This window comes from Microtus pennsylvanicus, chromosome 2 (genome assembly GCF_037038515.1).
Source record: "Microtus pennsylvanicus isolate mMicPen1 chromosome 2, mMicPen1.hap1, whole genome shotgun sequence".
Classification (NCBI taxonomy): Eukaryota; Metazoa; Chordata; class Mammalia; order Rodentia; family Cricetidae; genus Microtus; species Microtus pennsylvanicus.
The window spans coordinates 152,703,003-152,837,541 of NC_134580.1; the positions used below are offsets into that span (position 1 = coordinate 152,703,003).

General features: G+C 50.6%; 4 protein-coding genes and 1 non-coding gene across 25 annotated transcripts; 2 read left to right on the forward strand and 3 right to left on the reverse strand.

Annotated features, from left to right (window-relative positions):
• Nucleotides 1-17,579: 17,579 nt before the first annotated feature.
• On the reverse strand, nucleotides 17,580-76,869 carry Kcnq2 (potassium voltage-gated channel subfamily Q member 2). Of its 18 annotated transcripts, none has more exons than XM_075963350.1 (17): nucleotides 76,429-76,869; nucleotides 55,902-55,992; nucleotides 54,824-54,950; nucleotides 54,325-54,500; nucleotides 53,294-53,419; nucleotides 51,491-51,601; nucleotides 50,939-51,034; nucleotides 47,414-47,508; nucleotides 46,103-46,132; nucleotides 42,980-43,048; nucleotides 38,647-38,676; nucleotides 34,070-34,123; nucleotides 30,153-30,376; nucleotides 29,431-29,536; nucleotides 28,732-28,956; nucleotides 23,959-24,082; nucleotides 17,580-23,542 (listed from the first exon to the last, which is right to left on the reverse strand). In XM_075963350.1, the coding sequence occupies exons 1-17, from the start codon at nucleotides 76,722-76,724 to the stop codon at nucleotides 22,820-22,822; spliced, it is 2,703 nt and encodes a 900-aa protein (XP_075819465.1). In that variant the 5' UTR covers nucleotides 76,725-76,869; the 3' UTR covers nucleotides 17,580-22,819. The 18 variants fall into 18 exon arrangements, with proteins under 18 accessions (XP_075819465.1, XP_075819472.1, XP_075819464.1 ...); XM_075963357.1 differs by having other exon boundaries at nucleotides 28,825-28,956; nucleotides 29,431-29,539; XM_075963349.1 differs by having other exon boundaries at nucleotides 29,431-29,539.
• Nucleotides 76,870-89,409: 12,540 nt separating this feature from the next.
• On the reverse strand, nucleotides 89,410-98,228 carry Eef1a2 (eukaryotic translation elongation factor 1 alpha 2). Of its 2 annotated transcripts, none has more exons than XM_075963369.1 (8): nucleotides 97,949-98,228; nucleotides 96,528-96,744; nucleotides 94,977-95,156; nucleotides 94,190-94,486; nucleotides 92,619-92,769; nucleotides 91,287-91,543; nucleotides 90,216-90,450; nucleotides 89,410-89,830 (listed from the first exon to the last, which is right to left on the reverse strand). In XM_075963369.1, the coding sequence occupies exons 2-8, from the start codon at nucleotides 96,669-96,671 to the stop codon at nucleotides 89,703-89,705; spliced, it is 1,392 nt and encodes a 463-aa protein (XP_075819484.1). In that variant the 5' UTR covers nucleotides 96,672-96,744; nucleotides 97,949-98,228; the 3' UTR covers nucleotides 89,410-89,702. The 2 variants fall into 2 exon arrangements, with proteins under 2 accessions (XP_075819484.1, XP_075819485.1); XM_075963370.1 differs by lacking the exon at nucleotides 97,949-98,228 and adding an exon at nucleotides 96,864-96,974.
• A 16,927-nt stretch (nucleotides 98,229-115,155) lies between these two features.
• LOC142845266 (U6 spliceosomal RNA) lies at nucleotides 115,156-115,259 on the forward strand. Its single transcript, XR_012909835.1, has one exon. It is a non-coding gene; the product is annotated as a U6 spliceosomal RNA (small nuclear RNA).
• Nucleotides 115,260-118,753: 3,494 nt separating this feature from the next.
• Nucleotides 118,754-119,964, forward strand: Ppdpf (pancreatic progenitor cell differentiation and proliferation factor). Of its 3 annotated transcripts, none has more exons than XM_075963373.1 (5): nucleotides 118,754-118,913; nucleotides 119,102-119,182; nucleotides 119,255-119,332; nucleotides 119,451-119,550; nucleotides 119,633-119,964. In XM_075963373.1, the coding sequence occupies exons 2-5, from the start codon at nucleotides 119,128-119,130 to the stop codon at nucleotides 119,748-119,750; spliced, it is 351 nt and encodes a 116-aa protein (XP_075819488.1). In that variant the 5' UTR covers nucleotides 118,754-118,913; nucleotides 119,102-119,127; the 3' UTR covers nucleotides 119,751-119,964. The 3 variants fall into 3 exon arrangements, with proteins under 3 accessions (XP_075819488.1, XP_075819486.1, XP_075819487.1); XM_075963371.1 differs by having other exon boundaries at nucleotides 118,755-118,913; nucleotides 118,997-119,182; XM_075963372.1 differs by having other exon boundaries at nucleotides 118,771-118,887; nucleotides 118,997-119,182.
• Nucleotides 119,965-125,483: 5,519 nt separating this feature from the next.
• Nucleotides 125,484-133,543, reverse strand: Ptk6 (protein tyrosine kinase 6). The gene is made up of 8 exons (XM_075963966.1): nucleotides 133,314-133,543; nucleotides 130,593-130,714; nucleotides 130,043-130,206; nucleotides 129,483-129,636; nucleotides 128,864-129,025; nucleotides 126,690-126,871; nucleotides 126,113-126,266; nucleotides 125,484-125,759 (listed from the first exon to the last, which is right to left on the reverse strand). Exons 1-8 carry the CDS (start codon nucleotides 133,541-133,543, stop codon nucleotides 125,572-125,574), a joined length of 1,356 nt encoding a protein of 451 aa, XP_075820081.1. The 3' UTR covers nucleotides 125,484-125,571.
• Between the last annotated feature and the right edge of the window lie 996 nt (nucleotides 133,544-134,539).

Sequence of the window (134,539 nt, forward strand, 5' to 3'; positions counted from 1 at the left end):
ATAGAAACAGAGAGAGAGGAGCAGAGACAGAGAGAAAATGAGACAGACACAGACACAGAAGCAGAGAGGTAAATGAGGAACTAGAAAGGAGACGGTACAAAGGTTTGGAGGCCGGAGGACTTCTCCAGGACTTATCATTCACATGGAAATACTTGTGGTTTTGTTGGGAGCTTCCAAACCCTGGTGGATTTCCAAAGCCTAGAACCTCTTGCCAGGATAGGCAGGTGTGAGATAAAGATAACCTGGCCCTGACTGCCGCTCCCACAATTCCCAAGAAAGAAGCAGGCGGAAAGAGGTCTGCCGTGAACATTCGTTTGACGGTGCAGATTAGGGCATCTGTTCTCAAACTGTGGGTCACAGCCCACTTGGGGGTTGAACGACCTTTGCGCACTGGTTGCCTAAGACCATTAGAATAACTAGCAAAAGCATAGTTATAACGTAGCAACGAAACTGATTTTATGGTTGGGGTCACTACAACACGGCATTAGGAGAGTTGAGGCCCACCGCTCTAGGAAGAGGAGGCTGCTGATGATAATAATGACAGAGTTGTGGGTGGTGATGGTGAAGATGGTGAGGATGGTGGCAGGACCGCTGCCGGTGAGGATGGTGATGAGGTTGTGACAGTGGCGGCCGTACTCAGGATGTCTGGGTTTTGATCTGACTTTTCTGTGCCTTCCCTGGAGCTGCCTCAGTTGCTCCATTCATTATCTCTTTGTATAGGCACATCGGAATTTGTAGGCAGAGGTTGTGTATTTGTTTCCCCGCTGCCCAGACACGAAATAATCACACCAAACTATACTAATTGCAACACTGCTTGGCCAAGGACTCTAGTGTATTCTTAGCTGGCTCTTGCATCTTAAATCAACTCGTTTCTATTAATCTGTGTATCGCCACATGGTTGTAACCTACTGGTAAGGTTCTGTCCAATGTCAGGTGTCAGTCTCCTGCGGTGGCTTCATGGCTTCTCCTTGACTCTGCCTACTCTCTCTAAATCTCTGTTTGGATTTCCTTCCTGACTTCACTCTGTTAAGCCACTGACCAAAAGCAAATTCTTTTTTTAAAAATATTTATTTATTATTTATTATGTATACAATAGTCTATCTGTGTGTATGCCTGCAGGCCAGAAGAGGGCACCAGACCCCATTACAGATGGTTGTGAGCCACCATGTGGTTGCTGGGAATTGAACTCAGGACCTTTGGAAGAGCAGGCAATGCTCTTAACCACTGAGCCATCTCTCCAGCCCCCGCAAATTCTTTTTTAAAAATATTTATTTATTATGTATACAATATTCTGTCTGTGTGTATGCCTGCAGGCCAGAAGAGGGCACCAGACCCCATTACAGATGGTTGTGAGCCACCATGTGGTTGCTGGGAATTGAACTCAGGACCTTTGGAAGAGCAGGCAATGCTCTTAACCTCTGAGCCATCTCTCCAGCCCCAAAAGCAAATTCTTTATTAATGGCAATAAAACATATTCACAGCATACATCACTTCCCACATCAAGAATCCTACAAACTGAGAAAGTGTCTCAGTCCCAGAATCTTGACATCATACGAGCCAGGAGCTCACGGACCCCAGCAGTCCTGCATGAGCAGATTCCAGGAGGAATCAGCTACTGGACTTTGGGTTTCCACCTTCTGTTTTGCCCTGATGAGATCACTGACAGGTGGGGGCTAGAGAGATAGATCAGAGATTAAGAGCACTAACTGCTCTTCCAGAGCACTGAGTTCAATTCCCAGCAACCACATGATAGCTCACAACCATCTGTAATGAGATCTGGTGCCCTCTTCTGGCCTGCAGGCATGTATTCAGGTAGAACACTACATACATAATAAACAAATAAATCTTAAAAAAAAAACCGATAGGTGCTGGTGATTGGTTGTTGGGCCCAATACTTCACTTACCTGTACAGAGAGACTGTGTCTTCATTTTCCAGCCATCCAGACCCAAACATTCACACAAAACTATAATGGTTCAGATGTATTCCTAGCTAGCTTGTACATCTTAAATTAACCCATTTTTATTATTTTATTGATGGAGGTGGGTCTTGTATCTTATCTGTTGCTTTCATTGGTTAACTAATAAAGAAAACTGCTTGGCCTGATAGGACAGAAAATTAGGTAGGCAGAGTAAACAGAACAGAATGCTGGAAGAAAGAAGCCGAGTCAGGCAGTCGCCATGATTCTCCCACCCGACACAGCCGCAGGTTAAGATCTTCCCTGGTAAGCCACCTCGTGGGCTATACAGATTATTAGAAATGGGTTAGATCAATATGTAAGAGCTAGCCAATAAGAGGCTGGAACTAATGGGCCAGGCAGTGTTTAAAAGAATACAATTTCCATGTAATTATTTCGGGTAAAGCTAGCCGTGTGGGCGGCTGGGTGCCAGGAACATAGCCCGCTGCTCATATTACAACATTTTATATTTTACCACGAGGCTCATGGTTTGTTACCTCACATCTTGCTTCTTGGGGGACTACATGGTGTCTGCCTGACTCTGCCTTTTTTCTCCCTGCATTCAGTTTAGTTTTTCTGTCTAGCTATATTATGCCCTGCCATAGGCCAAAGCAGTTTCTTTATTAATCAACGGTAATAAAATATATTCATAGCATACAGAGGGGAGTCCCACATCAGTTACCTACCTAATTAATTAATAATGTAGTGGCAATGATGACTAATTGCTTGTCCCTTTCCAGGCACCTGTGTTTAGGGATAGACTTCTGAGCCTCAGATGGAAGACAAGACTGGAGGTCTTATCATCAGACCTTGGACCCTTCCTACAAAAAGAGCCAGCCAAGACCTTGAACTCAGAGCCAGCTAGGATCCTGAACTGTTAGCCCAGCTCAGACTCCTTCTAGCCAGAGTCTAAGGACTATTATATGTGGCTCTTGTTATGTGTATTGATGTTTTACTTACATGTTTGTCTATGTGAGGGTGCCAGATCCCCTGGAACTGGATTTATAGACAGTTGTGAGCTGCCATGTGGTTGCTGGGAATTGAACCCAGGTCCCTGGAAGAGCAGCCAGCGCCCTTAATCTCTGAGCCATCTCTCCAGCCCAGAAGTGGCACTTTTAGTACTACATTGGTTTCTAACTTTTCATTGGTACCATGAAGAAATACAGTAGTGTTTCTAACCTGCAAGCTTACTCCTTGCTAATTCTAAGAACTTTTTATAGGTTGTCTGGGATGTTCTGCATAAGAAGAGAACTAATTTTAATTCTTCCTTTCTCATCTATGTGGTTTTTTGGTTTCTTACCTTATTACACCAGATGGGACTTATGATATGATGTTGGAAAAAAGAAATGAGGGGGCTGTTCCTGTCTGTTCCTTACTGATGTGGGATTTCCCTCTGATGCTGTGAATATGTTTTATTACTGTTGGTTAATAAAGAAGCTGCTTTGTCCTGTGTCAGGGAGAATATAACCAGGCAGGAACTCCAAGATGATATATATAGAGAGAGTAGGCGGAGTCAAACATGCCATGTAGCTGTTGAAGAAGATAGATGCCAGAACCTTACCAGTAGGCCACAGCCTCATGGTGATACACAGATGAATAAAAATGGGTTCATTTAAAATGTAAGAGTTAGTTGATAAGAAGCCTGAGCTAATAGGCCAAACAGTGTTGTAATTAACATAGTTTCTGTGTGATTTTTCGGGTCTGGGTGGCCAGGAAATGAAGGAGTAGTCTCCACTTACAAAATGGAGCCCATTGTCTGAGGGATGAATTCACATAAGACCTAAAAAAGCTTTTAAAAAAAATAGGGCTTCTAGATCCACACACACGGGAGCCAAGCGCAGTTTCTTGGTAGCTGGATATTTTCAGAGAGACTCTGTTTGCTTGGGGTGGGGGGTGATGGCTCTCCCACTCCAGCCCCCAGGTCTAGCTGAGCTCTCCTGCACCTGGCCTTACCCTTTATGTGGTCTGGGAACCTTTTCCTAGCACCAGGAACTTCATCCAGGACTTCAGCCTTGTGTTGGAGACTTGATTGTATTCTTTGCTAGGGCTGGAGAGGAGGGCATGATGACGTGCAGGTGGGGAGGGGGCATCCCTTATGCTGGTCTCTGTGGTCCTTCCCTGTGACTTAGGGGATGTCTTCACAGATCAGACCTCTGGGACTCTCTGTCCCACTGGAGACAGGTCTGGGCTGGTTGGTGGAGCTCTGTCCCACAGGCATGCAGGGGAGAATGACACATGAGCCTGGACCTGGGTTGAAGATAGAGGGGGCTTTGTGCAGTGGGCCTTTATCCAAGAGATGAGGGTCACTGCCGGCAGAGATGCCCACTTTACCTGAAGGATATCATGTCCTTTGAAACAATCCCGACTGTCAGCAAGATTAGATCTGTATAAATACCCGGTCAGAGCAAGATTCCTGGATCTGAGCTGTGGTCTTTCTGGGGATCAGGAGAAACACTTGGGCTTTGGGCTCTAGCCCTGAAGCACACCAGTTCATTGTACCCAAGATTCCTGACAGCAGAGGCAAAATGGGAGACTTTCAGGCCCCAGGGATGAGGCCTGGTGCAAGCCCTTGGGAAGAGTGAAAAACAATATGGAGGAGACATGAACTAGGGTCCTTTGTGACCAAGCTCACTGGACTCCAGCATCTGGGCAAGCCCACCACATGGTGTTTCCTCTCTCTACAGGACATACACACTATTCTCGTTCTCCCGATGAGACCTCAGCAACTCCTCTCTAAGACCATAGGGAATGCATCACCGTCCTGCTGTGTCTGTGCTCATATCCACTTTGGGGTAACCCCCAGGCCCTGACTATGCAGAAGACAGGAACTGGGAGAGCTTGTCCCAGAGAAAAGCTAAGCAAGAGGCCACACCCTGCAGGGTGCACACGTCTGCAGGCCTCTCCCTCAGACCCATAGGTCTCCTGAGGTCTTACTGTAACCTCGGAGTTGCTGAAGAGGAAGAACTGAGTTCTGATGCCCGCCCTTTATAGTGGGCGGGGCCAAAAAGGAAAGGAGGAGGGGCATAACATGGCTCTTCTTCGAGATGCCTGCTAGAAGATCCCAGACTGTTGCTGAGGTTCTAGGTCCCCATATCTGGCCAAGGATCACCCCGTGGAGCTGCCCCCATGGAGGGACATCACTCCTCACTGAACTGCCTCTACTCAGGATAAACTGCGCAGGACTTTGTCTAATACAATACAATTCAGAGCAAGAGAATATGCATCCCTTCAGAACCTGGGATCTGGGACCTTTTAGAGGTGGGGACCCATAATTCCTTCACACAACTTGATACAGATGGAATCGTCCTGAAGAGCTCAGCTAGACCCAGGCTTCGGGGCAGGAGCATCCACAGATCACATATCAGTAAGCGCCAGCTGAAGGGACTGACGGCTTTGTGTTCCCCCAGTCTGAGAGTGGTTTTGCTAGGTACACTGGTATCTTCGTGTGAATACATATGGTGGCCTCTGCCTAAGGTTTTCAAGCATCAGGAGCTCCCTACTTGTTCAGGATACGTCCTCCATCTCACCTTCACTTTGCCCTGTTCTGCTCAGCAAACTCATTTATCTTTCAGCACCTCTTCTCATGACCCTTGGGGACCCATCCCCCACAGCAAGTAGCCCATGTGTTTCCATAGCAACTAGCACGTGTTCTCTTCAGACAGTGAGCTCTTTGAAGGTGCCACCCTGACTTGAATACTTCATGACAGTCCAAGTGTGGGGACGCCGTGACCTTGAACCAAAACCATGGGCAAGTAGGTACCTCCGTTGCATATCCTCCTGCCCTGCCCTGCCCTGCCCATCACCTCCTATGTCATTTCCCTAAGCACATCCTAAAACAGGATTAACATCATTTAACAGATAAATGGTCCACGTAAAATTAATAGATAAAGAGGTCCAGAGAGAGGAGAGAGAGAGAGAGAGAGCTCTCCTGTTCAGATAAAAAGAACAAGGAAATCATGATAACCAGTGACAACATGAACCAGCACAGGACACACACAACGATCGAGTTTGGTATCTCAGTGAGAGGCCAACTGTTGGCTCTAGCTGGGAACTCTCTGGGGAGAGGGGGTCCCCTGACAGAACAGCTCCAGGAGCTATGTAACCCAGGTTGTGCCGGAACGCCTGATCTTCCCGCTCAGCAGCCTGAATGCAGAGATTATGGGAACGTCATCCCCTCTACCCAAAGCCTGTCCGTGGAGCTAGAAAGCCAGGAGCACTCACTGGGGAGGCTGGGGACAGGTAGAGGGAGGGCCTACCTACTTTAGCAGAGGAACCAACTTTCCCAGTGCTGCAACATCTCGCACAGCTGGTTTAGTGTCTTGTGAGTTCCCGTCTTTATAGCAAGGCAATTGGGTTTTCTAGTATCTACATTGTCGATATCTAGGGCATCCTGAGTTAGCACTGGGTGAGCAAATGGTGACCCCTCAGACCCGGGCTATAACAGGCCCAGCTGAGACCCAGCCCTGTGGCTTAAATCATGTCACGCATCCTGAGAGAGCAACAGGAAAAGGCCCCTTTGTGAGCATCTGGCTGTTCTTTCCTTGGGGATAAGTGAATAGCTTGTATCAGTTCACATACACCAGACTCTACATTTCAATTTCTGGTAGAAAAACCATTACTTCTGATGCAAATTTCTCAGCCCAAATAAATCACTGGAACTTACCCATTGGGAAATAAAACGTGGAGACCATTATTGTTTCTGTGTCCCCATGACTGCCAGGGACTTTTGTGGTTTACTTCAGTGACTAACCCGTCATCACTCCTGTCCCAGCCCTGCCAGCAGACACTTGGCAAAGACTAGTGGAGACCACTGTGGTACCACAGGCTCTGCCACACCTTCATGACGGGCACTCAGATCTAGGAGTCCTGGGATGGGATGTGAGGCTGGAATGGAGGGAGACACAGAGCTTCCCATAAGCCTGCTGTTCCCTGGACAGGGAAGACCACGAGGCACAGATGCACACACCACAGCCACTTCAACTTCCAAACACCCGACCCCTGCTGTGTACTGGGCCTTCTCCCTACCCACCTCTGTGCTTGGAGCCAGACCTGGGCAGGCCCAGGTTAAGCATGGACAGGGGCAGTGATGGGAGGCCTTGTGTAGAGGGAGCCAAAAGACGGCCAGAGTGGCTGCCCCATGGGAAGGGTTCCCAGGCATGCTGGGCTCCAGATGTTGCCACGGAGGCACCCTGATAGGCCTACAGACTTCTATAGGCAACATCTGCCTTGCCCCATGGCAGCTCTCCCCATCAAACACTTGGCCCTGCTACACCTCTAGCCTCAAACCCAGGAGTGGGCTTGAAACAGCAGCATCGATGTCTCATATATTTTGAGTTCACCTCGCTCAAAATAAGCTGAACCAAGGAGACTGGTGACTGAGAGATGATGGCCACTGGATGTAAGGGTGTGAACCTAAGTACAGATACCTTCCCTCACCCTCTCCTGACAATTCTATCATCTCAGAGAAGGGGGAACCTGGGAAACCTGCACCTTCTCTTCCTGAGCTGTCCGGTGATGCCATCTACCAGTCCCATCCCCCACCTCCTGTCCCAACCCCCAGGTTGTCTTGACATCCCTGGCCATATTAAGGCCTAGGGCAAGGAGCCCTAGCTGAATTCAGTGGTGCTTGCCTCCTCCACTTGGAAGCTGCCTCTGGGATACACAGTCTTCCCTGGGGGGAATTATAGCAGAGGCTTCTTTGGAAACAGTTTCTCCAGGGAAGCTCAGACCCTGAGACCCAGGAAACCCTAGGTAGATGCAGCTCAGATATACTATTTAATCTGAAGTCAATGTGCACTTGAGAAAGCTGTGGGTTCACTTTGTGAAATGGATATTAGCACTGGCCCATCCTCTGCAAAGGAGGAACCCTGACCCAATCAGGCACAAGACTGACTACGCTTCACCAGAGCCAAACAAGTAGGTGTGACTGCAGTGCCACCTTCTGGAGAACTGTGGAAGTGCTTGGTAGTGGACCCGCGAAAGGATACAGATGCTGGGACCATATTGTTTGGTTGTCAATTCTAACCTCACCATTCAGTCTTGGCCAGAGTTATCTCCTCTTCACCCTAGATGTAATAATACATAGCCAGTCCATTTGAAGAGAGGACAACAGGCAGTGAGGAACCAGAGGAGACGTCCCCAGGAGGGTTAGGTGCCTATGTGGTATGAGCACCTTCAGGCAAGTCCTGTAGCCGTGGTCCTGCTCCCCTGGGGAACGGGTGACCTCTCTTAGGTTGGAATGGAGTAGAAGTCTAAATAGGGACTTCCATCTGTCTCCTCTTGCTCAGGGGAGGTGCTGGCCAGGCTGCCAGTGAACTTGGCAATCCCTTAGTTTCCAAAGTCTCCTATGAAGGCAAACATGCTCTTGTATCCTACGCAGCACGTCATGACACAAGCACAGTACCAGGAGTAGAGCAGAGCTAGGGTCCCAGAACAGCTGACAGGGTGCAGAAAGAAGCATCTTTGAGGCACAGACGCCAAGCAGAAGGGGACAGTTCACCCAGGACACAGTAAGCAAACAAGACCTCTGGTTCCTCTTAGGTGCTTCCTGGCTGCCCCAACTTGTTGAGCAAAGCAGGAAGTCTGCAGAAGTGGCTGGTGAACGGAGGAGAAATGGCTGAGGGTCCAGAGCCTTGGAGATTTGTGAGTTTCCCGTTTGAGTGCTCCTCCACAGAGATCTGCTCTGCAGTATTTGGAGAAAGGACCACGCAGGGGTCAGACCAGTACAAGTGTCCAAACAAGGACAGAAGAAAAGTCTTGTAACAGACACCAGGCAGAACTCTCATGGGCAGAAGACAGCTGAAACCAGGATAAATGCTGATCTGATGCTGATGAACAAATCTTAAAGCCAAGACCCAAACCTCAAAGTATTCCAAGAAACATAACATCACCCCATAACAAGTGTCAAAATCACAGGCATGCGAAAATATCCCTACCAAAAGAATCGCTGCGGATCAGATTCACAGTGTATAACATTAAATTAGATTTCTAGGCATTCAAAGAAACAGAGTAAATGAACCAAAATCCAAACGATTGGAACTGACCACAATTTGCATTTATTTTAGACTTGGCAGACAAGAACGTTTGTAAGTTATTGTAGCTATATTTAACTTACTAAAAAATTCAAATAGCGATGGAGAAAATATAAAAAAGATCCAAATGTTTCTAGAGAATTCGGTAGACTTGACAAAAGAGAAGACCAGTAAACTTGGACAGCAAAGAAAGGACTAAAAATGAAACATAAAAGAGAATTTTAAAGGAAATAAAATCAATGATATGATCTCCACAACGCAAAGTGACATAATGCACTTATAATTATAGTCCCCATAAAGAGACAGAAAAGAATACCTGGAAAAAAAACATGACCAACTGGACTGGAGAGATGGCTCAGCAGTTGTGAGCACTGACTGCTCTTTCAGAGGACCCTGGTTCAATTCCCAATGCCCACATGGAGGCTTACAACCTTCTATAACTGCAGTCACGGGGAATTCAGTTCCTGCTTCTGGCACCCATGAGCACTGCACCCCATGTAATGCACAGGCAGAAATCATGGCAAGCACTCACATACATAAAATAAAAGTTTAAAATATCAGGCCAAGCAATGGTGGTGCACGCCTTTAATCCCAGCACTTGGGAGGCAAAGACAGGCAGGCTCTGAGTTTGAGGCCAGCCTGCTCTACAAACAACTAAGGACAACTAAGGCTACACAGAGAAACCCTGTCCCCAAAACAAATCTTGACCAACAATTTTCTAGAATTTCAACACTCCAAATTGAACACGTTACAATCACAGGGCATATGTGGGACTCAGTCCATGCAGATCTATCATAATTAAACTCATAGTCTATGGCAAAGAGAAATATCTAACAGAATTCAATGGAATAAATCAGTAAAGCAGCCAAAGATTATGAAAGACAAGTCAAAAAAAAAAAAAGGAAGAATAAGAAACAAGAGATTTTGGGCTTAGAGGCATGACTCAGAGGTCAAGGGCACATGCTGCCTTCACAGAGGGTTTGGGTTTGGTTCCTAATATACATTCCAGGCAGCTCACAATCACTTGTAATTCCAGGTCTAGAGGCCTCTGTCTTCTACTGACACCTGCATTCACACACACACACACACACACACCACTGCTATTAAAATAATAAGAATAAATTTTAAAAAGGATAGCAGATGGGACTAGAGAGATGTCTCAGTGGTTGCTGAACCCCAGAACCCACAAGGCATCTTACAACACTCTAACGCCAGTTCCAGAGAGTCCACACACCCTCTTCTGGCCTCTGGAGGTACTGCATACAGATGGCACAATAGTCAAAATGCCCACACATTAAAAAAATTGAAAATTAAAATTCCAAAAAGAATAGCAGATTTCCTCTATTTTCAAAGAATATTGTCTTCCTGGCGAATACAATTGTCCTTCCGTTTATTTCGGTCTTCGGTTTCTTCCAGCAGTGGTTTGTACTGTATCAGTACTACATGTCCTTGGTTAGAGTTACTATTAGTGCTTTTTATGTGTTGTTTTGTGTGTCTTAGGCTCTTTGTATGTGCAGCCCTGTCCAGCCCCCACAGCCCTTGTTTTCTCCAGCAATGCCTTGCCTGTGAGCTTCTGCTCGTATTTTCCCTCTTTGAGTACCGCTCTTTCTTAGGCTGCTGTGTGTTTGGTTTCAGTCTGGTTTTTTTTTTTTTTTTTTTTTTTTTTCTTAGAGTGGGCCTCACTCTGTATCTCTGGCGGCCCTGGAACTCACTATTTAAACCAGGCTGGCCTCAGACTCTCAAAGAACCTCCTGCCTCTGCCTCCCTCCTGATTTCTGGGATTAAAGGCACGTGCTACCACCTGGGTTAAGATTAATCACTGTTCTTAACAGAAACAATGTAAGAAGCTGTGGAGACAATGTATTTACATATAAAAGAGAAAAACAACCTAGAATTTTATACCTCAATAAAGTATCCTCCAAAAACAAAGGCAAGGCTGAGTCACAACTCACAAGACCATTCAGAAATCATCACTCCAACCTCTGCAGGGAAACCAAACACACAGATGATCAACTTTTCCTGACCCCACCAGACAGATCCTGGACCATGAAGCGGAGCCTACTGTAAGTTGAAAGGAACAGGACTCACACAAACTGTGGTTCCAGAAAATAAAGAAATTAAACTGGACTAAATAGTGGCCCCCAAAGAATCCCCAGAAATGAAACTTAAGGAACATGAAAAACTCCTTAGAACTGAAATGAAAATGAGGCGCACATATCAAATGTGTGGGAGGCAGGCAATGTGGTGCTGAGGGAAAGGCACGGATAGCATCAAAGCCTGCGTGTAACAGAATAGTTCAAAGATGCTCTGAGCTCTCACCTAAAGAAGCTGAAAAGAAGAGAAAATTAAACCTAAAAAGAAAAGCAGAAGAAAGGAAATAGTGAAGATTAGAGACTAGCAAAATTGGCAATAGAAAAACAGCTGTCGATCAAATTACAGTGTGATGGGGCAGGTCTGGATCTAGGACCCACAGTGGCTCACATAACCCATGCTCCAGCATCTACCCCAGGGCTGGTAGAATGGACCCTAGTGCCAGGGAAGGAAACATGGAGACATTCCTACCAGAGGAAGCTGATGGGGAAGGGGAACTGAGTGGGGAAGGAGGTGTGCTCAGACACCTTCACAGCAAAAGCAGGGGCTGTGGGCAGGAAAGGGAGCTATGTCTCTGTCCAGATGAGGACAGAGGTCAGGATGGGGGCAAAGCTGCTCATGTCCACCAGGCTCCCTTGGGGATAGCAGTGGGCAGGTGTGAAGTGTCCATGCTGTACGAGCCATGGAGAACTGTCTGCCAGCAGCAGCAAAGAAGTTAGCCGGAATTCATTCCAACGCAAATGTAAGGACCCACGTGTGAGAGAAAAATAGCAGCTCTGAATGTCAAGCGTAGCCCCAGATGCAGCTGTCTGGCTCTGTGCAGGATTGGGAACACGGTCTGCAACTCCCTGTGAGAGCCAGGCTGCTGAGGGCTGAGAGACTACAGGGTGTGGTGAGCAGAGATTTGGGGGCACTTTACATCTGGCAGAGCCCAGCCAGGAAAGAGCTGTCCCTGGGGCCTTCCTTCTGACTGTGGCTATACCCAGAATGGATGACAAGGTCCAGTAAGACAGAATAACATCTGATCTAAGGCTGCTCAACCAGCCCCTGACTTCACCGTTAGGCCAGAAAGTGGATTCACAAGGCAAGGGTGTATTGAATTAACCCTCTAGATGCAACCCAGCAGCCTTGCAAGAGCTCTCAGACCCCTATCAGAGTTTGGTGCCCTGGTTTTCTAGGGTCAAACCTGATAGGGATGCTGTGGGCTACTTAAATATTAACAGTACATGAGCATGAGAACAGGGTAGTGGACAGACCAGAGCAAACTGAGGCTCAATGGTAAGAGTCCCAAGGCCAAAGATTGTGGCCAAGACAGTGGGCAGAGAATGCCAGGCAGCACCTACAGTCAGGGGTGGGCACTGCCAGGCAGTAGTCATGCAACAGATGCTGTATAGATGCCCCTGGCCACAGTGTCAGCCTGGGCAGCTCCTCTGTCTGCTACCAACTTGCAGACTTGGCAAGCTTTGTCCAAGGTTCCCACTTCTAACTTTGTGCATGTTGTGCTGAGAACTGAATCTAGGACTTTTCTTCATTTTAAAATGAAAACAAACATTCTGTTGAGCAGTGGTGGTGCACACCATTCATCCCAGCACTCAAGAGGCAGAAACAGGCAGATCTCTGAGTTCGAGGCCAGCCTGGTCCACAGAAAAAGTTTCAGGACACGCAGGGCTACACAGAGAAACTCTGTCTTAACAAATAAGAAACAAAAAAACAATAACAAAATCTTTCCATTTCACCTTGTAACAGAGCAGATGCAACTGTAAACTGAGAGGGGATTATTAAGGACTCAGAGGTATCCAAAATCTACCTAGCAACAAGCCCCCCAACCCTGGATGCCAGGAGCAGAACCCAATTAGAAGGACAGGATCACAGAAAGAGGTCATTTGAGAAGAGGCCACAGGAGCAACAATGCTCCATGAGAAAGGCTACCTGTGGGGCACAGTGCCTGAGGGACAAGAAGTGTGGTGGACACAGCAAGATTTGAGGTAAATTTAAGGCGAGGAGGACATTGTAAAAGAGGGTAAGAAGAAGGGGATGGGTTTGAACCCTAAGAAGAAGATGGGAACCCAGCCAGGTGGAAGGGCAGCCAGGCTAGAAGAAAATTACATGGAGTTTGGTGCAGAAGGTTGGTGTCAGCCTGTAGAAAACAAATTGAGGGTAGAGTGGGGCTGCGTGGTTTTCAAGTCAGCAGCTTGAAAAGTGCTGACCGTGGGGTACCCGGGGTCCCTTGCTGTGGGAGCCTGAATTCAACACCTTCATAAGTAGCCAGCTGCTCTCTGAAATCTCCTACCTTCCTTGCACAGGGTGCACATACCTGAGACAGCTGCTCAAGGCAGAAGGACTGCAGGAACAAGAAACAAGGAGAAAGCTCTAGGGTTCTGTTCCTGACAGCTGTTGTGCCTAGACAATATTATTTATTGTTTCAATTCCCTGGCCTCAGTTTCCTGGTCCCCGAGTAAATAGGGCTCATGCTTTGGGCCCTGTTGTTATTGCTCTGGTTGGTATTCTAGAACGCAGCAGAATCAGGGGTGGGTGTGGGGCCAGAGGCTCTGGTTGAGGGTCAAGCTCACAGGGGAGGTATGAGCAGGACCACGTGGCTCCAGGCACCAATGATTCAAGAACCTCTTAGGCCTCAAGGGGCAAAATGCCCTTGCTTGCTAGGATCTGCACGCTAGGCCAGGAATAGCTTTCTTTCCAGAGGTTGGGACACAAGGAAGTCAAACCAGCCAGCTCTAGGGAGGTTAGGCTCCTTTAAAGTCAGATCCTGTGGAGGTCAAGTCCTGTCGAGTGGGGATCCATAGAAGACAGACCCAGCTGGGTCTTGTGGAGTTTGGGCTTTGAAGGACATCAGTGCTGGTACACACCCTAGGGAGGGCTGTAACAAGCAGGGGTGGAGACCCTCAGGATAGGCTGAGAGTGTGGGCATCCAGGGTATGTGTGACTCCAGACAATGAGAGAGGCAGAGGGCAGGCTCTGTGTGATCCCCTCGGTTCGTCTCACACGTCCCCCTCACCTCCAGTTTGGACCTATGAAAGTCTCAGATCTGGATGGAGCCAGATCTGAGACTGACAAGAAAATGTCAGAGAGATGGGCTCGCAGCTTCCCAAAGTGAGACCCCCACGTTAGGTGTGGCAACAGCCCTCCTGGGCATGAGACAGGCTGGGCCTTGGTGCTCTGGTTAGGGTGGGGCCTGAGATCCTGCATTAATCATCTCTGCACAGAGGCCCTCTCTGTGCCCTAGCCCTGGGCACTGGACGTTCATTGGTTCAGGTTCACATTGACTTCAAGGGTCTAGGCTCAAGTCCCACAATCCAGGATCTGCCACGCCTGTAGACCTTCCAGAGTCTACCACAATCCCTTAGTTGGCAACTCCCCTGCTTTCCTCTGGTCCTTGGGCCCCTGGTGACCGGTGTGGCTAACCAAGCCTTGTCAGCTTAGCTGAGAAAGGCAGGACTTAACGGGTGTGCCTCCTGCCTCCTGAGAGGCAGGTTCTAGGAATCTGGATTTGTCTGTGACCGGCAGCAGGAGTCTTCTCCTGGTAAGCATTGCCACCTGGTGGCCTTCCTAGGCATGGCCTCCCCTCCAACATCCAAAACCTTCTGGGACATCTATCCCTGAGAGGCATTAGCAGCATCATAAACTTAGGGAGTCATTCTCTAGCTGTCTCTAGACAGGTAACCCACAGTGTCCCCCAAGCCATTCTGGACATGGGCAGTTATCCTGTGGATATCTGTAGTGCGAGTTCTAATTGTTCTTAATAATAAAAACCCAGAGTCAGAAATCAGAGGGTGAAAAGCTGAGAGATCAGAGAAGCAGTGCAGCCGCTAGAGGGACTTTTTACCTCTACCGAAACTTCAGACTGAAGGGGCAATCCTGTCTCTACAGATCCTCAGTCTGCATGCTTAGACTGAATCCTCAGACTGAATTCTCAGACTGCAAGCTCAGACTGCATTCTCAGGCTGAATCCTCAGACTGCATGCTCAGACTGAATCCTCAGATTGCATGCTCAGACTGAATGAATCCTCAGACTGAATCCTCAGACTGCATGCTCAGACTGAATCCTCAGACTGCAGACTGCATTTCCTGTCTCCTCTTGCCTTATATTCCTCTCAAGCCCTCTCACGCCTCCCTAGTCCTGGAATTAAAGGAGGTATCAGGAGAAAGACAGGGATATAGACTTAAAGGACATCCGTGAATTAAGGAATAAGAAATGCCCTCGGAGACAGTGCTAGGATGCAGTGGCTTCCTAAGGCCAGAGTCTTGGGGCCTTGGGTTTTTCTGTGCCCACACAGTCCCTGAATGCCCAAGCTCACTGCTTCCCTAAGAAGATTGTCCTTGGGTGTCAGCTGTCCATGGGATCCCTCATAGGATAACAGCCCCAGGCTCAGTCTAGGGACCTGCTTCTTATTCCTTCCCATGGAATGGCAGGCCACTAACCCATATTAGCCATTAGATATCTAAAGGACCCGTAAGACACCACTGTGTGGCTGTCTGGTGAGGGTATCCTCAGCATGGCTATCCTTGAAGGAACTTGCCAGAATACATCTGCACTTCCCTGCTGACCAGAGACTCTCAGGCTCCCATACACCAGTTTCCCTTCCTATGAGATGGAGTGACAGATGAGACTACTACCCTACAAAGATAGCATAACACAGAAAGCCTGGGCAGGGCACCGTGGCCAGAACAGATTGCGGAGAGCCTGGGGCAGGCCCAGCTCTAATCAGAGGAAACCATCCTTGATGCACTAGTCTGTCTATGGTCACTGGCTGACTGGCCAATGTCTGTAACCAACGGCCACGTGGCTCTGATGTATGGATCAGGTGCACCCAAAGGGAACACACATCTGGTGACCCCCCAGTCATCTTTACCCGTTCTCTTAATAGTGGGCTTCTTTTAACCAGGTATTTGGTACCTAGTAGAAAGTTTCCATTTCCCAGTCTTCTGACTGCAATGGCCTTACTACAGTGGTCATATTAGGAGAGGTGGTCGTACCCTAAAGGAGGAAGTCATGCAAAACAGAGCAACAAGACAGCAGACTCCCCTATACTGGGGTTATATCTCTGTGAACAAGTGACATTGGTTATTCAGGCCTTCTCTATTCATCACAGCCAACTCTTAATTCCAATTCTAATCCTATAGGAGACCTCTAGACTCAGAGAAATGAGGCAGGCACCACTGAAGGTGATTATAGCCAGAAAGAGGAGCACAGGACATTGGCCATGCCCAAAAAGGTGGAAGCCGTCATGAGTCAGGCTGCCCAACTTCCCTCAAACTCAGACTGATCACAATGGCCCAGAAACAGAAGGCTTCACTGGCATCCACAATGCCTGCCAGGATCATGTAGCCCCATAGACTCTCTGGAGGTCATGCTGCAAAGGAGACATAGGATGTCTTTTTGAGCTGTGCCAAGAGCTCTTGGCATCTGTCTATGGTGAGCTACCAATCCAAGTACAGCTGCTCCTCATGCTCAGCTGCCCCAGAGGCCTAGAGAGGGGCTGTGGGGTGACAATTCCAGAGGTCAGAGCAGCAAAGCCCCAAATTTCCAGGCCAGAGCCCACCACAGCCAGGCTCCATCAACATTCAGGCAGTAGAGAGACAGAGTGGGTGAGTGTCTACCTATCCTGCTGGGGTTCAGGGTACCCAGAGGATAGGTAACCAAGAGCCAATGCAAGAGCCAGAGGAGGGGTAAGGTGTCAAAGAAGAAGAGTGGGCAGGCACACAAGGGCAGTAAGGTAGCCAGGACGATATCAGAACCCATGCCATGTGCCAGCAACAAATCAAGCTTGGCCAGAGAGATCCCTGCTGGCCCAGGTGGTCGCAAAGTCAGGACATGACATAAGGGTACAAGTGTCAGTATGGAAATCAGCGCACTCTTGAAGGGGATGGGGATGGGATGGCCCCAGCCAGAAGCTCCTGTTGTTCCAGGATCCTGCTATCCTGACAACTGAGCGCTATACCCTGAAGGTGCAGACTTGTGCTGTCTCATACTGGTTCCCAAATGGGTGGGCATATCTGGTGTTTCATAGTCTCAAGTTGGTGACTATTTGAAGGTGCCCTGTAAGGTGTTCTGGTAGAAAGATGAAAGACCAAAGACTGAGCAGGGCCACACTTTGACCAAAGCTGTTTGGTTACACATACCTCTCACCTCCCATTTCAACTTCAGCCTAATGGCAGGACTCTGAAGATGGATTTGGTATGTGGAGAGGGGGTGGTGTGAGTAGATTTCTTCATCTTCACTATGTAGCCACATTAAAGATCTTTTTCTGCTTCTATTCCTTCATGACGGATTGGCCTACTGAGGGTGAGTGGCCGAGCCTAGGTTGTTAAGACTGGAAGGACCCAGCCTCTGACACTAACAACTCAGGTAACAGCCCCAGGAAACACAGAGCCTGGGACTTGAGAGGCCCCAAGTTGAAGTGCTAAGTGGCCGTGCCTCCCCAGCTAGACCCCCAGCCCTTATACCAGCTTCCAGGAGACACATGCAAATGAAGAGGCCAGGCGGTTCAAGTTGAATCACTGTTTTACTAAGTGCACAGGTCCACTGGGCATCTGAACTCAGCCCTGTGGCAGCAAAACTTTCCAGAACCATCTGCATGCATCCCTGCTGCGGGATTATGCCCCAAAGTTCCCTGCGAGCACACACTGGCCCGCTCGCTCACACAGCACAAGTGCCATTCTGTTCATGTCGAGTAAGTTAGCATTTCAGCTAGTCAGTTAGAAAACTAGAGTTCATTCCCTGGGCATCTATCCCTAGAAGACAGCGTAGTGTGCAGGTGGCGGCACGCTGGCCAAAAGGAGAAGGCCATTTGCTGTGGCCCAAGGGCACGTAGAAAATGTTTAGGGTGCACGTCAGTATGAAGGCATTATGAAATATTCTTTGGAGCATGAACAAAAGTGCAAAGACAGCCAAAGGCAACAGCGCAGATGGGGAAGCTGCAGCCGCAGCTGCGGCCAGGGGGGACAAGACTGCAATGGGCAAGTGTGGGCTGGAAGCGCAGGGTGCGCTGTACTGTATATGGAACCATCCCAGGCAGATGGATGATGTCAAGGGGATCACAGCTTTGAGCCCCTCCATGTGGGGGACTGCTAGGGGCAGCCCATCATACCGGCACTCTTCTCCAGTAGCAGGACCTGGAGGTGGAGTCCAGTGTGTCTGTATCAGGCAGAGGCAGGGGTGACCTTGGTGAATTTCCCTCAACATACATTAAGGCAACAACTTTGTAAAAGCCAGTCCCAATTGGATGTGCGGTGTTAGCAGTGTGTACTCCTGCCTAAGAGTCCCAGAACAGCCTGGAGACTATCCCTTCTCTGATAGGGAGCTAGACACCAGGGGAGCTTCGGTGTGGGTCATAGGTCAGGCCCATTATCCTCTGTCAGCCAGGACACCAGGAGCATCTAAGACAGAGCTCCTTCCTAGGATGTAACCCTTTCTCTCTACTCCCATTCCTGGTGCTCCCCAAGGCCTGTTGCTACAACCACCTCATAGAGAAGCAAAATTCATCAAACTGTGGCCCCAATTTATTTACTCACAGGGACACTGGGCCCCCTAAACCTAGGGCCTAAGGCATGTGTTAGGCACATGCTGAAGACTCCTCAGAAAGAAGAGGCACCCTCATTTCCATCATAATACCTCCTCCGGGAAGCTCAGCTGGGGCACAATAGGAACCTGGGACAGAAAGACAGACAGACATGCCTGCAGACTCTTCTTGGACCTCTTTCCCCACATCCTATATCCTATGCTCTGGGAAGTCTCAGGTGAGCAGAAGGCCAGTGTCTCTACATCATGGGAACAGATGACATCATTCCAGCCACGTGAGCTTGGGCTTCAGGGGTGTTCTGCGTATTGATTCTCCACTCTAACCCAGCCCACCCTGCCAGAATGCAAGGTGCCCCAGATATCTGGGTCCTTCTACTGTGGGCCCCACTGTTCAAACCAAGTTTTTCATGTTTATTTCAAGAGGTTGTGGCCTCAGAGAAAGGCCCCGATGTTGTCCTGTTGGTGTTGGGGTGTGAGCCATGGGCAAGTGTATTAGCCTCCACTCTCTGCACTACTTACAGCCAGAAAACTGAAAGACGCAATCTCCGGTGTTTCAGAACGGCATTCCCGTCCCAGATTCTCGTACCTCTGAGGTCTAAAGACATCTCTGGGCCCACTTCTTTCCACAAAAAGCAAGGGTGTTCTTCACAGTGCCCCTGATATAGGATAAACCCAGTAGGGATGGCAGAAGGCAGGTTGGCCTCGTTTTCCACATTCCGAATCTGTAGCCACCCGCTCAAGGGGAAAAAACCTTAAACCAGTGCATTAACGGTGGACGGTGGTCCTGGATATAAGGGCCCCATTTCTAGGGACTGGGGATGACTACAGCTTAGAGTGCCCTCCAAAGAGACCCATTTAGGCAAAAGGGTAACAGCTAGCTTAATGGACACTTGGTCTGCCCAGATCACATGTAGGACAGCAGATGGCCCCTCACCCCAGGTATTCTGGCCCTGGTAGACAAGAGTACACTTCCCGGAGGCCAATTGAAAAGGTCCGGAAGGAAGAAGTTAAGCCAGAAAACATCGATCACAGCCTGGAATGATGAAGCAGGCATGTATGCAGGAGGGCACTGAGAACTGGCCAATACCAACAATGACCCAATGCAAAGACTGATCTGGACCTCAGCAGGCACTAGAACTGCTTCACCCTGACCTAGCCACAGCCTCTCTTGGCTCCTAAAGACAGCTACCAGCTAGTCCAAAGAGAAGGCAGTATGGGAACTCAATGGGCTCCATCCCACCCAGTCAGTGCTCAACACTTTAGAACATCCATCGTTAAGTCTTGTGGTACCGTCTCCAGGTAGCTCCCATTAGAAAGAGCCAAAGACAAAAAGATTAAAGTGTTGGGGGCTGAAGCCTACATGTGTGTATACATTAGACATACAGGTTACTCATATGTGTGTGCACATGTTCATATATGTGACTATGCAGGTATAAAGGTGGATACCTGCTGTATGTGCACATGCAGGATTAACATGTAACCTACAAGCCTGTATGTTTACATGTGTTCATATGTATGCGTATATGTATGTATGTGTGGTCCGTCAAACTGTGTGAGCTTTCATGTGTATGTGTGTAACAAGGAATACATGTTCGAAAGTACACCTGCTGTATGTACACTTGTGTCTCTGTGTGTATACTTGTGCGTGCATATGAAAGCGTGGTCTGTAAGCTTTTGTGTATACATATATGAATGTACTTACATGCCCAGTGTATGGGTATGTGCTGGTAGGCATGTGAGGGAATGTGTTGGGATAAATGTTTTCTGGGGAAAATTTTGCCATGGGGCAGCTGCTGGCCTTCAGCCACACTTGGTTACGTGTGAATACCCAAGAAAGTGCACAAATTTCTTATAGGAGCTTCCAGCCTCCGTCCTGTCCTGTTTCCCTGAGGGGGGGATGCCAAGGCAGTGGACATTTGTGTTGTTTGGGCCTCGGTCTAGGTCCCCAAGGAGGGGTTCGGTTATCTCTCATATTAGGGTTCCCATGTCACCCCTCGAGATGAACTTGCTCTGAGTAGCCAACACTGCAGCCTTGACCAGTACTCCTCATTTGCAGAGCAGGCCACAGCCTGTCTCTCTTTACTGTAACCTAAATAACGGTTTCTGATAGATTATGTATGGTCAGGGTTTCTGGGGAAGGGAGGGTGCCTGTCCACCTTCATCCCACAAAACCTCAGCTCAGGGTATCCCAGGCTCTTGGATCCACAGCAGCCCTGGGGGCAGGATGTGGGGCCACGCACATGAGGCAGGATACACTGTGTGGACCATGTAGGACAGATGCAAACCTCTTTCCCACATTCCCTAGAGCTGAGACAGCTCAGCTATGCCTACCCAGGTCTAGGGGAGAAGTACTCTGGCGGCTGGTCTGTCCAGGGCAGGTGCACTTGCCCCTCTACCCTGGACTCTTCCCATGTGTCAGGTGGAGGGTCTGAGCCCAGGCTCAACTCTCCAAGAGAAGGCTAGTGAAGGGGCAGCTACTCTTCCTGTCTACATTGCCGCCACGCCCACATAGGAAGAGATATCTCTCATACCAAGGAGCTGGCTATGGCACTGGCCCTATGGGCACAGAGTGTGACACCTGGCAGAGGCATCCTGATGTGCAGTCCCTAGAAACCCTGACATGGAGGACATAGAGGCCACATCAGATAGCAGACACAGCTCCCCAGATGCCCAGGTCCCTCACAGAGACATGACCTCAAGTTCTCCTTGGGGATGGGGTGCCTCCTGCTGAGGTTATTCCCCCAAGGTGCTTCTACCCCTTCCACAACACTTAAAAGGGGGTGGGGGGAAGTGGATAGAGCTCTTCCCAGGCTCAAGCTCTCCAGCCTTGCCCTCACTGACCAGGAATGCTGTTGCCTCATAGAGACTGGGGCCCCAAAATGCTATATCATTCATTGCCGAACACCTCTGTGCCAGATGTTGCAGGACCACGGCTGAGGGCTCTACCTTGTCTCCCTCTAGAGCTGGCTGCCATACGGTCTGAGATGGCCCACTCACAAGATGAACAGAGTCCTGCTCACCAGAGTAGAGGACAAGGTGTTCCCAATTCCCCCAAACACTCAGAGGCCACAGCCAAGGGACCTCGAGTGGATGAATGACTGTGGATGCCCAGCTTCCGTGGGAAGGATCCTTGACCAGGCACAGAGGACATGCTCTCGTGGAGAAAGAGCTGGCAGTTTGACGAGGTCGTGCCATCCAGCCCTGCCTGGATCTGTAGAGCCAAGTGGGCAGCAGGCAAGCTGGTGCCCCAGCTGAGGACAGCACTGGTCTGTTCACCAGATGGTTCTCTTGACGTACTGGCTATAGCCTGAAGACCAGCGCCACACCAAGAAAAAGTGAGGCCATGAGGGTGCCAAGCCAGACCTCCCGGGCTACAGTGCCAGGGAGGAGGCAGCCAGAACCTCCCACAGAACCCCCTTCCAGAAAAAGGCTGTGGTCTGGGTCCTCCCCTAAGAGGTGGAAGCCAGGGGTGGGGCCGAAGGGTCAGTTCTAAGCTCCAGGTTGGCCCCTAAGGACTCATCCCTTCCTCAGCTCCAGGAAAAGGGTCCTGATCTTCCACAGAACCTGGAAGAGGAAGATGCTGGCCAGCAGCTCTCTAGAGAGATGCCCAGGGATGAGGGGCATTTCCTAGCCACACACAAACAGTGGGCCTGGCGATGCTTTACTGGGGCAGTCAGGAACTGGGGGATAAGCAGTCGGGTGTGAGGGTGGACCATTCCCAGCGACCTATGGTACCTCCTGAGCTTCCAGCCTATGCTGGGAGACCCCTGGGCCTCAGGACTGGCCATCAGCAGCAGACAGGCCCTACTTCACCGCTATCTCCCATGTACTTGATCCCAGCCACACCCCCACTTACAGGTGCCACCATCATTCTGCTGCTCCTCACACACAGGGTGATATCTGTCCCCCAAGAAGACGGAGCAGGGCTAGCTTTGCTGTCATAGGTAGCTCCTGGGGCCTCCAGGGCCCCACCTCAATCTCCCCCTCTTGGTTGGAAAAGAACTTCTATAAAATGTTACCATGTGTGCCAAGAAGCCCTGCCTCATCTTCACTCCACATGAGCCCTGAGAGCCAGATCCCACAAGCATCCCCTCAATCCACACTGCTCTATGTCACTCTGTCACGTTAGGAGAGGCCCTGGAACTCCAGCTCCAAATCAGGACCTAGAGTGGGTATGGCACGGGGCCCAGCAGCCCAGCCCAGTCTCACTTCCTGGGCCCCGCCCAACCCACATCTCCAAAGGGGCCCTCGCCAGTGGCAGAGCGTGGGGGAGGCCCACACGGTGTGCAGAGGTCTGAGTCTGTGTCAGACTCCCCCTCCGCGATGTAGGGCCTGACCTTGGCACACGGCGCCACGGCTGCGTAACAGCTGCCCAGAGCATCCAGGTTCTCCTTGGACTGGGAGATACTGAAGCCACTGAAAGAGCGCTCCAGCTCCTCATGGTCCACAGACGGGATGGAGATGGAGGTGTCACTATCCCGCAGGGCACCCTCAGGGGGCCTGCAGGCTGGGGCGCTCTCCAGCCTCAGGAACTCGGTACTGGCCCGGTTGCCCCCACTGTAGGCTGACAGCGACCGCTCATGCGCAGGAGGTGGTGGGATGCGTACCAGTGAGCCATGGTCTCCCACAGGGGAGGTGCCGTGGCGCTGGTGGCTGTGCTGCCATGAGGTGGACGGAGGACACTGGGCAGGGGGCATGGCTGGGGGTGCAGCGTAGTTCCTCTGGCCTGTAGAACTGGTGGAGCGGACGATCTTAATGATACAGCCATGCTTGTCCGCATGCTCACGGCTGTCCTCCGGACTGTGGTACGGTGGTGCCGGCTCAGGCTCCTTGGCCCCAAAATAGGCCTCTGTCTCTGCTGGTGGGATGCCCATTCGCTGCGTATAGATGCTCACCAGAAAGTCTATCTTCTTTTCCATGGATAAGACCTGTAAGAATGGAAGCTGTTGGCGGCGCCTTTGAGGAGAGGACCCAGGATGCACCCAGGGGAGAAGGGGCGAAGGAAGGAACCCAGGAACGGGAACCGCCCTTCCTCTACCCCAGACTCCCAAAGCTCAACCTCTGAGCTTAGTGTGTGTCTGAGGACTCATGTGGTAGCTCCTAAGGATCCATTTCCTGCAGGGTGAAGACTAGTACTGGGCAAGGAAAAGAGAAAGGGAAGAAGTAGGGCCATGTGCAATTTCAGGCAACTTCCTGCTGCATCTACCCTTATGCCTGGGCTACTGGGCAGCCACAGGTTAACAAAATGAGAGAGAGAGAGAGAGAGAGAGAGAGAGAGAGAGAGAGAGAGAGAGAGAGAGAGAGAGAGAGAGAAGAGGCCATTCCCCACCCAAGCTTCTCGCACCTGTTTCTCCACCTTCCCAAGCCGTCCCATCATGCTCGGGTCTTCGGGCAGCTCCGTCTCTGCTGGGCCTTTGGTGCGGTCCTTGTCCGTTATTGTTGGGCCCCGCCCCACAATCTGGTCCACTCTAGCGGGAATAGAGACCCAGCCCCCAAGTATGAGTTTGGGAGGGTGTGGCCAGGCCCCTGCCCCTTCTTCCTGGGCTAACCCGCAGCCCCCCAGATCTGGGCTCCGAGCCCTATCCAGAGCCGACCGGGGGGCAGCAGGTGCCAGGCAGATGGACGCTGGTGCCTCATGACCTCAGGCTGCCTCCTGACACCTTGGGTTCTGTTTCCTATCTGTTCCATCCCCATGGGATCTGGCACATTAACAAGGAGTAAAGGGAAACGTCTCCCTAGGGCCCTCCCTAGTATGGCTCCAACCCCATTGGTCTTGCCTCAGAGCTTTTCCCAGACCTGGGATTCACTGGTCCACAGCATACTTAGACCCAGGGGGTCAGAGGTGGTTGGTGGGCATCTAACCAAGTGATCAGAGTAGGGGAGGTTGTGCCTCTGCCCAAGTGACACCCCCTGCAAGCTTTACTCCCACATTAATGTGCCATGGAGTTCCTTGGACCCCAATGGGTATGACAGGGACAGTGTTAAATGTCTGCAGCAAGGACAACCGAAGCAGGGAGGAAGTGAGTGTCAGCTCCATGCATCAGAAGAAGGGAGAAGGAAACAAGAGCCACATAGGAACGGTCAAAGCACAACCAGGGGAGAGATGAGCACTGCCAACCAGGGATTTGTGAGGTGGGGGTGGGGGATATACGCACACAAGTGTGCTGATGCATGCATGCAAGTGTGGTGCATGTGAACTCACATGTGTGGGGGGTAGACTCACACCCATGGGAATGAATGTGTGTGCTTGTAAAGTGTTGGGCGAGGTGAGAAACTCAACTGAGTTGATCAGTAATGATAGCATAATACCAGCAAGAAGGGAAGAAGTTCCTTTGTCCTCAGGAGATGGAGGTTCCTATCTGCCCCGTGTGGCACCAGCAGATCCAGGGCATGTTATGCCGGCATGAGGAGAGGCTGGCAGGTGTCACAGGAGTGAACATGGGCTGGGAGCTGCAGACCACTTAAAAATAAAGCCCGTGAAGAGCCTAGAAGCCCACTGTATTCAGAGTGTGGCTGAGCTGTGTAGCCCCACCCATAAAGCACACGCCAGCAGGTGCATGTCATCAGGTTCTCCCTTCACTTTATACAAACTGGGGTGCCCTGCCTGCTTTTCTGGCAACTCCAGAGGGAGGTGCAGGCTTGCATCAGCCAGGGGCAGCTTTTGCATGCTCCACTGGACTCGTGCTGGGCTCATGCAAAGGAGGGTGGGAGGGATGGCGGGGGGGAATCAGTGACAATGGCAAGGGAACAGGTTCCCTGTTGTCCCGCTGTCCACACGGTCCAGGCACAGGTGCACAGCCCCTTCACCCTGCCACATGATGGGCCATCTGCCCGGCGGATCTCAGGGGTGGGCTTCAAGTTACTGCAAGGTAGTCAGACAGGGGTCCCCTGCAGACCTGTGCCACCTCCTCCCCCAAGGTTCAGGCTGGGGCACCAGACTCAATCCCCGGGTGCTGCTCACCTCTTGGGTGAGAGAGCAACTGTGCAGTAAGACCTGTCCTGTGTGTGTGTCTGTCTATCACCCTGCTGCAACACAGGAGAAAGTGGAGAGGGCTCTGAGGCCTGCAGGGCCTTCCGAGCCTATGCCTGGATGGCCAGCTCTACCACAACTGTCAGAAAGACCCAGGGGACAAAACGGGCTTCAGTCTCACTGGCAGATAGTGTCATGGGCCACTCTTAGTCTGAAAGTCATCTGACCATCTACTGCCTGCTCCCCTGGGGTCCCTCTCTCATGGTATGCTCATCACATTGACCTATGTGCTCATGAGCAGCAACCCTGGCCCAAAAGGGCAGATGCTACATCTGCCAGTTCCAATTTCCCAAACTCTCTGAGCCGCCCGGAGCTCTTCTGCCCCCAGCTGACAGACAGGGCAGTGTCTACCTGCCCTCTCCGAGCCTGCTCCTGGGAGCTTTACTTTTCCTAGACAATCAGGCCCACCAGAGGGGGAGACGGAATTATCTGAGTGGTCACAGGGTAACCAGGTCTTGAAGTCTCTACTAACCACACTAGAGCTGGCTTTTGCCATCTGACTGTTCCCTGGCCCCATCTGTCATCTGTCAATCAACTGAAGGGCAGAATAAGGTGGGCTGCCATCTTCCTTCCTTCCTTCGTCCTTCCTTCCTTCCTTCCTTAAAGATGTTTTTATTTATTATGTATAAAATATTCTCCCTACATGTATGTCTGCAGGCCAGAAGAGGACACCAGATCTTATTTTAGATGGTTATGAGCCAACATGTGGTTGCTAGGAATTGAACTCAGGACCTCTGGAAGAGCAGCCAGTGCTCCTAACCTCTGAGCCATCTCTCCAGTCTACTGCCATCTTTCTTATCTACGACATCAATGATAGTGGTGGTAACTTAACACCAGAACTGACAGAGTCATCTTGGTGGTGGGTGTACTAAGGGGATTTTCTCATTTCTTTCTGCCCCCTGCAGTGCTGGGAATTGAACCTAGGGCCTTACACATGCCAAACAAGTGCTCTAGCACCAAGCTACATCCCCAGCCATCACTATTCTTCAGAACAATTTAGGAGGCAGGTGCATCTCACATCTAAGGAAGTAGCCCAGGAAAGTAAACCCTTCTGCTTTAATCTACACAGAGCCAAGGTGTGCATGGTGGTCACCCCAGTAATGGGCAGGTATGAAGGGCCTGAGCTGGTCAAGGGCACAGTGTCCTCTGCTTTAGTAGCCTCCCCAGATAGATAGAGAAGTCCATGGAAAGGCAATCCCTGTAGATGGAGGACTCAGGGCACTACCTAACAGCCCTGGCAAAGAGTAGCCTTTTCTCTAACATGCCCTTTAGGAAGAGAGAGAACCTGAATGTCCCCTGCCCTGCGGAAAGAAAAGTGCAAGCTGCTGCCATCATGCGGCCAAGAGCAAAGGGGCTGGCCATTCACAGAGGGTTGGGAGGAGGCAGTGCATCCTAACCTAGGTGAGTACTGGGGTGACTCTCTCGAAGGGGCCGTGGGTCCTTTGGTAGGGTACTTCTTGTGCCGGGGAGTTGAAGGGGGTGGGGGGCCCACAATCATATCTATCCTGGCAGCATAAACAAGAAGAGAGACACCAGCAAAACACATCATAAACAACCCAAGGTGACTTGCCGGGCATGCACAGAAACATGGAATAACGTGACAATAGTGATTCTTCTGAAAAACATGCTCAAAACAGAATAGTGGACCCGCACTGTGGCCCTCACATCTGCCAGGCTTCTCCCATGTCCCAAGAACCATCCAGCCTGCCCACTGAACCTCAGGCGGAGTACAGGATGCATTGGTGCTGGGCACTAAGTCCCACAAAGAGACTCTGCAGCCGCAGAGCAACTGAAGTCTGCATCAGAGCCCAGAAGCACAGGGCTCCTCACTGGCATCTGTTTCCCAGACAGGAAGAGAAGGAGCAGGGACGTGTGGGGTGAAAGGCTGTGGAGCAGACAGTTGTGGGGATGGGCATGGCATTTGGCTGGAGGCTGGGGATTCTCACTCACCCACATGCAGCATATACAGAATTTCTTCTGCTCTGGGAAAGTTAGAGGGGCCCAGACTGAACTAGGGACACCTGCCTGGCCTCCACTTATGAGAACAGCTCACAGCCTAGAAGCCCTACTATCCTGACACCTGCCATTGCTGCAACTTTCTTTGACCCCAAGGAGTCCCCCAGGATGTCTTTATGCTCCTTACTTTCTGACTAACTGAAACCCATCCTCCATTTCCAGGACTGGAGAGCAGGGTGTGCCCCCCCTTAGGAGACAGGTTCGTCCTATGTATCACAAACACACACATGTGTGCTAAGGATGTGTGCCTAGAAACATGGGGAGTGGGGACATGCTGGAATAGTCATGGACATGGTCTGTGCATATACCTGTGTGCTCCTGCACATGGGGAATGCACACTTGTATGTGTGCATCTGAGGATGCGTTCCTGTGAGCGTGTTGTAGGTAGGTTGAAACAATTATGGACTTGTGTCTGTATGTGTACATCTGCATATGTTGGATGCATGTGTATGTGTGGACTATGCATGTGTATATGACTTCTGGAGTTAGCAAGTCTGTTCTTACACGCAGATAAGCCAGTGGTTGCCTCTGATGTCCTCCCTACTCAGAAAGTAGGACCCCATCATGAGGAAGCAGATAGCTGTATCTTGGAGGAACAGCTACAGGGTCCCCAGCCACTGACTGGCAGGACCCACAAGAATCCCTGTGTTTCCATTTCTTCACAGAAACACTTCCATCTCAGCACATATGTGCACACCACACACATGCATACATATTCACCAACACACACATGCATATACACAGCACATGGTGCTCGCGCATACACCCACACATCATATGCACATGTTTGCACACATATATGCACACATGCATGCACTTGTGCATGCACATGAGTATATTCAGATGCCCACAAATGTACACATTCACACACATGTGCACGCAGATATGCATCGGACACACACACATATAAACACTTGCCACTACAGTGCAGGTGAGTGGGAGAGAAAAGGGAGGGACAGAAAAAATACCAAAGACAGACACAAGATAGTGTGAAAACACAGCAGAAAGCAACAAGAAGCCAACAAGGTGGGAAGAGACCTCCAATAGTGGCACCGGCCCTGTTCTGCACACCTGTCACCCAGCCCTTGGTGCCCCTTGTGCCACGCCTGGTTTTGTCCCGGAGGGCCCTGTTCATGCCCAGACTGGACAGGCAGGGACTCTTGCCTGGACTGCAGGCTCTTGATGCGGGACAACATGTCCAGGTGTCCAGCCGAGTACTGTTCAATTACATCCATCACGTCATAGGGGCGCAGACTCTCTTTGAACTTTCGCTTAGACACCAAGAACCGCATAACACTGCAGAGACAGAGAGATCATGAATTCTAGACAGAGGCTATACTGCCAGGGGCCAGTTCCCATATCCACCTGCCTGTCACCCTCAACACCACAATCCCTGGGAAATAGTACCCATTTCATATGGGATACCCACTCACCCTTCCCCACCACGGGCCAGTCACTGCTCAGCCTCAAGCTCCCATCCTCCTTGGAGCCACTGGTATGGGGAGGCTGTTATTTGTCTGAAAAACCCTCCTGCCCTTGGCCTCTATCTCATCCATACAGTCAGGGTCTCTGCTCTCAGGTTCGAGCAGCTCCACCAGGGTTCCCTGGCCCTCTGGGCACAAGTTGACAGATAGAGGAGCTACAATGGGCAGGGGTTCTCCTCAGGACTCTCTGTGCTTTGCCAGTAGTTGTGGCCTTTGGTGACTCGGTAAGACCCCATGAGGTCACTGCACAGGGCCCTCTCAGGCAGATTGAGCAAGGGTCCCTCACCACACAGCTCTGATGCTGACTTTGAGGCCAGGGGTGAGATCTTCGGTCACGAACTCGCAGTTACAACTCTTGTTGTCCTCCACAATATCTTCCCCGGGGAGGCTTGCTTCTGGGTGGAAGGGAGCGCAGACTATGAGCAGACAACCATGGGGCCACTCAGGCTCCCCCACACCCCTTTAATGCCTCTGCTGCACTGCAGTACCCGCCCCTGCCTCTTGGCAACTCTGCTTTCTCAGTCTCTTCTCCATTAGCTATCACCTGCACAACTCGAGGGTTTAAAAGGACATCCCTGCCAACAGATGAATGGATGACCACATTGTGGTCACTGTTCAGCCAAGAAATGAACGAAGCTATAACACTCAACAATATGGATGATCCTTGGAGATACCATGGCCACCATGGACCATATGAGGCTCGATATCATGCATGTGGCATACACAGACTGGAGGTGGAGAGAAGCAGGTATGGCGTCCTGTGATGGAGAGGGCTGGGTGATACCCAGAGGGTTCGGGGCTTCTCCATTATCTGCAGAGGTCGCACCGCAAGCGATGGAATTACAAGACGCCAATGAATGATGTGTGTTAAAGTGGATCATCTCACATGATGTCACTTAAAAGAATAAGAGTGGGGGCTTCCCGCTCCAAGAGACTTCCATTTGTACCATGTAGCCAAGTGCTAATGTCCGTCCCCCAGCAGCCTTGGGGAAGGTGGTGCTGACCCACCTTCTGAGTTCTGCCGGGATGCAGCACCCTTGATACGGAAAGCCTGGCGTGCACGGCTGCGATCACCAAAGCTCCAGCTCTTGGGCACCTTGCTTGGGCTGTCGTCGAGACTCTGATCAGCACTGGGGGACCGCCGGACCGTCTGGGCCTGGGGAGACCCCTTCCCCTTGGCAGCCACGCCTCGGGGGCTGGAGAAGACACGATCTTTCAAACTGACCTTCTGACTGTTCCCAGGATAACCATTCAGCAGACAGAACGGGCGGGCAGACAGACAGACAGACAGACAGAAAAACAGCAAGAGAAATCACTCTGGAAATAACAAGTCACATCTCTTTGAGACTGATACCCCCACCCCACCCCCAAGCTAGGAGGGAGATGCAAGTCCAAAGAGGAACCGACCACGCCGGGAACAGGGAGCAGTGGCTGGTGAAGCACGGGGGAGAGGTGAGGTGCTGCACAGGTGTGGCCAGACCTGGGGAAGCAACGGCGGGACTCCTGAATCATTCGGCTAACACCACAAGGTGCCAGAGCTCTCTCCACACTGTCCTGTCCGCTTCCCCAAATGACTCTTAGACACATCCCCATACACTTGAGACTGGATCTCTTCCCTGGACCTTGTCTGTACTGGCCCAGCCAACAGCTTTCCCCGTTGCCTGTGCCAATGTCTCCACCATCATCCTACCACTTCCCTCTCTTCCAGGATCACCAGAAATCAGGGCTACAACTAATGTGTCTAGTTCCACCTTGGTTCCAGCCTTTTCCGTGAGTCCCAGAAACTGCCTGGCCTCTGTGTGGGACTGATGCCCAACACTGTCTGGTCTCTGGACTTCAGACCCCACCCCCACCCCCACCAGGATGATTCTAGGAGGACATCAGGGATGAGGTTACTCTGAGGCTAGGCTTCCACTGTCACAGGACTGGCTATCCCAAGCCTCGGCCGGCCCCAGGCGGTGGCTGTAGAAATGGAGTAATGATAGCCAGCCCCTGCCCAAAAAGTTCTTTCCCACTGGGCTGCTGTTTCCAGACTCTAGAAGGTCCTAAGACCTCCCTCACCCTGTGTTTCTTCATAATCCAGAGTTCAGCAGCTCACTGTGATCTAGACATCAAGAGACAGAGAGTCTGTGACTAGGTTGCTCCAGACAGAGGTGACCTCCACCACTATTCTGGGGGCAACGTGCCTCAGTCCAGGCTAGTTACTTTTTCTACTGATGACCCCACCGTAACTCCAGAGGCAGAAGGCAGGGAGCCTCTTGTGAAGTGGGACTCACATGTTCAGCCACATAGGAGTCACAGGACTTGCAGGAGTAGCTGCAGGTGGGGCCCATGCCAATTCCTGACAGAGTACTAAGGGTAACTCCCAGGAAGTTTCAGTGTTCAGTATTGCTCATCAATGCCTCAGAACCCAGCTTCACACCCAGCCACAGTGCCCCACCATGGGCCACCAGCCAGAGACATGTTCAGCAGACAGAGCAGAGCTGACTATTGCAGAGAAGCCACCGTGATAAGTCCGTCCACTTTGGACTGCGGATGGAGCTAGTGGCCCTGCCCACCCCATTGGGACAGTAGGTGACTTGGGAGACCATCCTTGCCTGCTCAAACTTTCTAAAGAAGAAGGAGAAAGAATAGGATGTCAAGATTCAAAATGTCCTGTGTCCTGGGGGCATCAGGAGCCAGGGGCATCTGCTAGCTTTGGAAAATGGCCCTGAGTCTGGACTTCTGTGTTAAATACCGGAGGCCACACATAGGCAGTTGGTGGCCAGAGACACCCAGAATCCACATGATTCTCTGACCCCTTTCTAAAGAGAAAAGTCTAGTTGGGTCTAAGGAAAACTGGATATTCTAGGGTCTGTGGCTTCCATAATGTTCTCTCCTCCTGTGGGCCCCTCTATCACAGGAACTATCCCAGGGAAGACAGGGTCGGAGCCAGGCTGGGGGAGCTCACATTTCCCAGTATCACTCTGGGGCTCTTCCTCTATCCCGCCCCACCCCCACCCAGCTCACACTCTGAAGGAAGGGAAATGAGTCACCGCCAAGCAGCCTGGCTTTGATCACCGCGAATCAAGTTACAGAGCTGCCTTCCTGCTGGGGTCCCAGGAGTCACCCAGTGTTGCAACAATTTATAATCAGTGTGCATTTAACTCCGGCTGTCAGTCAGACTGAGCTGGTGAGGTCAAGTCAGGCTCCCCCTGACTCCTGACCCCTGACTCCTGACCCCTGACTCCTGTTACATCAAGAGGGACTTAAGCAGGTCCCTTTGGGTGGATTACCCCCAAGTCAGCCCCTTTTCCTTCCTAGTAGTGATTTCTTCCACAGCCACCAAGAGAAGTTATCAACCACACAAATGCAGGCCCTACACAGGGCTGCAGCCCACAGCAGAGATACAGCTGCCAGGAAAGGGACCCCCACCCTTAATCTTGGTTCTTCAGTCTCCAGCTCTTCACGCTGTCTCTTCCTTAGAAGGAGGCCATGACAGAAAGGAACAAAGTGGATTGCTGTTGCCAGGACATCTCTAGGGCCTGGATAGAGGCATGGAGTCTAAGGAACTCCCTCTTACCTCCCAAGTCACCAAGCCAAGATCAAAGCAAACATCAGGGAGGAGGCTCTCCAGAGTGACCCCAGAAGCCCCAGGAAGTGAGCCCATGAACAGAATTACCCAGTGTGTTACAGGCATGACATCAGCCAGGAGTCAGTTCAGGAAGACAGACTGGGGAAGCAAGCAAACCCCAGCCTCTTTCTTCCTGTCACCCTCCCCAGAGTTAAAATTACAAAAGGAAACCAGCCATGAGATGGTCCTCGCCCTAGTCAGTGCATGGGGACCCAGACTCAGCAATGCAGGGAGCCAGCATCCATAGAGAACTGCCCAGTCTGTGCTGGACCAAGGATGCCCAAGAGACAGTCTACAAGAACACGTAGGGCAAGGCAGACTTCAGCTGGGCTCCTGCAGGCCCATCCTTCCCAACCCTCCTGGTCTTCAAGCAGCCTGACCTTAGCCTCTGCCCTGAAGGTCCAACCTGTGGCCAGAAGCACCTGGACACGAAGGCCATGGGCAAGCAAGGCAGTTTCAGCCAGGGCCTCAGCAGGCTGCCTCACAGGGCAGTGCAGACACCCAGCTCCCTGTCTACAGCTGCAACATTCTCCCCACAAGCACCCACCTCCAGCACACAGTCAGCAGAGAGGCCCGTGGGGGTGTGGAGGTGGCCTTCAAGCCCCTCTCCCAGTGGAGAAGGACACGGAGCATGCACGGGTGCAAATGCACAGCATGCTGCTCGGCACGGCCGGCCACATGCACACGATGGGGGCTCCCCCATGCGGGGGACACCACAGCTGCCTGCATATGGCTGGGTTGCACCAGCCAGGAAAGGGACAGGCATGGGAGGGCAACCAGGAGGCAGGGGCCCCAGAGCAAGCAGGACAGATGCCTTCACACATGGACAATAGACAGGGGGATGGGACGGAAAAGGTGTAGTCAAGGTGCAAAGGGTTAGGAGGCTTTTCACTATCCCGTTTCCAGTCTTCCCTAATCCAGGCCTGCAAGTCAGAAGGGGGAGACATGGCCTTTGGCTTTTGGAGGTCCTGAAGGGCCCAGAACACAGCGAGCTGCCTCCCTCAGTGAGGTGCCGGCTAAGGTTCGGTCCTTAATGCCTAGTAGAGGTACCAGAGTGGCCGGCTCCAGAGGAAATGTTCCTTGAAGGACATTGGACTGTTTCTAGAGCAGTAACCCTGGCCAGCCAGTCCCCTGCTCTGACAGGAGGGGGCTCTATCTAGAGTCAGAGGCCAGGCGCCCAGCTCCGTCCTGTGCTTAGGCATCAGGGAACTCAGAGTTGGGTGGGCACTGTGCCGGCTCCTCCTGAACCTCTAGTAAGCAGGGAGGGCAGGAGCGTGCAGCGTGGTCAGTCCGTGCGAGCATTGCGTGGTACCTAGAGTGTCCGGGGCAGCATCCACACAGGCACCCTCGGCACGGTCTGCCTTTACTGGAAATGAGGAGAGCATAGTTAGTCCCGGGGGCGGCGACAGGACCCGAACAGAGAGCAGGTAACTGAGGCACTGTGACCACCCGGGGAGTTCAGGCTCACAGTCCCCCAGCCGCAGTATTTGCGCCTGAGCAGGGACAGAGAGAAAGGGGTGCGCGCGAAAGTCTTCCGCGGCCTGGGAAAGAAAACAGTTTTCTATTTTTGGAGAAAAAGAACCCCTGTGGTTTTCCTCCAAAAATACCTTTTCCTTCCAAAGCCAGAGAGTGTGGGTTCATGTTTTAAGAGATGTATTATTTTTTGCTATATTCATGCCAACAAAATAATAATAATACATGAACCAAGATGTTGCAGGAGGCCAGATGTGGATGGAGATAGTCTGGGATGTGACCGCTGCAAAGCATGCGCCTTTTAGGGAGGGAAAAAATGTGCAGTTTAGCTTAACAAACCGAACGGCAAGCGGCGAGATTTTGCCACACCAGCCTATGGCCCTGTTGGCAGTGGACTTTGATTTATCCAGGAGGCAATGGCTGCCCCCAGTTAGAAGGAAGCTCAAGAGAGGAGGCTTGGGGACACACTCGTATTTAGGACTGACCAAGTATATTCATCTGGGATTCCATGAGTCCACCTTATTGCGATGGCCTGGGCCAACAGAGCTCCAAAGAGGTACCTGAGATACCTTAGCAAAATCCTAGCAAACACTGGCCCTTTCCAAGAATCCCTCCAAATTTTTGAGATTTGTTTTGCATTAGAACATGCAAAAAAATAAGTAAAAAAAAAAAGAAGAAACAAAAAAGGAAGAAAGGAAGAAACGAAAGAAGGAAGGAAGAAAGGGAGGGAGGGAAGGAAGGAAGGGAAAAGTAAGAAGGAAGAAACTGGTGTCTAAGGAGAGCCTGGTCTACAGAATGAGTTTCAGGACAGCCAGGGCTATGCAGAGACACCCTGTCCTGAAAAAACAAAAAGAAAAAGGAAAAGGGAAAGAAAAGAAAAAGAGAAAATTACAAAAACACGTTTTTTCTCCAGGCCTTCTTCCTGTGTAGCTATAGTGGCGCTGGTGCAAACTGTGCACCCGAGGAAAGCAGCCTAAAGGACCGTCTCAGATCAGGAACAAGCCCTAGATTCAAGCCACTTCCAATCTCAGCTTTGTGTCACTGATGCGTGAGCCTCTCTGCTTAGGAACAAAGGACAGACTTCGCTAACTGGTGTAAACTGAAATTAGAACTGGAGCTAGATTCTGGAGAGCAGGCTAGCCCCCAAACTGTTTGCACTTCTGCCCTGGCATCCACATACGTTTGGCACTCTAGGTAGATGAGCAGCCTCAGGAGCTCACACACTCTCAGGATGTAGGACAAAGACTGGACACATCCTCACGACCTGCTACAGGGTGCTGCTGTCAGGAGCATTCCCTATGACTTGACCCAGGGTTAAGCAGCAAGTGAGCACCTAGCCCCTTGGGCCATGGCCCCTGTGTCAACACCGAGAACAAAAGACAGAGGTGGTTCGTTCCTAACACCTTTGACAAAAGTCCCTTTTGTTCCCCAGCTCTCTGGCTTCTTGAGAAGCCAGGATCTGAGGCCTAGTTCTGCAGTAGAGACCATTCTCTGATAGTTGTGCTGTCTAGTGGGGTAGCCACTGACCGCACCTGGCCACTGAGACTCAGGAATCTACACCAACTGTGTCCGTTTTAATGAATGCTGCAAGTGGCCGGTCATTCCTGTCTGGGGAAACAAGGTTTGAGAGCCTGACAAGATCTGAGGAAGAGGAAGCTTCTGTTCACAGCCTTCTTTGATTGGTGAGTGTCAAGGGTGTGGCACTGTCCGATCCCTCGGACCCCGTTTTTCTGACCCATCAGCAATGTGAAGCTCTGCCGTATCTGTGAATGATTGGTCGATCTCAATCCCACGCAGATACCAACTGGCCGGCCCACAAGGAACCCAAGTGGGGGAACAGATATGTCCACAGACACCGGCTCAGGCCAAACAGGGCAGATGGGCACCAAGACACACAGACACCTCCATCTGTGAGGAAGAGTGGATCCGTATGGACAAGAAAGGCAAAGCTGAGAGGTTAAGGACTCCTCTAGGCACAGGGTAGGAGACAATGAGGAAGAGGAGAGGCCCACAAAGGACAGTCACAGCAAGTGCAGTCACAAGAAACACTGATACAGCACAGGCCTGAGCTCCCACCTGCCCTGGATCCCCCAACCCAGATGTCCCTAGTGAGTCCAGCCTAGTCACGTGGGTCTCCTCAGGAACCAATCCCCAATACACCTTTGTCCTGAGTCGTAAGACACTGGGAAGGTATCTTCAGACAGCTGAGGACGAGGCCCTGGGGTCACACCACCCATGTGCCTAGATAGATAATGCTACCTAGGACTGCCAGGCAGTGTCTGGAGCCCGTCAGAGCATGGCCACTGACTCCTGCTAGACTACAGCTAGTGAGTCCAAGGATGGAGAGACTCTGGGGAACTAGGCTTGCCCCCACACACTCAGCATTTCAAACAAGGCTCATTCTACTATTTTCACTTAAGCAGCAATTTCCTGCACACTTCCTATGTTCTTGATGCTAAAGAGAGGATATAGCTGCTTGTGGCAGAGGCTAAAGATACCACTCCGCCCTCCATGACCTGGCCAGCAGGTGTACAACCCAATGAAGGCGTTGGGGTCTCCCTTGACGGAAGCTGTTCCTCACTCGCTCCAATACTCAGCTCTCCAGGTGCCCCAACCTCCTTGAGGAGCCCAGTGTCCGTGCAAAGGTCCTGCACACCCTTCCCAGGGATGGCACACTGCTGCCCCAATTGAACGTTTTGGAAGCAGGGCGTCCTGGGAGGAGGACCGGGTTGGTGGGCGCTGGCCCTCAGGGAAGGGTGTGGAGGTACAGGCAGGCAGGGGCCACTGACACGCGGGGAAGACAGAGGAGTGGCAGGGTGGAGAGCGGGGGAACCATGGAACATACCGGAGAGCCGGGGGGCTCCCGTGGGTCCTCACCTTGAGTCCTGCTTTCAGGGTCAGCACCTCATCCCAAAAGACAGAGCAGACGAGAAAGGGGCCCAAGAAGGGCAATGACAGTGATTAAAAGCACTTGGGGGCAGCAAGATTTTCCAGATGGGGGCAGAAGAGGAAGAGAGAGAAAGAGAGAGGCTGAGACGAGGATCGCGCAGGGCGTGCTAAAGCTATGGCAACAAGCGCAAGAAACTGTGGGAGGCCAGATGCCTCCTGCGCAGCTCGCTCCCAGTCAGGGTAGTGTGGAGACGAGACAAAAGGTCTGGACCCATCACCAACAGGACAGTCTCGGTTCACCGGGGGCACGGCCGAGCATTAGGCCAATCTCAGCCCTGGTGTCCTAGCCCTGGGGTCATTGGAAACAGTGCTGTGCAAGAACAGAGCAGAATAGCCCTGATGGACGGTGAGGAGTGAGAGTGTGCCCGTGGACAGTGAGGCTGCTGGTGCTGTTTTACCCACGCCAAGGCCAGGCGAGGCTGGCTCGCCTACCTTCACTTGTCAACAACCACGACCACACTAGACTGCCCATCTCTCTCCAGCTAGCTTTCTCAGTGACCAGGGTTGCCCTTCATTGGTTGTCCGTTGAGCTGACTTGGGAAGCCAGTGTTTGCCACTCGGACAAGCACACATGAATTCTCCTTTTGTATGGGAGGGGAGGATGGTGTCCTTTTCCAGGGGACAGAGGACAGGTTCAGCCTAATTCTACCCTTCTCTGCACAACAGCAGTTTATTAAAAAATATATTCTAGGTTACCCTGCTATCCGGGGGTCAGGGGGGCACAAGAAGGCAGGCCTAGAATCTAGGGGCCATATTCACACTGCACCTTGTGGACAGGTCACTTGAGGGGAGGGACAACTCAGCCTAAAGGCCTTGGAGACCCAGGCAGATGCACACCGAACTCAAAATCTGTGAGGTAGTCTTTCTTTGCTCATAAGCACCATGACAGCATGGTCTGTGTCCATCTTTACCAAGCGATGCTGACACTGGATCCCCATCTAACCAGCCTGAGCAAATGGAGCCTTCTTGGAGGGCAGCAGGGATCAGGAAAGGGAGCAGCGAGGTGGAAATCTCCATGGAGCTATGAGAGGGGCTAGGGCACCTTAACCTCTCTCCCACCCCAGGGGGTTATCAGGGTAGCAAGGTTCTCTTCCCCTCTGCCAGCATCTGACTCGATATCCACCCCCCACTAGATTGGTGAGAAGGACACCTGCTTGGGTTGCCAGCTGGGTCTGCAAATCCCAGCAGCATACACAGGAATCAGCCTCAGAATCCCATGTGGGCTGTGGTAGGGGTGGGGGGGATGATCCCAAGAAGCCCCACCCTTCTACTGCCCAAATCCCTGTGAGGAGGCTGTAACTGAGCAGTGACTCCGGATGTGTGTCAGGACACACTACCACACACTGCACATAGAAGCACACGCAGGGCCCCACGGTAGCCCCGCCCCATGGCACATGGTTTACACAGAGGGAGCAGGCGAGATGGGCGCGGCACACACCAGGGCAGCTGGAGGCAGGAGGGACTGACCTTGGTGATGGTTCTGGTTGTGGCTCCTTCCTTCAAACAGAGGAAGAGAGAGTTAGCAGATACCCCCTCTGGTAGCCCCATGGCACCCCTAGGATCCCTCCGATCTACTCAGGCCCTGACATCTGTCAAACAGAGGAAGAGAGAGTTAGCAGATACCCCCTCTGGTAGCTCCATGGCACCCCTAGGATCCCTCCGATCTACTCAGGCCCTGACACCTGTCATGCCCACAGGCTGGGTTGTATGTTACAGGACCCAATGCAAAGAGTGGTCTTCCTAGAGTACCTGACAAGGCCTAGGAGCAAGGGGAAGAAAGGGACTCCCAACAGGACTGAGATCCTCTAACCCAGAGGGCTCTTTTATTTGAGATTAATGGATACTCATTTCAGCAGGATTGTACCAGCATAATAATAAAATTACAAAAAGAAATGTGGTTGGAGAAAGTTCTTGACTTAGTAGAATGTCCCTCTTTCTGTGCAGTTTTTCAGCGGTAGCGGGAATCAGACAAGGACTTTGTCACGGTCTAGAATCAGCATTTGTTTCAAGGCCAGTAGCCATCTCCCGGCCCTGGTCTACTTGAAGCCCTATGGTGGCCATTATCTGTTTTATTGGGATTGGTTCTTTCGGGTGGCAACACTGAGACGGTGGCTGGGTCTTATTTAGCGGAGAAGGGGAAATGAGGAGTGAGCCCTGGTGCCCTCAGGAGGGCAGTGCCAGGCCAGTCTTTTGTATGACAAGGATTCGCCATTACATTTCCAAATGTGCACAACAGCTATTGTACCTCTGATGTTGGCAGAGAAGATACAGCAGAGACGCGGTTCAGACAGGTTCCTGCACCTGCTTCCGATAAGCCCAAGCCATTGCAGTTCCCTCCACAGCCTCATGGAGGAGTCGCACACCTGTGAGGGTCCAGTTGAGGTAACCCTGTGATCTTTCCCAGGGAGCCTGAACAGCAGGAGGATGTGCACACTCCTGCCCACTCCATCAACCCCAGCTGCATCTGGGGGCAGTCAGACATTCAAGATTTCCTTTCTTGACTCCGGAGGCCACAAATCCAAAGTTAAGGTATGGGTAGCCACTCCTCCAGTGGACCAGGGAAATGGCTGCCTCTTCCAATTTTGGGGTTCCAGCTTATTTTGGTAAACACCTTATTTCTTAAGTTTCTTCTTCCATCTTCCCCTTGCGCACATTCTGGCATTCTGTGTCTCCTCTCCTGACCTTCATGCAGACAGTCATGTAGATGCTGAAGCTTTTAACTTACAACATGAACAAGGGCCTTTTTTCAAGTTAAAGTCATATTCAGACATGTTTTGAGAGTTAGTGCTCATGCACCTATATTTGTGTGTGTGAGGTCTAGAATACACCACCCATCCCTCAATTCCTTAAGTCTCAACCCACTGCAGCATCAACTCTGTTTAAAAAAAAAATCACTTAGGGCTGGAGAGATGGCTCAGTGGTTAAGAGCATTGCCTGCTCTTCCAAAGGTCCTGAGTTCAATTCCCGGCAACCACATGGTGGCTCACAACCATCTGTAAAGAGGTCTGGTGCCCTCTTCTGGCTGCAGACATGCACACAGACAGAATATTGTATACATAATAAATAAATAAATATTAAAAAAAATTATGAAAGTAATGTTATATTAAAAAAAAATCACTTAATAAACCAAGTGGTGATGGTGCACGCCTTTAATCCCAGCACTTGGGAGGCAGAGGTAGGCGGATCTCTGTGAATTCAAAGCCAGCCTGGCCTACAAGAGTTAATTCCATGACTTCTAGGGCTGATACACAGAGAAACCCTGTCTTGAAAAGAATCACTTAATTGCCTGTTAAAACCACATAAACGAGGTTATCAAGACTCCAGTGTGGTTGTCCTGTGGAAAAGTCCTCTGCACACAGGCATGAACCTCAAAAGTAAATCACTCACTTAGTGGCTGTGATGGCAGGACAGACACAAGGTGACAGTTTCTCTCAAAATGGAAACATTGGTAAAGGGATCCCTCGCTACCAAAGTCTGAAATGCAAAAGGCAAATTCTACTCAGATTCAAGAGTTAGTAAAAGCTAACCCTCTGTTCTGTTAATCTCCACCTCTGCTGCTCTGACGACATATGTGACAACTGGCATCCTTCCTGCTTGTAACAATCTACAGAACTGCCTTCATTTCACTTGTCTCTGCCCTTTTCAGTCCAAGCTGAACCAGTCCAAGTTCTGCTGCCCAGAAGGTCGTGGTACCCCAAGGAGCCTCAGGGGGGTCCTCTGTGTAATTCTGATGTGGCCCCAGGTGGGTGGCACTAACCAGAGTCTTAATGTGGCACACTGAAGTGACCCATGATAAAATCCATTGGTCAGGAGAGGGGGCCCAGCATGAATGACTTCAGAGTTCTCTGTGTGCCAAGAGGCAGTCCAGGAGTGGATTCCATTAGATATGAGCATCCATTGCGAGCCTGAGGCAGCTGAGGAGTGGATGTCATTCCATGGAAGAGGCCTTCGCACAGCTTTCCCGGATAAGCACCTTCAAGCCTGACTTCCGTCAAGATGAGTGATTGGCCCTGATTCACACACTGACTTTCTGCCTCACCTGCAGCCTACGCTCTGTAGCTGAGCAGCCTCTCCCTGAACTGCCTCTCCTCAGGCAAAGTCCTTTGCTGTCCAGACAGGCTGAGAACATCCCAGATTTCCAAGTTCAAGTTTCCCATATGGGTTCCTTAACTTCTAAAATTTGACAATGAATGTCGAGGAAAAATCAGGCAGTACTCTTCAGTACTTGCAGGAAAACTCCTCCAGTGGTTAACCATCCAAATCTACTTCATGATTCTGCTTCCACCCAATGGGGAACAACACAGGCAAGCCTTTGAAACTCCACCACAGGCACCATCTTTCTTAGTTTTCTTTGCTGACCTCCTTCTGAATGGTACCAGAAGTACCATCAGTATCAATTCCCATTTAGTTAGGATAGGAAGCATCTCCTTGACATGTGCTGAAATCTTGGTCCCCAGACAGTGGCTTTATTGAGACGTGATTGAGTTAATCCATTCATGAGCTCACAGTGAACAGGCTGTTAGCAGTACAGGGACTGTAGACAGAGACAGAGCAGTGGAGTGTGCGTGTGAAGGGTGAGTCAGGTCATGCTCCTGGCTTCTTCCTGCCTCTCTCTTCTTCTTTGCCATCATAAGATGGACAGTTTTTATCCATCATGTTCTTCTGCCATGATGGTTCGGTCTTCCCACATCCTACAAGCAATGGAACCAACCAACCATAAACCAAAACCTCACTTCTTGGGGGACCTCCCCGAGTGTCTGTAACACCAATACTTCTGTCAGCCATCCCTTCAGGGTAGTGTGTGTTTGTCCTAACATGCACCTCGAACTTCTTCCAGCCCAATCATTACTCCCTTTGAAACTCACGGTCACACTTTTGGGTATTTTTTTACAACATCACCCCATTTTATAGACTCAAAATTTGAGCTGTCTGGAGTTTCATCAACAGAACATCATAATCGAGTTGTTGAACCCACAAGACGTTACTCTCTTATAGTCATGGAGTAGAGATTCCAGACGTCAAGGTGTTGCTGCATGTCTTCCACAAACTCAAGGGGAGGATCCACCTTGCCCCTCCAGGTAGCCTTGGCTTGTGGCTGTATCACTACAGCCTTTGCCTGTGTCTTCATTTAGCTTCCCTTCCCTGTGACTTACTCCAAAATCCTTCTTCTCATACGGACATTATGAATGCATCCAGGGTCCACTCAGAAAATCCAGGTGCAGAACGGCTGCTGAAGGTCACCTTAGCAGGTTCAGAAATTACCATATATCTTCAGGAACAGGGCCTACCACTAGCCCACTGCCACCCTCCTGCCCTTCCAAAGGTTCTTCAGAGACAGGAAGCTGCTTGGGGATCTAGCTAGCCCTATTGTCTACTTCTGGGGAGAGCAAGCCCTTCTTTACACCGATCACTGGTCCAAATACTGCGAGTCACAGATTCCATAATTAAAGAACCAGTAGGTATTATGACATGTTACCACCCAACACTGCTGGGACACTACTTCCCACCAGGGTCCTAAGCATGAGCCACGAATGGAGCCAGATGATCCTTTATCAAATTCCACTCCTTACCCCACTCACCTTGGGCCCATCCCTCAACTAGCTACTCTCTTAGGAGCAGGATCCTCAATCCAGACGCAGAAGTCACCAACATCATCAAGACTAGCAGTCAAGTATACACCAGTCCCAGGGCTTTTTGTCACTGGCCAAGGTTTGAGAGTCTCTCGGGAGACTCGGGTTGCCCACCCGGCCCAGTGTTCCAGCCTTAGGAACAGACCCTTAGGAGGAGACCCTGTGCTGACCTGAAAGTGAGTCCGGATTTGCTCTTCAGGTTCCTCAGCAGCTCCAGCTGGTTCAGAGGTGGGATGAGTCTGGGGCAAGAGAGGAAGAAGTGAGTAGGCCTAACCTTCACAAGAGCTGAGGCTCAGCTCTGCACATCCACATCCCCCTCACCCTTGGGAGAAGGCAGCAGATGCCAGAGCATGGGTGTGGAACACCTGCAGCTCTGAGCTCAGCGCCTCCACCTCTCCCAAGCTCCAGGGCTCTCTCTCTCTCCTCTCATGTTGTTCCTGGGGCCTCAGACACAGGAAATGGTCAGGACCCAGCATGGACAGCAGGCCATGGGGGCCCATCCCTTACCTCCTCCCCTGACCTCCCTTCCAGTCTACTTCCCTGCCCCTGAAATTTTTCAAGGAGCCGCAAGCACGGCACCCCAACATATTCAAAGTCTCTTAAGTCCCCTGTGGGAGCTTCTTGGCTAGAATGGTATGGGGGAAGGTCACAGAAAAGGGCTTTGCCAGGCAAAGAGAAGCTCATTTCCGGGTCTATGGGATGTCAGCTTGGACAACTGAGGGGAAAGCTCTGGTATCAATCAGGCCCTGATGCCCTGGGGACCCTCATCAAGTAGCCTGACGGTTCCTTTTCCTGACCTGGCTGCACACAACTCTCAGCCCCATGCCTGGCCTCTGCCTGCCCGCCCTGGCACTTGGTCAGCCCATTGTCACAGCCACAGTCTCAGAGAAAACATGCTGCCATGTGGAAGGTGAATGACTCCCTTCCCGCATAGGGGCAAAAATCTCATCCCAACCCATTTTCGTCCTTAGACCCTCAGCTTCCCCTGGCAAATGCCTTTTTTTATAACCCCCCCTCATTTTAGGATAAACACAGTGGTCCCTTGGCTCCTGTGACCCCAAGTCCTGACACTCTTATCCCGATTCTGACACTACCTGCTTTAGGACAGCCTCACTCTGCAGATCCTCTTGTATCTCTTTCAGTACTGACCTCCTGGAGTCCCAACTACACACCCGGACCCTCAGGACCCTCGCTCTGTCCTTGTTCTTGTCTTTCATTCTTGGCCCCTCAGGTAAGAAACGCAGAACTTGGGTTCTAGTGCTTGGGTTCCTACAACACTTAGTCACCTCCTGGCCCATCACTGCCAGGCCTCCTCTCAGTGTGGTCATGGGAACCTCCTTCTGGAAATGTCCTCTCTTCCTCATCCTCCGCCTGCCTCACCTGGACTCTCACCATCTCTCTGCCCCACCCCACTCCATGAGCTCTTTCAATTAAGCCCAACAGTCTTGCTATTCTTCTGCTCAAACATTTAATGGCTTCCCACCACCTCCAACACAGAAGGAACACTGGGTTTCCTGGAAAACTAGTCTTGCTCTTCAATCTTGTTCCTCCACTCAGAGAGACCTACCCTGCACCTCTGGGCCACTACTGCTTCTGTCTTCTCCTCCCCTCTCCCTTTACCCCAGAGGCACAGGCTCTGGCAAGGATACCTATATCTGGGCCCCTCCTTGCTTCATAGCCACAGCCCCAGAGCCAGACCTAGAGGGTCGCTGAAAATGTTGGGAAGAAAAAAAAAAACAGAAGTCCCATGAGCTTCTCTCCTTACCCATTTCTGCCTCCCCTCCCCCAGGCCATTCACTGTCTCTTAACAAGTCAGCAAGAAAGCAGCAGCCTAGCAATCAAAGTTAGAGCTAGAACCCCGAGGGCCTCCCCTCCGCTTTTTCACCCAGCCCTGGGGCCTGGAGCAGAGTCCTTGGCACAGTTATGTCCCTTGGACCCCCACAACCACCACCACATCAGCCCGGGTTAGACACATGTAAAACCAGTCCTCCCAGCCACACTGGACGCATGCCTAGGACACACAAAGCAGCCACCAGGGGCAGACACATGGAAGTGGGGCCGTGCACATAGCTGGTCACCCCTAAGCAGTCACAGAGGCTTGAGGGAGGGGCAACCCCAGGAGAATACTGGCTGATCTGAGGATAGTGTTGGTCTCATGGGACAACTCCAGTCACACAGGTTGGGGACAGTGTGTGGCGTGTGTGTGTGTGTGTGTGTGTGTGTGTGTGTGTGTGTGTGTGTGTTTGGGGGCATCTTCTTTCTGGGTGTGGTACTGGCTGGAGAAGATGGGCTGAGGCGAGGAGGAGCAGGACAGGACACAGGTCTTCCATGTCCCAGGCGACTGGGAGCCCCAGGAAAGGCTGGACATTAGGATGCTACTTCCACAGCTGCCTGTGCCTCTGCCGTCTGGGAAGGAGAAATCCAAGGGCATTCCCAAGAGAACAACCCTTCTATTTTGAGAGTCCTAGTCCAGTCCCTACAAAAAAAAAAAGCTACAGGTTGCAGCTCCAGAAAAAAAGAACCTATACCTGCTCCCGGGCCAGGTCAGGAGGGACTTTATAGTGCTGTGCTGGTACATGGGTCTTCCTCCAGCACGGGCACCATGCAAGCAGGGAGGGGCTGGCTCGCCTTGTACAGGTAGGGTAAACCTTCTTGGGCAGCTCAGCTGCCTGCACACGAGCAAAAAATAAGCTTCATGCTTCTCAAATTGGCCCTAAACACAGCAAGGGGGATTCGCCACTCAAAATAATCTGTTTCCTGAGCCTTCACACTTTCTCCACTGTGGTATTAAGGCTCCAGGGTTGGAGATTCAGACTCTGGAAGGGAGCCCCTGGAACAGATGACCAGAGTATGATAACGGTCTGGGGTATGCTCCTGGTCCCAGACATGGGTCTCTCAGAAGCATGGTGAGTCCTATGACCACCACTCTGCTCGTAAGTGGGGCTGTGGGGGTGGAGTAGAGGCAGGGGTAGGGAATCAGCTGTAAGACAAGGCAGGAAGCAGGCCAAGGAACAAGACACACTGAGGACAAGGGATCCAGCAACGGGAAAGCAGCAGCTGAGGAAGCAGGAGTCAGAGAGGCAAGATGTGCTCACACTGGTCTAGAAGGAGCTACAGGTTAACACAGGGACTCCAGGCAGGGAGGGGCCACAGGGCGACAGGGTCCAACGATGGTAGCGTTAGAACTAAAGGGCAGGTACTCTGGGGTGGGATATAGGCTCTAAAGGGCTTGCCACACTCCGAACTCAGACAGACAAGAGCTACACACATCTCCCATCCCATGCATGTCCTACCTGGAGGCCCCATAGGTTTGAGTTTGCGAGCTTTCAAGGGTTTCACACACACACAGAGGGAAAAGAACCAAAAATTTTTAAAAGAACGGGATAAGAAAAAGAAAATGAAAAAAAAGTTGAGGGAAGTAGGGGAAACAACAGAATAAAGAAAATTAGCCCATAGCTCAGTCCTGTCCCAATGCCCTGCAAGGAGCATGGAGCTTGGGGCAGGGCCAGGCAAGGGCTCAGGGCTCCAGAGGAGCCTGGGGTGGGTGCTGAAGAAGGAATGGCAAGGCCATCTTTGTCCCAAGCAATGCCCGGCTGTGACTGATGCAGGCAGAGTGGTGGGTGGTCTATCTGACCATTGCCAGATCCCTGAAGATGATCCCCAGCCCAGGAGTCCTGGCAGAGCGCTGTGCCCATGCCACCTGGAGGTGACTTGGATGGATAGAAACAGGTGGGATGAAATGCTCTGACAGAGGCAATGAAGCTGAAGCTGGTCCAGCCTCTTCTCTCTCACAGCACCCAAGGCGCTCTGACTTAAAGCATCTGGCCTCCCATCTTCACCTCAGCTCAAGTTTTGTGCACACAATTTCCAAGCCAGTGCTGCTACCTGACTTCTGAGCAGTGGCCCTCAGTCCAGCTGACACTCTTCCCTCGTGACCCCCCAGAAAGGCACCTCCTGACCTCTTCCTGCTTTTTAGATCCTCGTGGGGTATCCTGTGCTCTGCCTTGCTAACGCACACGCTCACTCACTCACGCACACACTCACACTCACGTACACACATACACACACGTGCGTGCACACACTCACTCATGCACGCACACACGCTCACTCACTCACGCACACACTCACACTCACGTACACACACACACACGTGCGTGCACACACACTCACTCATGCACGCACACATGCTCACTCACTCACGCACACACACACACACAGTCACTCACTCACACATACCATCATCACCCTGGTCTCTTCTGGAGAACACAGTCAGAAGAATACAGTCACCACTGCCCTTCTTTGGCATTGCAGCACTAAGGCCATCACTCATCTCACGGAACAGCTTGGGGTGGGGATCACAACACAATGTTCCCCAAAGAGGAGTGGAAAGTAAAGGATGGGAACAAGAGTAAGAAATAAAAGCCACGACACTGTAAAACAAAGAACAAAATCAATACGGTGAAATAAACCACACAGAATCCTTTGTGGAAAAATACATACTCATGGGGGGAAAAAAAGAAATAAAAATCAATGGGGTAAAGAACAAATGGAAATTAAAAAGCAAACCACCGTGCAGGGTGGGGAGGCCGGGCCTGGCGCGGTACCTGTACATGGGGACAGTGACTGTACGTTCGTAGTACTGCCATGTGGAGTGCAGGTCGGTGCGTGACAGGTTAGTCGCATAGAATCTCCAGGCAGACTGCAGTGGAAAGAGGTGAGATGGTTGCGGCTGGGCTGAGGCTACCCCGCTCCAGGGACCTCATCGACATAGAACTGCAGCCCCTGTGCCTGTCCTCACCCCACAGCCTCAGGGTGTGGGAGATACTTGCTCTGGCTCACAGTGAGCCTTGGTGATCTTCCCTTCCGTCTCTCCTGACATCGAGTGGGTGACTTCATTGCCCTCCCCAGTCCAAACAAGACCTAACCCAACCCCATGAGACCTAGGGAGGGAGGTAAGGTAAGGAGGTAGCTCCTTCCTCCAGGCAAGATGGCGCAGGCTTGGTCTTCCTCACTGGCTCGGGCATCTTTCCATTCCCTATACTTTGTTGTTGTTGTTATGTTTTGTTTTGTATATGCAACACAATCCACACAACATAAAGTCCATCACTTTGACTGCTTTCAAGTACCCACGCCGTTGTGTCACCATGACCGCTATCTAACCACAGCTTCTCACCCTCAGAAAGGCATGCCCATCTGTCCACACTTCCATTCCAGCCTCCTCCCAGGCTCTGGCAACACCAGCCTTTTAGTCTCGAGAGATTCAACTGCTTTGGAAATTTCCTAACCGTGATTGTATGTATGGTCTGTTAGTTTCTTACATGGAGGGAAAGGCCCTCAGAGCTGACCTGAACTTCAGTGTGCACTCAGCTCCATCCCTTTCCTGACGAAACACTTGGTTGTACAGGTATGTCACATGCACTTTAATCATCCACCAGTGATCATAGCTATCCCATATTCTGGCTGTTGTGTATAGAGCATGATAAACACGGAAGCTTTTGGCTCAATACCTGTTTTGGGTTCTAACAAAGGAGAGAACGTGTGGGTAAGGAAACAATTCCATGTGTCACTTTCTTTTCTGTTTTTCTTTTCTTTTCGGTGCTGAGGGTAGAATCCAGAGCCTTGCACGTGGGAGCCAAGAGCTCTACCAGTGAGCCCAGCTCTGATTATTGTCTTCAGAGTGGTTGCTGTACCACACATCCCCTCAGTGATGTGTAAAGGCCCAATGCCACCAAGTCCCCACCAACACATATTTTCCATTTTTTAAAGTTTTAACCATTCCAGTGAGTGTGAAGTGGCATCTCATGATTTAATTTTCATTTCTCTAATAACATAGCATCTTTTCACAGGCTCATGGCCAGTTGTCTCTCTTCTTGGAAAAATGTCTCTTTGAGTCCCTTGCCTCAAAACCCTCCGAGTTGTTTGTCTTTTTGTGATTGAGTTTTTGGAGTTCTTTATATATTCTGGATATTAAATTCATTTCCAAACTTTTCTCCCATTCTATGGGTTGTCTTTTCATTCTTGAATGTCCTCTGAGGAACAAGTTTTTAATTTTAATGTTCTCTAATTGTTTTCTTTTGTTACCTTTGTGACTTTTGGTATCATACATAAAAGATAAAAACAATAAATCTTGTTTACTTCTAAAGTGTTTAATAGTCTTAACTCTTTTATTTAAGGCAAGGTCTCATTATACATCCCAGCCTAGCCTCAAGCTTGAGATCTTGCCTCCGTCTCCAGAGTTCTGGGAACACAAGCAAGCACCACATCATTGAAAAAGAAAACAAAACTCCAAACAGAGTATGATGTCTGTGGTACAGAACTTAGGAGGCTGAGGCAAGAGGATCACATGAGTTTGAGGCCAGCTTCTGTTACAAAACAAGCAAAAAAGCAGTAACAATAACAAAACCGGTCTCCATTTGTCCAACACCATGGATTGAAACAGTTCTCATCTGTAAGCAGCCTGCAGATGGGCTAACACAAATGGGCACTCACTGTTCTGCCGGTGTACCTGCCCTTACATGAAAACTACACCGTTTTGATGACCACAGCTTTGTAATTTAGAAGCTGAAAGTGTGAGTCCCCATACTTTGTTCTCCTGCTTCAGCACTGCCTGGATATTCAGAGTCTGTCATAATTCCATAGACACCTTAGGATTAGGGGTGGAAGTCGTTGGACTTATGACCAATGCAATGAACCTGCATATCAATGTTTGGGAAGAGCATTTTAACGAGATGAAGTCTTCTAGTCCATGAACATGGGATTACTTACTTTGGTCTCCATCAATAGTTCAGTTACATCAAGCACATGGAGTCCAGGTTGGTCAGACTGACTTCTACAGAATGGCGATACTTTGGGAGCTTAGGAGGCCCTGGTACCTCCTCTGAGACTCCCCTTCAGGCATTTTTCTGCTTGGGATCCAGAATCATACCCAAGTGATAAATCTCTTGAAAAACCAGTCTTTATACCCTTGCCCCTACCTCAAGGTTACTGGGGTCACCGCTAACCAAATCTTTGGCCCCCAAACATGCAGGAAGGCCAGCTTCACTCAGAGGAAGGACATTTTGATCAATTATTCTACAGCCTTGCATCATAAATGGGTTGGAGATATCTTGAAGCTCTTGAAGCCATCTTGAAGTCACGGGGAAAACTGTGCAGGTAAGGCAGAGAGACTTCACCCACAGATGTCCTCTGTCATTTGTGGGTAAAGCAGGGACAGCAAATGTTGTTGCTCTTTGGTGTCACTTCTGACTTTTGGAAGACTCATAGGCAGCTGCTGAATGGCCTTTGAGAGGAGTATATGAGGAGATACTCAATTTTTGCTGCCTTCTGTTAAACCTTTGGACCCCGTGGGCATGCAGTCATTTTCTTTTCAAATGGGCATTCTGGTTTTTTTGTTGTTGTTGTTTGGGTTTTTTTTTTTTGCTTTGTTTTGGTGTTTTTGCAATTATGAAACAGTAGCCATGTGTTTTGTGGTAAAAGCTATGTAATACATACACAAAAAGAGGCTGGACCCAAGGTCAAATCTGTGAAGGCCACACCGTTAGAAAAGAGAGACAGATATAGGGCCACATTCAGCTGGCAAGAAACCCTGGCCAGCTCTAGGGTCCAGCAGAAATATCTGTCTTCTTGCACACATGTTCAGATGTTCTACATTCCATCTGCCCCTAAATGATAAGGCCAGCTGGATAAGCTCAGTGAAGGAAGGCACAGTGTCCACAGCCTGAGCAGCTAGGCTGAATTAGCACAGATGTGGTTCAAGAGCCACTTGATGCCAAACTGCCAACATCTCTAAGCTGTGGGTCTCATGGCTGCAGAACGAATATGATGAGACACCTACCCACAGGGCACTGGAAGGATCTGCATGGTTACTGGGACAGTATGGCCTTAGCCAATAACCTGCTGGGAAGAGGGCCAGCTAGCATCACTACCGTGAGTCACTGGGTGTGTGTGACCTCAGGTTTTCTGAATTATTCTCATACTGAAAATAATCTTGTCTTCCAAGCATGGATCTATCCATAGACATGGAAAAGCCTGGTACAGCCATTGTCAATGCCAAAATCTTGGGGGGGGCTCCCTTCTAGGTAAGGTGGAATCAGAACGGGGGTTAGTCCTTGGCAGGGACTGAGGCTCACCTGGATCAGACCTGCTGCAGGGTTCCGCCGCTTCTCAAAGTGTTTTTGCCGGTGCTGCTCTTGGACTTTCAGAGCAAAGCCAGATCCCAAAATGCCCTGCAAGTCACTGAGGTCAGACCACACCCTGGGACCACGACCCTCCTCACCCCTTGCCTACAAGGCTTCCTGCATCCTTGGAATTCCCTAGCACCTCGTCACCTAGAGACCAGGCTTGGGGGACTCTCTGGTCAGATCCCAAACAGGAGCCCTCCTAACCTGCTCTGTCCACAAGGCAGCTGCAGCCAGCTGCCCTCTGCCATCCCCAGGGCAGCAGTTGGCACGCCCATCCTAATCTGTATAGGGTGAATGAGGACCCCACTGTCTAGGGTCATTCAGATGGGATAACCACAGAAGTCAACAGAGCTGTGTCAAAAGGCCTGGTCTGGTATGGGACCTCTCTAGGGAATGTGAACCCCATGGGGACAGTTCACAGGTGGCCTGTGGGCAAGTCTTACAGGGAGCCTCTGAGACACCCCCTAACATCCCGAGGGCAGGAAGGGGTGTAGGACTCACTGCAGGAAGGGCGAAGAATGAGACGCCAATGAGGGTAAACGTCGCGGCCAACAGCCTCCCGTTCCAGGTCTGAGGGTACTTGTCCCCGTAGCCAATGGTCGTCAGGGTGATCTGAGGGGCAGGAGGCTCCGGTCACTTGGGCAGACTGGCAATGGCCTACCAGAGGCCTTTAATCCCAGGCCAGACATCCCTGCTCAGTCGTGAGAAGCTCTCCCAAGTAGTTTGCCTGTATCTTTGGGGGCAGCTGGACACTGAAGCCACTCAGACTTGGGCTGGACACACATAACCCATGTTAGGGCAAAGCAAGGCTAGGGTCAGCAAGGCTGTCCTTTATCCTTCGATCCTACCAAACCCCAATCTCTCTTCATTCCCAAGACTCTAGGGAACACTTGAGATGGGTGGGCTACACAGTACACACCAGAACCAAACAAGGACAGCAGTTGCCATCAGGCGAGGTGCTGATGTATCTAAGCCCCTGCTCTGTGCTCAGAAGTAGGGGGCACCAGTGAACTGATAGGAAGTGCAAGGATGCCAGGGTCCATAGAGGGCAAGGAGAGTAGGATTCAGGGATGATGGGGAGGAGGGCAGTGGTGGCAGATAGGGGGTGGCCAAGAACACAAATGAGTAGCAATGAGGGGGCTGCATTTTAGGAACCAGCAGACATTTCAAAATACAAGAATTACTTCGAAACAATAACGATAAAATGTTTGCTTCAGTTCTGGGAGAGAAGAAAGGCCTAGGCCCAAAAATTTCTGAAGAGAATGGACTGCATCACCCTCCAGGACCCAGGGCCAGCTGGTTACACCTCAGATCTCCTGGGCGCCAAGCTGATTCCTGTGGCAGAGCCTGGGTACACAGACAGTCCAGCTGCTCCCGCCCTGTGCCCATCACACGCTCGCTATTGCTACTTACCTCCCAGCCTTAAATTCACTTCACTCCCACAGCCCTGCTCCTCCCCAGGAGGACATTAGGAAGATCATTAATAAACTACCCTGTGGCTTCATCCCCGGGGACGCTGTCTGATCCTCTCCCAGAGACTGCAAGTGCAGCACCTGTCTAGATCACCATCTCGTGGGTTTTCAGGTGACAACAGCCTCTTCCCTGAACCTCCAAGGAGTCCAGAGCATTGGAGTAGGAGGGACTACAAGAAATCCATTTCTCTCTGATTGGGATGGATCTCAGGACTAGTGTGGTCTTCAGAAAAAAAGGGATCCAGGAAGCCTGTCATCCTTGCCCACTCCAAGCAGAAGTCCAACGGTGTCTCACAGTCCCTCTGAAAAGGGACAATGGCAGGGGCTTCTGGAGTATCCAGAGTTCAGCATGGGGAGCCTCAGGCATAAAGGCCAGGTAAGGTTCTAGCATTTGGGCAGCAGCAAGTCGGTGTCATTGTCAGCAGGTTACAGACCATCAAAAAAAGCCCCAGAGAGTCAGGGCCCCCTTTGCAGTGTGTGTGTGTGTGTGTGTGTGTGTGTGTGTGTGTGTGTGTGGTCACTCAAGCTTTTACGTGGGTGCTGGAGATCCAAACTGAAACTTCCATGCTCTCCGGCAAGCAGGTGACGGGGACAAAGGAACCCAGTCTGTCCGCTACCACATCTACCAACACAATAACCACAGCACCCTCAACTGTCATCTCCATCATGACTACAGCCAGCCACCAGGGGGCCTCCAAGAGACATGCCCACCCCGGTCAGCCTAAGGGCTGTCAGGTCTCTCCTCCAGGTCCCAAGGGGCAGGGTATATCTTCAGGACAGAAAAAAAAGGGGGGGGACGTGGATGAGGAAGTGATTCATGACCAGGACTTACCAGGCCCCACCAGAGTGCATCTGCATAGGTGTCAAAGTGGTCATTCTCACCCTTCTCTGCCAAATACACCAGAAAGGAAGCCAGGATGAGGCAGAGGAATCCGATGTACCAGGCAGTCACCAGTTCCTGCAAAGGCAGGAGAACATACCATTGCCCCACTCGGGCCAACTCGGACAATGTCAAGCGTGAGAGCCCTGCTCTGAACTGTGCACCTCAGGGGCTTTGGAGGACAGAGTCCCCTCGTGAGGCCAACAAGGTACAGCTAGAGTAGACACTGGTCAGGGCCGGCAGCAGGGCTTGTCTGACAATCAAGGGTGACTTCTGGCCGACCAGCACAACTCTTTCAACTGAATATTTTAGACCTTGGAGCAGAGCATCCAACAGCCCAGTAAACATCCTGTTCTTGGCTGGGAACACATACCCCAAGCCAGGAACTGATGTCCCAGCACTGGATACTGTGGAGATATCCTCAAAAGGGGGTGCAGGCCTAAACAGGTATACACTCAGTTCCTAAAATTGAGAGTACAATAAAGGAAGGGAGAGACCAGGTTCCAGGGAGCTCAATTTCCCCAGGGTCCAGTGCCTGCTCCCACACCACCATGGCCAAAAAAGGGGGGACTAGCAGGATAGAGAGCATTTGACTCAATGAGTCCATCACGTGCATAGAGGCCCAATAGTACAGGTCTTGGCCACTGAGAACTCCTTCAACACAGATCGTGTGCCCACAGTCATCCCATGAGTTCCCTGGTCAGCAGCCACCACAAGCCACACCTTAAACAATCCCTACGCAGGTGATTCAGGCATAGTATCGATCCAGGCCCTCAGAACCAGGAAGGGAAACACTCAGCTACAGGGGCTGCCAGCTATAGGGAGGGCAGCTCAAACTAAAAATAGAAAAGAGCTTCTGGGGACAGGTGAGAAAGGAAGGGGGAAGATCGTCCATATCTGGTCCCTGGTTACATCCACTTTAGAGCACCCCCAGACTTTGGAGCCAGGGTAACCAGCAAGACCCAGGCTGGGCCAGGGCTCACCTTGCTGTGAGCATACACCACGGATCCCAGGAGCTTCCAGGTGCCACCCCTCCGGTCCATACGGATCATACGTAAGATTTGCAGGAACCGCAGGCTCCGAAGCGCAGATGTGGCAAAGACATTTCCCTGGGAGCCGGCAGCCAGCACAGCAATGGAGGCAATCAGCACCATGATATCTATGGAGACAGGCACAGTGCCCAGGGTCACCTCCTCTGGACCCCCAAAGGATCAATGGCCCCATAGACACACAAGATCATGTAGGGCCTGCGGAAGGGTGGTTCCCAGTGCCCACCCTGCCTACCTGTGGTGTCCAGGGAAGACTGCCCAGCACTTTGTCCCTCCCAACATCTAGGCCCTGTCAGCCAGGGACACCAACTCCAAGTCAGTAGTAAGAAAGGCTTCCAGAAGACTGTCCCCTTTCACTCAGCCCACAGTGGCCAAGACAGAAGCAACTCTTGCCCCACACCCAACTCTGGTGGCCATGTCGGCCAGGCCTCACCAATCACACAGAACGGCTTTCTGGCAAACTTGAGCCTGCCCCTCCAGCCTCGATACCGGCAGCAGCAGCCCGCAGCCCAAATCCTCACAAAGTACTCAACGCCAAACACCACGATGGTCACGATTTCCTGGGAGGTGGGAGGAGCACAGATGAAGACACTATCAGGTCTTAGGAAGACTGGCTGCATACTACACGGGCAGTCTCAGGACAGGGATAGATAAAGTCCCATGGCTCAGGAGCTAGAAGTTAGAGCTGCAGGTCTACCCCACAGGTCCCCCAGCTCACGTCAGCCAGGACTGAATCCCTTATAGATACACTTCTCCCAGGGCTCACTGCTATCAGCAAGTCCTGGCCTGTAGACCGCCAGAGGAATCACCCTTCCTGCCTCCCTTCTGAGCAATATCTGTCCTGTTTGAGATGGCGTGGGAGGCTCTGGTGTCAGGGTACTGGGTGGGCACACTGACACTGGCACTGAGCGAGCTCTCAGTCAAAGCGAAGGGAGAGCGGGTTCCTCTAGAATTCAGGCAGCCCCGGGGCAGTGGGGGCAAAGTGGGTGGAAGAACATCCTAGTGGGATCGCTCTCCTTGAAGGGCCACCTCCGTTACCAATGGCAACAGAGCAATTACGTACTGTTTCCATGACGCCCACCCCAGCCCCATCGCAGGATTTATGTGAGTGAGCATCACGGCCTCCCACCCCTTCACCCACATCTTCTGTGGAGCACCCACACTTCCAGTGGAAACACCTATGCACTTAGACTCCAGAGAGCCGGGTGGGAAGGAGAGGCGGTGAGAGCTGTTTGTTGTGATGTCACTTCTGCTATGGACTGGGAGTCTGGGAAGGGGCTTGAGGTCTGCATCACAAAGCCGGAAGCAACGCTGGCTGTGGATGCAAGAAAGCCTTCTGCTCTGGAGGAGCCCTGGATACAAAGGCCTGACTCGCTCAAACACTCAGGGTTAGGGACATAACTGGAGGGCTCCAAGACTTGAGAGGAAGACTACAGCAGAGGTTTCACCATGGGATCAACCAGGGCTCTTTTCCTCTCCTCCCTGCTGCCCTGCCCAAGGGTGCAGCTTACCAAGATGTAGAGGGCCCCCTCTGAGCTCTTCTCGTACTCCTTGATGGTGGAAAATACAGAAAGCACAAGGCAGGAGAAGACCAAGAGAAACCTGCAGGTGGTGAGAGGCACGCGGTTAGTGGGCCAGCCTGGGATGACAGTCGCTGGAGGGCCCTCAGAGAGTAGCAGGGAGAGCACAGTTCTCCCCGTTTCCTACCCAAGACTCTCTAATCACACTGATTGCTGGCCAGGCCCCCTCCCTTTCTCTGGTCTATCCGGTTTGGGTCCTGACAGCCTTAGCTAGTGCAAGAGCAATTAAAAGAACCAACCCCCACACTGCCCCACAGAAGACAAACATTCATCCTTTTTCACGAAATGCGACACTTCCTCCCTGGGTTCAGAGGCAGAAAGCTTCTCTTCCTACTGGATTTGGTGCTGAGTAAGAACTTCTCAGCTCATCGTTCTAGCCTTGCCCTCGCTGTCATAGTCTCTCCATCTCCCCTTCCTGGAGATGTAGAGACCCCTGCTGACCAGTGTATGCTGTAATTATTCCGTTCCCCTTTTTTACCTGACCCTCCCTGGCCTACCAAAATTCTCCTGCAAGACCTCTGCCTCTTTCATGGCTATGCGCATCCTCTGACAAGCTGTATGCTTTCTGACAAGCTGTATGCTCTCTCCCTTATCCAACCCCAGAGGACAAGTGCCTACCACAGGAGCCCAGCTTGCAGCCTTTGACAAGGGCACACCAAGCGACCTAAACACATGATAATACACGGCAATAACACTGCCAGCTGAGGACCACCACACCCACACCTTATCCCGGGAGACTGGAACAGCTGCAGCTAAATCACCAGAGACAGACTCTAGAGCCGGTGAGATGCTCAGCAGGTAAAGACGCTTGCTGTCAACCTCAGGACCTGAGTTTCATCCCCTAGACCACATGGTAGGAGAAAACCAATTCCCATAAAGGGAATGGGGTGGAGGAAAAAGAGGGAGACGGGGAGAGGGGGAGAGAGAGAGAGAGAGAGAGAGAGAGAGAGAGAGAGAGAGAACTATAATAAAAAATTTTAAACAGAAAATGAAAACTCCAAACTCCAATACAAATGAGCCTCGCAGGTGTGCATGGGATATGTGTGTGTGTCAGGAACCCACCTCTTAGGCAGCTCCCCTGAAGATGACAACCCATCACACAAAAGAGGTACATCCAACACGGAGCCATGGGTTCCTGTGCATGGAACATGCTTGGCCACAAGGCACCAAGAAGAACTTCACGTCCATCAGAACCACAAGAACTCTTGCTCCAAGAGTTTCTCGGGCCTGTTTCCTCCTGCCAGCCGTCCCCTGCTACCTTCAAAAGCCAGGCGTCCAACCACATGCCCAGCACACAATGATAGCAATGATGATGACCATGTCAACAGAGCTACCATGCTCCTGTTGGGCCTCTGTGTCCTCCTGTGACCCCTACCTTTGGATAGCAGACAAGTCCAGAGGGTCGGGTTCCTTCCACACAAATCTCCCTCTCAGCCTAATGTGTGGCACCGGCCACTGTCCCCACCCGTTAGTTCACAACTTCCCTCTTGCCACTCTGATTTATGCGACTGCAGGCTCAGGGTGCTGTCCATGAGGGCATGCTCCCTTGGGTGGTCACCTCCAGCCCAGACAGGTTTGGAGCACAGCACAATGGAATTGCGCCCAGAGATCTCCAGGAAAACCAGGAGTGTTAAGTACACAGAATTGTCCTCTCAGAGGAATGGACTTAAAACCTGTTCCTCTATCCAGAAAGCTGGGAACTGGAGGTGATTCACAGCCTGGTGATGTGCGTTATCTGCTGGGCCAGGGATATCAAGCTCCCACAGCCAGGACCAGAGGTGGCGAATCGTCCAAATGACCTCTACTATAGCCATATGACTGAGACCAGGCCAGATCCTTCCTTAGGCCCGAAAGCTAATACAGGTAGCCCATCTCTTGGAAGAAATGACATGTACCCTGAGTAGAGTTTCAATGTAATTATGCCTCCTTGTATACCAGGGATTGTATTACACTCGGAAAATTTCCCCCAAATTCTATTGTGTTTAAACATGCTGACAATAAGCCCCACCCCACCCCCACCCCCGGCATCAGACTCTCTAGATCCTAGAGACTAGAAAGTTTGATCCAGGTTGAAAGAGTCAGCGAACCAGGTTTCATTCTCACCTCGGCACAGTTTGCTTCCCTACCTGCCATGACCACCTGCAGGGTCCTCCTCACAGACATACCCCTTGTCACGTGTCTCTTTGGGGATCACTTCAAACACAAACACAACCACTTGTCTTTGAGTTGCTGTTATCAGTGTGGGGAGCGTGTGCCTTCTCTCCTGTAAGGCACAGACATACTCTACCTCCTAACTGTCTTTTCTAGTCCAGGGTTCGGAGTGCTCACGGATAAAATCCTAGCCAGCCAATGCCAGAAGTACCAGCCCAGGATTTTTGCTCAGACAACCAGGACAAAGGTGACCCTTTCCACCTGGAAAATGGTTTTAGCCTAGGAAATTAGTCTGTGAGTTAAGTCCCAGGGAACCAGCCACAGGCAGATGGGGAAGAGAAAAAGCACACAGCTGAGCCCTCCCATCCAGGTCTGCCAGAACCCCTGGAGCTGCGGGAGATGACGCCCATCACTAAAGATGCTGCATCTGGTTTCTGGTCCTGCAGATTAAAGACTTCTAACTTTTCTAGGCTGTAAGTGGCTGAGGGTCAGGGAAGGTCTTTCTACAATATCACCACTCATCACAATGGTGCTGTGGTCTACCTCGCCTTGGCCCCTTCCCTTCAGACAACCACAACCAATAAGACATAAGGCAGAAAACAAGGAGCTGTGGGTTCTGTTTGGTTGGCAGAGTTCCTGCCTAACATACACAAGTCCCTGGGTTTGGTACCCAGCAGAGTATAAGCCAGGCATGGTGATACCTACCTATCATTCCAGCACTCAGGAGGTAGAGGCAGGAGAATCCTAAACCCCCAAGCTGGGTCCCACATCCTGAGAGGAAACAGTACACAGCACACAGGTCCAAAGGCCCACTGTCTAGGTGAAGAGCCTAGGACCACTAGTCTGGATTCTCAGACCCTCAAGGTCCTGGTCCCACATTCCCAAAGCATAACTGGCCCATCGGGATAGCGACAGAAATTCAAGCACTTCATTGATAGAGCCTGACACATATCAGTAATCAATACATACCCATCCTGTGCAATCATCAGTTGCTCACCTGGTCGCCTGAACTCAGGGACCTGCTGCAGGCCTTACTCATAGAGGCTTACTATCTCATCCCCCATTCTGCAGGCTCCTGGCTCCATGATTCCAAGTACCTAAACTCTGCAGAGCGTGATCTGTACTATGGTTTCTGACGAAAGCGTCCATCACATCTGAAAACACAGCAGCACCAAGACGTGCTTGGCCAATGGCATATACTAGCACAGCCACACTGAAATAGACAAATGACTTGCATAGGTAAGGAAAGGATAAGGGGGCTTAGCCATGTGCTTGGGGATCCCAGGTGAGTTAGCCGTCAAAGGGGAATGCCCTGATGATATTCTAGGGCTGCCATGGGAAGAGATTTGGGGCCAGGTGCCACCAGCAAATGTCTCCATCACTCAACACTGATCTCACCAACATCTACCCAGGACCTGGTTACCCTGCTCTCAAAATGCCAACTAGCAGGTACCATCAAGACCCATGCAAGCTGGTGAATATACCATGCCATGACCTATGCAATATGCCAGCAGGCATATATCCAGCCCAAGAGGATGGTGAGGTTGGGATGGTACTCTCAGAAAGACACAGGGAACTGGCCAAGGGAGATAAACGAAGTATAGAGTTCAAACACCGAAAAGTAACTCCAAGAGACTGAGAGGAAGTCAGCTTGCATGAGAGACAGTGTACCCTATCACTCTGATCACCAGTCAGAAGTCAAGACACCATTTTCCCCCAGCGAGAGATGAGGATGCCGCAGGGGCCCACACTGTATGTTCCAGCTTGAATCAGGCCACAGCAGCGGATAGCCAGCAGCATTCAGGAAGCATCTGTCACCAGGATCCTCAACCTTAGCCTTAACCAAAGCTCCACCAACACTGGCCCAGAAGAGACGCACGGTCCCTGATGATCTTCCTGGACTTAGGTCCCAGGTTTGTGGCTCCTGAGAGCACCCAGCCCTGGAGCCCCGGGCTTCCGACAGGTCCCAGGTTTGTGGCTCTGAGAGCGAGCACCCAGCCCTGAAGAGGCTCTGGCGGCAGTGGCGGCTGCTGGAGCGATCAGAACAACACAAAAGCCGCAGTCACATTTCAAAACTGCAATTAATTTCCTTTGCTCATTAGTCAATTTGTTCAATTAACTAAGCACTGAAAAGATAAATAAAAGAAAGTACAGACATCTCGAATGCCTCCTAGCACTTATTCCGACTGCCTGGGTGTCTACTCCCAACGTGGGCAGCAGGAAAGGAGAGGGAAGGCTAACGGAGATGCCCGTGCCCTGATAAAGGTCACGGAGGCTTGAGAAGCGATGAAAACACGAGAGGAACACGGAAGCACACCAGGAGCAGCTTAGCCTGGCAGGAACCCAGAGGAAGTTTCCACAAAGAGGGGTCCCTGGGGCCAGGGCCTGCGTAGTAACGAGGAGTTAGCTTGGCCAGAAGGGAAGCAGGGAAGGTGTTTTGACAGAAGAATGATTTGGCAGAGAGGATGGATATGTGCTGGACCTGGACAGAAAGGAATTCAGGGCCAGGGACAGACCTTCAAGGGCAGACCTCAAAAACAGAGAATCCACACTTAGTTCAGAAAATCCAGCTCCCCGTGGTACAACATATTGTTTTATGTTAAAAAGACCGAAGGGACCCTGTCTTCCTATTACCAATCTCACTTAACCCTTCCTGTACCAGTATTCCCTCCCTGCCCCTTCATACCATCTGCATTCTGATCCCGCCCTTGAAACCTCCCTGTTTTCCCTGAGTGTTTTCTTGGGCTTCTTGGCTTCATGCACAAGACCCGTGCAAGATCAAACCAGAATGGAAGAGCGAGGCGGTCGTGAAGTCCCACCTCTGGCTGAAGAGCTATTGGCAGATTAGGCATGCTGGGTGAGATGGAGCCCATTGTCTTCAAGGATCCTGCCCCCAGGAGGCTATCTATCCCCCAGCCCATGGCCTGACACTCACTACACATTAGCAACACCAAGTGAACTCAGTAGGTTTTTTTAAAAAAGAACGCATGAAGATGGGAGAAAAAAAATGGTGGTGGGTGGATAAGGGAGCAATGAGAGAGGGGATGGTGGTGAGTTTAAAAACACATTATATGCATGTGTGAAATCTCAAACAATAAAAAAGTGAAGAATAAATTTATCCAGGTTTTTCCCATAAAAAAAACTAAAAAAAAGAAAAGAAAAAAAAATCACTGAATCTGAGCCAATGAGATAGCTCCGCAGGAAAAAGAGTCTGCCACCTGATCCGATGACCTGATCAGTCAGACCCAAATTTAAATAAAAGCCACCGAGGCAGAGGTGCCAGTTAACCAAGCCCTCTCAGAACATTCTAGGGGCCCTACAGGCAGGGGCATGTATGAATGTGGCTATGATGTCCTGGTTATACAAAGCCAATGGCGGGAACATAAACCTAGTTCCCCAAAACACTCTCATGCAGCCAGCGGGTTATAGATCAACCACCGTACAGAGAAAAACCACTCTGGAGCCCTGCTACCCCAGCAGCCTCCAGAAAGTGCCTGCCATGGCTCCTCCACTCCATGGTTTGTTTTTTAAGTTTTCAGAACAGACAGAGCAGATGGCCCCCTCCAGGAAGGCTGGTGCAGGGGAGGCTGCGAGGGACACACAGGAAGAGCAGCGCCCACGCTGCTCTTGGAAGCTCAGAGACAGGAAGGAGCTCAGGCTGTGTGACCAGGCTCCTCCCAGGCAGGAAGCCTCCAAGGAGAGGGGGCCTAGCCTAGCCATGCCTCCAGGCCCAAGACGACTACCTAGACACTCGTAACCCATCCACCTGTAAGTACCTCAGTGACGTGACTGTCCCATCCAGCACATACCAGCCCCAACACATCCCACACTCATGTCCGCTTTAGAGATGAGGAGGGGCACTGGGGCTCTAGAAGGTAGGGCTCTTCCTACCTTCTAACCTTGGGAGGGGTAATGGATGCTCCCCTAATCTCTAGCCTCTATGATGTGGTACTTCACAGGATCCAGGTCTCCGCCTCAGTATGGGGGAGAAATGACAACAGGAGAACCATAGAGGTCTCCCTCAGACCTACCCCCTACACAAGGCTAGCCTCCTCCAGGCTAAGCCATCATGTGTCAGTGGTCATTCAACCACGGGCAGAAACTGTCCTGGGAATGTCCATCCCCTCCCTTCCCCCCTGCCCTGCTATGCTGTGTTCTGTTTTCTGACAACTCATAGGAACTGCGATAGGAAGATAAGCAGCATCTTCCTTCCCCTCTGAGAGAAGACAGGAACCCTGGGGGTACTCAGCCAGCATGAGCACCAGTGTTCACAGGGCCTGGCACCATCCACTGGAACCGGCCGTCACAAGAATTGTCCCTGTGACAAACATTCAGACTTGAATTCAGCATTGTCTTCAACCAGATGGGGCTGGGGAAACATGGGAGAAGCAGTTTTGGGAGCTCCAAGCCATGAGACACCCTCTGACACTTGGCCAAATCTCCCCCACAGCACCCCCAAACCAAGGTTAGGAGCCTTGGATGAGAAAAGGTTCATCACAGTCTGCAGCGCAGCCATCGCTAAGTCTGGAGGCTCAGAAAGAACAAGAGGCCTGGGTCAGGAAGAGGGCTGGTTTCTCTGCAGCCAAGAATTACAACACAAGGGGTTTCGGGGCTAATTATGATAATAGATTCAACTTCAGGAGGCTTCCCTGACAGCAGTTGCCAAGGAGACCAGCATCACGAGCAGCTGGTCCCCAGCCCCAGATTTCAAGAGCCAAAAAGGAGCAAGGCAGGGACCTCAGACAGTCCTTGGCAACCCACCCTAGCTCGGAGAAAGTCACCTAGAAATGAAGCTTGCATGGAACTGTTCTGAAACTGGAGACATATCCAGGCCCAAATCACAAGAAACCACTGGGAGAATTAGAGCCAGGCTATCTTTATCCAGCAGCTAGAGGGACTTCTCAACTCTGGGTAGAGGATGATCACTTGAACCAGAATACAGAAGAGAGGAGACAGGCTGGGAGCAAAGGTGGGGGATGGGCAAAGACGCAGGGCCAAGTGGCCCTCAGTCAGGCCCAGAAGCACCTCCTAGTGGTCAGTGGCAACTGGTGCAAGCCTACGTTGTCGAGGGCACAGTTTGGATATGTATGCAGCCAATGCAAGGATCCCTGCACACTTGGAAGGCTGCCACCCCAAGGAAACACTCCTCCCGCCTCTTCAGTCTTATAACAGGGAATCTTTCTCTTCTAGAAAAACATAACAAAGGTGCTGCCATCTCCTCCCAATACTGCCTCCCACTGGCTAGCCCACTGCCAGACCCAGAACACACTCCAGCCTGGATCCTGACGCAAAGGCTGCCCCAAGGAGGCCAGGGTCCACTATCCTATTGCATGTTTGGTAACTGAAGAAGATCTAATGTCTGGACAGTAAAGGAAGACAGGTTAGCACAGACCTCCAGCCCTGCCCACAACTTTTAGACTACTGAGAGCTGGCTCCACGCGCTGAAAGTCTCAGCTGGCATACTTCACGCCAGGTGTTATGACCCTAAACGCAGACAGCTGCTCTTGCCCCCACTTACAAACGGTAAAAAAGATTCTCCGCGGCCACTGGCGTGACCCACATGGGATTCAACTACAGCAGGTGAAGTTACCCTGTATGGGAACCCCGTCCATAGAAGGGAATCATATGCCTACACGGGATCCCCACCACCATAATCCCCATTCCCATAAGGCTGGGCCTCTCCTGCTCTGAGGCGGGAGCACTGTAAGGCCCGAAGAGGGCAGCCACCGTGAGGCCACGCACATCCCCTCTGGTGCAGATCACACATGACTCCCCAAGGACCTCCTGCCGCCTCGTCCATTAGGCGCAGGCAGCGCTGTAACCTGGAATCTAATTTCTGCCCCTAATAAACTGCTCTGCTGCCAGGACGACTGCCTCCTTCAATGTCGGAAATGGAGCGGAGCTGGGATGCTGATGGCTGCTCATCCCCTGGACTTGGACAGGACGGAGGGAGGCCCTCTCTCATGCTGCCCTGCCCCGGAGGAGTACTGGCCTGTCTGTCACACCAAGGTCCATCTACCCAACCCAGAGCCACTCACCAGAGCATAAAGTCCTCAAGAAGTGAGAGGAAGCTGCCCAGGAGAGACAGACAAGGCCCAGCACACACCAGATGCTCTGAAAATGCCTTAGACCCTGAAGACCGCAGCTCAGGAAGCCCCAGGTTCTCAGAGGCTCGGCTGCTGACTCAGCATTCGAGACCTCCACAAATGGCCCCCATCTTGTCCCTCATCTCCAAACACCAAGGTCTGGAGGGATTCTCATGGCCCCCCTCATCCCCGCTGACCGACAATGGTTATCTCAAGGATGAGGTTGCTACAGAGGTCTGGAGCTTCCACTGCCCCTGGCCCACGCCTACACATTGCTCTCTTGTTATTCATCCCATCAGAAGTCCAAGATTCACAGGGACTCCAGCCTCAGAAGCTGCTACAGACACCATTAGGCTCCCCCCAGAAAGCCCAGGTATCTGCTACAGGCACAGATGGCCAAGCTGAGGACCATGGAGGACTCGGCTTGGCAGAAACCTGCCAGCTCAGCACAGGAAGAGCCCTACCCAGGCACCACCTCAGGACCTGACACCTCTTACATGAGATCCCTGGATACTAAACCTCCACAAGGTTAGTTTACTCCCATTAGTCTCCATGGGTGCCGGCCAGAGCTCGGTATATATCAGCTATAGCTGTCCCGGGCCTACACTGCATCCCTGTCTGTCGAATCACCCAAGAAGGCAGCCCGACTGAAGGCTCATAGCCCTGAACCTAGCATCTTTACCCCTTCCCAGGAGTTTATCTCTGCCCTCCCCTCCAGGATGCCCCATGCCAGTCCGCTGTGCAGCCTCCTGAGACCACAGAAAACCTGTCCCATCTCAATCCCAGGAGCGGCCAGAGTTGCGGTGGAAATGTGTGTCAGCGGGTTCAAAGCTCTATGCTGGCCCCAGGGCCCTAAGATCCTGGCCATACCTGGTTCTTTCCTTACTCCTTTCCACTCTTTCTCAGCCTTGCCATGACCCTCCCATCCCTCGGGGCCTTTGTACATCTCCTTTTGATACCTGGAGCTTCCTTCTACTCACACAATCCAGAGTAGCGTTTTCTCCAGACTCTCCTTCCTCAAGCAAGTTCACTTTCACTGAGGACACATCTCATCTGTTCTGTCCTCCCCAATGCCCAGAAAGCCACGCCCACACCTGTACACAGGCCATAGGTCCTGACTAGTGGGATCCTGCCCTGACCATACTGGAGCCAGCTCCAGAACACGTGTTCGTGCCTGTTCCAGCATCACTTGGGGGTTCTTCGTGCTGTTCACAAGCACGACCAAGAAGGCCAAGACAGAAGGAAGTCAGTACGGTGTGTAGGTCTGAGCACAGATGAGATCGGGGCTGCACAAGACCCTGGCCACCCTAAGCCTGGCATGGCGCAAAAGCAGCTGACCACAGACAACACTGTGTCCCCAGAGAAATTACATGGCAACTGGGCTTGCATTGCCTAATGATACAGATAACCCACGTATCCATCAGCAGACAGATGAACAGACAAAATAGACCCCCGGCCACCCACAGAAAGAAGTAAGGCTCCACTGCCCTACAACCCAGGCACTCAGAGGAAGCCGCACATGGGGAAAAGCACTGGAACCAACCTATCACAGACAGGAAGAGATCAATGAGCACCAGGACATGGAAATGGGCACTGTGGGGAACTGCCCATAGAGACCTGAGTCCTTGACAACACAGAGCACTGCTGGCCACGTGGTAATTCCCCAAACTACCCTCGATTTATTCACCCACAAATGGTAAGGGTTATGCTAGGAGAATTTCATCTCAGTTTTAAAAGACAACAGGCAAGCAGAGTAAATTATTTCTCCAGAGTGGTTAGCGCTGTGCTCCAAGCAATACTTCTGCTTTAGGGTCTCTTTGTAAAAGGACAGTCTGCATGCTCTCCAGAGACTCCCTAGCCTGTGATCACTGGGCTCCATGGGGCCATCCTGGTGAAAATGGAGATAAAGAGGAAGGGTGCTCTCTGGGGCCTCTGGGACAAGACCAACCCAGTCTCTCTGGGAAGACTTGAGAATATATGGTGTTTCCAGATCGTGAAAGAACCTCAGCAACTATGGACTTGGCATCACCCCTTCCAGAACATGCCCTCTCCCACCATTGAAAAGATGATGCCCTTGGTCAGTACCAGTGCCCGTCCCTCCGTGCCCAGGCTCTCCTTTCCGTACCCACTATTCCTTGATACTCAACCCCCAACACAGATACTTCCGAACTTAGCCAGAGCTCCTCCCCCCATAGGCCCCACCTTGCAACTGTGAGGGGTAGAAGCGGCTTATAGAAGTCCTCATGAAAGTGACATTTCTCCCTAGCTGCTGCTGATGAAAGATCACCATGGAACCTCAACCCCTCCTGAATGTGAATCTCCATTTTCTTCCATGGTTCAGGCGGTCCATCAGGTGTTCGTGGTACTCCAACAACGGCTTTCCTGACAGAATACCTCCCAGGCCTCCCCATCCACTATCCCAAGTTAGATGGACAGCCATGCCCCTGCCTCCTGCCCAGGCTGTGCTCCTGGGCTGGCTCCACAGCTCACAGCATTGATTCCTGATCATTACTGAATACTTTTTTCCACAACGTGCACAGCTCCCTTGATGGAGATCTCATCCCTCAAACAGAAGCTCGTCCTGATATTAGCCTCTCCTGGGCCACACCAGGGCCTCTCTTGCTCCTTACCAGACTTCCCAATGATCCAAATGAACGGAGCAAGGGACGGGGCCATAATCAGAAACACAGCCTGCAGAAATGACCCAGCTGCACAGGATATACCATGGACAGACATACAGGCTTACAGGACACTAACTCAGACACTAACCTGGGTGTCCCCAAGTGAACTAGATGGAATGACAAACAGTCCCTAGGAGAAGACACAGCACAGAACAGATGATCCATAAGGAAACCCCAGTGTGGTGTGAACACAGGATAGAAACCAGACTCCAGGTCTCGTTTTGCTCTACAAACTCACAGAAAGGCAGAGGATGGAAATCTCTACACACTTCTTGTTTTCCAGCATGTTCCCAGTTTGCTACACTGGGGATATAATAAAAACGGAAAAGAAATAATATCCATAACTAAGCGCTTCTGTGAGAGACAAAGCAAGCTGGTCATACCAACGCCTCCAGAGCTGTCCGCCCACACAGTTCCTTCTGCATGCCAGAATTCAGCACCTGGCTAATTCAACTAGGTGTCACGGAGCGCCGTTATGGAGAAGTTCTTCTCATGCTGACCCAGGAAGAAGGAAACCTCCCTGTGCCTTTGACTCATAGTCCCTACTCCCCCATAGAAATCATCCCCCAAGCTCTTGTGCCTTCCAGGGCTAACAACTGAGCTGAGCCTCATTTTGTGGGAAGGCGGGAGCAGCAATCACAGCTTGGAGCTTTTCACCCAAAAGAAAATACGACCGTGCACTTGAATCCAGGACCACGGTCAGCACCACGGAACCATTCCCGCTCCCCCACACTCCCGCCCCATCCTTTTCCTGACCCTTCCCAATTCCAGAAACCCCCACCTCCTCCCCAAGTGCAGCAGGCCTTCCTCTGTGCTGGCCATCTGAACAGAAGGGGTGACAAGAACGGTCCAGACCCTTGCCTTGCTCCACATTGCTGTCCTCCACCAGAGGCTTTCTACAAACGAATAACACCAAGCACCGAATCCGTACATCCAGCCTGAAGAGAAATACTGGTTTTGGATGAGAACATTTTCACAGCAATCTAAAGCTTTTTGCCATATCTCCTACAGCCCAGACGTGTGTATTAAGACATCCAGGGGCCTCACAGCGGCAATATTAGCAGAGGCAGAAGCTCAGATATGTCCTTCATTTCCATCAACAAGGAACCCTTCACACACATTAGGGTGTGCCCAGGCAGCGGGCCTGGAGTGGGGTTGGGCACCTCCCCCACACTCAGTACAGGAAAATGCCAGGACTGGCAGGGTAAAGGTAGCAAAAACAAGGCTATTAAAGATTCCACCTGGTCTAAAAATGTACCCTGGGAATACGTATAAACCATATCTCTAGAGGAAAGAATAGGCTGGAAGACACAGCTAAGCAGTAAGAAGGCCAGTCTGGAGAATCTCTGCACTGCTAACCACCTCATACAGCCCCAGGTTTTTCCACTGGACTGCCGTGTGATTCATGTGAATTTTGCCTATTCTGGAAGTAAGGGCTGAAAAGGGTGAATAATGCCCTCCACCTAGTTCTAATAACTACACACACACACACACACAAGGATGCATGCACACACACATACACATGTGCACACGCATGCACACGCACACACACATGCACGCACACACGTGCGCACACACGCACACACATGCATGCACACACAATACTCAAAGGACATCAAAGAAGAGAAAACTAAAGAATGTAAGAGCTGAGCCTGGTGATGGTGGCACATGCCTTTAATACCAGCACTCGGGAGGCAGAGGCAGGCGGATCTCTGTGAGTTTGAGGCCAGCCTGGTCTATAAGAGCTAGTTCCAGGACAGGCTCCAAAGCCACAGAGAAACCCTGTCTTGTAAAAATAAAAAAAATAAAAGTAAGAGCTGGAAGATTGGAAAGCTTCTGTGAAGTGTCCTCTGGACGTGATCTATCCGTTGGACACATGAACTCACAGCAGCTGGGTTTACCTACACAGGACCTGCACAAGATCAGCCAGTTAATAATTCCAACCCAGAAGGGAAGGAGAGTCACCCAGGTCACACCCACAGCTAAGGAGCTATCAGCAGTCAATGGCTGCTGTGGAAGGGTGAGCCGCCTTTCTTTGGGAGGTACAACTGGTAGGTTGCCCAGGCCCTAGCGGATAGCCCACACCCAAGTTTTAAAGGCCATACTAACTGGATTCAGTGGGTTATAAAAAGTAAAACAGCCAAGTGTGGTGGTGTAGGCCTTTAATGCCAGCACTGGGAGGTACAAGCAGGAAGATCTTTGTGAGTTTGAGGCCAAACTGGTCTACATATAAAGTTCCAGGCGAGCCAGGGTTACACGGTAAGACCTTTTCTCAAAATAAAGTAAAAGTAAATCTAAAATTAAAAACAAAATTTAAAAAGAGGACATGAAGCAGATAAGATAGCTGGGGAAAGGAGCAGGGAGAACAGGCGTGGATATGGGATCAGGATATATTGCATATGGGTGTGAATCTTTCAAAAAATATCCAAACAAAAATAAAGAGAGCATCTAAAGAGCCTCCCGCCAAACCCTGGTGCTCCAGAAGTCCTTCATGTGCCTCCTCCAGGCATCACACAGCACCACTGCATCTGGCTCAGAACCCCACACATCCACTGCACAATCCTTCAACACAGCCTCTTCTGAACAGGGTCTCCAAATTTTTCTCATTTCTATCTTGCGTCCCAAAACTGAGTTGACCCTTGCCTCATGCCCACCAACCAGGGTCTTTCCAAGTCAAAGTAGACAGGTAGCACCAGTCTTGTGATGTCTCCAGCACAGGACAAAGTTGGTGGCTCTTGTATGGAAGGGACCAGAGTTCAGGCAGAACCTGGAGCCAGAAGAGCCCCCCTACTTAGGGGAAGGAAGGCTCTGCAGGGATGCCACCTTGGAAGTGACTGACACCGTGAGATCATCACGGAATCTATGCAGACAGTTTCCAAGCAACTCTCATTTAGAATATTCTAGAATAATTGCTCTGCTAGGCATTCACAAAATTATTCCCAATATAAAAAGAAAAAAAAAAGAAATTGAAGATCTAATTCTGCTCCAGCTGGATAGCCAGCAGAGCCCAAAGACAATGAAGAGTGTGTCTGGAACATATCCTGCCTCCTTTTTCCACATAGAGAAGCCAATGTCCCACAGCCCTTGCAGCCACTCCCTTCAGCCAACTGAAGAGAGACAGGGATGACCAGGGAAAATGCTAAGAGCTTCCCCTTGGGTGGGTTTCTATACCCAGACCAAAGACCACCTGCTCTGAAGGAATGCATGGGGGCAGCTGCTGCTGCTCTTAGCCCACTTCTTTCTCAGCATGTCCCTCTGGAACAATCCTTAGCCTCACCACTAAGTCTCTCACCTTGGGTGGTGCCAGGAATGATAAAGAGAATAAAAATGAGGCTAGGGAGATGGCTCAGTTGGTAAAATCCTTCACATACAAGCATGAGGACCTGCGTTTGATCCCCAGTACTTGTGTTTAAAAAAAAAAAAAAGGCATAGTGGTACAGTTATCCCGGCACTGAGGAGGCAGAGACAGCCTAACTGAATCAGAGAAGCCCAAGTCCTAGTGAGAGACCCTGTCTCACAAAGCAAGATGGATAGCTTCTGGGCGACATCTAAGGTTAACCTTTCGCCTCTACACACATGCGCACATAGACCTGCACACACAGGATAAGAGAGGATGCAGAGTACCAGGACTCTTGCTGCCTCCAGTCCTGCACAAGGCGGTAGTCCTGAACAGAATGGTGCATCTCCACACTAGACAGTTGCTCTCAAGGCCCTTGACCGTGGACATAAAGTATAGCACCCGCACACAGCTCACAGCACACACCTGGGATTCTGAGAACTACAAGCAAGTCAGCAAGAAAGCAGAGTTCACTTGGAGCACAGACCCCGGAGGAGGCCTGACTGTAAAGGGCTGGGCAGGCACATGGCAGCCATGAGTCACTGCCAACCTGATCTTTGGGGACAGTCACGGGTCAACTTGACACCCTGCATTTGCCCTCAAATTGGCTGAACTGCTTCTGCTGTTGTTAGGCTGTTGGAGGGCTGCAGCTGGGTTTCCTCCTCCAAACCACGGCTTGGTGTCTGGTATGCCACTGTGAGTGAGGCAGTGTTGAAGAAGCTCCTGGAGCTACCAGCAAATTGTTATCTGGAAGCAAAGTTCCAGCCGTGACAAGGAGAGGCCCATGCTTGGCAGGTATCCACACACAGAGGACAATGCTCGCTGTGAAGGGGGCCCAGCCAAGCCAACTCATCCACATCTGGGTAGAAACCAGATGTCGACAGGGCTTACACAGCAGTTCCTCTGCAGTCTGAGGGACTACTGGTAGAACCTGCACACTGTGTTTGTCAAGACAGAATCGTTCCTCTCCTCAATGCCCAATCATGAGAGTCCTGTAACATATGTCGCTCAGCCCCACACAGGAACACATCCTCAAACTCCCAAACACACTGTTCTAGGAAAACGGTTGGTTTTCCGGGAGCTGACAAGCATTGGACAAGCTTCTGACACCCAGAACTCATGCCTAAGCCTTCTAAACCTGTGCCTCCTGCTAAACAGTGGCCCAAATAAGCTTTCCAGGGTCAAGGTACAGACTATATCCCAAGGCTTTGCCTAAGGGTTGACTGATATGTGGGAGGCGGAAAGTCACTGTCTACAACTGGGCCAGATGTGGTCCCCACTCTTCCACATCCACTGGATAAGGTTGCAATCTGCCAATCTCAGGCAGCATAATCCATGAACATCAGTACCTATAAACCTTTGTGTCTAACGACCCAAATCCACACCCACCTAGGAACATCACGAGGAAACTGATGTCCAGAATCTGGAACTAGTCAGTGGCAGGAGGGCCATCCAGAACCCTCAGTCCCACCCTATCATCCTTCATCCCTGAGAGGTGATAAGAGTCCCCCACCAACCCCATCTTCAGCAGCTAGAGCACAAAGGTGCAAACATGGTGGGTGGAAGACGCGTAGGTCGTTATGTGACAAGGTGGTCTACTTCACTTAACACTATTTGTAATAATAAGAAGGTCCCTGAAAGGAAGCATTCCCTTCATCAACTCTACATTACCAGGGGACAACAGTGGCCAGCTCAGAGCTTACTCTCCTCCCAGAAAGAGGCTCACAAGTGTCACTTCAGCCTTTAAAGAAAATGTCCAAGATCAGGGCCAGGGCCAACCCTTTCATCCAACTTCAAGGATATACAGATGGCACACAGCACATGCCAAATCCTTTCTCCATGCCTCCCCATGTCAATTCAGCCCACATATGCTCAAATCCAGCTGTTAGTACACTCCACAGTTCTGCAGAGAGCCCTTGGTCCTAAGGACTTGCCCTTTTCCCCAGATTCAACCCTACAATAAGCAGTGGACTCGCCTGTCCTCACTTCAACTGAGGGACCCTGTTCTCTCAATAACAGGGGTCAGAACACCTCACCCAGAATGCAATGACATAGCCAAGATCATCAGGATCTACAGAAGTCTGTACATTTTGTTCATTGGACACTAAACACCCCACATTCACCACTGGGTTCCATCTGTACTTAGACACTGTCCCTGGCTCCTTGAAAGCACTCCAGACTCAAGTACTTTCAGAATCAGAGATAGGCGTCCTACCTACAAGGCCAGCACTTGGGAGCACTCCCAGCACCTAGCAATCTCCATGTCAAATTTCTTCAGGCTGGCGACATTCTGTGGGCCCTCCTGAGTCTCCGTATTGATGACTTTACATATCTGACTCATTACATGTCTGACTCATGCTGGTGTCTGTAGAAATGAGGTTTCTCTGCTGGCATCTGGAATGCTACCCAGAGGGCTCCTTGCCTACTTGCTAATTCATTGTTTCTTTGCAGATGCAAGGGTGTTTCAAGATTTACTCTACACATAACCAGGGCAGAGGGACTGCAATTGTTCATCTCTTCAGTGTTGTTGAGTTATCGCTGAGGGTTTGAAACTGTGAGCAGGCCGGGGAAGAAACACAGGTTTCCCTGGAAACCACAACTCTCTGAGGTATTCCCATCTTTTGGGAAATTTCCATAAGATTTTCTGAGTCTCAGTCAATGAGGCTGCAGGAAGACCTGCTACTTGAGAGAAGCTGAGCACACACCACCGTTCAGTGATCAGGGTTCTTCCCCAAATGCCATAAACCATACCGTCAGAGACCAGACCTTGGAAGTCCAAGTCAACACCTTTCTTGTCTGCTCTAGTGAGGACCAGGCCTGTACCTACTCCTCAAATGACTCTCCAATTCCAACTTCCAGCCTTGGAGCTAAAAGCAGTTAAGGGGAATGAGAAAGAGCTACAAGGCAGCCTAGACACCATTCCACTGGGAAAGGAGGCCGATCTGGGCCCAAAGCACTCAAAGACCCTTGAACCTGATCCTGGATGTTGCTCTGACTATGAAATGGGAGGTGTTACCTAGTTGGACAGCCTCTGGCAATGGCTCTGGGACTCCTAGAGCCCTTATAGGTATATCTAGACACGGTGGACAGAGGGGTCTTGGTGATCAGCCCAAAGAGATGAGCCACGGGAAAGCCCAGAATCCACAGTACAAACCTTCATGACTTGGTTTTCCACTTAGCTGTTTTAAATGCCAATTTTTCTTCTAGCTGGCTGCTGGCCTGGATGTTGAAAAGACCAGGTTGTCCACACTCTCATTTCTAAGGCAAGCCACCTCTCTGCTTACACAGGAGAACCCTTTCAGCTTCAGTTTCCCCACCAAGCTCCTCTGGCCATGAGGCAATAAGGCTAGCATGTGGTAGGAGCATCATGACCCAGCAACCTTTCCCTATGTCCCTGAGTTACTTAGAGCTCCCTTCCAGTTCTCTTGAGCACAACAGATGGATTTGATTCCTCCAAGGCCCCCATAATACTCCCACCTCTGTCTAGATTTGTCTTTGCTGTGGCTCACCCTTGAAAAGAGCTAGGCAATCCACAGTGTCTGCCTGGGTGACCCCCGCCCCTGCTCCAGATGAGTGCAGAACTGTTTCTGAAAATATCTCTCACAAGCAGTACATAGTGGCATCACTTTGTAAAAGGCAAATGGCAGGGCCCTGTGGATGGTGGGTCCGATTGGCCTTGACCACCAGAGTCCAAACCAAGGGTGGCCACCTCTCTCCTGACTCTGGACAGCGGCTGACCTTCAGCGAGCCAACAGGACCGGACAAGAGGCTGGTAGAACTGCACCTCTCACAAATCAGGCTTTGATGGCCAAAGGCAGAAGGAAAGTAGCCCAGGGAAATCCAGCACAGCTTAGATGAGGACTCACTTCTATGAGCCTTGGCTCTGTTCCCCCACGAGATACCAGGAGAGGCTGCATCTTCCTTGGTAACTAATGAACAAACCAAATACTGCCTAGCACACAGCATGACCTAGTCCATGGGGGGTGGGGGGGCAACTGTCAACACAAGGGCTGAACGCAAGCTCAGGAATCTCAAGCCACTGGACTGCCTAAATCAGATAGAGGTCAGTGTGGAGGATTCCATGTCTGGAAGCTGGGGGGATGGGTCGTGAGCAAGATAGGCAGTCAGAGATGTGTCACCGTTCACAATGGGATCAATAGGCAGCCTAGAAAATATCACTTGGTTTATATAAAGTCCAGGGAGCCAGGAGTGGCTGTTACCGCCTTACTGATAAAAAGATAAGGCTATCAGGGGTTCTGAGACTAAACACTTGTGTTTGGCCCCAAGTTAGCACCAGAGATCCTCTGTTCTTCAATGCTCTCCCTCCTGCCCCCAACCCCCAGGCACCTCCCTGTGAGCCCTAGCCACAAAGTAGAGGAGCCAAGGGACCTGCAGCAGGCTGAAGCAGGACGCCTTCATGCTAGACGTCTAAACCCTGAAGTGTGCCCTAAAGTCAGGGGTTGCTCTCTAATGAACTGGGGCTGACGTGGGGATAGGTAAGTTGGAGTAGCACACAGAGTCCATAAAGCAAGGGCCTCCCATGCTGGACTCTGAGCTCTGTATGCTGCTGCTTTTAGGAATCAGGATGCAGGCAGCAGACACAGAGAAACTGACAAGTCAAACCCAGGGACAGGACAGGGCCCCATAAAGGCTACAGACTCAAAAGAAGAATCCTAGATAATGCTACAATCCTGGCTATCCACATCCAGCCCTGTGGACACAGGATTCCATCCTGTCTGTGCCCCAGGAGTCACCTGGGGCCAGGACCTGACAATCTACAGCCAACCACAGTAGCAACCCTTATGCCCCAAGACAAGGATGGAAAAAATGGCTATAGCTGAAGAACACATGGGCTCTTCCTTGGAGTAAATAAAAACACAGCACCCTGGGCAGGGGAAAATCAAATTCACCTCTCTGGAAGGGGTAGGAGTTGATTCATGGGCTGCTCACCTTGGCCAGCCTATCTGGAGAAACCTCTGCCTCGGGGAATCTCAGGACTGTCCACAGGAGTCCCCCCCCACACACACACACACCAGTTGTGGCTACCCTCTGCCCATCATTCTGCAAGGACCTCAGAATTTCCCTCTATGGACCATCCCTTGTCCCCAGACCTATCCAAACCACATACAGAACACTCCCAGACACACACTGGCCCACTCACAGGACACACATCCTGCCGAGGCCAGGACAGGTGAGCACCTTGATAGAGACTTTTCCTGAACATGAATCTCACTCCCATCCCCAAATGCTTCTCATACAAAATGGCCGAGTCTCAGTGCTCCTCCTCTGTTCCTGGTTCCACTGGAATGGGAGAGCCAGCGTCCTTGCACTGGGAGGTTATACACACACACACACACACACGAACACTCATGTGCGCATGAACACAGGGTTGCCCCTTGCCAGCTGTGCCCCAGGAGGAGTCCCAGACTTGGAGACAAGGACCAGTCCCTTCCAGGCCCAAAGCTGGCAGTGCTGGGGGTCAACAGTGGTCCCTACTGCTGGTCTCCACTTGGGGATTTAGAGCCCAGAATGTGTAGAGGGGCCATCAGCAGGTGCAAATGGGCTGCTTGGAGTGTAGAGGACAAGGTGAGGGGGCCTCCAGGAATGGGTGCAGGCAGCTGCCCTCAGCCCAGCGCTGAGGTGATGTGATGTTAGGTCCCCTCCCCATTTCTGCAACCCAGAAGCTCAGATGGGTAGCAAGAGGTTAGGAGGATGGATGAGAAGAAGCCAGCCCTCTTCACCACCCTTACTTGGTTGTCGGTGAGACCCATGGGTGCAAAGCGGCTGATGAGTTCAAACCTAAAGCCTAGCCGCCCTCCCTCCTCGCCGGCCCTTTGTTCCGCGCTGCGGGCCGTGGGGAGGGGCCTCTCCGGCTGAGGGGGGCTGGGGCACCAGCACATCCCGTCCTGCGGGGGAAGGGCTGGTACAACCCAGCCAGGCAGCCGTAAACGCCCCCCCCCCGCGCGCAAAAAAAAAAAATCAGTGACTCCAGAATGATCTCCAAAGTCACTCTCCAATCTCTGTCCTTCGCTTTAACCAGAGACTGCAGTGCCGTGACCCAAACCCCACGCCCACGACGCGACCCAAGCGCGAGCGGGGACACGCACACCAGGGCCCCTCAGTCCGCAGCTGCGCTCCCAATCAACCCACGGCCGGGCTAGGGTATCGCAGGCCCACCGCGCACCACATCGTTGGCCACTTACACGTAGGCGTGGTAAATGAACGCCCAGCCGCGGGGCCGCTCCAGCACGTTGTAGAGGAAATTCTGCAGCTTGCGGTAGAAGGCGTTGCGCTTCGGGGGCTTCCCGGCTCCCGCGCCACCCGCGCGCGGCTTGCTCAAAACGCTGCCGCGCTTGGGGGCCTCGGAGCCCGCGATGAGCAGCGCGCCGTCGCGAGTGGAGTCGGGCGCGCCGGGGTCCAGCCCCACGAAGCCCACCTTGAGCTTCTTCTCCCCGCTAGTGCCGGGGTACACGCCACCGTTGCGCGACTTCTGCACCATGGTGCCTGCTACGCCCAGTGGGACGCGGACTCAGCGGGGGCGGCGCGCGGGGGGTGGCGCGGGCCCCAGCCCAGGCCTCCGGTCCGGCAGCCGCATGGCCGAGGCGGCTGCGGCTCCGCGTTCCTACCTGGCCCGGCCGCGCGCGGGGACGCCGCAGCCGCCCGGCTCCGCGCGCGCCTCGGTGCCTGGCCCGCTTCCGCGAGGGCTCCGCCCGCCGCCCCGCCCCGCGTGCCTTAACCCCTAGGACGCCATTGCAGAGGCAGGCAGGGAGAGTAGGTCCAGGTGTACTGCCTCACTGGACAAGGCTTCCCACTCTCCTAGCCTCGTGATGCTTGACAGGGAGTCCAACCATGTTGTCACCTCTGAGAAAGGCAAAGCTACACAAGCAAGTCCTGTGACCCAGCTCCAGCTCTCTGAGGAATCCCAAAGTGGGTCCAGAGTGGACCTGGGGTCAAGAAATGGATCCTTTTGGGAGAGGATGATACTGACCATTGTCAAGTTGTGAGTTAAAGATCAGCCCACTAGGATCTTAGCTCTTAGCATCAAGCGGACCAGACATGGGGGCACCACCTCTTCACTGGGTAGGTATGCTGGAAGGCTGTAGAGGCTCTCCAAGAGTTAGCCTGAGCAGCCCTAGAACAGAATCCTTGCCTACTTCAGGCTTACTGAGCCAACTGGACTTGTTTAAGGGAGGTCCAGTTGGCTCAACCCAATCAGTGAGAGGAGGTCTTGATTTTTCCAGAGGAGAAAAGTGCTGCCCACTCCCTCCGCAGACTGGCTTTATCATGACCTCTGGGTCATCTTCTCCAAGCAAGTCTCTGTAAAGGAACTACTTAAGTCGAGCTGGAGAGATGGCTCGGTGGTTAAGAGCACTGATTACTCTTACAGAGGACCTAGGTTTGGTTCCCAGCACCCACACGGCAGTTAACAGTTGTCTGTAAAGCCTGGCGATGGTGGCTCACGCCTTTAATCCCAGCTCTCGGGATGCAGAGGCAGGTGGATCTCTGTGAGTTCGAGGCCAGCCTAGTCTACAAGAGCTAATTTCAGGACAGGCTCCAAAGCTACAGAGAAATCCTGTCTCGGAAAAAAAAAATTGTCTGTAACTCCAGTTCCAGGGGATTCGATGCCCTCTTCTGGCCTCCTTGGGCACTGAAAACATATGGTACATGTAAATTCATGCAGGCAAAATATACATACACATAACATAAAAATTAAAAATAATACTTTTTAAAATAACTAGATAAATGACCACAGCTCATTGATGACAACTTGGAAGGGCCTGGCTCATTTCATCCCTCCTCCTGGGACAGCAATTTTTCTGATTAGAAGTCAGAGACCTGAGGGACAAAGGTCCTGGTTCCCAAGAAGGGAAATGTGTTCCAAGAGGAGGCATTGAGAAGGGGGCAAGGTTCAAGGTTGTCTGGACTTCCATAACTTCATGTTCTCTTTCAGGGAAAAAAAAATATGGAAACATATCCTTGGGGTTGTTAGGAGCCATCAGTTAGGCCCACAAACTCCCTGGTGCTGCAGAGTAAGAACACACACACACACACACACACACACACACACGGAAGCTAATAGGGGAGTCAGCTTGGTGCAGACTCCACTACACTCCCCAGATCTCTGTTCTCTTCTCTACCAATGTTTTATGGACCTACAGCTTTGCTACATTTCAGAAGATTCTAGAAAGTGACTCCTTCATCGTGGCTTATAACTCCCTGCTTCCTCTGTTTAGGATGCCTTCCCAGCAAGCTGGATCATTAATCATTTATGATATTTTTTTTAAAATATCATGCCTTGCATACCTGTGGGCCATGCACTGTCAGCAGCTCAGTTACCAAAATGCCACTGGCCTCCCCAAGACCCAAGAAAGTGGGTCATGAACACCCAATCAAACAAGCAACAGGAATTTCATTTGATTTAAAAGTATATGGCAAAAGCTTACAGACTCAGGCCATCTATGCCAAGACTGCATCGACAGGATGCCAGAGGGCGGGGTGGGGGTGGAAAAATTCAGATACACACGATACCCAGCTCCAGCCGAGGAAAGAGAGCTCTGGTCCAGGCTGCAGGCTAGCAAAGTCATCATCCGGCTGGGCGCTGTCCCTTCAGCACCCGCTTCGCAACCTGACAGCTCAGCCTGTTCCCTCTCCTGATCCTGGTCAGCGAATGGGGGAGGATAGAGGGGGCTCCCCTACTCTGCTATCACTGAGCTACGTGGAGCAGGGAGGGACATCAGGCCATCAAAACACGGAATCACATTGGCTCCTGCTCTATCAAAGAGCAGTTTGAAGTTCATGCCAATGCCCATTGCTCTTGGAGTCCTCCTTCATATTCCTTCCTGGGGGTATGAGTTGGTGGTAAAGTGCTTGCTCAGCGTGTATAAAGTCTTGGGTTCCATCCCCAGAACCTTTCCAAAATTAATGTATTTATCCAGGCCTAGTGGGTCACACTTGTAATTCCAGCACTCAGGGGTTAAGATGGGAGGAATATCAAAAGTTTAAGGCCAGAAAGATCCTGCCTCAAGAAACAAGCAACAAGGAAGGGGAATGGAGAGATGGATCGCTGGCTAAGAGCACTGGATGCTCTTTCAGAGGACCGGGGTTCAATTCCCAGCACCAACAGGGCAGCTCACAACTGTCTGTAACTCCAGTTCCAGGGGACCTGGCACCCTCATACAGACATACATACAGGCAAAGCATCAATGCACATAAAAAACCAATCTTAAAGCAAAAAAGAAAGAAGGAATAAAATTCAAGAGGTTATGGCCACATATTTTCTACCTGGGTCTTTCTGAGTTTGTATCTTTGTACCCAGTGTCCCAGAGCCAGACACAGGTGAGGGTCTATAAGCCATGGTTCTTGTGGCTACTTGGGATGGAGAGCTACACACAGCTATACCAGTCAGAGGAATCCCAGCACTTTCTGGATGGAAACCTACCATTCTTTTCCATCCAGCTGAGGCTGGGACTTTGGTCTCAAGATGCCAAGCACAGGGAATGCTTGGGAAAAGATGTGAAAAGAATGTCCAGCTTCCATGATCTGTGCTGCCCAGACCATCAGAAGCCTCGAGTGAAGTCACAGAGAATATGTACAGACACTTGCCACCATCCAAAACCCCTGCCAGGAAGCCCAGCTTCATGCGTTCAGCACACTTGACTGTTACATAATAGCACTCACAGCCGGGAGTTTGGTCACCCTCATGCTAAGGGTCAGTGATCACAGTACATGGAGATGCTCCCCACTGCAGCCCTTCCAACAGAGACCTCCTTCCCAGCGAGATCTCAAGAAGACAGAACAGCTGCTGTGGACCAAAAGGGAAAACACTGCCAGCCGGGAAACAGACTCAATTTGGGGAAATGAGAAGAGACAGGTTCTCAGTCACTCTGACTGGGCAGAGCTGTGGTTGTTTTAATCCTATAATTTGGACAACAGGAAGTGCCCAGGCAGAAAGGGCCCCCTCAAAGGAATTTTCCACTATTAAGAAGGACTGCGTTGGTCTGGATAATGGAAAGCAATGAAGTGAGGGAAAGACAAGATGGGAAAGTGTTTTGTTTTGTTTTGTTTTTTTTAATCTGACAGGAACACTTACTGGTTGAAGTCAATAGGAATTTAATTTATAGTTGCTTCATTTTTTTAAGGACCAGAGCTCTCAACAACTGCCCTAGCCCCTGGCAAACTAGCTAATTACATGAGGAAGTGAACTTGTACTTCCCAACCACTGGCAATAATTTCACTGTGGTGACAGATAGAGACAGACAGGGAATGGTGGCAGCCCTAGAAGTGTCCAAAGAGGCCCCAAGACAACTTTCCAGGCTTCTAGAAAGCTCTGATCTCCCTCTTCTATGATAGTCTTATGTCTTTGTATCCCTCATTCTTCATTTCTGGACCACAGTTTTGTAAGTACCACCTGCACACCCCTCCTCACATCCTAGAAGCTGTGGCAATTTTCCCCGTCCCATTGAAGATAAAAGGTGAAGATTATAGCAGCCCCTTGATCCAGTGAGAGCTTGATACAGGCCCCACTGTGGAGCAATCCAAGATGCAGTGCCAGGGCACGTGTGTGCTAATATTTTCCAGCTCACAGCCACTCATCTGTGAGACTGGTTCTGCCACTACCTCTCAGACACAAGCACAGCACCCCAGTGACTGCCACACAATTTACAGGCAGTGCACTCTGTCTAGAATGCTGTTCCCTGTCCTGGTATTGGATGGACACTGTGTTTGAAAAGCCATTCATTCCACTGCCTTCTCTTCCAACCCAAGTTCCTTTTTGGTCTAAAACTTCGCACATTTGCCTACCGTATACTCATCTTCCCTGTGCAGTAAGCTTGGCTCAGGGTCTTATGACCCCTCACAGTTCACAGCCTAATCCACAGAGAGACTTGTCCACTTTCATCAGAGAATGGTCACTCTGAGCCTCCAGCCACATGAGCCCTGGAGGGCAGCCCAGGAACTACACGACTTGGAGCCCTTGGAGTGTACTCTGGGAGGGTGTGGGTGCCTGGAACTCTGTTCTCTAGTGATGCTCCTGCTGGCAGAGTGGTCAGCACCTGCCCACGCACAAGCTATCTGCTGCTGGCTCCTGCCTACAGCCAGTCCAGGCTTGCTATGGTGCCTTGCTTGACCAGTAGGCTTGAACAATGCTTTCCAGCCTGGGGAAGCACCCATGGGTCTTTGAGGTTCCTTCTGCAACTGGCTCTTATCCTCAGACAAAGTTAGCAAATGCCCCATTAGCAGATGACTTGAGAATACTCAACAGGAGCTTCAGCCTCTTCCTGTGACCCCTGTGGCTATATCCCAGCATCCAGCAAATTTGTCTTCCACTTTTGTCAAAGTCAATGTGGTACAATAAGGGCAGGGCCGGGCCATGCCTGATGTGGGAGTGTCATATATCAATCTGTTGATTTCATTGGTTAAGCAATAAAGAAACTGCTTGGCCCTCATAGGTTAAAATGTAGGTGGGAGGAGAAAACAGAACAGAATGCTGAGAGGAAGAGGAAGTGAGCTCAGAGAGGCCATGCTCCGCTCTCCCGGGCAGACGCAAGCGATGAAGCAAGCCACCAGGTCAGATATGCTGAATCTTTCCCTGTAAGACCGGAGCTACACAGTTTATTAGAGATGGGTTGATCAGGATATCAGAATTAGCCAGTAAGGGATAGAGCTAATAGGCCAAGCAGAATGGGCCAAGCAGTGTTTAAAAGAATACAGTGTCTGTGTAATTATTTCGGGGTATAAGCTAGCCAGGCAGCCGGGGTGCTGGGGACGCAGCCCTGCCGCTCCTATTACAACACATTCCTGCTACAAAGTGTGGCTCCCAGGAGCCCTGTAGCTCTTGCAGGTTGGATGACCTTGAGCAGCCCAAGGGCTAGACTCAATTTGTTTGAGCAAATCTTGGACTAGACTCAGTTTGTTTGTGTCTCCCAAGTTGGTTTGTTGAGGTCCTACCCCCAAAGTGATGGTGTCAGTTCAGGGCATCTGGGGAAGAGCAAATGGTGACAATGGAGCCCCATGGTCCAGTCCAAGGCTACGTAGGGAGCTGAGGCCTAAGTGCCTTCGCTGATCCCTGCACATGAGGCCACAGAGAAGGTTGCAGGTCCAGAGGCAGACCCTCCCCATACGCCTTAGTCCTGGACTTCCATCTTCAAAATGTCCTGGCTTTGAGTTCTTCTGTCACAGCTGCAAACAAAGCCCCCAGTCTCCCTCTAGCAGAAGGAGAATCACAGCCTCCTCTTAGAACAGAACAAATGGCAAAACAGCTTGACCTTCCTAGCTGTGTCTAGCTGCTTAATGACAGGAGAATGCCCACAGAGACCCAGGTCCAAGCATCCGCCTCCTCCATGGCTCTAATACAGACCTTCCCATGGTTACAGTAGAAGAGGGAACGCTACATAACCCAAGGCTGGCTCTTAAGAGAAAGACAGTAAAATGTGCATTGCAGGGAGGCTACCTGTCCCCAAAAAGAGTGTAATCACACTTAATACAGTGTTACAGTGTAAAGACACACCATCCCCACAAGAGAATGATCCAGCTCAAATGTCACTGGAGCTAAAGTTAAGAAATGGGGGTTAACTATATCCTTCCTTTTTTGTTTTGGGTTTTTCTTTATTTTTGAGATTGCAATATAATTACATCATTCCCCTTTCTTTTTTCTCCCTCCAAAGGCCTGTCATATAACCCTCCTTGCTCTTTTTCAAACGGTAGCTTTCATGGTCCTAGGAAGGACCATGCCAGCTTCCAAAGAAAGGAAGCAACCAGCTGTTGTGCTTTCCTGTCGCTTTAAGGGACAAGCCACGCCCACTCCCATTACCTCTGACCTGCCCACAGCCATCTTGGGCCCTTCCTTTTCTGCTTCCTTCACGTGCCTGCTTTTTATTATAAGGAAGACCTGGGAATGTTATGGTTTTGGTCCCTTTAAGAGACAAGCCACACCCATTCCCCTCCCCATCCGCTGAGGCAGGCTGATCTTCAGGCCTGAGCTCGCTCGCTTTTCCATCTTCCTCTCGGAGAGGCAGCTTGGCTTCTGCCTCTCTCCCCACTTCTCTGCTTTCCCCCCTTCTCTGTCTCTTTCTCCTCTTCTCTCTCTCTCTCTCCCCCCCTTCTCTCCCCCTCTCTCTCTCTCTCCCCCCCTTCACCCTTCCTCCTCCATAACCCCCTGAATAAACATTCAACCTCACCCTGCATGTGGTGTCTATCCATGTTTCTGTCTTCTGCCCACCCGCCCGCCATGTGTCTCCCTGCCTGGAACCAGCCATTGCTCGGGGACCAGCAGCTGTCTCTGCCTGGGGCCCACTGTCTGCCTCCACGCCACCACCGCTCAGGCCACCGCTCTGGGACTGGCAGCCATTTCTGCCTGGGACTGGCTGCTCCCAGAGCCCACTGCCTGCCACCACATGGCCCGCCACCACCATTTGGGACCTACAGCATTTCTGCTGCCTACTGCCACCGGGAATCTTGGAGCATTTTTATAAAAAGAACAACACCAGCATGACTGACGTCCTACCTAGCTCTGATGCCTCTGAACCACACAGTGACAAACATGGCACATAACCCTGAACATGCAGCAGTAGTAGTGCCATGCACACCTTGGCATAACTAACAGTGCTTTTATTGGAATTAAAACCCATTCAGCAAGAAGGGCATCATGCTTGGTGTTGGAAACCTAACCAACTACCCAGGGCTAGTGAAGGCATGGGTCTTAGAGGAGAACCTACAGCAACCGATTTACTAAATCAACGTAATCCCATAACTACACTCTAAATATTTGACCTTAACCCCCACAGGTAAGTGTAGTTCTCACCCTTTGTCAGGAAACATCTCTTTATAACAGATGGATACCATTACAGAAAACCACAACCAATCAAAATGGGTTTCAGAGCCCAGTCCCAGGGAACAGATCTACAAAACAATTCCTGCAGGGAACATAGTGCAAAGGGGGGTGGAAAGATTGTAAGAGTCAGAAAGAGCATCAGGCAGTTTTCTATGATACTGTATCTTCTAGAAATGTCAGAAACATAGCCTTCTTTAAATGCACCTGTTTGTGGTATGTAACCATTTGTAACCTAGAGTGAAACAGCCAAAATAAACAGATCCTTCACTCACCACCCACCTCAATGTTGCTCTGAGTACGCCAAAGCCAAGAGATGATAACTTTCTTGAGAAAGCAAGGCAGAGTGGAAGCACATGAAAGAAGGCTACCCATTCCCCAGGAAGGGCTTTTAGGACATCCAGAAAGTATTGGTGTGACCCCAACGTCCAATTTCAGCAAAGCAACTTTGGTGGTTCTGTTCTCAGTTGGTGGGCTGATGCTTCTTTGAGAGTTCTGCAGGACAGCGGGGCCACTGCCTGTGTTTTACAGCTATAAGCTTAACTTCCAGGAGTGGTTATGGGGAGGTAACTGAGTCTCTGTGCCTTTGTTTCTTTACCTATAATGGGAATAAGACAATCACACTGCAGGATTGTGATGACAGTGGAATGAGATTTGTGAAGCACTGGAACAACGCTGTGAAGTATTATATAAGTGGTAAGGTAAAAATAAATGAGCCAACTCTAGCTGGCTAGGCGTATCTCTGCCAGGCTCTGCCTTCCTCAGCACTCAGGACAAAACCCGAAGCCATCAGGGATGCATCAGAGAAGCAGTGAGAGGGTACCAAAGACAGCTAAAGGGCCAGCTGGAAGCAGCCTCAACCTTCCAGGAGGTGGAAATACAAGGAAAAGCCTATGACCCACGGCACACCCTGCACAGGCCTGGGCTGAAGGATCCCTTCCCACTCAGGATGTTGACACCCAGAACAAGGCAAGGTGGCAGCCTTTTTTTGGCATCTTCAGGGAGACAACCAGAGAATGTGAACCTCTCTGAGTTCCACAAATCCCTTCCCAGATGCATTATACAAGCGCTGCCTCTAGCTATATCTCCAGTTCCAGTCACACCCCAAAATCCTGCTACACCCCCAGCTCCTTCTGTACCCCCAGCTCCTGTTGCACCCCCAGTCTCTGCTACACCTCCAGTTCCTGATATGCCACCAGTTTCTACTACAGCCCCTGACTCTTTATGCACCTAGTTCTTGCTCCACCCTCAGATCCTGCTATTTGCCCCAGGTTACACAGTACTCTCAACTCCTGCTACATCGCAAGTCCCAGCCCATCCAGCCTGTCTCCTTGTGAGAAAGAGACCTACCGCAGTGTTCTTCAGTCCTTGGTGCTGTAGCACCTTCCAAAGAACAAAGTGAGCCAGTGCCAGGAAGAGTAGGGGCCTGCAGCCAGATAGTGGCACACCCCTGCACTGTAGCCAGGACAAAGGCCTCATTACCAAGTGGCCTCCTTCCAGTCACTTGGAGATAGAGAACAAGAAGTAGGGCTCTACATTCTCTCATACTATCCCAGTTTCTGTGCCTCCAGCCACTCAGACCCTCCATCCAAATTCTGACTGATTTTATGGGACTAAATTGACCAACACACTGACAGGAACCATGACCAATGCTACACCTAAGCAGCTCTCAGCCTCATGCAGCCTCAACGGCCTTGTTGCTGCTCATGGCCCTCTTCTGCCAACCAACCCCAACTAAGACATCAGGCGCAACAAAGGAAGCCAGAACTGACCCTGTCCCTCATAGCTCCCCAGAATTCATTTAGGGTCCTCATTCACCATCTCTACGGAAGAGATTTCCCTCACACCAATAAACAGAGTCTTGAAGTAGACACCAGGCCCACGCATGTTCCAGTACAGTCCTAATTCACAACAGCTCCATGCATGGCAGAAACTGCTTCCCCAGGGCTGTTTTGTTCCAGCCACCCAGAAGGCCCCTCCTGGACAGTCAGCCCCAACCCAGCAGCCAGCCAGCAGCAGAGACAGAGCTAAAGCACGGGCAAGAAACCAATCTCTTTGTATGCACACACACACACACACACACACAAGCATAACACATGCATATATAAGCTACTTCTGACATCTCTGAGACATTCTTTCAGGTTCTCTGCCTCACAGTCTGCATAGGTGCAGTTCCACACCCCGGCTACACCCACACAAGGCCCCAGGTCCACACAAGCACATACTGGTAAACACTAATCCTCACACTCACAAGCCCATTCAGAAGCACCTATGCGTACCCACAGCTATCCTCAAAGAGGCTCATTGCTATCATCACAGAATGTGGGAAGATCCAGAGTCCCAAAGCTGCCACAAGGCTCAGTCCTTAAAGGGGGCTCAGAAGACACCATCCAGACAAGACTGTCACCCTCAGGATCCTGGGGAAGGAAAGAAAGGTCCCTCTACAAACATCATGGGAGGGTGCAGCATCCCTGAGACTTGCTTCGTGAATCTTTCAGAGTCCTTCGAAGTGTACATGGAGGTTACTGGTCAGCACTGGTGGAGCCTGCTGTAAATCGTTCACTAACCCAGCATAGAGTGGCATTCCCCGGCCCTCACCCCATGCCATACGCTGGCTTCAGAAATATGACTCTTGATTCTGTCACTCCTGCAGGGCCCCTGAACGTTATCGGCTATGGTGATGCATCATCATCCTACAACCTTCCTGTCTGACTGCCTGCTACGTACCCCAAGTCAATGTCTCCCTGTGCCTGCCTGCCCTCAGCCCCCGTTTGCCATGTGTCCTCTCTGCTCTAAGTACCCCTCCGTCTCAGCCCTGGCTCAGGCAGCAGCAGAGGCGTGTACAATGGTTGCTGTGTGCTCATAACCAGCGCTGGGCATCCCTCAGGAAAGCAGATGCATCTCTTACCTCTTTTATCTTTCAGATCTGATATGTAGTCAATGGCTACTGTCCTCTGATGTCCCTCCTGGCCTAAGTGTGGGCAGCTCCTGGAATTCTCCAGAAACCCAGTAGGAAGTGGGAAAATCAGTCCTTGCCCTCCAAGAGATATAGGTAGGATAAACATAAGAAGCCCCAACTCAGAGGACAAAGGGAATGTTTTGATACTCTCAGAGGTGACTCCAGGTGTTGGCCCCACTGACTATAGACACCAGGAACTCAGTCCAGATGTCTGTCTCCTCCAGTCTACCGTGGAGTTCTGCCCTGACCTGGAGCAGAGACTACTATAAGGCCTCAGACCCTTACTGTACAGATCTATGTCTGCCTTTATCATCACCATAGCCTGGAAGAGGGGCCCAAGGCTTAAAGACCTTTCCCGGAGGCTCCACCTTCTAGACACCACAATCAACAGACACTCATTTACCAATGACCCCAGTGGGACCCAAGAGTGCAGTCCAGGGAGTCCTTGGAATGTGTCTGCCTAGCGAAGGACAGCGTGGCCCAACACACGCAACTGTGACCAGCTGGCCAGGCAGAACTGGGACGCCAAGGTTCCCGGAGAACACAAAAGTTTGCTACAGGAGGATGAGGCAGGTCTGCCTACAGTTTCCTTTAACTCCAGCCAGGGGCTCTTTCTTACATTTGTCCTCTCTCGGGCTAATGGATTTCCTTAATTTAGTTCCAATTCAAAGAGGACTAAGTGTTAAACAACTTTCTGTGACTGACACACTCTACCTGACCCTTCCTGCCAATAATAGTGGCCCAGAAAAGACCCAGAGTTAGCCAAATGTCCAGGATATGCCTAGTGTCCTTGGATAGAATCATCAGACAAAGTACAGGACACCCAAATCAGAATTCCAGATTAACAATCAACTCTTTTTTTTTACTATAAATGTCTCAAATCTTTTATATTAAAAAAAAAGTATCTGCCAGGTTGTGGTAGCACTCACTTTTAATCCCCAGCACTTGGGAGGCAGAGGCAGGTGAATCTCTGTGAGTTCAAGACTATCCTGTTCTACAGACCAGCAGCCAGAGCTGTTGCACAGAGAAACCCTGTCTCCAAAAAAAAAAGTATCTGATATTCATCTGACGTTCAGATTCACCTGGGTATCTGTATCCAACAGCCTTCCCTCAGAGGCCTGGGGTTCATCAGTTCAGACCCATCTCGTGTGGATCTGTGTGTGGGCACAGCTCTGAGGACCACTTTCCCAGACACATCATCTTCTAGCCATCCTATCCCTTCCTATCCCCCCTTCATGGATGCTGAGGTACCCATTCTGCCTTGTGGTTAGGTGGGAGAATTCAGACTGTGTGCCTGTTTCTCTGGAGGTCAGAATTGCCCATCACCGCTGCAATGTCTCTGTCTTCACCTAGCCTAGGGCCTGAATGTATCAAAGGTGTCAGAAACCTGACACCTGGAACAGCAGCTGTGAGCAAGGAATGATTTTGAAGACAATTGGTAAGGGGGAAGCTTATGTGGGTTCTCAGATATGCTCTAAGCACAGCCACAGGTTTCCTTATAGAAGAGAGATTCACATTCAGAAGAGATGAGGCTACATGAAAACAGCAGGCTGCAATGGTTGGTACAATATCTCTGACATGCCAACAAAGCCAGGAGAGGAGAGCTGCAATGGTTTCACCTCTGTCCAATGGTGCTGATTTCAGTCTGATCTGGCTCCAAAGTCACACTATGTATGGCCACTTGTTACAATAGCCCTGGGAGATTGACACAATGGGACCTGGGAACACTAAGTACCCTTGCCTGAGTCCTTATGGAGGAAATCTGCTCACCCTATCCAACTGCTACGTGCAATAACATGAACAGACCTTGAGAGGTGAGAAGTGGGGAGGACCATTTCTGAGTGGAAAATAGCTTTGCCTGGCCATCAAAATCATGGCATGTTCTGGAACAAGTGGACCAATCCCAGCCCACCTAACATAAGTCATTAGCCTCCTGGCTTCTGGAGCAGGTGTTGCTGCAATTTAAGGGTTTAAGATCTGGGCAGCATGGACATGGGGCTGGTTCAGCAGTCAAGAGTGGAAGCAAGAATGGGCTTCTGTCAGAGCCCAGAAACCTAGGGGAAAGAAGTGTGTGCCCACACTCATGGGGCGGAACTCTCAGTTCTCACGATTCCTTAGGGGGCCCTTCGTGACAACCAGCCACAGTTTTGGTTCTACGATTGGTCTTGCACATCCCACCGAGGAATAGAAAACGGGTCCTAGCCATCAAAGCCATTTGGTCTTTCCATCCTCACCTAGCTGGGAGTTTCCAGCACCTGCTCAGTGGGCCCCACCGCCTACCCACGCAGCTTAGGAGGGTAGTTGGCTAGGTCACCTGTCAGCGGTGAGATGTGCCAGCCTGAACACCTTGGGCAACAGGACTTTAACAATCAGGGCCCCAGCAGTAGGCACACACGGCTCTGGGGTCGCTCAGTTTATTGGGAAAACGGGCACTGAGCGTGGTGAGCGCTGGTGCGGAAGCCTGGGGCGGGGGCGCTTTTCCTCTTGAAGAATTTCCACTGGACCTTGATGGCGAGCATCCAGTCGCTGACGTAGAGCCTCTTACAAGCGGAGGTGCAGACATGCGCCTGGCAGGGAGGTGGGGTGGAGGGGCCGCGCCTGGGGCGGGGGAGGGGGCGGGGCCAGTGCCAGGGGCGGGGCTGGGGGCGCGGCGCGGCGCCGTCGGGGAGGGCCACGCCGCGGGCGCCCGCGCTTCACTTGCCCGCTTTCTGCGCCTTCTGTGCGGACTTGGTGACCTTGCCGGCGCCGCCGCTCTTCTTCTCCACGTTCTTGATGACGCCCACGGCCACAGTCTGCCGCATGTCACGCACGGCGAAGCGGCCTGCCGGGAGAGATGCATAAACTGCGGGGGCGCCCAGGATGCAGCGTGCAGGTGCATTGGGCGTCCGCAGAAAAGCTTAACGCCGCCGTTCAAGTGGTTTAAGGGGATCTCTCTACTTGCTGTAGGTCCCAGGGAAGTCCCTCAGGGATTCTTCCTCAGATAAGAAGCACCATCCCAGCTCTGTCAAGCACAGAAAGGGACGGTGGTGTGTTTGCATGCGTGTGTGTGTGTGTGTGTGTGTGTGTGTGTGTGTGTGTGTGTGTGTGTGATGAGACCTCCTACTAAACACTACACTTTGCTCAGTAGTTTGCCTTAGTAAAGGAGCCCTTGACCCCAGCTTGGACCAACCACCATCTTAGTTGAGGCCTTGAAACACCTAGCTCACCGAGGGGTGGGTACTGTGAGAAGCTCTCCACACACATGGGTTTTCCGGGGACCATCTCAACAATGGCCGCATCACCAGACTTCAGGGACTTGGGGTTGTCCTCCAGCTTCTTGCCAGAACGCCGGTCAATTTTCTCCTTCAGCTCGGCAAACTTGCAGGCGATATGGGCTGTGTGGCAGTCGATAACTGGCGAGTAGCCAGCGCTGATTTGCCCAGGGTGGTTCAGGATGATGACCTGAGAGCAGAGTTGAAGACAGCCATGAGTCAGGTCTCCTGGAACAGTGTTAGATGGGGTGGCTCCAGTCACAGGGTCACCTCCCGATCCCCATGTTTGTGTGGGATCCCTTCTGGGCTCAGACCCCAACATCTTGCTAAGCATATAGCAAACCACAAGGCAATCAACAGACACCTGCACTGTTTGAAAGGATCAGGACGACACAGACATATTAACCCTGGCCAGAACAATTAGAGTGCTTCTATTACATTTCAATAAAATTATCCTAAAAACTCTTATCCCGTGGAGAAGTAGTTAAAGAGGGTGCCATGAAAACGTAGAGCAGGAGATTCAGCAAGATGACTCTGGACAAAGGTGCTTGCTGCCAGGTCTTGAAGACCTGAGTTCAATCCCTGGAGTCACATGGTGGAAGTAGAGAACTGATTCCAAGTTGCCCTCTGACCTCCACACATGTATTGTGGCACACACATGCACGCACACACACACACACACACGCACACACACACGCATGCACACACACACGCACGCACACGCACGCACACACACACACACACAAGCAGATGTGACTTATTTTTAGTTAAGAGAATAAAGTGCTAACAGTGATACCCCAGTCAGTAAGTTAATAAAAGTATTTTCTAAGGTCGAATACCCCAGAGTAGGACTGCTCAGGGAGACCTGAGGCTCTGCTTACTTATGTGCAGCCGTGTAGCCTTGGAACATGAGTGGCCTTCGGATGAAATGAAGGGCTTTCCCCTTCAGTGCCAGGTCACTGATGTGTGACACCTCGGCCCGTCTCTCCCCTCTTCCGAGAAGGAATGTCCATACACGCCACCAACCTGGGAGGTGAACTGGGCAGCCTCCTGAGGCGGATCAGACTTGCTGTCCCCGCAGACATTGCCCCGGCGGATGTCCTTGACAGACACATTTTTCACGTTGAAGCCGACGTTGTCACCCGGCAGAGCCTCACTGAGGGCCTCGTGGTGCATTTCCACAGACTTCACCTCCGTGGTGATGTTTACGGGTGCAAAGGTCACCACCATGCCGGGCCGCAGAATACCAGTCTCCACTCGGCCCACAGGCACAGTCCCAATGCCTAGGCCAAGAGAGGGCATGAGAGGGCAGGCCAGAGGAGGGGTTCAGGGCAAAACAAAAGCAGAGAGCCTGGAGGTAGGCAGAGCTTAGGAGTCGCTCCTCTCTGGAGGGGGTCAATGGAAATAGACTCACAGAGGGAGAAAGAAGACAGAGGGTCCTTAGGAAAGCAGTGGGTGAGGTGACAGTGGGAGAGAATCCCCTGCTCCAGTCAGGGAATGCGAAACTAAATCAGAGTTTCCAGGCAGGGCAGAGACAGGGGAATGGGGTCGTCCCCTAAAGAACAGCTGTCCCTCCGAGGGAGCATCACAAGCCTTCCTCCTCTCTCTGAGAACCACAGCCAGGCATGGGTCAACTCACTAGGCTTGCTCTTGCCCACACAGGACTCCCTGGGTCCTCCTGTGACTCTGCGGTTCTAACACTGAAGAGGCATCTGGTCCCAGTCCTTCCGACAGGCCTGCCCACAATGACAGTGTAGCTACTACAGAAATACCTTGATGAATGAGTGACTGGGAGAGGGAGCACTGCTCTCCGTCTTCTGGGAGCACGGGGGTGGTAGCGTTGTGGGGTGACAGAAGAGCCAACCGTTGTATTCTGTGTTGCAGTAAGCCTCAGCATGATATTCTCATTCCTCTCCCTTTGCTTGTTCCATGTTTTACTTTGGTTTTTATTGACTAATGACTTGTAATTCTCATTCCTGGACTAAGACTGCCTCCCATGAGACAGGCACCCCTCTCCCTGCAGGTGAAGTGTAAGTCAGTTCAACACTCCCATCTAATGTCTTTAGCTGGTGGCTTGGGGGAGTGGGGCGTGGGAAAGAAAAATCCTACTGAATGCTGCGTGAATGGATGGGTGGGTGGAGGTGAGTGGGAGAGGTGACCGAGTGGACACATGGATGTGGATGAATGGATAGAACAAGAATCAAGATCGGTGGATAAATGAATGGGCATAAGAAAACATGGTCTTGGGAGAGAAGTGGAGACAACCAGCCTGAGGGCTCCTTGTTGATGTCCTGGTCAAGGCGGGGGACAGAGCCTGCTAGCACCTGCAGGGAGCTCCAGTACTGAGGCCTCACTCACCACCAATCTTGTACACATCTTGCAGTGGCAGGCGAAGGGGCTTGTCAGTGGGGCGAGTTGGGGGCAGGATTGTGTCCAGGGCTTCCAGCAGGGACACACCACTTGCATTTCCTTCCTTGCGCTCTACCTTCCAGCCCTTGAACCATGGCATCTGGGCAGAAGGAAAAAAAGGTGCCAATTAAAGGGCAACCTACCTGAGCACCCCCTCAGCCTCAGATCTCCAAGATTCTGGGGGTGGCACCTGCCTAAAGAGTAGCCTGGGAAAGGAGACTCGCTGTTCAAGATGAATAGTTTGCCTCTCAATCCCTTCTCACATCCCCAACCTCACAGGGACTCTGGGCAAACATAACTTAGAAAAAAGGGAAGAGGCAAAGAGAAAAACCAAAACCAAACAAACAAAAACACCTCCCCAGACTGTACTGCCATGTCCCAAACACTTACAAATGAGGCCCGTCAACCTGGCCTGATTCCCTGCTCCGTCAGGGACCCGGTCAATCACAGCCCAAGACAGGGCAAGAACCAGGAGAGTAGGGACTCAAGTCTGACCAATGGCCATGTCCAGGATAAAGTCCAGCCTATGCCCCAACCCCGAAGCCCTGCTGGCTACCAAGCTGCCCAAGGTCTACCACCACCACCACCACTGCCTCTTTGGAGGATGACTTCAACCCTTCCTAACACAGAGCTCCTCGTGGTCCACCTGCCACACACAAGAAGTAAATCCACTGAAGGGGCTGTGTGTCCTCCTGCTTTTATCTTTATGACAAAGTCTCAGGCATCTCAGGTCAACAGATGGCTCTTGAAGTATGGGTGAACAAAGTCCCAGAGCACAATAGAGCAGTAGGAAGCGGGGGTGGGGGACCCCTACTGATCAAAAGTCTCCAGGGGATTCTAAGGTCCTGATAATCATACATCAGCAAGAGCAAGATGGGGTATCCCCTGCCTGTCAAACTCTGTCCCCATACCACCAGGCACTGGTCTCCAGCTATCTCCAGAGAGCCTATTCTCACACCATTTCATTCATTGTGGGCAGCTGCAAAACTGGCTAAAGCCACGTGCCCACCTTTCTGGGCAAGGGGTCTCCTCTGGATAGACCAAGATCTAGGTCCCAGGCTCTATCTCAAAACCTCCTCTTCACCCCCAACTTAGAGGCCCAGAACTGTAGAAGCTTCAAGCCTTCCAATTGACCAGCCAAGAGACATTCCTCCACAATCCAGGCCAGCCCAGGGACATGCATGCTTCCCAGATACCAACTCACTCTTCAGACCTCAGAGGAGGCAGCTAAGGAGGACCTTGTGGCCTTGCTGGTCCTGCACAGTCTCGAAAGCCAGGACAGAGGCTTGGGAGAAATAAAAACTGATCTTCCCCCATAGTGAGATCCTGGGCCCAACAGGCAGCAGCCAGAGAAGGAACCCCATCTTCCTCTTTTGGCCTCACGAGGACCCCAAGTGCAGGTCCCTTACTAGGGGAGATTCCCAGGAGGTTGGCACCCATCACTACAGTGCTCCCAGAAACCCAGCTAGATCAAAGGGAACTTGGCCCACCCTTCCCCCGCCATCCCCGTCCTCACTCACGTTGGGTGAAGGCTCCAGCATGTTGTCACCGTGCCAGCCAGAGATGGGCACGAAGGGCACTGTGGCTGGGTTGTAGCCGATCTTCTTGATGTAGGCGCTGACCTCCTTGACAATCTCATCATAGCGCTTCTCGCTGTAGGCTGGTTCCGTGGAGTCCATCTTGTTGACACCAACAATGAGCTGCTTTACACCCAGAGTGTAGGCCAGGAGCGCGTGTTCCCGGGTTTGCCCGTTCTTGGAGATGCCGGCCTCAAACTCGCCCACGCCTGCTGCCACGATCAGCACCGCACAGTCGGCCTATCCAGCAGGTCAGACACAGTGAGCCCCCTGGGCCAGCCTTTTACCTGTCCCAACCACCCACAAAATGGGGCCTGAGCAGTTATTCTTGGGATGGAGACTCGGGATCTCTACCTCAAGGGTAGCAGGGGACTCCTCCCCCAGGCCCTGAGTCAAGGAGGCCCAGAACTGGCCATCAGCTCCACCATCAGCAGGCTGTGTGCCCTTGGATGGGTCATTTGGCCTCTGGTTCTGTTCTGTCTTCCTGTGATTATCTGACTGATTTTCTACCCATCTCTCACCGTCCCTCGTGTGCCCTCTTCTACAAGACTCTGTCTGTGAAGGAACATGCCTACAATTTCCCCCTCTGTCTGTCCGCTGGCCCCAATAGTGGTGGGGTAACCCTGCAGGTACCCCATCCAACTGACTCAGGTCTTGAGGAACTCTGTGTCAAGCAAGATGGAGGTGAACTGGGCGGGGCTCTGTCCCGGCAGGTGCTCTCCCTGCACACCTGGGAAGTGCCAGTGATCATATTCTTGATGAAGTCCCGGTGGCCTGGAGCATCGATGATGGTTATGTAGTACTTGGTGGTCTCAAACTTCCAAAGGGAGATGTCGATGGTGATGCCGCGCTCCCGCTCTGCCTTCAGCTTGTCCAGCACCCAGGCATACTTAAAGGAGCCCTTCCCCATCTGGAAGGGTAGGGGAACACAGGACTCAGGGGTCACATCCATCTGCCTGGCCTGCCCTGGGCCATGGAAGCAGTCATGAGAGATTAGGATTGGGCTAAAGCACCTTGAACCAAGGACCTCAGCACCATCTCTCTGGTCCTGACCCCCAAACCCTGATCTGCCACAAAATGAAGACACCCAGATCAGCCAGCCCCACCCCTACTCCCCTCCTAAATGGCTGTGAACACACAAGTCCCCCAGCAGGGGGCATGAGGATCTGGAAGTTGCCAGACCTCATTTAAACTCCTATCCCTGGCAAAGGGTTCCTCACTGCCTGAAGCTAAGGCTCCACACCCTAGTCAGTTATAGGTCAATGATCTCATGGGTTTGGGGCTATTAAAAAAAAAACTCTCTGAGTTATTTCAAAACAAAAATAATTAAAAATAAATAAATTGGTCAAGGTTTTGAGAAAAGTCTGGCTTTCCAGCTCTTTCTGTAGCTGATGAGTACTTCCAAATAAGTCTGAGACATCTCCCCTCTCCCCTTCCACCAAAATAAGAAAAGAAAGAACACACCTACTAAGAGCAAGGCTGGCTGCTCTCTGCCAGCTTCTGCCAAGGTGAGAGTCCTGGTGAGACTCCTACAGCCTGGACCACAACTGTGGTCACTGCTCAGCCTAACACAACTCCCTACCACACTCTCCCAGGACAGGCTTTTACATTCCAGGGTTGCTACCCAGCCTGGAGGAGCTGTCCAGCCAGACCCAGACAAAACCCAGCTGGGACCTGACCCAGGTGACCTTCAATCACTCAGCTCCCTCATACCTCATAACACCCCCTAAAGGGTAAAAGCATCAGGCTCAGACACACAGAGTTGTGGCTCAAAACACACATACACACAGAGCAGGAATTCAGCACAGAAAGTTGCTGCCCTCAGCCCTTACCCAGGAGCCAGCTCTCCTGGGGGCAGAGAAGAGAATCCAGTTACAACCACTGCCCATTCGTAGGTCTCGGCCAGGAGCAGGCTACCCAGACCCCCCACTCCAGGCATCATCCTGAACCAGCACCTTCCCCAGCTTATCTGGAGAAAGTGGAGCTGGCAAGGCTGCTGCCCATCAAGATGCTATTAATAGCATCCTTGAGCCCTGGCTGTTACAAGATAAGCAAGGGCAGCATCACATCCAGCTTCAGCCCTGAGGAGCAAGAGGATAAGGCCTGAGGGCCCTCTGGCCCACTGAGACCACGAATCCAGAGCCCTCTGGTGGACCTGAGCAGGGCACAAACTCTCCCTCCCTCAGTACGAAGCAAATCTAGCAGCATTCTCAGTCACCCCTATCCTTGGAACGGAAGGAAGTAAACAGAGCAATGCCAGCACCAGGCCCGGGGTGCTCACCTCTGCTGCCTCCTTCTCAAACTTCTCAATGGTCCGCTTGTCGATGCCCCCGCATTTGTAGATGAGATGGCCCGTCGTGGTGGACTTGCCTGAATCCACGTGGCCAATGACCACAATGTTGATGTGTGTCTTCTCCTTGCCCATTCTGCCTGGTGGAGGGAGGGGCTGGCACTGTGGGGGCTCTGGCTCGGGGTTGAGGGTGTGCTGGGCAGAAACACTGTGGGGCCAGTGGCAAGGAAGACAGGTGATTAGGAGGCCCAGAGAGAGCCCAGCAGAGACACCCACACCACTCCCACCCAATCACCTGAGGTAGGACGAGGAAGGATTGCCCCCTACCCTGGTCCTAGCCCAGCCTGGCCAGGTTGCACTCTTAAGCCACCTGTTCTCCTTTGCCCAAATGGTTTGTTGGTGTGTAAATGTTTGGAGAGTTGATTCGGAGGAAAGTTCCCTGAGGAAGGGTTAATCCGGTCTGGACATCACAGAGCAGCAAGCAGGCTGTGTGATCCTCTGGAGAGCCCTGTGATGAGTCACTGTGCCCAGCTCTCCAGTGCCCTGTCCTCCCTGTCCTCGATGCCGCCACCCCCCCCCAACACACACACATACAACAGCTCAGGGAGGGACACTGCCCTACCCCCATCTGCTGCCACCATGAAGAAAAGGCCAGCACTCCTCAGCCCCTCCTCAGGCGAGGGCGCCATCTTCCTCTCTCTGCCCACAGGCTGGCAGGGGAGACAGCTGGATGGGGCCCAGGCATAGGCCCAGAATAGCTCAGGCCCTCCCCATATTCAAGCAGGGGGTAGCCATCAAGGCTGAGAGGTGAGTGTCCTGTTCTAGCCAGAGAAATAAAAATCTTACCCTGACCCAGCTCAGTAAGTGTCCTAAGAGATTCCCTCACTCACCCTCGCCCCCTACCATCTGGTCCAGGCCCTGGGTCCCAGAACCTGCGCATCGCTGAGATCAACTGAGAAGCTCCGGGCTGGGCCGGGGCGGGGAGGGGGGTGATACTAGGGTGGGAGTCACGCAGGGCGGGGTAGGGGTCCTCAGGTTTCAGCACCTCCCCGACCCTTCTCTGACAAATCACTGACACCCCAGAGCCCCCAACCACGCCAACATCCGCACTGACCAGCCTGTCCAGCCCCGCAGCGCCCAGGAGAGCCCCAAGGTCACGGTGACAGTGTGATCCTAGGTTTCAGGAGAAGGCCCCCTGCTACTGTCACTAAGTAAACAATCGCCTAGGAGACACGTCGTTCGACTGCCACAGGGACCCACCATGCCCGGTGTGCGACCGAGAGACCCTCAACCCAGGGGTGTAGCTCAGCTAGGTACCCCGTGTCCCCTTCTACCTTGGGATGGATTCCCTGGGAGGCGAACTCTTGGTGGAAACCTAAGCAAAGGTCGCCGGCCCGAGTGTATGTCCTTACCCAGAGCCGAAGTCTCAGTCAGAGGGACTGGCGGCGGCGGCGCCGGCGGTTTTATCTCTCCAGGAGGGGGTCCACCTATTGACGGTGCCGGCGCAATGCACTGCGCCCCTGCAGTACGGCAATGCGGTACCGGCGGGGGGAGGCGGGTTCCGGGAGGCTGGCGGATGGGCTGCGAGAGATGCGCGGACGTAGGGGCCAAGCACCCACGGGCGCCAGCCGGCGTAACGAGGATCCGAGAGGACGCAGCTGCAAAGATGCACCGGAGCAAGCGAGAGAATCAGCGAGCTAGAGCGCAGATCAGGAGAGAAAAACAGGCAAAAGGGCGGGGAGCACGCAGAGGTGGGGGCAGGGAAACAGAGCCAGGAAGGGAGGGGCAGGGATGGAGAAGGGAAAGAAGCAACCTACAGAAGAGCTGGGATAGCAGAGACAGTGGTTGCTATAGAGAAGAATGAAAGGTACACCCAACATAAAGATATTCCCGGGAAGGTGGAACATAAGACAGGGAGACAGGGAGTGGAGGTGGGATAGGGAGAGAAGAGGCACAAGCCCAGGTCAAGGTCCCTGCAAGTCCTGATGTGGGCATCCAGTGCCTGCCCTGCTCACAGTTGAGTCCCAGTGAACATGAAGGGCAGTTTCCAGAGGCTTTCCGTGATGTGATCCCCGGGTACAGTGCCCCTAAGCTTGCTTACATGGGCCCAACATGGCAGACCGTCAGCAAGTCCAGCCCAGATACAACCTTGTTCTGAAGTCCTGGAAAGAGGCTTTTTCTACCTATTCCCTTAGGTGTGGGGAATGCATGAAGCCCATCAGAGTTCAGACACAAGTTCCAGGTCAGACTGCCTTACACATCCAAACAGAGTTCAGACCCCCACTAGCCCAGGATTGAGCACCAGCTTCCTTCAGGCCCCATGGGTGGGAAAGAGGCCCTGAGGATTCCAAAATAGGCCTTAAGGGGGTTGTGGATGCCACGTGTCATCAGAGGCTTCTTCAGAGATCCCTATCTTGTCACCTCACCCAGAGCTTCCTATTTTCTGATGCTACCACCAGTGTTTGCCACTGCAGGGTATGGTAGGGCAGGCAGGAAGCAAAAGCTCCTTGGGTATTTATACTGAACGACAACAGGCCTATGTCTATCCCTTCCACTCCGGTGTGGAATTGACCAAGACATAGAAATGCCAGGTCAGGGTCCAGCACCTCCTACTGGGGCAGTGCCCATGAGGAGCCCCTGGAGATGGGTGCCCTGTGTGAAGAAGGAGTAAAGGTGAAGCTGAGGGTCCGTCTGGCTGAGGGCAGTCAGAGACCAGGCAGGCCTCTCAGATGACCTGGCACTTCCGCAGACTGCTGATACTGTCAACTGGGAGCCAGGAATTAAAAATAAGTTTCTGGCAAGACATTAGCATTCACCACACCCGCTTGCCCAACTCGTCTCTCCATGGAATGCCTTCCTTCTTGCATGGAGATCAGGCCTGGTTTGGGATTCAGAAGGCTGGGTGGGCTCAGTAGAGGGGCCCAGGGTCCAGGATCCTTGGGGATAGCCCCTAGTCCTTCAACTTTGGAGGTATCACCGGACACCCGTTCCCTATGTAGCCTTCCACTATGTGCATCTGAGACGCAAGGCCAGGAGCTTGCCCTAGTCCTAGAGGACTGACCGACCACTGATGGCAAGAGGTTATCTCCTGCCTGAAACACCTCTATGCTGACCTAGGGGAGGCAGGCCAAAAGTACCACCCTGTCATTAGGACATACTTTGCTTACTAGTGCCAATCCCTGAAGCCTTTGCCAGCGTGGAAGACCTTGTGAATATGTAGAAAAACAAACCTTCAAGAGGTAACGGAGCTGAGCTATAACACACTAACCCCACTGAGCAGCCTTAAGGGCAGCAGTTCCAAGAGGCTATTAACCCAGCAGCAATTGCCAGGCACACAATGGCTCCAGCAACTGAGCAACTATTGCTTCTATCTGCATGTATCCCCCAAGCTCAGCGCTGGGACTGAATCCCAAGGCTGGGATGGGGCTTTCTAGGGGGACTTAGGTCCTGAGGGCGCTGGCCTTATCCATGGATTAAATACCACCATAGAAAGTGCTTGTGAAGGGTTCTCCTGTCCTTCCACTTCCTCTGTAGGGCCTGGTTGGGCACCTTGCCAGAACTTTGGGCTTCTAGCCTCTTTAAGTGCATAGTTAGTAGTACTTAACCAACTAAGAAGTCAGCAACACTAAATAAAAACAGATCCAATAAGTAGACCTGGGGACCCCAAAACCTATGAGGAAACTGGGCAAAGAAAAACTAAGCCTACCACCTGAGATCATACAGCAAGTAGGTGACTCAAAACACTAGCACTGTGGACAGTATGACTTTCAGATTGAAGCCTAGGTCTCACCTGTGGCCTGCTTCTGGGTTACAAATCACAGTGACTCTGGGAAGCTGCCAGAGGTGGGGCAGGGCAGGCAAGGAGAGGCTACAGGAAACCAGGATTCTTCCTAGGGGCAGTGTGGAGGATAGAGTGAGGATCTGCCCCTCCTCAGCTCCTACAGGAGCCCCCAGATGCCATCTCCAAGCTGTTTGGGGAGACAGCATCCCCCTCTTTGGCTGGTGGGGGTTTCACAAATGTTGGGAATGAAGATACAGCTAAAATTAACCGTTATCAAGCTGCCAGCCCTGCAAATAAACCTGCCTCCCATTGGCTGTTGGTGATGTCACTGTCAGGTTAATAATAGCTGCGGTGCCCAGCTAACCACCTGTGTGGGTGCCTTCTGTGAGCCATTACCAGGCCAGCCTCCTGGAGTCAGTGTCCAACAGATGTGTGTCACTTGGCCCACGGTGGCTTACACGAGGTCTTGGGGACAGGGTGACACCTTCTAGTCAGAGAGTTTCCAGGGAGCTCCACCTGGTTTGGGCTGCCAGATGCCTTCCGGCCCCAAAACATGGTCCTTGGGCATGGAGCCCGTCACTACTCATTTACCTGAGCCTGAGTCCTGGGCAGCCACTGAAGCAAAGTCCTCCCTTGAGACCAGCTTCCAGGCCGGTACCAGGAGACTGAGGAAGCTCCTGGGGCAGCAAATGAACTGGTTTCTATGATGAGGGGAGTTCTAGGTTCTGGGGCCTTAACAAACAATCGGTACCTTCCTGAGTTAGAGCAGCTGGGCAGGCAGCAGGTGAATTGCAGACCTGGGAAATTTCAGCCTAGCCAGAAGCAAATATACTATCCTCCAAGGCATGAGGCCTGCAAGGTCTGAGGCATCCTGAGTCTGTCAGGGAGCCCAGAGCCACAGGGAGCTGTTGCCATGGTGAGCAGCAGCTCAGCGGGCAGGAGGCTCCTCCCTCCTCCTCCAGGGAGCCCAGCACTGCATCATCCAAGGAGCAGAGAACTGCTCATCCTCTGGAAACCATGAAGAGTCTGACAGACACGGTGGGATACAAGTCACATTCTATCAGTGCAGACCCGTTTCTGGGGTGAGGTCAGGGTACTCCATCCAGTAACACCCAGAAACAGAAGGGAAGACCAGGAAAGTACACGAGACAAGTCACTCTCCACAGCCAAGTCCGGTAGGATGGAGGGGACCCTGGGTGTGTGGTCAGGTCTTCTGAGGACTCACTGGAGGCAAAGCTCCCGTCAGTGGTCCTATCTTTAACTGGGGAAAGGGCACCACAGCACCTGTGTATGACACATGTTCTTAACCACCTGACTGCCCAGGGAACAGTGCTCACAAGTGCCTGTAGGAACTCTCACCCCTTGAAAAGAATTGCCTTACAGTGGGCAGGGACCCTACAGGGAACAGCCAACCTTAGGAGTAACCATAGTCTACATGATCCAGGAGAAGCCCTGGGAGGCCATCATCCCATGCCACCAATAGTCACACTTGAGGGCAAAGGGACGCAGAGGGTATAGTCCTTTAAAAAAAGATTTATTTTAAATTATGTATAATTTTAAATCTGAGGGGTGTCTATACATGCAAATGAGACATCGAATCCCCTGGCACTGGAGTTACAGATAGTTGTGAGCTACTGGAAGTTGGTGTTGGAAACAGACCTCCTGAAGAGCAGCACATGTTCCTAACTACTGAGCTATTGCTCTAGTCCTGTGCAGATCCTTTCAAACGAGCGTGAACAGACTTGAAAGACCATATCTTTTGAGTTTCCAGAGAGTGAACACAGCCTCAGAATCAACATCCAGATCACTCCCTTGTGCCCTTCCTGGTAATGGCCACCGCTCAGCGGCCACTCCTGTGAGGACTCCTGACACAGATTCACTGGAGCTGTTTTTAAACAGCACAAACCAGAGCCTCCAACCTGCATCCTCCGTCTGAGTCCCCTCCCTGCTCATCAGCTCCTGTCACCATGACAGACACCTGATATGAGCGGCTAATGAAGTCTGCCTTCAGCTCTGGGGTTCGTGGTGCAATAGCCCCATGCCAAGGCAGCATACCATGGCAGGAATATGTCAAAGAACAAAATCACTCACCTCCTATCCGGGAAGCAAAAAGAGAGGCCCAGGTCTCCCAGTCCTCCTCAAGGGCACAGTCCAGTACCCTAAAGACCTTCTCCTAGGCCTCTGCACTAAAGAAACCGCTTTCTCCAACAGTCCCACCTCAGGGACCAAGCCTCCAAACACATCCACACTACACCACAGCCATCACGGCTGTGGGATTCAGCCACACCGTGTCAGACACTATCCCACGCAGTTTTAACCTGCTACAAGCAAACCTGTCATAAACAGGTGTGTATGCGTCGTGAGTGATTGTTCTGAAACAGAGAGTCAAAGACTTTGGCGTATTGCCTCTTGACTCTAAATTCAACCCCTGTGATGGTGGACCAGATGTGTATCAGCACCCCATTGGACCCAGGCAGTGGCTAATCCCCAGGCAGCACTGACCAGTTGTGAGTGGCTGGAAGCCCTTGGTGACTGACTGACTTCCCTCACCGTGGATGGCACTGCCCTCATTCCTCATATACCTGGCTTCCCTTCACTGTATACAGAGCTTTGGGAAGTGACTCTGGATTTTCTGTGATCTCCTCTGGAGATGGCTGGCCTTTGCTCAATTGACGTTTGGGTCCCAGACATACACAGACTGCTTCCCAAGATGTTAGAGCCGCCATGAGACTCCTGAGTGCCATTCAGCCTTCAGCCTCCGTCTCCCCGCAAGGCTTCCAGTGGACTTGCACTGAACCTGTGCTGGATGTATCTGGGACAGGCATTACTACAAACTGAAGTCCTTCCTCAAATAAATATATAAACGATGGCTGGATCTATTGCTGTTCAGTGCCGTTGGTTTTCTAGAATTTTCTTTTTATTCAGCCACGTGGTGGCTTCAGGCTGGGTGAAGTCCAATGAGTTACACCTTTGAGTATTTATCTGTCTTGGTTCACGGGACCTTGAGATTGTGAGCGGCTGGAATGTGAGAGCAACTGGTACCTCCAGGCCCTGTCTTTATATTCTGCACTGTAGATGCTCCTGCTGGGTGAGAGTGAGCTGGGAGGGGCTTCCAGGCTGTCAGTCAACAAGAAGAGTTAAGTTTCCCTAGTGACCAGAGACATCTTTTCACGTAATGATTGGCTGTTTGTAAATCTCTGGAGAAAGGTCTAGTCAAGTCCTTGACCCAATTTAAATTGAGCTATTTATCTTTTTGTGTGTCAAGTTTTGAGAGTTCCTTATAGATTGTGAACACAAGTCCTTTGTCAGATGTATGATTTGAAAATATTGTCCTCCAGTTTGTAGGTTGCTTTTCAGTCTCTTAACAGCATTGCTCACAATGTTTTTCCAGCATAGTGGAGTAGACGTGCAATTTCAACAACTTCAAGGCTGAGTGTGAGAGGCTCCCTTGACCCCAGTATCTTAAAAGGTGATATTGACAAGATCAACTAAGTTTTTAACTTGGATGTAGCCTAGTGTGTACATATTCATCTGGAATGGCGTGCTGTTTTTACATTGGCTGGCCTCGGTCACAGTCATACTTGCCTGTTACCCATTTGTATATCTGATTTATAGCAATGTTTTTATTTATTCTTTGAGATTGGTGGGGGGGCTTTTTGAGACAGGGTCTTATTCTAGGCTACTAGAGTACCATTGGAACTCCTTATGTAGACCAGGCTAGCCTGGGATTCACAGAGGTCTGCCTGCCTCTGCCCCTCAAATGCTGGAACTAAAGGTGTAGCTCTATGTTTGGCTTATTCTTTGAGAATTTTATACAATGTGTTTTGATCACATTCATCCCTCCACCTCAACTCCTTCTAGATTCTTCCTCTCTTCCCTATCCACCCAACTTAATGAGCTCTTATATTCTCTCTCTCTCTCTCTCTCTCTCTCTCTCTCTCTCTCTCTCTCTCACATACACACACACACACACACACACACACATACACACACACACAAAAAGTCAAAAGAGTTTAACTTGTATTGGCCAGGCTCTGGAGCGTCTGCTGCACGGTCTATATTCAAGGTGTCACTCCACTAAAAAATAAAACTGGCTTTTGTTCTCCTAGCAACAGCCAAGTGTTAACAGCGCCTTACCCAGGGTGGGCTTCATGTCAGCCTCTCATCCTCCAAACTTGAATGTTGCCTGGCTTGAGTTTTCACAAGTCTGTAACCTAGAAACTGTAGCAGTTTATGCAAGCGTCACAGTCTCTGTGACTTTGTATGTGCAACCTCCCTATTATGTTTTGAAAACATTGTTTCCTTGATGTCTTCTGCCACCTTTTGCGTCCTGCCCCTACTTCCACATAGATCCCTGAGCCTGTGGGGAGAGGTGTGACATAGATACCCCTTTAAGGCTGAGCATCCTACAATCTCTTATTCTCTGTATAATGACCAGTTGTGGGTCTCTGTGATAATTGCCACCTCCTGCAAGAAGCTCCTCTGATGAGAGTTGAGCAAGGCGCCAATATATGGGCATATCATATCTTACTAAGAGTCATTTTATTGCTATGCTCATTTAGCAGAATAAGAGTAGTGTATTTTACCTTAGGGTCCATATCCTATCTAGTCCTAGGTGTGTGGTTGATTTGTTTGTTTTGTTTGTTGGTTTCTTTGTTTGTTGAGATAGGGGCTCACTGTGTGGACCTGGGTGGTCTTGAACTCTGCAGAAATCTGCCTACCTTTGCCTCCTGAGTGCTGGGATTAAAGGAGTATGCTACACATGCCTGGTTTGTAGTTGATTTTTGTATGAAATGTAGAGCAAAGTGTTTTTGGTTTTTTGGTTTTTATTTTAGTTTGGTCTTTTTGTTGTTTTTTTGCTTGCTTTTTTTTTTTAATCATTATAGATGTTCACTCCTCTCAGAACCATTTGTTGAAAAGATGACACTTACCTAGTCAAGATAGCACTCTCCTATGATCCAGGAAAGAGGATAGCAAGCCTGAGGCTGCACCATAAGCCCTATCTTGCAAAAGAGAAAAAATAGAGATTACATTTTCTCCATTGAATTGCTTCTGCGGCATTCGTAGAGCACACTTAAAGACATTCTTCAGGCTTTTCCTAAGCTCTCCATTTGGTTTCATTGACTGACAGATTTTTGTTCTCGTCAACACCTTCACTATTTTGCCTATTGTTCTATAGCAATTTCTAAAATCAGGTAGTATTTGGAAGACCAGTCTCTTATAAACAGTATTGGGAACACTGTGTAAAAGAAAGAACCCTTACCTCACACCATATATAAAAATCAACTAGAGGGGTCAGTGAGATGGCTCAGTGGGTGAAACATTTGGCAATGCAAGTCTGATGACCTGGGTTTGATCCTCGGATCCCTCCCTAAGGTAGAACCAACTGCACACACGCACCATGTTCACGGCAGCCAGAAGAGGAAACAACTTGAATATTCATCAGCATACTGAGCTGGATTATATGCAGTTAAATATATTTGACCATTAAAAGAAAAGAGACACTTGCTACAATGTGGAAACATTTTGCTGAGACACAAAAGTCTCAATGTGTCTGAAATATCCAGACAGAGCAGCTTGAAGGCTGAGGTGTTAAAATCCTCTGTCAGGGCCCTTTATCTCTTCCCAGACAGGACAGTGGGCAAGTTTGGAGAGACTTCTCTAGTTCTGGCAATCCTGAACAGTGCTCAGAGCTAGAATCCAGAGGCTTATAGAGACAAACCCTGCAGAAACCAGAGACTTACAGTTCTAGGCTCTCCGTGTGGAGGTTTACGGATCTGGGATTTACTCACCATGAGCCTAGTGCTTGGTAGCTTTGTAACCTTTTGCTTCCAGGAAGAGTTAAATGCCTGCAGCAGGTAGCAACAATTGCCACTAAGTGTCATATTCTAGTGTGTCGATCTTGAGTATTGAACTCTTAGCTCCAGAGCAAGCATTACATCCCTAGCCTAGGGTGTCTGTCTAGGGTCTTGCTTTGGGTCTAAGGTATCTGTGACCCTGAGAGCTCTCTAGAACGCCTGTAGCCCCCCAGGAATGCAGTTTCTACCCCTTCTGTCCTTGTTTACCCTCAGTAAACACAGTCATAAGTCCTCTGTGCTACAGCCACCTCTGCCACTGCCTTTGCAGTGTTTCCAGCTCAGCTCTCAGAAAAAAACACCAGAGAGAAGCATTTTACTGGTCTCAGTGTTCTAACACTAGGGGGCAGCAAAAGAGGACATCTCCCTGTCAGCCTACAAACCAAGCAGACTGCCTGAGCCACAGAAGGGTGTGTGCACCAATCATAGCATTCATTCCTGTAACTAGAAGACTTGGTCTGTATCAATTCCGAGGTTATGCTGGGACACCAGGAGAAGAGTCTTTTCTGGGTCTCTGTGCAAAAGCCTAGCGTTCTCATAGTATCGTAATTTTTATCCATTTTTGACCCTTTTCTTTTTGTTTTTTGTTTGTTTGTTTGTTTTTCAAGATAGAGGTTCTCAATACAGCCCTGGCTATCCTGGAACTTGCTCTGTAGACCAGGCTGGCCTCAGATTCACAGAGATCTGCTCGCCTCTGATTCCTGAGCGCTAAGATTAAAGGTGTGCACCACTACCCCTGGCTTGTGACCTCTTTTCATCTGAGAAATTTTATATAAACCCTGGGATACAAGTATATGAAATAAGAATATAAATCAAATATTCACTGATAATATATAATAAAAATTTATTTTAGAAGTTTTTAATATATAACATTACCAGTTACTACTTAATATATAATTTTATCATTTATTAAAGAAAAAGCAAGATTTACTTTTTATGAAATGTGTGCTTTTTTACTTTTTGCATAAAGAATTAAATCTCTGCCAAATATGTGATATTGTAGAACATAGCATCTTCAGCATTTTTCAGAGTTGATCAAGATTTTCATTTGATTCTGTCATCTTCAGTGCTTTGCTTAGCATGGTGCTTCACATAAATACATGTACAAATGACAGAAGTGTGTATAGGGCCATTTCAGAGAGTGCTGGAAACCCTATGCTAACCCAAACCAAAACTAAGATCCGCCTGCCTCTGCCTCCCGAGTGCTGGGATTAAAGGTGTGCACCACCACTGCCAGGCTACATTTAATTATTTTTTTAATGAAACTCAAACCAACAATGTCAATTGTAAAAAAGAGACACAACCCAGTATGGCCATCAGGAACTCAAGGAGTTTCCCTCCTACTTAGATAAAACCGGATCCTTGATTGTGCCAAAGAAGAAAATTTCAAAATGAGCCATACTGAAACAAATTAGTAGTTTATTAAATGTTCACAGAGAGGGACATACAGACAAAAAGACAGTACACTCCCAAGAAACGTTGGTGTGGGCTTCTCAAGAGAGCTACAGTTACAGTTAGATTATTCTGTAATTGCTGCCTGTATTATCCTGTGCCTTTTTCTTTCTTTTCTTTTATTTATTTATTTATTATTTATTTATTTATTTTAAGGTTTTCTGAAACAGGGCTTCTCTGTGTAATGAGTTAGGAACTTTCTTTGTAGACCAGGACTGCCCTGAACTCACAGAGATCCACCTGTTTCTGCCTTATGAATGCTGGGGTTAAAGGCAGGCACCACTATGCCCCAAGTATCCCTAATAGCTGGGGTTTTTTTTTAAGTTTTTTTTATTTATAAGTTTTTTTCATTTTACATACCAACCACAGTTCTCCCTCCTTCCCCTCCTCCTGTGCTCCCCCATTTCCCCCCACCCAAACAGCTATTTTTAAAATCAAGTCTAAGACAATGCAGTCCATTAATATGCTAATTTGATATATAATGCTAAGAGAAATGACAGAAAGAAAATTTTAAGTCTTTGTTTTCTTAATAAAACCATTGTTTGCATCCCCATAACTTAATAAAAGCTGGTCAGGCATGGAAGCCACTTAGTCCAGCACTGAAAAATTAGAAATAAAAGATCCCTGTAGCAAGCTGACTAGCTAGAATAACCAGAGTTGGCCAGCTCCAGATGCATGCACACACACAGGCGTATACATAAAAACTCACAGACATGTACGTTAAAACTTTTTGAAAATAAATAACTGGTTTTAACTTACGTAAATTTGACCTCATTACTTAAAACCGGAGCAACACAGTTCTCTGCATTCTGCTTTTAATTTGTGGTTTTAATTTGTCTTTCCAACTTAACTTGAACATTTGCTTGTTTAAATCTTTAAAGCACCTGACTGGTTTTCACTGGGAGTGCATGAAATCTGTAGGTCAGCTTGGAGGGGCTGGCATCTGACTGTTGGGTTGAAGCCTGTGGACATGGGCTCCTTCCAGTCTCTCCTCAACACACAATTAATATGTTTCTATTCCTAGGGGCTGGAAAGTTGGCAAACATGAGCACCTGAGTTAGATCTACAGCACCTGTAACGACTTGTTAAGCAGCAAGCCACGCCCACTCCCTCCCCTGCTTCCAGCCTGAGCTCTCTCCCTTTTCTGTCTCCCTCTCAAAAAGGCAGCTTCTGCCTTTATCCCCTTCTCCCTTCTCTCCCCTCTCCCTCTCTTCCTCTCTTCCTCTCCCCATCTCTCCCCCTCTCCCCCTCTCTTTCTCTCCCTCTCTGCTCTTCTCCCCTTCTCCCCTCCCTTCCACAGCCATTAAATAAATATCCCACCTCACTCTGCCTGGTGTGCCTATCAGTCTGTCTCTCGCTCACCACTTGGGGACCTGCAGCGTTTCTGCTGTCACCTCCAGGGATCCTGCAGCAATTTTTAATAATCCATTACAGCACCCACTTAAAAAATGAGGCAAGCTGACATACACTGTGATCTCTATGCTTGGGTTGTAGTGACAGGGAGAACCCTGGTGCTGGCTGACCAGCTAGCCTAGCCTAATCAGTGGAACCCAGGTCTCAGTGAGACACCGTCTCTCCCCTGAAACCGTGGTTTTTAAAGATAGGACTTCCAAGCTGGGCGGTGGTGGCACACACCTTCGATCCCAGCACTTGGGAGGCAGAGGCAGGAGGATCTCTGTGAGTTTGAGGCCAGCATGGACTACAAGAGCGAGTTCCAGGACAGGCTCCATAGCTATAGAGTAACCCTGTCTCAAAAAACAAAAATAGGACTTCCATGTGTGGCCCTGGTTGTCCTGTAACTCATCATGTAGACCAGGCTGTCTTTGCCTCCCAAGTGCCTCTCTTCTCTTCTCTTCTCTTCTCTTCTCTTCTCTTCTCTTCTCTTCTCTTCTCTTCTCTCTCTCGCTCGCTCTCGCTCTTCTCTCTTCTCTCTGAGTGTTCTGCATGTACACCTGCATGCCAGAAGAGGGCAGCAGATACTATTCTAGATGGTTGTGAGCCACCATATGTATGGTTTCTGGAAATTGAACTCAGGGCCTCTAGAAGAACAACAGTGCTCTTAACCGCTGAACCAGCTCTCCAACCTGAACCCAATTTCTTAAACAACAGTTCTTCTGTGCTATTCTGGGTTTTACCTGGTCTGAAGCCATGGGGTTCTTCAGTTTGTCAATCTCTCTTGTTATCTTCTTTTCCTTGTGAGGCTCCGTAGGCTCACAGCTGCCCCTGCTGCTTTGACTCTGCAAATCCTGGTGCTGGAGTGGGCTAAGCTTTGCCATTAAATCAACATTTCAACAATCCCCTCTCTCTCTCTCCCCACCCCCACCCCCCATCTCTCTTGGCTTTTAGAGACAGGGTTTCTCTGTGTAACTGCCCAGGCTGTCCTGGAATTCACGCTGTAGAGCAGGCTGCAGGCTGGCCTTAAATTCACAGCGATCTGCCTGCCTCTGCCCCCGAGTGCTGGGATTAAAGGTGTACACCATCACTGCTTGACCAACATTTCTCTTTTTGGAAAAAGTGGACAAGTCCTGAAGAATGACATCTGAGGTTGACCCCTGACCTACACACATCCTCTTTTTTTTTTTTTCTGTTTCTAACTAGATGCTTCTGGTAGCTATAAGCACATTGGTTTCTGTGTGTTGATTTACGTCTTACAATCTTGCTGCCTTCATATATATATTTGTCCAAATGTCTCCTTCATAGATTCCTTGAGATCCTCTACAAAAAGAATCACATCCGTTGCCTGTTAATAGAGGTAGTTTCACACCTCCGTTTACAATCTGCATGCTTCTTGTTTCCTTGTTTTATTTTTCTGGCTAGGATTTCTTGTGGGTATGGAATAACTGTGGTAAGAGAGAAGAGTCCCAACCTGCAAAAGTTTATCCACAGTCCTTACTTGATGAAGATGTTCCTTCCTGGTGCTCCCTGTGGAGAGCATTTGTCATGAACTGACATTGATCATCCAGCCCTCACTACTTTTCTGTTATTTTATAAGTGTTCAGAGTTGCTTGTTGATGCATTTTTTTACAATTATTGTTTTAAAGCCCTTGTGAGATAATTCCAGCATCTGTGTAGTCTCAGAGCTAGTGTTTGCTGCTTGTCACTTCCTGTGTAAACTGAATTTTCCTGGTTCTTTTCTGCTGAGTTAGCAAAATAAAATCCAAAGATTTTATCCTGTCGTTCAGCGTTTTCGATGAATAAACATCTTTGGTTGAAATCCAGAGCACTAGACTATGTGGTGGCACATAACCCCAGCACTCAGAGGTGGAGGTGGAAAGAACAGGAGTTCAAGGCCATCCTTGGCTATAGAACAAGTTAGAGGCTAGCCTGGGCTACACGAGATCCTGTCTCAGAAGAAGGAAGAAAGAAACGAAAGAATCTCGAACACTGAAGTAGATGCTTGGGACAGCCTTGCCCAGGTTAACCACTGTATTTCAGGATCATGGTTTATGGATTTCACAGCCAAAAAGACTGGAAATAATTTTTGTAAGTATATGTGTATGTGGTGTATGTGTGTATATGCGCACACACTGTGGTGGTTTGAAAGAAAATACCCCCAAAGAGAGTGGCAGTATTAGGAGAGATGACTTTATTGGAGTGTGTGTGGCCTTGTTGGAGGAAGTGTGTCACTGTGGAGGAGGGCTTTGAGGTCTCATATATGCTTAGACCACACCCAGTGTTTCAGACACTTCCTGTTGCCTGAGTCAAAATGGAAGAACTCTCAGCTCCTTCTCCAGCACTATGTCTGCCTGCATGGTGCCCTGCTTCCTGCCATGATGATAATGGACTAAACCTCTGAACTGTAAGCCAGCCACTACAATTAAATGTTTTCCTTTACGAGAGTTGCTGTGGGACCAAATAAATAAATAAATGAAATCAGCCGGACTGTGGTGGCGCATGCCTTTAATCTCAGCACTCTGGAGACAGAGGCAGCTGGATCACTTTGAGTTTGAGGCCAGCCTGGTCTACAGAGTGAGTTCCATGACAGGCTCCAAAGCTACACAGAGAAACCCTCTCTTGAGTTGCCATGGTCACGGTGTCTCTTCACCGCAATAAAAACTCTAAACCACACACACTTATTTGAATACATGTTAGCATTGTGTGGGTACAGGTGTGTGGGTGTGTGTGTGCTAGTTATGGCTGTATCTGCAAGTTCAGACGTTGATGTAGATGTCTTCCTTTATCATTCCCACCTTATGTTTTGAAGCAGGGTGTCTCACTTAAAACCAGAGTTTGCCCATTCAAGATAGTATAGCTAGCCAGCTTGCTCTGAGGATACTGTTTCCATATCCTGCAGGCAGGGTACCACAGTGTCCTAGAGATCCAAACCCTGGTCCTCAGGCTTATGTTGCAAGTACTATATTCACTGAGCCATCTCCTCAGCCCCTGAAAATCTTTAATATAACTCTGCAATATTTATTTTTATTTTATAAACTTTATTGCTGAAAAACCTTGCAAATAAATTAAAGCATGACACATCAAAATCAACCTTTATTTGAATCATCAAATCAATCTTTATTTGAATAAAGACTCAAAGTCTACGTGAATTTCTATACAGTTTAAAAGTAAATTTGGTGGCTGGGCACTGGTGGCAAAGGCAGGTAGATTTCTGAGCAAGTTCCAGGATAGCCAGGGCTACACAGTGAAGAAAAACTAAAAAAAAAAAAAAAGAAAAGAAAAGAAAGGAAGGAAGAAAATAAGAAAATAAAATGCATCCAGAAGGGAAGTTGTAGAGCTTCACATTAAATTGTATAATTTTAGTATTGACTCTATTTTACACTGTTATCCACATGGTCCAAGTGGACGAGCCTAAGGTTCCAGAAGGATGGGTAGAAGGGAAGGGCTCTAAGCCTGTATTGAAATGCCTGCCTGCCACCTGCTACTCATGAGCCTGGTCCTTTTCTCACAAACAGTTGATGACGGTGACTTGTGAAAGGCATTTGACTTCCCAGGCCTGGCCACTGTTCGGTAAGGGGGGTGGCACCTGTGGTTGCCGCCTGTATTCTACTCTACTTAAGAACTATTACATGACAGATTCTACTTAGCTGCGAGGAACCCAGAGATGGACCGGTGCACTATCCTGCATACTTCACCTAGCCAGCAAATGAAAAACAAAGAAACATTGTGAACCATGACAATATCATATTTGCCTTGTTTTGTTCTTTAAGACGGGATCTCACTCTGTAATCCTCTTGCCTCAGCCTCTTGAGTGCTCTGATTTACAATGTATGCTACCTCTCTGTATGTGTGCTCGTGTGTATTTCTAGAGATTGAATCCAGGGCCTTTGGCAAGCACTCCTACACTGAGCTACTTCCCCTACCCAATATCTAGTGTTGTGGGAGAATGCTCTTATACACTGTAAAGATTTGTCACTTATATCGGTTTAATAAAATGCTGACTGGCCAGTAGCCAGGCAGGATGTATAGGCAGGGCAACCAGACTAAAAGAATTCTGGGAAGGGGAAAGGCAGAAAGTCAGTCACCAGCCAGATACACAGGAAGCAAGATGAGAATGCCTCACTGAGAAAAGTTACCAAGCCATGTGGCTAAATATAGACAGGAACTGTGGGTTAATTTAAGATGGAAGAGCTAGCTAGGAATATGTCTGAGCCACTGGACAAACAGTGCTGTAAATAATATAGTTTCTGTGTGATTACTCCGTCTATAATCTAGCTTCTACTGAACACATACCATGTGCCAGGCACAGATCTTAGAATGTATAGGAAATTTCCTAACCTCAAGATAGTCCATCCTATAACTAAGATACTTTTGCATTTTACCAAAAGGAAGTTAAGGAAATACAAAGTTTCTGGCCACATAAACTACTACCTATATTGTAAGGCTTTATTTTTTCTTTTCTTTTTTTTTTCATCTTTATTATGTATACAACATTCTGCCTCCATGTATGCCCACATGCCAGAAAAGGGCGCCAGATCTCATTACAGATGGCTGTGAGCCATCATGTGGTTGCTGGGAATTGAACTCAGGACCTCTGGAAGAGCAGCCAGTGCTCTTAACCACTGAGCCATCTCTCCAGCCCCTTGTAAGGCTTTATTAAACATTAGTCATTTTATTTTCTTCTGCAGTAGTGACATCATCTAGATGGTACCAGGTCCTGCCATTGGCAAAGGTGTTGGGGCTGGGGCACTGTGAAAACAGCATTCCCCAAGAGTAGACCAAGGAGTCCCAAGGACCCTGGTCCTGTCTCAGTCTTTGGCAGAGCTCCCACTTCTACCTCAGATGCCTATGGCTGGAGTGGAGTACAGGTAGCAAACATGGGTTCCGTTCCCATTGCTCAGGAGTAGCCAATCCTATGCACCTACCTGTGAGAGAGGAATAAGGCTCAGGAGTTGTAAGCGTTGGCAGAGCTTTTCTGTCCTGACCTCCTGATCCCAAATAAACACACAGAAGCTTATATTAATCATAAGATGCTCGGCCAATACCTCAGATTTATTACTAACTAGCTCTTACATTTAAATTAACCCATTTCTATTAATCTCTGTATTAATAGAACTTGTGACTTGTGGCTTTACCTATCCTCTTGTATTTTGTTCCTTGGGGGGCTCGCTGGCTCCTCTCCTGACTCCCCTTTCTTCATCCGAGTCCTCGGTTTTATTTTCCCACCTAACTTTATCCTGCCTTGCTTTAGGACAATCAGTTTTATTATTAACCAATGAGGGTAATACCTACTCACAGTGTACAGAAGGAATGTCCCACAGCAAGGAGTGGGGGATGGCAGGTAGACATTATAACACAGACTCTGAACACCTTTCCTTTCCACTAAGTGTGAAATCTTGGTCATCATCCACTTGGGCCATCAGATACGTGCCCACCAGCACCATCTGTACAAAGACAGCATCCAAGCGGCAATCTGGACCGAACCAGGCTCTGTGCAGCAAGCCAACAGTGGACTCACATACACATAGTTCTCTGCCCTTGTTTCCCATAGCTAGAGACCAAAATTCATATCCTTTCATCCTCCTCTATCTTGGCCTAGTACCTAAGCCTTGCAGACGCTGAGGCCTCCAAAATCCACCAAGCAGAGAAAGGCGGGTCTTCTCTGACCTCACCCTTTTTAGTTGGCTGGCATCCACTCCGCCTGTTGTAATTCATAGTAGACGTGAAATCAAGTCAGCTGCCGGCCAGATCAAGCAGTCAGGGAGAGGCCACACTTCAGGGCTTCTAAGCCTGGATTTCCAAGATGAACCATGACCCAGAGACAGGTCAGCAGCTGGAGTTTGACAGTGATGTAACTGGCCTCACTAGGCACGTCAGAGGAGATAAGAAAGGGATAGGTGTCTACCCTGAGGTCATAGCAAGCTGCACAGAGGCTGGGTAGCTGAGGACCAAGCCCTACAGTTCCTTGCCCCACATTAACTAGAATGTGTAGAGGTCAAAAGACAATTTCGTGGAGTCATTTCTCTCCATTCACCTTTATGAGGGTTCCAAAGACCTAACTCAGGTTACTGAGTTTGCAAGACAAGTGGCTGTACTTGCCAGGTTGTATTTTTCCACTTTAAAGAAAGAATATCCTATGCTCCCTATGGCAGCACATATATTGAAACTGGAATGATACGGAGATTAACATGGTCCCTGCACAAGGATGCCATGCAAATTCATGAAGCATTCCTAGTTACAAGGAAAAATAAGGAATATCCCAAAGTTGGCACCGTGGTGCATGCCTGGGACTTCTGCGCTTGTGAGGCTGAAGCAAGAGGATCACTTAAGCCCAAAGGTCTAGAGCCAGCCTGGATAGCAGAGTGAGACTTCATCTTAGATAAGAAAGAAGGGGAAACAGAGGGAGAGGGTGGGGGAAGGAGAGGGAGAGACACACACGCATAGGGACAGACAGATGAAAGAGACTCACTTCAGACTCTACTACAGGTGCTGACAGGTGGGATTGAGAATGAGGTGAGATGGATGATTAGGCAGGCCCAGAGCACAGCCAAGGGTGGCCTGGGAGAGACAGCAGCCTTAAGGCCAAGCTGGGGATAATCTGCAGATGGTCCCCATTGTCAGTCTCCCCAATGAAGCCTCCCCAGCCACATCCATCCAAGTCAGGCGCCTAGTTAGCCCAATGTGGGAATTTCTCACGGTCCCTTTTCTCTCCTTTCTCAGGTGCTGACCCACACGCTACACCTTAGACCACAAACTCTGCTCCCAAGAGAATCCTATAGCGGAGAAACAGGCATAGCTCTTCTATAGTCTTAACCTGTCCAACCCCAGGAGAAGACTGCACCTCCAAACCTTCTAGCCCTAAGACATCCAGAAAGGCCCCAGTGGGTCACAACCTAGATCCACTGAGCAGATTTGGAGAGGCTGCACATCCCCAGAACAGGACAACACAGGTTGTGAAGTTGTCAGTGACCACAAGCCACACACATCCTGTTCCCTGTGGGAAGCAGTCAAGGCACCTCATGCTGAGTGCAGTGAACAGGAGGTGAGACCTGGCTCCAACCTCCTTAATGGACCAGTGTACATAGTTCCTGCCTGTCTCAGGACCTTCCCGTATCTGTGCAGGGCAGCAGCTGCTTCTTCCGTGAATGCCTCTCTGCATCTCTGCATTCTGACCTCCTGTTGTGCATGGCACACATCAGGACCCGTTTGATGAGTAGAGAGATAATCCAGTCCTGGAAACAGATCACAAGGTTAGAGAGTCAGTCACTCTCAGTAGAAGACCTGGAAGCCCTGTTCCCCACATAGAAACCCTAACCCCTGCCTGTCCTCCACCTCAGCCCTACTCTGGGATAGTACTATGCATATTGCCTAACCCCCATCTGAACCATCTGTGTTCCTGCTGAGTAACCACTGGAAGAGCAGTCAGTGTTCTTAACCACTGAGCCATCTCTCCAGCCCCGAAACTGTTTACTCTTTATAGCACCTGGAGAGAGTCGGTAAATCTCTTGTGAGTTCCTGTAACAGTTCTCTTGTATTCTTTGTTTTTTAAAGATTTATTTATTTATTTAGTATACAGTGTTCTGTCTGTATGCCAGAAGAGGGCACCAGATCTCATTAGAGATGGTTGCTGGGAATTGAACTCATGATCTCTGAAAGAACAGCCAGTGTTCTTAACCTCTAAGCCATCTCTCCAGCCCTTGGTTTTGATTTTTCAAGATTTTGTGTATCCTTGGCTGTCCCAGAACTCACTCTGTAGACCAGGTTGGCCTCAAACTCACAGAAATCTGCCTTCCTTTGCCTCCTGAGTGCTGGAATTAAAAGACTTCACCACCACCACCCTCCCACCCTCATCAGCTCCCTTGTTTTCCTGAGAGATTCCTTACTTCCTTTTCAGAGGAAATGTTTCACTAAAAGAAACAGCTACTAACCATAGGCGATGCCCATGTACTTGGTCAGGGCTGTCCAGGGTAAGTCACAGAGCCTGAAGCCATGAAGTAAGCCTAACCCTTCTGGTGTTACCTGGACTGGTCAAACTTCAGCTGCTGCCATGTCAACTGCCCCCACCTCTCTTTCATTATACCCCAGTCCATGGGGACCCCAAAAGACCACCAGGGAGACCGACTCACCAAAAATGCAAAAGCAATGCTTACTGTGAGCACGTTTACATGCCGGCAGGGACCTCGTCAAAGCAACTGACGCACCAGCAGCAAGAGGAGGTACCCCGTCCTTCTAGAGGGCATTATTTAAAGGTAAAAACCAGAAAAGTTACATTAGCAGGGTGTGGGGCGACGGGTTCAATCCTGATTGGCTCATATCTAGGGACTTTTCAGAAATTTTATTTTAGAACTCTTCTGTTGCTTGTCAAGTTTACTTATTGGCTGACCTTCAGGTGGGGATATTCTGTATTATCTGTACTTTCCAGAGGGCTACCCTGTTACTTTTGCCCCTAGCCATTTCTGAGTTTTACAGGAAATAGCTTACACAAGACACAAGATGGAAGCAGAGGACAAAATGGAAGAACTCTGGTTCTTCGAACTCAAACCTTACCCCTCTCCCTGTTGCCTCTAAACCAGCACCCCTGCTGGGTCGCTTCTTGTCTGGTGTCCCATGTTTACAGACTAGGCCTCAACAAATCCAAGCAAAGGGTCTCAGTCAAAGCCTCCTCGAGACCTCAGGGACACAAGAGTACCCCTTGGGTCCTACGAGTCTAGGCTTTTCCTGAACCCTGGCGTGAAGGCAAGTCTAGCATCTTTTGTTGTAAGAGAAGCTTGCTGCACAAAACTGGCTCATGGTCCTCCCAGTCCCCATGGGGGTCTGGCAGAAAACTGCCTGGGGAGGGAAGGGAGGCCGGAATATGCTGGTCAACCTTGGAGCTCCAAGCACTTGATTCCCACAAACACGAGGATTCTGACCAACAGTGCAATAGTGCAAGTATCTGCCGGATGCTATAGCTACTAGAGACTGCCTCTGTTCACAGCTCTCCCCGCCCTCAAGCCTTCATCTGTACCTTGTCTTCCATCCCTCCTTTCCAAGCAATAGAACGCAGGTCTGGGACCAGTGAATAGTGAGAAGCACGACTTGGAAGGACAGGGGTGACTCCTGAGCTTCCCAAGAGCCGGCTAGTCCCTGAAGGGCCGCTTGGGGGCTCCAGGCAGTATGCAGCGCACCAGAAAACTGAGATTGCGATGCGGACACGCACGCAGGGGCAACCGCCCTTGTGCTTACTTAGGTGAGTTAGATGAACTTACTGAGCCAAGAGTCGGAGTGAGGCATTTGGAAAACAAAGCCTGCGGAGATCAGCGTAAACAGCGGACAGCAACAAGTAAAGGAGAAAACACCAGACAAACTGGGCTACGTGAGGCCACGAACGCGGGGTGGCACAGACTGAGGGCACAGGAACCGCAGGAGATTCTTTAACCACTTCTATCTGGGACCAGGTGCCCCCAGTCCGAACAAGAAAGTGAAAAGCAGCAGAGCTGGACTTTGCATAGAGGTAGACCCCTGATGTTTGATCAAAGCGGTTTGGGCCAAGGTGGAACCTGGGAAACTCAGCGTTGCAGAAGGTGGGGCGGATCTTCGCTCCGCTAGCGGTGGAGTCTAATAGGGAAGGACGGGACCCCAGCGTGCTAGGGCGGATCTAAAAGAGGTCTCTAGGGCTCAAAGATCTCAGGGATGCCCCCCCCCCGTGATGGAGGCGGGGCCTTGCCGCTCGCTCCACCCCTTGTGACGTGTCTGTTGCCCATGCAGGCGGGCGAGTAAGTCCGCGCGTGCGCATCGCGAGCGGTTCGTGGCGTCGCGGTCTCCAGTGGGTATTCCTGCAAATGGGTTCCGTGGCCTAGTGCATTACCCCCCGTGATCGTGCGCCGAGGTCCGCGAGGAAGGGTTGCCGCCGAGGTGAAGGCGGTGGCCGGAGGTGGGGGAGGCGCACGCCTTCTAGGAGCGGGGCATTTACAAAGCGCCTTTATTTCACCGTGCAGCCGGTCCGGGCTGGTTAGAGCCACTCGGAAGCCCGGCGGCTAACAGTGCCGGGAGGACTCGGAGCCCACTCCGCTGTGCGGTGACCAGGCCCACATTTTGCTCAGGTCTCCACAGTGCGCGGTCCTGAAGGATGGCAGCCATCCCTTCTAGCGGCTCGCTCGTGGCTACCCATGACTACTACCGGCGTAAGTAGCCCCTCGCCGGCCCCGCCCAGAGCTGGGCTAGGGCCTTGTGGCTGACCCTCCTCCCCTTCCCAGGACGCCTGGGCTCCTGGTCCAGCATCAGCGCCTGCGGAAGTCCAGGGTACCCCTGGGACACCTTGCTCCACCCCCCGGGTGAGTGCAAAACCAGCCGGCTTAAGGGCAAAGTTCACATCCTGAGGTAGGGGGAGTGTGGAGAGGGACAGGACCCCACTGGGATGACAACATCCTGACCCTCCTTTGCTCCTCTCAGGTCTCCCCAAGGCCAACCCTGGCCACTGGTGGGGCAGTTTCTATTATGGGATATCCACCCTCCCACTCATGACCACAGTGTTGTTGGAGTCTCCTGAGCAGTGAGTCCATCTTACATAAAGTTGCGGGGATGGCCCCAGTTAAAACTAGCTTCTGACTCACTGACTTATTCTCTCCCTGCAGCCCGGCAGAATCCCCCCAGGCCTCCAGAAGCCCGATCACCCGTGGCCTGGCTCCTGAAACCCTGAAGCAGCAGCCAGTCGTCCATCCCGGCCAGGCCAACAGAAGAACCCCGTCCTGACCTAGCAGAACCACAGCAAACCCAACTTCAGTGGTGCTAGGCCAGAGCCCCACCCATCCATCCCACCCTGTAAACTAGGAAGGTTGCGCAAGCAACAGACACCAGCAGAAGCTAGTGAAAGCACCCCTGTTGGTACACAGTACTGAGCTTTCCTGATCCTGTAACTGCGCCTTGCACCAAGCAGAAAATAAACTCCCAGCAGCCATCCTCCCCATGGTATGTCTGAGACATTACTGAATCCAGCCTTTCCTCTTGCTGCACTGCTCCCAGGTCTTCCGGACAGCTCCTTTGAGACCTATCCTGGTGATATCCCTGGTGAGCTGTCCTTGTAAATTGGCCTAGCCCAATAATCTGGAGCCTAGGGTAGCAGTTAGCCACTAGGTAGACAGCCCACGGGAGGCTGGGCCTCTGGCTGAGTTTGGGGGCTCTCTGCTGGAGGGACCCTATGCCTACAAAGGAACCTGGTGGATGAACTTGCTGTGTGGGTGGTTCCCCAAGGTTGGGGGGATACTGGCATAGACCAAGAGAGGACCCTAGCCACAAGTAGTCTAGCCTCGGGGTAAGAGGGTTGAGGAACCATGGAGGGTGGCTTAAGCCAGCAGGGTAAGGAGTCTTGGGTGGGCACAACAGGCCTTCCTGCTGCTTTACCCCTCAGCCTAAGGAACCGAGACCTGTGCCTCTGACAGCTGAGCCTCCCTCCTGCCTGCCCTTGGGGTGTCCAGGTGGCTTGTGGGGTGCTGCCCTTACTCCTGAGCAAGCTGAAGGAGGAAGAGGCGCTTCCCACCTTTGATGGACTCAGAACCAGAAATGTGGCCCACTCAGATTGAACTGTGCAGACAATGCTGACTGCAGCTGCTCATTGTCAGAGCTGGAACACAGCCAGCAGCTCCAGGCAGTGTGTTAGCATTGTTCCATCTTCCCATAGTTCCCTCCGCATAGTCCCAAGGGGTTCCCATTGGTGAGTTGTGGTTTCTCTGAAGTCCTGTCAGGTTGTATAGCTGCAGCCAGCAGAGCTGGGATGTGAATATTTTAGTGACTGCAGAATGGTTAGAAAACAGTTGGGAATAGCCATATAAAGAGTGATCCTGCCGGCGGCGGTGGTGCACACCTTTAATCCCAGCACTTGGGAGGCAGAGGCAGGCAGATCTCTGTGAGTTCGAGACCAGCCTGGTCTACAAGAGCTAGTTCCAGGACAGGCTCCAAAGCTACAGAATAAAGGAAAGAAGTTGGGATCCACTCTGGTTCTCAGATGGTAAAACCTCAGAACAGGGCCTGGTGCTGAGTGCCCTCCAGCTTCTGGAATAACCTCCTATGATTTCAGACAAAGTAGGGCAGGTCTGTTTGTACTTTCTGTTGGTTTACACTGTGCAGCAAAAACAGTGCTGGCGGGCACCTGTGTGTGATATTGGGACTTTGTTCTCAGAATCTCAGGTCAGACTCTGAAAGTGTGTTCAGGCCAGGCAGCCACATCCATGGTCTTTGCCGGCAGCACCTGTGGGTTTGGGTCACTCCCTCTTCAGAAAGCCCCCGTGGCTTCTAAAGTCATACTTTACTCACAGTGAGGCAGCCAGGCCCGTTCTTCCCACAGATCTTGCCACCATGGAGTCACCCTCTGTCACCAAAGTTATTCCGTTTACCTAGAGCTGAGGAATAGCCCAGTTGAGAAGGGCTTACCCTGAGGGCACGAAGACCTGAAAACTTGACCTTTGGGATCCCCATGAAAGCCAGATGTGGCAGTGCTTGTTAGTCTCAGTGCTGGGGCTGCAGGTTCTTGAGGTGGGTGAGCCATCTACCCTAGTCTAATTGGTGAGAGATCCTTTCTTTTAAAGTGACACCTGCCTGAGCAACAGCATCTGAAATTGTCCAACACAGAGTACTTGGTGACACACAGACTCCTGAAAAATAGGAAGGCAAAAGATACATATACCTCACCTTTCACAAGGAAAGGGAAAAGATTTCCTTTCCTGGGAATGGCAGTGAGCCCAGCAGATTCATGATAAGCCAGACGCATTAAGGCAGTGATTCTGAGAGGGTAGGGACACCTGTGCAATGTAAACATCCTGGGAGAAGTCGATGGAGACTGAGTTGATACTTTTTTATCTCCAAGAATCAAAGTAAACATTTGTGAAAGAAAATCAAGCCAAGGCTAAGGAGCTGTAACACATGTTTAAGTATAATAGAATTACCACTGATGACACCTGGATATACCAGATTTTCGGGAATTTTCTACAGCTCATATAACACCTGTAACAAATACAACCTAAAGAAGGTTTCATGTCTTAGTATTTGACAAGGCTTCTCTTAACATTAAATAAGCCTCGTTTAATTGCTGTCTTTTATGAAAAAAGAAATCCTGTGGCTACAAGACCCCTTCTGGAAACTTAAAAGTTTAAAGCAACTTTTTTGTTTGTTTGGTTGGTTTGGTTTTTGAGACAAGATTTCTCTGTAACTTTGGAGCTTGTCCTGGAACTCATTCTGTAGACCAGGCTGGCCTCAAACTCACAGAGACTCGCCTGTCTCTGCCTCCTGAGTGCTGGGATTAAAGGTGTGTGCTACCACTGCCCACCTTGTCAACCAACTTTTAATCGAAGTTAGAAGAATCGATTCTAGAATTTGGCTTTGGAATTATCAAACACTTGATTAGGTATGACTTTAGTTATCTATTTAAGCAAAGTAATAAGATATTTAAAGGAAATCTAGGTTACACATTTGTGAGCAAAACTTATCCTTACTAATGAAAGACTGAGTCACACACAACATGAAGAAGACATGAGATTGAACACAAACCCTAGGCTGGTTACCTGAGTTAAACTAATTTAAGATACTAGTTTTATATCTGTGTTATCATTAAAATTATTTCTTTGGGGGGGTGTTTAAGACAAGGTCACATGTAGCCCCAGTTGATATTAAACTTGCCAAGTTGACAAGAATGCCCTTGAACTTCTGACCCTCCTGCTTCCTCCTCAAAGATCTAGGATTTCAGGAGCACACCACCGTGCTCGGTTATCCAGTGCTGTGGGTGGAACCCAAGACTATGCTTTTTAGGCAAGTGCTCAACCAGCTGAACTACAGCCCCAGCCCCTAACCTAATTTAAAAGAACTCTAAATAGATCTTTCCAGTCCTTGGCTTTGACTACACGAGATACGATACCAGTCCACCAGGCCTTTGGCTATCTGAAAAGTATCAACAAGCTGAATTTGGTGGTGCATGCCTTTAATCCCAGCACTCGGTGAGTTCAAGGCAAGCCCGGTCTACAAGAGCTAGTTCCAGGACAGGCTCCAAAGCTACATAGAAACCGTCTCAAAAAAAAAAAACAAAACAAAAAAACGAGTTCCAGGACAGCCAGGGCTACACTGAGAAATCTTGTTTCAAAAAAATGGGTTGGAGGGTGGGGGTGATCCATCATCTTTTTCTCGCTGTTTCTCCTTTTCATAATCTGGAACACTCAATGATTCTCTTCCTCTCTAAGTGACAGCCTTACCACAAATGGAGTTCTCCTCATCTGCTTTGCACACAGGAGGTTTTCCTCGTCATTTCTAGTGGTTCTAATTTCATTATTATCATTCCTAACTCTTAGGTCCCCCAGTTCTAGTGCAAACTCGGATGTAGGCACCCATGAACTATGGCTGCCAGCACTGCTACTGGAGGAAACCTTTGCAAGCCCCGCGGCAGCTTGTCCTTCAGACTGCACAGCGTCTCAGATTTACTACAGACCCAAACACACCCAGATCCTGCGTCCTGTGTAAAACCGGAGGCCACAAGCAGATCAGCTTAAGTTTATGTTTCCTTAGGAATTACCCCAAAGTTGAATAACAAAAATTTCTCAGGCCTGAACAAGCTGAAGGTTGTAAAATGACTTTTATTGTTGAAAGTTTATTTAAACTTTTACCCAGCTTACATTCCTATTCACTCAACAGTTATGGTCATGAAGGTCTCACAAGGTATCAGCACAAAGTTGCTCTTGGTGACTAATCAAGCAAATATCACCAACACCACAGAGGCAAAGACCACCCTGTCATGTCCTTCCTCTGTATAGTGCTCTGGGCTTCCATTTCTGGCTTCAGCATTTTAAATACCCAGTAGAATTAACAAACTTGTTTAAACCCTGGGGGTGGCGGGCAGCCTATCTAGTTCAATGATTTTTAACCTGTGGGTTGTGACCCCCTTATCAAACCTTTGCCTCCAAAAATATTTACATTACGACTCATAACAGAAGCAAGGTTGCAGTTATGAACTAGCAACAAAAATAATTTTATGGTTTGGGGTCACCATGACATGAGTAACTGTACTAAAGGGTCACAGCGTTAGGAAGGTTGAGAGCCACTAACTAGTCTATATCACAGTCAGTGCTGACACACCCGAGAACATTACCATATCATCAGTGCTGACACAGCTAAGAACATACATACTCAGTGCTGACACACCCGAGAACATACCTGTTTTTATTTTACCAACACTTTTTTTTTTTCCTGAGACAGGGTTTCTCTGTGTAGCTTTGGAGCTTCCAGAACTCGCTTTGTAGGCCATGCTGTCCTCAAACTCACAGAGATCCGCCTGCCTCTGCCTCCCAAATGCTGGGATTAAGGTCATGGGACACCACCACTGGCCTTTACCAATACTCTTAAAGGTTATTCTAAATCATGATGTTTAAGAACATCTGACCTTGTTTCTGTATTTCTGAGAGGACTTAGGAATGTTTAATGAACATTCATCTCTAGACCAGTCTAAACAGGGTTTTGTTTTTTATTTTGATGTTTTTGTTGTTTTTATGGAGTTTTGTTTTGTTTTGAGACAGGGTCTCTCTGTGTAGCTCTGGCTGTCTTGGAACTCATTTTGTAGACCAGGCTAGCCTCTAACTCAGAGAGATCCGCCTACCTCTGCCTCCCAAGTGCTGTGATTAAAGGTGTGCGCCACCGTCCAGCTGAGGACTGTATTTTTAAAAGACAGCTTGACTTTACAGGAAGTAGTACAGACAGTGTCATCTCTTGGATTCAGAGAGGACATTTCCTCAAGAGAGGCTGGGGCACGTTCACCCGACTTGAGAGGTCAGCCTGGAAACAGCTGGTAGGTTTGTGCTGAGAGGGTTATGCCCACTTGCAGTAAGGCACCCTCTGGTAGATGCTTTTGGGGTACTCTTACCCCCTGAGAACTGGGGCCCCAATGTCCAAGCATAAGGAGCTGACACAGAGAAGATAGTCCGGCTAGGCTTCAGAACACTGGAGACAGGAAAGCAGCTCTGGGCCAGAGCCATCTGGGAAGAGTCAGGTCCAAACAGAAAGGGGAGAACGGAGGATGGGGCAGAGCATGGGGTCAGTGGTTTTCTACAAAGGGTGCTGTGTCTCATGAGCTCAGGACAGAAGCAGCTGTCTCTGAAGGGAAAGGACCTGAAGCTCCAAAACTTGCTCTGTGACACAAGAGTCTGAGGAATTAAGGTGCCAAGGGGTGGGGAGTGTGTGGACAGCTGAGCAGAGGAGTGGCCAAGGACAGGTACGCTCTGGAAGGGATATGCTGCCAAGAACTCCACAGGCCTGTTGCTGAGACCCTTCTTGGCTTCCCTGTCATATGAAGTCTTCACAGGAGAAGGGAGGAAGCCGGGATGGCCTCTGGGATTTTGTGAACTGTCTCCCGGAAGAGGATAGATGGGAACGGAGTATGGCTCCCTCTTCACTCTTTCCTTTACAGCATGGAGTATCTGAGGTATGCTTGGTATGTTTGCTATTCCTTCATCTCGGCAACCTGAAGGATGATGCACAGCTTTGGTGGGGGTCCGGGATAATCATGAAGCCCCTCTTCCATGGGTCCTGGCCACGTCCAAGGAACTCAGACCAGGTTCTCATACCAGCTGGTGTCGGAGAGCTTCTCACACAGGGCTTTGAAGCAAGGTCTCTGTTTGGGGTCTGGGCTCCAGCAGCTGAGCATCAGCTTGTGCATGGTGGGTGGGCAATCCTGAGGGCATGGCATGCGGTAGCCGGCATTCACCCTCAGGAAGGCCTCATGATTGGACATGCCTGTGGCCCATGGGAGGAGAGAAATGAGAGCTAAGAAGCTGGTGTCCACCCTCCAATCCCTGAAAGCTACACCCAGCTGCCTTTGGCCCCTCCCTGAATGCTGTCTCCAACAAGAATGACCATGGCCAAGCTCGGAACATTTTCTAGCACACTGTGGCTGTTGCCTTCCCTGAGGACAATGTCTCCAGGAAGTGATCTCAGCAGCAGCTCCTGGATGCTCAGAGAATAGAACGGGTGGGGCTCTGGTTGAGGCTCTGGAAAGTACCTCCTGTCATATCTGTCAGCCATTCAAGACCTGCCCCCCACTCCACCTCACTGCCTGTCCACACTTGGGGGCATTTTGGGGATAATACCTGGATAGGGCACCAGCCCCTTGCTGAAAATTTCATAGAGAAGAATCCCAAAAGACCAGACATCAGATTTGATGGAGTAATGCCCTCGGGACAGTGCCTCAGGTGCCGTCCATCTGTAGGGGACGTTGGGGTTGTGGGAAAGGTAGATGTCCTCCTGCAATAAGATGGCTTGTCGTGGGGCCCCGACCCTAGAGGGAGCTACCGCTTTTACCCTTCCTGTGTAGGTGTAAACTTATCATCTGACCCACCGACACCACCCCACAGCTACCAGAGGTAACTGCCACCAAAGCAGCTAGAATCATGGCTAGGCCCTTTGTATCAAAAGTGCCACTTCACAACAAGGGAAGAGCTGCAGTGTGTGGGCATAGGAAAAGCTCAGTGCATATGGCTGTTTCCAAGGTACCCAGAGCTGGGCCAGTGTGGCATGAACAAGGCTGTGGCTGTATGAATGAAGCCATTCCCTTGCCTGTTAACACCACCCTATCGAGAACTCATCTTTCCCATGGCTGGGTTCAGCTCAAGGCTTGGAAAATAAATCCCCATTCCTGCTTCTGGCTTCTACATCCGAGGGTCCTACCTTGACAAGCCTGGCCAGCCCGAAGTCCCCCACTTTGCAGATATTGTTCTCTGTAACAAGAACATTCCTAGCAGCCAGGTCACGGTGGATGTAATTCTGAGATTCCAGGTAGCACATGCCCTCGGCAACCTGTGATGCAAAGTCCAGCAGTTCTGAAATAGGCAGGCCTTTCTCACCGGAGTCTGCAGGGTGATAAGAGGCCAAAGTCAGTTGGCCAGAGCTCAGTTCTCATTTGCTACGGCTGTGAAGGCTCCAGCAGAGGGCAGCTGGGCTGGCTTAATTGGAACATGAACAGCCCTAGACCTTCTGCAGTTATGTAGCTAGAGACGAAGAGCACACACATGCTCTGTCCCACATCCTTTCTGGGAATTATAAAGCAATCTAAGAGCAAAGATGTTGCTGCAAGATAGTCTTGGTGTATGATAGCCACTGGACTTTCTAGAGGTTGCACATCCAACAAGTGTTATGCCTACAAGGGGTATGTGTTCTGTCTCTGAAAGACTACTTGCAGAAACCGCTTATGAAACATATAGACTACACTTTGCTCTTCCAGATGCTAGCGATATGTTAATACATATGTCCCAGATACGATTGCCCTACACGTAATACACATGCCCCAAGCACGATTGCCCTACGCCGCCCCATTCCCTTTCACTGATGTGTGAAGCTGGGCGGCATCTTTGCACCGCATCTCAGCTGATGGAGACAGTCTGGTTTTGTGTTGAAGAAAGCAGATGGGGTGTCCTCTTGTGGGTGAGAGGAGTTGTGTGAGGGTGTGTCTGTGCCGTGTGTGAGCGTCTATATTTGTGTGTGTCGGTGTTTTACATGTGTTTGTGTATCAGTATGTATAGTTGTGACAGGACAGCAAGTCTCAGGAAGAGAGAGGGGCTGGTGGGCAGAAGCAGGTCACCAGCAGGCTACACAGAGCCTATAGCAGTGACCTCAGTTAACAGTGGGTATAGAGATTTTGGACGGGTGTTCTTTTCTGTACTTATCAGTACCTTTTCAAACTTTATGATTGGCCATTGGTAGATTCGTCATAGTTTAAGTCATTTGCTTTTATCTTCTTTGTCATGTATGTATACATGTATGTGGACATGTGTGTGGCGGTCAGAGGACAATCTTGGATGTTAGTCTTCACGACTGACAATTACGAGGAGAGTTTTTGTTGTTTGGTGCGGAGCCAGAGAAAACAAGGATTCTCCCATTTCCTCCCATCTCACGGTAGGAGCCTTGGGATAATAGGCTGCTTCCATGCTTAGCTTTACAATAGTCTGGAGATTGAAAATGCAGGTCCTCATGCGTCCATAGCAAATACTGTACCCACCCACCAAGCCATCTCCCCAGCCATTTGGGTTTTTGTTTTGTTTTGTTAATTTGTGTGTATGAGGGGATGTAGTGTGTGTGGTGTGGTGCATGTACTTGTTACTATGGGTATGTGCACATGTATACATGTGTATGCCTTTTCTTGATCTCCATCTTTAGATTTTTTGTTGTTGGTGGTGGTGGTGGTGAGCAGGGATTCAAGACAGGGTTTCTCTGTGTAGCTCTGGCTGTCCTGGAACTTGCTCTGTAGACCAGGCTGGCGTTGAACTCAGAGTTCAACCTGTCTCTGAGTGCTGGGATTAAAGGCCTGTGCCGCTATGCTCACCTTCCCTCTTTAGTTTTAAATATATTTTATGTATCTGAGTATTTTGCCTGCATGTAGGTCTGTGTACTGCACGCATGCCTGGTGCCTCCAGAGGCCAGAAGAGGGTGTCAGATCCCTTGAACTAGAATCATGGATAGTTGTGAGCCAGCATGTGGGTGCTGGAAACTAAACTCTGGTCCTTTGTAAGAAAAATAAGTGCCCTAACCTGTTGAGCCACCTCTCCAGTCCCAACCCAACCAACCACCGCTTTAAAAAAAAAAAGAAAGAAAAGAAAGAAAAGAAAAAGTATCTTTTTAAACCAGAAAGCAACAAGGTCATCTGGGAACTCCCAGCTGTTTTGTGTGGGTCAGGTAGGGATGGGGATGGGTGGGGTCTGCATATCTCTGTGTGTGTGTATGTCTGTGTGTATGTGTCTGTGTCTGTGTCTGTGTGTGTCTGTGTATGTGTGTGTGTCTGTGTGTGTGTGTCCTGCTGCCTCCAGCACTTTCGTCTCAGGGAAAGGAGGGTGGAGCTTGCCACTTACCCCGCAATAACTGCAGCAGATTCCCCTTGGGCATGAGCTCCGTGATGATGTAGACCGGATCCCCTGCAGATGCCACAGCGTACAGTGCCAGGATGTGCTTGTGCCGCAGCTTCTTCATGGCCTGGATCTCAGACTGGAAGGTGTGCTGGTGTAGAAGGTTGTCTGAGAGACACCAGTCTCAGTGAATACAGCCCTTGACCTGTGCCCCAAGGAGGAGCTAGGGCCTTCTGAAACAGCTCAGGAAATACGGGCAGCCTAGGAAGACAACAGCTAAAGCCCCCACCACCAAGGCCTCGGTGACCCAAGCCTGATGTATCATCTGCCCTCCTATGCCCCACCTGGCCACAACTGCCAAAGTCAACACTTCCCAGGTGGATGTTTCAAGGTCTTGGCTGACCTGATGTTTGAGGTACTGGGTATAAACCTGAGGGCGAGGCTGGGATTCTGGGTGAAACTCAAACTTCCGGTGACTTGTTCCAATAAAAATGGGTACAGGAGGAAGAAATGACTCCCCCCATGATTCAGGTGCCCAGTCAGGATGTTGGGATGCCCTCAGTGTGGTGAGACTAGACATGCCCACTGGCAGGGCTAGGAGGGAAGTAGCATGTGACCTGCTCACCTCTAGAGATCACCTTCACGGCCACACGGATCTGGTCCTTCCAGAGCCCTTCGAAGACCTCCCCAAAGTAGCCGGCCCCCAGCTTCTTACAGAGCGTGAACTCCTCCCTTGGCCTCTCCCAGTCATCCCAGTGGGGCAAGGGCTCAGATTTTCGCTGGAGAAACAGAAAGGGTGATGGTGGTGGTAGGAGTGATAGCTGGGTCACTCGGTTTATCTTCTGTCTTCAGGAAGGGTTTGCTCTGAACCCCACAATAGGAGCCCTGTTTATCTTTAAATTTAGAGATACATCCAGCGTAGTAATATCTGAGTGTCTTGCATAAAAATGCAGCTGTCTTCATCCACCAAGGTTGATAAGCTCCCTCAGGCAATTGGTCACTGACCCTTGTCGTCAGGCTTACCAGGGGTCAGGACTTGGCAGGGGCACAACTGAGCTCTGGTGAGCCAGTGTAATAAGAGTGACAGTCAAGAGGAATGCCATCTTCGGAGCCCCTCCTGCCCCCACATTGTACTCCACTTGTCTGACCCCAAGCAACTGTGTCACAGAGAAGCCAATGGCTTACCTTACAGCAGGGCATGGTCAGTTTCAGGCCGTGGGACAGGCTCTGGGTCTTGTGATAGTCCACAAGTTCAGACAGGCCGGGGAAGGATACCGCCTCATTCAGGTGCAGCCAGCCCACGTCATCCCTCCAGATCCTGTAATGTCGCACAGCCTGAGTGTCCCGCACTGGGGTGGGTGGCCGGCAGAAAGAGGCATAATCAGGCATCTTACCTTGGATGTCCCCCACTTTTCCTGCCCCTGATCCCACCTGAACACTGCTTGCCCATGGCTACCTGGCCCTCCTCTCATAAGCCATGGCTGCTCTGTTTCCTGCACTCCTAGTGCAGAAAATTATTGGGCCGTGTGTTCAGTGGAACACCTGTGGAGCCTTGGCTGCCATGACACACACAGGACATGCCAGAAAGCACAAGGAAAGAACCCAGCTTTCTGCCCCCAAAGACTGAAAATTGGAGAAGTCAGGGCTTCTTCACAACCAGAAGAAAGGCAGATGACCGTGTGGTTGGGAGAGCCTCAGAGCTATCATAGGTGAGGTGAGGTCTGAGAAGCAGTACCAGAAAGGACATAGTCTGCTCCTGGCTTCTTGCTGACTCTGACCAGGAAGGCTCCCTTTGAGTTGTCCTCAGCCTGCAGCCTGTCCGTGGCCTCCAAGCGGGAGATGCAACCAAAGAACCACCTGCAGGGGAGAAAGTCAACCTCAGCCTCTTGATTCTCACCCCAGCCCCACATCCACCCAGTCTCTCAACTATTTAACCCTTGCCATGTCCATCTGGAGTCCTAGCTACCCCGGCTCCCAACTAAGCTGCCTCTCTCTCATGCTGCTCCCAACCCTGCAGAGGCCTTTGGGCCCATTGTGGACCCCGGAAATCCTAAATGGCTGGTTCTGGACACCAGGTCCTCATGGCCCAGAAGTAGAATAGGAAAGCACTGCCTATCATCCTGCTCTGGATGATGACCACCTGTGTATCAGTCCATCCCACCCCCAAAGGCTTACAGTTCCATCATGTGGATGTCTCTTAACAGTCGTGGGACCAGAACTGTTGATGGAAGCTGCTCATTCATTTCCTAGCTGCCCAGACTCAAAATAACTCACACAGAAACTATATTAATTAAAACACTATTTGACCAGTCACTTAGGCGTATTGCCAGCTAGCACCTATATCTTAAATTAACCCATTTCTATTATTCTGTGTATTTCCACAAGGCTCGTGGTTTATCAGCAAGGTTTCAGGGTGTCTGTCTCCTTCTGTAGCTACATGGCATCTCTCTGACTCCACCTACACACACACACTCTCTCTATATATATATAATATATATGTATATATTATATATATATATTCATTCCAGCCTGGCTATATTCTGTTGTAATAGGAGCAGGAGCAGCAGGCTGCTTTCCACCACCCAGCTAGCTTTACCCGGAATAATTACATGGAAACTGTATTCTTTTAAACATTGTCTGGCCCATTAGTTCCAGTCTCTTATTGGCCAGCTCTTACATATTGATCTAACCCATTTCTAATAATTTGTGTAGCCCATGAGGTGGCTTACCAGGAAAGATCTTAACCTGCATCTCTCTGGAGTGGGAGAAACATGGCTACTGTCTGACTCAGCTTTTTTCTCCCAGCATTCTGTTCTGTTTACTCCACCCACCTAAGGGTTGGCCTATCAGTTTCTTTATTAATTAACCAATGAAAGCAACAGATTAGAAAAAAATCACTCCCACATCAATATTCTGTTATGCCATTGGCTGAAAGCAGCTTCTTTATCAACCAATGACAATAAAACATATTCACAGCATACAGAGGGGAATCCCACAACACAGACCTACAGATCCCAGCCTTGGCCCAGAAGTAAGTGGGAGAGGGATCTTTCATACACATGTTCACATAATCATGCAGCCATTTGCACATGTGCACTTATGTGCACAGACACACACACACATCCATGCACTCACATTTGCATGCTTACACAAGTATACACATATACTGTTAAGCACACCCTTATGTACTTGCATAGACACAGTGGCACATACTCTCCCATTCAAAAGGGTTTCTACATGCTAGCTTCCAACACAAGGGCTGGACATGCCTGAACTGAACTACAGGTGAAAGTCCATAGGTCATTGGAATTCCATAGGTCATCTCTGTCCATGGAGTCTCCAACTCCCTCAAGAGTGGTTGGAACATGGGCTCCGCAGGGAGCCCAACATTCAGCTCAAACTCTTGAAGCCCTCTGACCACTTGGCTGCCTCTGCTTTGCTCTTCTGACTTCCTCACCTGTGTTAGGAGTCTCAGCACCTCGGGGCCTTTGCTCTTGCTATAGTGGCCTCTTCTCTATACAGGATCCCTTCTTTCTCCTCCCCTTCCCTCACCACAGGACCTCACTACGTAGACCAGACTGCCCTTGAATTTACAGATCCATCTGCCTTTATCCCCTGAATGCTAAAGGCGTGTGCCACCACCTGACTCCTCTCGGTCTTGCATGTACATCACCCATCTACCTTGTTCCCATCATGAGCCCGTCTCTGAAACTGTCATAGGTACCGTTTACCAGTGGTTTTTGTCTCCTGTGTGCTCAGTCTTCCACTGAGCACAATAGGTGCTCAATGTGAGATGAGGAGTTAGGGAGGGGGGGCCTGAGGAGCAAAACAAGAGACCCCTCCTGCTGGACCCTTCCCAACCTTAGCCCAGAGCAATTGGGTGGCTGTGGGCAGTGCCCACACTAGGCACTACTGTAGTTCCTCAAAGCCTCTAGGGGCTCAGGTATGTGGCCAGGAACAGTGGACTGGGGTTCTTGAGGAAACATGAAGATACATACCACCGTGTTTGTATGTACCCCCATGTACCCAAACGTGATAGGTGATAGATAGGCGTGCCCTGGTAGCCGTCGGTTTCCTGTAACTAGGTCGCACATCTGGTTCTGACTGCTTGGAAAGTGAGCACTTCACACTTCCAACAGCTCTTGAATTCCCACACAGATCTTGTCCCTTACAGCCAGCATCCTAAAACTCCACACCGGGTCCTTCTGTCCTATCTGAGTCCTAGCAGAACAGTACTTATGGCTGGAAAGTAGTCATGGGTGGGTCCAAAGGAGAGGCCCCATTCCCCAGTCAGGGCCACACAGAGGCACAGCCCCATTGGCAACCCTTGTACCAGGATGTTAAAGATCAGAGTATGACCAACTGAATGTCTAGCTAGGATCTTACACCCTCTGACTTCCTCAGTCCATCCCAATTCCCACCTCTTCCCCTGTACCATCTCTCGAGGGTCACTCACGGCTCAGACTCCACAGTTTCCTTCTCAGCCAGGTAATCGTGGGGCACATAGCCCTCAGCCAAGGCCTTGCCTGCCGCATCCAGCAGGGTGGCCCACCACCACTTTTCCTCCTTCCTGGTGACATGCAGGAGGTCTCCTGCCTGAAAGCTCAGTTCATCATTTGTTCGCGCCTTGAAGTCCCAAAGGCCTATGTACTTAGGGCCCGGGTAGTCCTTGTCCCGAGACACCATGGCAGGCTCGATGGCAGAGCCAGCTGTGAGCTGCTTGTAGACACTTGCTGCTGGCAGGGACAGGCAGGATTTTCCCCAGCAAGCTAGTCACACCTACTTCCTTATGACGGTCAGAAGAGCAGCCTCTCCTAGTACCCATTGGAGATGGACTCCAGTGTCTCCACCCCAAAGGACCTTCTGCCCCTGTATGTCCTTTTGTCCTCAGGATCAATCCATGCCGGGTGTTCACACTCTTCTCCAGTGGAAGTCTGTCATCTAAACAACCTCTTTACAAGGTCCAGTAGCAGTTACAAGGAATAGCCTACTAGACGGTGAGCATACAGCTATCAGCTGAGCCCTCAACCCCTGGGTGTGAGTCTTAGAGCCAAAGAATGGGGAGGGGAGCAGTGGAGGGAAATCTAAAGGACGGTGGGCAGGTTGCTAGAACACACAAGGAACAGAGTTGAGAGCCAGGAGCTGCCTTTTCTACAGAGAAACCCTCCCACACTGACTGGTGCCTCCTGCCAATGGAGCACACACTAACAGATACTGAGAGATACAGGACTCGACAGTCCTGACAGCCACCTCCCTGGATAGGTGTCCACCCACCAGACACTGGCAGGACTAGATCTAAGGATGGCATCAAGACAATCAGGTAGGACCTGCATTAGAAACAAGGGTGGGAGGGGCCTGGGTGAGACTTGTGGACCAAGAGAGGACATACCCCAGCCTGAGCTGCTACAAAACTCTGGCTCCTTTAAGTGAGAATGCTCAGATGCCCCTGTATACTGAAGAAGCTCCCCCAGGACAGCATGCTAGACCACATGCTGACAGCTGGGAACACAACAAGAGCCAAGGGATATGAAGGCATACACATCTGTGTGGGTTATGGGATGGTTTAGAGGGCTTCCTGGTATCTTCTGACTTGTCTGTAGACCATAGACATCAGCTCAAGAAGCAGGCACCGTCCTGTCTTCCCAGATAAGTACACAAGAGGGCAGCCATAGAAGGTGAGGA

What these genes read in the sequence shown, in the direction of transcription:
- Eef1a2 (XM_075963369.1), bottom strand. Translation starts at nt 96,671, where the DNA reads ATGGGCAAGGAGAAGACACACATCAACATTGTGGTCATTGGCCACGTG. An exon ending in TGATCACTGGCACTTCCCAG is followed by an intron (nt 94,487 to 94,976) that starts GTGTGCAGGGAG and finishes CCTGCTGGATAG; the next exon opens with GCCGACTGTGCGGTGCTGAT. An exon ending in CTGCCCAGTTCACCTCCCAG is followed by an intron (nt 90,451 to 91,286) that starts GTTGGTGGCGTG and finishes CTCTGCTCTCAG; the next exon opens with GTCATCATCCTGAACCACCC.
- Ptk6 (XM_075963966.1), bottom strand. Translation starts at nt 133,543, where the DNA reads ATGGTGTCTCGGGACAAGGACTACCCGGGCCCTAAGTACATAGGCCTT. An exon ending in AGCAGACTATGTCCTTTCTG is followed by an intron (nt 130,207 to 130,592) that starts GTACTGCTTCTC and finishes CACCCACCCCAG; the next exon opens with TGCGGGACACTCAGGCTGTG. An exon ending in CGTGAAGGTGATCTCTAGAG is followed by an intron (nt 129,026 to 129,482) that starts GTGAGCAGGTCA and finishes GGTGTCTCTCAG; the next exon opens with ACAACCTTCTACACCAGCAC.
- Kcnq2 (XM_075963349.1), bottom strand. Translation starts at nt 76,724, where the DNA reads ATGGTGCAGAAGTCGCGCAACGGTGGCGTGTACCCCGGCACTAGCGGG. An exon ending in AAAGCCGTTCTGTGTGATTG is followed by an intron (nt 54,501 to 54,823) that starts GTGAGGCCTGGC and finishes CTGTCTCCATAG; the next exon opens with ATATCATGGTGCTGATTGCC. An exon ending in CTGCAGCAGGTCTGATCCAG is followed by an intron (nt 47,509 to 50,938) that starts GTGAGCCTCAGT and finishes TTTCCACTGCAG; the next exon opens with TCTGCCTGGAGATTCTATGC.
- Ppdpf (XM_075963373.1), top strand. Translation starts at nt 119,128, where the DNA reads ATGGCAGCCATCCCTTCTAGCGGCTCGCTCGTGGCTACCCATGACTAC. An exon ending in TACCCATGACTACTACCGGC is followed by an intron (nt 119,183 to 119,254) that starts GTAAGTAGCCCC and finishes TCCCCTTCCCAG; the next exon opens with GACGCCTGGGCTCCTGGTCC. An exon ending in CACCTTGCTCCACCCCCCGG is followed by an intron (nt 119,333 to 119,450) that starts GTGAGTGCAAAA and finishes TGCTCCTCTCAG; the next exon opens with GTCTCCCCAAGGCCAACCCT.